Source organism: Trachypithecus francoisi, unplaced genomic scaffold (assembly GCF_009764315.1).
Source record: "Trachypithecus francoisi isolate TF-2019V2 unplaced genomic scaffold, Tfra_2.0 Lachesis_group19, whole genome shotgun sequence".
NCBI lineage: Eukaryota > Metazoa > Chordata > Mammalia > Primates > Cercopithecidae > Trachypithecus > Trachypithecus francoisi.
In genome coordinates this window covers 5,178,457-5,300,352 of record NW_022681464.1, presented here as the reverse complement: position 1 = coordinate 5,300,352, position 121,896 = coordinate 5,178,457, and the positions used below count along the sequence as shown (strand labels likewise).

General features: G+C 43.8%; 3 protein-coding genes and 1 long non-coding RNA gene across 46 annotated transcripts; all 4 read right to left on the bottom strand.

Moving 5' to 3' along the window:
• Positions 1-8,965: 8,965 nt before the first annotated feature.
• On the bottom strand, positions 8,966-50,498 carry CFAP53 (cilia and flagella associated protein 53). Of its 2 annotated transcripts, XM_033177763.1 has the most exons (9): positions 50,094-50,498; positions 45,765-45,994; positions 44,853-45,026; positions 34,646-34,949; positions 33,922-34,140; positions 26,108-26,324; positions 21,752-21,854; positions 15,571-15,803; positions 8,966-9,245 (listed from the first exon to the last, which is right to left on the bottom strand). In XM_033177763.1, exons 1-8 carry the CDS (start codon positions 50,328-50,330, stop codon positions 15,575-15,577), a joined length of 1,713 nt encoding a protein of 570 aa, XP_033033654.1. In that variant the 5' UTR covers positions 50,331-50,498; the 3' UTR covers positions 8,966-9,245; positions 15,571-15,574. The 2 variants fall into 2 exon arrangements, with proteins under 2 accessions (XP_033033654.1, XP_033033653.1); XM_033177762.1 differs by lacking the exon at positions 8,966-9,245 and having other exon boundaries at positions 15,386-15,803.
• A 144-nt stretch (positions 50,499-50,642) lies between these two features.
• On the bottom strand, positions 50,643-65,962 carry MBD1 (methyl-CpG binding domain protein 1). 39 transcript variants are annotated; one of them, XM_033177731.1, is made up of 18 exons: positions 65,331-65,962; positions 63,843-63,977; positions 60,768-60,882; positions 60,510-60,676; positions 60,341-60,423; positions 60,054-60,094; positions 59,546-59,692; positions 59,313-59,441; positions 59,083-59,157; positions 58,842-58,958; positions 58,690-58,758; positions 57,881-58,048; positions 57,259-57,558; positions 57,028-57,165; positions 56,520-56,651; positions 56,373-56,434; positions 55,159-55,230; positions 53,376-53,509 (listed from the first exon to the last, which is right to left on the bottom strand). In XM_033177731.1, exons 2-17 carry the CDS (start codon positions 63,950-63,952, stop codon positions 55,191-55,193), a joined length of 1,893 nt encoding a protein of 630 aa, XP_033033622.1. In that variant the 5' UTR covers positions 63,953-63,977; positions 65,331-65,962; the 3' UTR covers positions 53,376-53,509; positions 55,159-55,190. The 39 variants fall into 39 exon arrangements, with proteins under 39 accessions (XP_033033614.1, XP_033033620.1, XP_033033608.1 ...); XM_033177730.1 differs by having other exon boundaries at positions 53,383-53,516; XM_033177723.1 differs by lacking the exons at positions 53,376-53,509; positions 55,159-55,230 and adding an exon at positions 50,643-51,788.
• A 335-nt stretch (positions 65,963-66,297) lies between these two features.
• CXXC1 (CXXC finger protein 1) lies at positions 66,298-72,231 on the bottom strand. Of its 4 annotated transcripts, XM_033177759.1 has the most exons (16): positions 71,499-72,230; positions 71,334-71,419; positions 70,679-70,797; positions 70,478-70,578; positions 69,957-70,192; positions 69,687-69,863; positions 69,266-69,292; positions 68,943-69,188; positions 68,661-68,780; positions 68,319-68,503; positions 67,835-68,042; positions 67,647-67,757; positions 67,458-67,507; positions 67,218-67,314; positions 66,806-66,958; positions 66,298-66,690 (listed from the first exon to the last, which is right to left on the bottom strand). In XM_033177759.1, exons 2-16 carry the CDS (start codon positions 71,334-71,336, stop codon positions 66,544-66,546), a joined length of 1,980 nt encoding a protein of 659 aa, XP_033033650.1. In that variant the 5' UTR covers positions 71,337-71,419; positions 71,499-72,230; the 3' UTR covers positions 66,298-66,543. The 4 variants fall into 4 exon arrangements, with proteins under 4 accessions (XP_033033650.1, XP_033033649.1, XP_033033651.1 ...); XM_033177758.1 differs by lacking the exon at positions 71,334-71,419; XM_033177760.1 differs by lacking the exon at positions 71,334-71,419 and having other exon boundaries at positions 68,673-68,780.
• A 9,317-nt stretch (positions 72,232-81,548) lies between these two features.
• LOC117063903 lies at positions 81,549-82,559 on the bottom strand. The gene is made up of 3 exons (XR_004429159.1): positions 82,451-82,559; positions 82,023-82,113; positions 81,549-81,648 (listed from the first exon to the last, which is right to left on the bottom strand). It is a non-coding gene; the product is annotated as an uncharacterized LOC117063903 (long non-coding RNA).
• Between the last annotated feature and the right edge of the window lie 39,337 nt (positions 82,560-121,896).

Below are 121,896 nucleotides of genomic sequence, written 5' to 3'. Positions count from 1 at the left end.
GATATACTCATAAATGTATACATATGGACTTTCATGCATATGTAGTCACTTTCCTGATATACACAGAAATGAGTCAACTGTGTGGATTTATTCCCAGCAACATAGTCGGAAACAACAAAAGCCTGGAAACCACCTATATGTCCATCTCCAGGAGTCCCCTGGTGGCACAAAACCCTAAGGAGATTTGTCCACGGAGGTATTGGCCCACATCTGGGTCATGGCCGCATCGGAGATTAGTTTGCCAGAACATTTCTGGTGAGGATAGGGCATTTGCACACAGGACAGAGAACGGCTAGCTTGAGGTCAGAAAAGAGAGAACTAGTTGGAGGTGGAGGGAGGTGGTAACCAAAAGTCTCTGTGGGAGGAAAAGGGCATGAAAGGTGTGTGTCCAGGAGTGGAACCCTGTCCACTGGGCAGCCAGGAGCAGCTTTAGGTGCTAGACTGGGAAGAGAGCAAATGGCATAAGAGGGGAGGGTGTCTGAAGGCGGACACAGGAACTGAGAGCGAGAAAACTTTATTTTTATTTCCCCATTGTAACTTGGGTGGCTGGGAGACTCCTCTTGCAGGAAAGAGAATTTCTCTGCTAAGTGATAGAAGAGGCCACCTCTTCCTGACAGCGGAGACACCTATATTTACCCTTGATCTTGGCCAAAAGGCCAAGAAGCAATTGGAAATGTCTGTATTTAGCACACATTGTTGGGAAAGCGCATTCAATCTGAGCGATTTCATCCGTTGCATTTTTGCTGCACATAAATTTCTCTAGTTCTTGACCCCAGCCTTGGAATTTGACTAGTAGCATTTACCATTAAATGATTTTTTTTTTTAATTGTCCTAAATCCTTGCCTGGATCCATTTTTCCCTCCATGGTTTTCCACAAATCACTCTTGAGCTGCCTCCAGCACTTCTCATCTGACTCTGCAGTTGGTCCTTTAAGAAAACAGCTAGTGTGGCCACAGCTGGCTCCTGAGCGAGAGGCCTTGAAAGCCAGGTCCTGCATGGACAGAGCAAAGTAGCTCAGTTTCCAATGCAGGGAGAGGCATATGCCCACATGCGTATTAGGGCATGATTAGTAGCATGCTAAGTTCACACACATACACACAGACACAGACACGGTCCACAGCAGACCGACCACTCTGCAAGAAAACAATGGTACCTCTCTCCCCGTCTTGCTTACACTGTAGCTGTAAATGTAGAGTTGGAGAATTGAATTCATCTCCACTCCCAGACTTTTTCTTCTCCACCTCCTCTTCTTCCATATGGCTCAGGAGCATTAAGCATTTATTCAAAGACGACCATGTGCTCAGTGTTCATTTTAAATACATGGCCACATTTTCACATGAAGATTCCCACCAAAATGGGATGTTTATTTTTTGCTTTTGCTTATTGATTGAACTACTTATTCCTTGCCAGTGATTTAAGAGACTATAAGTCATGTACTTCAAAATTCTGCAAGTCCCCAGAAAAGTTTCTAGAAGCACTGCTTCAATGTGGCACCTTAGAAAGGACATGGAATTTGGAGCCAAATACGCTGAGTTCAAATCTTGACCTTCCTACCTGTGCCATCGGAGCCAGGGACTTAGTCACTCTGGCCCTGGGTTACTTCCTTTGTAAATTTTGTTTAATAATCTTTTCCTGCAAGAGAATGGATACACTGTGGTATATTCACACAATGAAACACTACCCAGTACTAACAAAGAATGAACTGCTAAAACATGTAGCAACATGATGAATTGTATAGACATTATGTTGAGTGAAAGAAACCAGGTGCAGAAGACAGTATTCTGTATGATTCTATTTACATGAAGTCCAAGAGCAGGTAAGATGAATGGATGATGTTAGAAGTCAGAAGAGTGGTTATTTCTGAGGGTACAATGACTGGAAAGGGGCATGAGGGAACCTTCTGAGATGCTGGAAATGCTCTGTATCTTCAGCTGGTGGGGCTATACAGGAGCAAACATAGGTAAAACTTCACCGAGCTGTACACTTGACACGTTTTACTGCATGCATGTTAAACATCAGTTTATAAAAGGAAAAGCATTTCTGTCTAGTGCCTATGGGCTATGGTGAGAACCAAGTAAAACTAGATAGGCTTGCAAAACACCAAACACATGTGCATTGTTATTGTTAAGGAATAATGATGGTATCAGAAAGATGTTAGATCCTTGAAGGGAAAAAAAAAAAATCATTCTTCCAGACCAGAATGAACTTAACTAGGAATAGAAACTGAGAAGTTCTGGGAAATTATACAATTTCACTGGAAGGATATGATATGTATTATGGGCTGTAATGTTTCAGTTGTTGAGATAGCACTTAGCATTTGTGGAGTGCCAACCCTGTGCTGTATCATCTCATTTAATTTTGCAACAGTCAAGGTGGGGTTGACCCTGCCACTCTGGATAATACGGCCTCTCGACTGGACTTGGATGCTGCTAAGGCTCTGCAGGCACCCTGCTGCCTGTTACTCATGGTGTGGCATCTTCTTCCTTAAGCTACGAGTACAAATGACTACCTCTAATAGTTTAAACAATATAGTCAAGACCGTGCCCTTAGTGAGAAAGGAGGTGCAATAGGTTGGTTATGAATCATGCCCAACATGGGGTCTGTGGTTACTGAAATTCTGCAGGCAATTCATTTCTCTTGAAGTCTGGTGAGATATAGAATACTCCCTTTTTCTCACTTGTGAACGGATCTTTCTGGTCTGTCTGAGAATGAATGCTCTGATCTCCTGCCCCCAAGATAGATTTCTTCAACTGAGTCAAGTTCATTTCTCACTATGACCCGCCCCAACACTCAACTTCAAATGGCTTCTTCCTCCTCTAGGCCATCAACAGTCCACCCAACCTGTAAGTCCAGCTCCAGTGAACCTTCTTCCTGGAAGACTTCCAGAACTGATGGTCCCAGTTATCATAAACCTCTCCCTTTTCCAAAACACTCAAGCAGCAGTGGGGTGACTCTAAAGTGTGACTTGCATAGTACCACCCTCTGCAAAGTCACCAAAAGCTCCTCCTCCAAGCCACTCAAAATAAACATAAAATCTAAACAAAACAGCATACTTACTGCTATTCAAATGCAGCCTCAAGAAACGTTCCCTAACACTGTCTTCCAGCTAGATGCCCTTTTAAACCCAGGCTACATAGAAATTCTGAAGCCTTCTTAGCACAAGTAAGTCTGTTGCATGCACTTACTGTATTTCACACTGTATCTCGTTAGATATTGCCTTGCATTATTCTTAATTATTTCTTGGACTAGGTTTTGATCTTCAGTGAGACTATAAATTCCACCAGGGCAGAAGTTATGTCATTGTTACTCTGTATGCCCCATAGGGTTTAGCAGGGGTTTCACGCAGCTGAGATTGCACTAGTTACCAAAAAGTTTTGAGAGGCTCTGCTAAAAATATACTATATACATTCAGCAAATGAATTTTATTCATATTATTTGTGGTAGCACTGCTGATAATGATAATAAATAATTTTTAGTGTCCTTATAATTGTATTTGTTATTGATTTCTCCAGTTGTTAAGTGCAATTTATAAAAAGCCTATTGGACTTTAAACTGCAATGATGCTATTTTCCAAGGTAGTTTTGTACTTTTTTATTACATGTTTAAAAACTGTACTCAGCACATTTTGTAGGCTGATGAAATAAACTGTTCAAAAAAAAGAAAGAAAAACCCCACTGGCATCTGTAGCATTCACATTAAAAAACAGGTTTTTTCCAATCGCACACCTCCCCAGTTTAGAATAAAGCTATTTCCCATTCTGTTCGAATTGCAATTGCAATCTATTTACACACTGGGTAATTAGTGTTTTTCATAGTCTTCCTTGAGTGGACAACTGCGAGGTTAGTATTAACCCCCTCTATAGCACAGGTCCACAGTTCTTTATCCAAATTCCTTGGGGCCAGATGGGTTTTGGAATTTTGATTTTTTTTTTAATTCTGGAAAGGTGGCGTGATGCCTAAACTATAGATTTTATAACACTTCCTGTCAGAGCTGGGGCAGTGCCTGGTAATCAAAATCATTCATAGCGCTATAGTAAAATCTAGCGAGATAATTTTAAGTAGCTTTACTCCTGTCAGGTCAAGCTTTTCTGCTAAATGAGGGTTGGTATCACACCCTCTGGTTTCGGAGCTTTTGGTGTTTTGCAGTTTTGGGTAAGGGCTAGCAGACCCTGACTATCTTCTCTGGTGTACATGGACCAGGACTGGCTTCGGGATTTGTCAGAGATTTCAGATCCAGTGCCCCAGCAGCATCACATCTTTCATTCACCTGGGTATTACAATTCAATGTAGTCAACCTTTGTTGAGGGGTTTCTGTGTGCTTGGCACTGTTCTAGATGCTGCGAGAGATTTAAAGGAGAATGAGATAGGTCTCTGTATTAATCAGCTTCAGTTGCCATAACAAAGTTCCACAGTCTAGGTGGCTTAACAGACATTTATTTTTCTCATAGTTCTGGAAGCTGGAAGATCAAGGTGTTCGCAGAGCTGGTTTCTGGGGAGGCCTGCCTGCAGTCTTCTCGCTGTGTGTGCAAGAAGAGAGCTCTGCTATCTCCTCTTTTTATAAGGACACCAGCCCTTTGGAGCCCATTAAACCTTCATAACCTCCCTGAAGTCTCCATCTGCAAATACAGTCACATGGAGGACAGGGCTTCAGCAAATGAATTTTGGGAAGATACAGCTTAGTCCCTAGTGAGAGGTGACAACATGCTAGCAGCCCTCACTCTCGGCGCCTCCTCGGGCTCAGCGTCCACTCTGGCAGTGCTTGAGGAACCCTTCAGCCCACCACGGCACCGTGGGAGCCCCTCTCTGGGCTGGCAGTGGCCAGAGCCGGCTCCCTCTGCTTGAGGGGAGGTGTGGAGGGAGAGGTGCAGGTGAGAACCAGGGCTGGACTCAGTGCTGGCGGGCCAGCACGAGTCCTGGGTGGGTGTGGATTCCACGGCTGGCACTCAGAGCAGCCAGCTGGCACCACAGACCTGGGCAGTGAGGGGCTTAGCACCCAGGCCAGCAGCTGCAGAGGGTGCGCCAGGTCCTCAGCTGGCGCTCAGGCCTCAGCTGCCGGGCCTCAGCTGCCTCCCCACAGGGAGGGCTTGGGACCTGCAGCCCACCATGCTCGAGCCTCCCCCTGCCGTGGGCTCCTGCATGGCCCGAGCCTCCCTGACGAGCGCCACCCCCTGTGCGGCTGCGACCAGTCCCATCTACCGCCCAAGGGCTGACGAGTGCAGGCGCAGTGCCGGACTGGCAGTCAGCTCTGCCCCGCGGCAGCCCTGGAGCAGGATCCACTAGGTGAAGCCAACTTGGTTCCTGAGTCTAGTGGGGACTTGGAGAAACTTTATGTCTAGCTAAGGGATTGTAAATACACCAATCAGTACTCTGTGTCTAGCTCAAGGTTTGTAAATGCAGCAATCAGTACTCTGTAACTAGTTAACCTAGGGGGGACTTGGAGAACTTTTCTGTCTAGCACTCTGTGTCTAGCTAAAGGATTGTAAACGCACCAATCAGCACTCTGCCAAAACAGACCAATCAGCTCTCTGTAAAACGGACCAATCGGCTCTCTGTAAAGTGGACCAATCAGCTCTCTGTAAAATGGACCAATCAGCAGGATGTGGGTGAGAATAATAGCAGCTGAGCGAGCCAGGTTCGTTTCCACAGTGTGGCAGGTTTTTTCTTTCACTCTTTACAATGAATCTTGCTGCTGCTCACTCTTTGAGTCCACGCAGCATTTATGAGGTGTGACACTCACCACAAAGGTCTGCAGCTTCACTCCTGAAGCCAGCGAGACCACGAACCCCCCCCCCCCCCAGAAGAACAGATAACTCCAGATGCACCACTTTTAAGAGCTGTAACACTCAATGTAAAGGTCTGCAGCTTCACTCCTGAAGTCAGGGAGACCACGAACCCACCAGAAGAAAGAAACTGCAGACACATCTGAACATCTGAAGGGACAGACTCCAGACACACCATCTTTAAGAACTGTGACACTCACCGCGAGGGTCCGCGGCTTTATTCTTGTAGTCAGCGAGACCAAGAACCCACCAATTCTAGACACACTAGTACCCTTTTCCTCTGACAGCTCATGGTCTAGTAGTGGGTGCAGGTCGGATCCCAGTTGACCTGATAGAAAAGAGAAAGCGCTGGAGAGAGCAGGGTGGCAGGCAGCCTTTAGGATGTCTGGGTAGCCTGAGTAGATGGCATTGAGTTGGGCTTTCAAGAGAGGAAAAGCTAGTATCCACCACGTGGCTGCAGAAGAGAGCACTCTCAGTGAAGGCTTAGCTGCGGGGAAATGGTGGGACTGTCTGTTGGGGACCAGTGACTGTTAGTTCAGCACAGCTGGATATGAGCTGCTCAGAGTATCATAAAAATGAGCTAAAAGTGACCCCTGTGCATTGGCACTGAGGTTGTTTATTTCTTTACTGCAGTCTGAGACCCATTAGCTCAAAAATCCTCTGACACCATATGCAAATGTTGATACAGCCGATTTTAAATACAGCCTCAACAAGCAAATGTTTAGCCATTTAGAGCCTGCCTGCTTTGCATACCCAGTGCAACTTCACCCCACAGCTGTCCCCTGTTGATACGATAGGACCTGGCAGTAGTGAGGTCCCGAACTGTGTGGCCCTGGGAGCTCTGAACCCAAAGACGCCCCACTGGGCTGCCTGGTGATCCATCCCCCTGTCCCCAGGAGCGCCTCTCTCCTTCTCCCTTTCTGGATGCTGGCCCCCTCATCTCCATAAGCCTCTGGGGCTTGTGTGGGGTTGAAGAGCGAGATATTTTGCCCCTTCCTGTCTTCTGGTCATTAAGTTAAAGATCACTCCTTTGACGGTTGGTTTCCCTCTGCCTCTCTGCCAGGCTTAGAGGGATTTGAGGTTGATCAAGGAGAAAGATATGACCACAAGGTGGCAACAGCAAACACAGGTGCTTAATAGAGCTTTGTACAGGGTGGCTTAGGAGGGAGTACCTCACAGCCTCTGTAGGCCTCCCCACCTGGTGTTGGGGGTCAGTGCCCTTAGAGACAACCCTTTACCAAAGCAAGCAAGAGTGGAGAGATCAGTGCTCCAGCCTCCAGCCTTGTGCACTTCAAACCTGAGAGGCTTTCTAGACAGTTCCTCAGCAGGTCCCCAGGTGCAGTGAGACCCAGTTACCTGCAGCGATAATCGCTCTGTAGCACATTCTTGTCATGGTTCCTGCCCCACAGCCTCCCTACCTCTGCTTCCTGGATCACCAACCATATAATCTAACTGCTCCCAAGTCCTCAGGCTCTTTCGGGAGAACCAAACCCAAGATGAGTTCACATCTATAAAGGGAAAGATTTGAACTAGACACTCTCTCAGGTCCCTTTCAGCTCAGGTTTAGGGGAAAAAAATGAATCCCAGAAAGCCCAACCTGAAGTCACACATATAGGGCAAGAACCTAGCCTGAAACTGTCTCACTATGTCCGTTTCCCCAGAATTATATCTACAAAGTCATTTCAAATAAAAGTCTCACATAGCAGTGCTTGGAAGCACTAAGCTAATAACCCCCAGCCTGTGCCCAAAACACACGTCTTAGCACTTTATAGAAAAAAAAAAAAACCTGACATTTGGAGGCAGTTTAGGCTCTCAGAGCCCTTGTCCAGCTGACAGCTTCACAAGAGGCATAAATGGAATCACATCTTTTTATTGTTCCCTGCACTAACTGCAATAAAATATGCTTTTCCAGTTATCTCAGGGGTCTTTCTAGAGAAGAAGATATTCTTTTTATTAGATGAAATTCTCATCTATATTCTGAGAGGCTGTTTGCCCTATTTATATAAGGTAATCAAAATATCAGAAGGATGGTTTATAGAAGGAAAAATATTCATCCCTGTGTGTAACTTATGAAATGTGCATGCATTGATGTATTTGATGGATCTGCACCAAATGCTATGTTAGCAAGCATAAAAGTTTGGACAGAGACCACAAAATGATCCCAATGGAGTGAAAATGCCAACAGGATTGCTAAATAGCAAGCCTTAAAGGGCATATTGATTAAGAGTACTTTGATACCAAATTAGATTTTGGTAAGAAATCATAATGGTATGTGATGGAAAAAGTTATTGGGGGAGCCTGCGCCCAATATTTCAACATAGATTCTATTTTCCATGTGTTGCCTGGCTGAGAAATAAAGAGAGACAGTATAAAGAGAAGAATTTTACAGCTGGGCCACCAGGGGTGACATCACAAATCAGTAGCACCATGATGCCCACCTGAGTCTCAGACCAGCAAGTTTTTATTGAGGGTTTCAAAAGGGGAGGGGGTGTAAGAACAGAGAGTAGGTACAAAGATCACAGGCTTCAAAGGGCAAAAAGTAGAACCACTGATAAGGGTCCAAAAAAGATCACATGCTTCTGAGGGAACAGGGCAAAGAGCAAAAGCAGAACCACTGATAAGGGTCCAACAAAGATCACAAGGCAAAGGGCAAAAGCAGAACCACTGATAAGGGTCTATGTTCAGTGGTACACGTATTGTCTTGATAAACATCTTAAAAAACAGAAAACAGAGTTTGAGAGCAGAGAACCGGTCTGACCACAAATTTACCAGGGCTGAGTTTTCCCAACCCTAGTAAGCCTGAGGGTTCTGCAGGAGATCAGGGCTAATCTCAGTCCTTATCTCAACTACACAAGACAGACATTCCCAGAGTGGCCATTTATAGACCTCCCCCAAGGAATGCATTCTTTTCCCAGGGTATTAATATTAATATTCCTTGCTAGGAAAAGAATTTAGTGATATGTTTCCTACTTGCACGTCCATTTATAGGCTCTCTGTAAGAAGAAAAATATAGCTCTTTTTGCCCGACCCCGCAGGCAGTCAGACCTTATGCTTGTCTTCCCTTGTTCCATAAAAATCACTATTATTCTGTTCTTTTTCAAGGTGCACTGATTTCATATTGTTCAAACACACGTTTTACAATCAATTTATACAGTTAACACAATTATCACAGTGGTCCTGAGGTGACGCACATCCTTAGCTTACGAAGATAACAGGATTAAGAGATTAAAGTAAATACAGACATAAGAAATTATAAACGTATTATTTGAGAACTGATAAATGTCTATATTAAGATGAAATCTTCACAATTTATGTTCCTCTGCCATGGTTCCAGCCAGTCCCTCCGTTCGGGGTCCCTGACTTGCCATAACATTTCTCCCTTTCTTTTTACGTAAATGTGCCATGGTGATGAAGACTTGTTCATTCTCTCGGTTTTGATGCAGGATTCTTTGACTGGTCCAGCACACTAAAAACAAGTTGATTAAACAGAAAAACATGATTCCAAAATTTACTAGAGTGGAACCCCAACAGACTTAATCCAAGTCATTGGGTTTAGTCCAGAAAGACTTTCTGCCATTTGTTCTAATGCCTCAGCTCCAGATACAACGGATAAATGAGCTTGAGAGGCTTCAAAACTTTGTTTCTTTAATTTAGTTATGTCCAATGATAAATTATCTTCCCTACCCAGAAGATGTCCTTTGACCATTTCCCATGAATGATCAGTCTCATTGTAGGAATACAGGGCAATGCAGAAATCAGAAGTGTTGCAATCTCACTGCATTTGCATGCGATGTTTGAGACTCATTAGCCAATCTCCAAGCCAAATAATAGATTGTCTTAAATCATTAATTTGATTAGCTAATTTTTTATCAATGCCCTGTTGATAATTCCACATTTGGGTGGAATTGGCTTGCCAATCATTAATAAAATGAGCCGTTTGAATACATTGGTGTAATGCCACTCCAGCAGTGGTGGCTAGTGCAATGACTGTAATTAGGCCCATGATCACAGCAATTAAAGTGAAAACAAATCTCTTAGATCTTTTGAGAATTCATTGTAACACGTCATTAATTAAATGTACTGAGGGGTAAGATTCCCAAGGTTGGGGTAAAGTTACCAGTATCCAGATTCCTTCTCGAGCTCGAACCAACATTATACTTTTCCTGAAGTCAAAACAGGAGTTAACACAAGTATATAAATGACAATTAATACATTGGACAGTTTGATTATTTGTCCAAATTTTGATATTTCCCACTAACAGCATGTAAGGAGGCTTAACACAACTCTGTATAGGAATAGCCAGGTTGGAGGTAAACAAAGCAGAATGTTTGAATCTAGGTTGATACTGTGGGAGAGGAGTGGTGGTGGCAATGCCCGATGTTCTCCACCATAAAGAAGCAATCTGAGGTGCCCAGGGATGCCAAAGAGGTACAGGGGCATACCTGGGTCGAGAAGAATTATCATAATGCCAATTGGAGTCCCATAAAGGAAGAGGAAGAGGGTTCAAAGGGGATTTATCATGGGGTTCAGAATCACAGATGCAAGGGGTGGTAGTGGGGAAAACAAACAGAAAAATTTCCCGTTCCCATATTCGCAGTCCAGACATGGCAACAGCCAATTTCCAAAGTTCTGGGTGTTCTGGACTCAGAATGGGGAATATCATATGAGGTCTAAGTGGGGTAATGCCCTTCCCATTTTAAGGGAAAGAATGAGCTGAACCTCCTATGCAAAGTACGATGATGATCCTCGTCCTCCCAATAAGAAATAAAATAAGTAGCCTCCAGGCATTTCCTTCTGCCAGAGGAGCAATTGTTTTCTAAATAGCCCCTTGGTGCCCAGTCTATTACTAAACCATATGAGTCATTTTTTAATACTACTGCATGTGAGTTAACACAATCTTCCCAAATTAAAGTTTTAGATGGGCCCTCAATATTTTTAGGACATGGTTTTCCTACAGGTTTATATTGAAAGTATGAGGTATCTCCTATTACTCCCCATTTCATTTGTCTTAAAGGAGAAAGGGAGAGGCCAGAGACCAAATGTCCCCATTCCCGATCTCTCTGGAAGTTAAGCATCCCAGACTTGAGTTTCTAGATGGATACAACCAGGTGCATGTCCGAGGCACAGAGGAAGGTATTTACAACCCATAGTAACATTAAACGCAGTGCCTTCTTCTCCTGGTTGAGTGGGGCAATGGTCATCTGTAGCTCCAGGCTACACACTGTCGTTAGTACAGGTCTCCACAGGAGCATCCATCCAGGTGAGAGGTCAAATAAGTAGAGAAAAAGGCACATAAGCCCAATAAGAATAATAATTTACCAGGGCTGAGTTTTCCCAACCCTAGTAAGCCTGAGGGTTCTACAGGAGATCAGGGCTAATCTCAATCTTTATCTCAACTGCACAAGACAGACATTCCCAGAGTGGCCATTTATAGACCTCCCCCAAGGAATGCATTCTTTTCCCAGGGTATTAATATTAATATTCCTTGCTAGGAAAAGAATTTAGTGATATGTTTCCTACTTGCATGTCTGTTTATAGGCTCTCTGCAAGAAGAAAAATATGGCTCTTTTTGCCCGACCCCGCAGGCAGTCAGACCTTATGGTTGTCTTCCCTTGTTCCATAAAAATCGCTGTTATTCTGTTCTTTTTCAAGGTGCACTGATTTAATATTGTTCAAACACACATGTTTTACAATCAATTTGTACAGTTAACACAATCATCACAGTGGTCCTGAGGTGATACACATTCTCAGCTTACAATGATAACAGGATTAAGGGATTAAAGACAGGTATAAGAAATTATAAACGTATTATTTGAGAATTGATAAATGTCCATATTAAGATGAAATCTTCACAATTTATGTTCCTCTGCTGCGGCTCCAGCCAGTCCCTCCGTTCAGGGTCCCTGACTTCCTGTAACAAAAAGTACCAGACCAAGAGACAGGAGATTTCTTTGGGCTTCTGTTTCTTGCAAAGTCAAAGACAAAGACCAAAAAAAATTTTTTTCAGAGGCAGGGTCTTGCTCTGTCACCCAGACTGGAGTGCAATGGCACCATCAGATCTCACTACAGCCTCATCCTCCTGGGCTCAAGTGATCCTCCCATTTTAGCCTCCCAAGTAGCTGAGACTTGTTTCCAGACTATATAAAGAACTCCTCCAACTCAGTAATAAGAAAACAACCTAATTAGAAAATGGAGGAAAAGATCTGAATAAATACTTCACAGAATAAGACATATGATGGGTTAAGAAGCTCATGAAAAAATCCTCAACATCACTAGTCATTAGGAAAGTGCAAATTAAAACCACAATGAGATACCTTCCACAGTCACTAGAATTGCCATTACAAGTGCTGACAAGGATGTGGCGAAAATGGAACTTTCATACATTGCAGTGGGAACGTAATATGATGCAGTCACTTAAAACAGCCTGGGCCGGGTGTGGTGGCTCACGCCTGTAATCCCAGCACTATGGGAGGCCAAGGCAGGTGGATCATGAGGTCAGGAGATCGAGACCATCCTGGCTAACACAGTGAAACCCCATCTCTACTAAAAATACAAAAAATTAGCTAGGCGTGGTGGCAGGCACCTGTAGTCCCTGTTACTTGGGAGATTGAGGCAGGAGAATGGCATGAACCCAGGAGGCGGAGCTTGCAGTGAGCCCAGATTGTACCACTGCACTCCAACCTGGGCAACAGAGCAAGATTCCATCTCAAAAAAAAAAAAAAAAAAGAAAGAAAAAAGAAACAGCCTGGCAACTTAAGTGAAAAACACCATAAGACCTAGCAATTCCATTTCTACATATCTAACCAAGAGAAATGAAAGTGTATGTTCACACAAAGACTTGTATGTCAATGTTCATAGCAGCCAAAACTTAGAAATAATGCAAATGTCCCTGAACTAGTGAATGGATGTATAAAATGTGGTATATCCATACAATAGAATACTACAGAAATCAAAAGGAATAAACTACAGATGCATCCAGTATCATGACGAACCTCAAAAACATGTTAAGTGAAAGGCTAACATGAAAGAGTACATATTGAGTGATTCTATTAATATGAAATTTGAAGAAAAGACAACTGTGGAGACACAAGTTGGTCAGTGTTTGCTTGGCACCGGGTAAAGAAGTAGGGTTTTGTGTAAACATGCACAAGAAAACTTTCTGGGGGTGATGGAAGCATTCTAAAACTAGATTGTGGTGATGATTGCAAAGCTCTAAATTTACCAAGAATCACTTTATAAATCACTCACAATGGGTAGACTTTATGGTATGGAAATTATACCCCAATATAGCTTTTAAAATACTGTCTAAAAGAATAAATTTCTCTAGAATTTTTACATAAAACATTGGCCAAGCTACTAGAAAATAAAGCACTGTTTTATTTAGAAAGTAATATCCTGCAGAAAGCTTCTCTGAATATCCCATGGAGATGATGTAATGAATCATGTGAATATGTAGAAGAAAGATGAGCATTTACCAAAAGGTGTTAATCGGTTTGATTTTTTTAAAAAGGGTTTCAAGACCAAGTAAGTATGAGTAACAGAGGATTAAACAAAGGTAACTAGGTTTCATTACTTTAGGGTTTCCTAGAGTTTTAAAATATTTCATTGTGTCTAATGACTCTAGGAAAATGATACAAATTTCAGACCTTTCCAGATTTGTTTTTCACAAAAAGTGGTATAACACAAAACATATTTTGATATATTAAAAACACAGTGCAGTGCAGAGGTAGAATGCCAAATTGATTATTGATGAGAATCACCCAGTAACTTCTTAATTTCTTTGACTTCATTTAGCTAACATCTCCAGGTTCACAACTTGAGAGATAGGTCAAGTGTTTCCCACCACAGAGGCAGTTTACTGGTTTGTTGCTTAGACCAAAAGTTTGGAGTTCTATTTTATGACTTTCTTTCAAGCCCTACACTCAACATACACATCCATCAGCACATCTAGTTGGCTCTACCTTTAAAATAGAATCTGACCTCTCTCACAGTGCCCAAGATACAACCCATATTTGTTTTCTATTGCTGCCTAATGATATACCACAAAACTTAGTGGCTTAAGCCACAACAAACGTCTGTTATTTCTCAGTTTCTGTGGGTTGGGAATCAGGAACACCTTGACTGAGCAGTCTGGCTTAGATCTCTAATGAAATTGCAGTTAAGTCATCAGCCAGGGCGGTAGTCATCTGAATGCCTAACTGGTGCAGGGGCTGGAGGATCTTCCAAGGCTGCTTATGCACATGGCTGGCATGTTGTGCTGCCTTTCGGTGGAAGGCTTCAATGCCTCCCCACATGGGCCTCTTTGAAGGGCTTCTTGAGCATCCTATCCTTACCAGCATAAGTGGCTGACTGAGCTGCAGTGTCTTTTATGACCTCGTCTTGGAAGTTATACTCTGTTCTATTGGTCCTGCAGATCAGCCATGATTCAGGGAGGTTGGACATAAATACAGGAGAAGATCATGGGGAGTCATCTTGGAGGCTGGCTACCACACTACCACCACCTCTTACCTGGATTATTGTAATCACTTAACATTATTTTTTTCTTTTTTGAGACAGAGTCTAACTCTGTCACCCATGCTGGAGTGCAGTGGCGCAATCTTGGCTCACTGCAAACTCTGTCTCCCAGGCTCAAGTGATTCTCTTGCCTCAGCCTCCCAAGTAGCTGGGATTATAGGTGCATGCCACCACACCTGGCTAATTTTTATATTTTTAGTAGAGGCAGGGTTTCATCATGTTTGTCAGGCTGGTCTCGATCTCCTGACCTCAAGTGATCCACCCGCCTTGGCCTCCCAGCCTGGCGGGATTACAGGTGTGAGCCACCGTGCCTGGCTGCAATCACTCAACATGCTTGTTTCTGTCTCCCTGATGTCTATTCTAGACATAGCAGCCAGCAACCCTCTTCGATCATATTGTGTTGCTCCTCTCTTGAAAGCCCTGTAACAGGTCCCTTTAGTGAAGCAAAACTCAGTCTTTACCATGGTTCCAAGGCCTTACATCATCTGGCCCCAACTACCTTTCTGATTAATCTCTTTTTACTGACTCTACTCCAGCACAAATATGATGCCTCAAATGCACTCAGCAGGCTTCTTCCCAAGGGACCTTGCACTGGCTTTTTCCTCTGCCTTAGATGATTACCCTGCAGATAATCCATGGCTAGTTCATTCAGACCTCTTTTCAAATATCAGCTGCTCAAAGAGGCCTTTTCTGATCATCACATATAAAATGAAACAGCACACCTGCCATTTCCAGTTTATGGCACTTAACACTTGTTGGCTGTTGAGTATGTAAGCTCAACAAGAGCAAGGAGTATATTTTGTTTTTGCTGAAGTCTCAGGATCTAGAATAGTGCCTGGCACATGGGAGGCACTCTGAAAATATATGTTTAATGACTAAATAGGTGGGTTAATGAAAGTGGCTGTTAATCCCAGCTCTGCCTGCAAAAACGCTCTCTTAACACTGAATTATGTATATGAGAGAGAAGAGAAAGGAAGGAAGAAGAAATGGGCATATGGGTAGATAGCTGTCAGCAAATGGAACTAGTCATAAGTGAGTTAAAAAAGGAGGCAAAGGGGGCAGGAAAATAACAACATGTGATGAAGTAGAGCATTTGGATTTGCAAGTCTGTGATCTCCAAAAACGGCGCAGGTTTATTCAAAGGAAGAAAATTACATTCAATTAATTACACAAACTCAGGGAAAAAAAGAACAGTTTATCCAGGAGTTAAAAGAAGCACACAAGCATACTGTAGTTAAAAATATTAAAAGACCAAGAAAAGATACATAGATGCTCACGGAACTACGGTGGAAGCTCACTGAGGCATGCCTTGCGCATGGGATGAATGTTTTGAGGCAGCACTTGATGGGTGGACAGGACCTCCTGGATCTTGTCCAAACACATCTTGTTTGCTGCTATCCCTGCTTCAAACTCTCGGCGTTTCTCTTCCTTCTCTGCTTCTTGGGACTGCTGCTGGTAGGCGATTTGCATCTGAAGTTGCTTTCTGTACTCCTGGGCTAAACATTGGCGTCTAAAGTATTAGAAATGTCAAAGCATAAAATTATAAAACTAAGCATTTAGATTTATTTAGAGCATTACAATTAAAATATAATTTGTAAAGTCAAATTAAAATTCCCATTAAAATCAGCGTGAGTGGAGAAGAAATAGATGAAAAACTCAATAATGGGTTTCTTACACAATAATCATTAATATAATCCTAGAACAAATATTGATTTTAGAGAGGAAATGCTTCTTCACTGCTCGCAATGTTCACTGCTATGTGGGAATAGTTCTTGGTTTGCCTCCATCCCTTCCCTCACTCTTCTCTATGGGTAAAATTGGAGAGGATAAGCAAACTGCTCAATTCAACTCTTCCCCTTTCTTTTTTTCTTTCTTTCTTTCTTTTTTTTTTTTTTTGAGACAGAGTCTCACTCTGTCGCCTGAAGTGCAGTTGCATGATTTCAGCTCACTGCAACCTTCGCCTCCCGGTTAAAGCAATTCTCTGCCTCAGCCTCCCAAGCAGCTGGGATTACAGGCACCCACCACCATGCCTGGCTAATTTTTGTCTTTTTAGTAGAGACAAAGTTTCATCATTTTGGCCAGGCTAGTCTCAAACTCCTGACCTCAAGTGATCTGCCCACCTTGGCCTCCCAAAGTGCTGGGATTACAAGCGTGAGCTACCACACCCAGCCAGCTTTTCCTCTTTCATCTTAGAGGCTGCTCCGCCTGTTTTCTGCTCTGCTCTAGATCAAAGGGCCACATCCCTGCACAGGAGGCCTGCCTGCAGTGGTCTCATGCTGCTGGGGACTGGGTAAGTTAGCCTCATCTTATCATTCTGTTCGGTATTAACTAGACAATTTCTTGCATCTATAAGCCACATTTTAAATATATGACAGCTTTTTTATTTATAGTGTAATTTTTATCGTAATAAAAAACACATTATGACAGGCATGGTAGCTCACACCTGTAATCCCAGCACTTTGGGAGGCTGAGGTGGGCGGATCACCTGAGGTCAGGAGTTCAAGACCAGCCTGACCAACCTGGAGAAACTCCGTCTCTACTAAAAATACAAAAATTAGCCAGGCGTGGTGGTACATGCCTGTAATCCCAGGTACTCAGGAGGCTGAGGCAGGAGAATCGCTTGAACCCAGGAGGTGGAGGGTGCAGTGAACTGAGATTGCGGCATTGCACTCCAGCCTGGGCGACAAGAGTGAAACTCCATCTCAAAAATAAACAAACAAAAAACAAAACAAAACAAAACAAAATTACATAGGTCATACACCTAATAATCCCAGTACCTTAGGAGGCCAAGGCAGGAGGATCACAGGAGTTTGAGACCAGCCTGGGAAACACAGGGAGACCTGATCTGTACAAAACAATAAAAAATTGGCCAGGCATGGTGGTATGTGCCTGTGGTCCCTGCTGAAGTGGGTGGATTGTCTGAGCCCAGGAGGCTGAGGTTTCAGTGAGCCATGATCACACTACTGCACCCCAGCCTAGGCAATAGAGCAAGACTTTGTCAAAAAAACAAAAACAAAAACAAACAAAAAAACCCACATAACAAATTTACATCTTAACCATTTTTAAGTGTACAGTTCAGCAGTTAAGTCTCTTCATATTGCTGTAAAAGAGATCTCCAGAACTTTTTCATCTTGCAAATCTGAAACTCCCCTCCCCTCTTTCCTCCCCACAACCCCTGGTAACCACCATTCTACTTTATGTTTCTATAAATCTGACCACTTTATATGTCTCATAAAAATAGAATCATACAGTATTTGTCTTTTTGTGACTGGCTTATTTCACTTAGCATAATGTCCTCAAGTTTCATCCACACTATGGCATGTGACAGGATTTCCTTGCTTTTTAAGGCTGAATAATATTCCGTCATAAATATATACCACGTTTTGTTTATTCATTTCATTAATAGACCCTTGGGTTGCTTCTACCTCTTGAATACTGTGAATAGTGCTATGAATATTTCTGTACAAATATCTCTTTGGGACCCTGCTTTTAATTTTTGGACATATACCCAGAAGTGGGATTGCTGGATTATGTAGTAGTTTTAATATTAGTTTTTTGGGGGAACCGCCATACTGTTTTCCATAATGGTTATATAATTTTACAATTTATAAGCCATATTTTTTTCTTTGTAGTTTCTTTCTTTTTTTTTTTTTTTTAGACCGGGTCTCACTCTGTCACCCAGGCTGGAGTACACTACTGGAACAATCACACAATCATGGCTCACTGCAGCCTCAACCTCCCAGGTTCAGGTGATCCTCCCACCACAGCATCCCAGGTATCTGGGACTACAGGTGCACACAACCACACCCAGCTAATTTTTTTGTTGTTGCTGTATTTTTTTAGAGACAAAGTTATACCACGTTGCACAGGCTGGTCTTAAACTCCTGGGATCAAGATCTGCCCATCTTGGCCTCCCAAAGTGGTGAGATTACAGGTGTGAGCCACCATGCCTGGCCTGTTTGTAGTTTCAATGGCTAGAAATACAAGCCACATTTTTAATATCAGCTGTGGTATAAGAAGAATTATATTTGATCTTTGTTCCTACTTCTTGGCACAGAGCTCCTACAACTCGTGTAATTTCCTGAGTGATAAAAGTATCTTTTGTCATTCATAGGAACACCTGATTTTATGCTAATAAACCGACTTAGGGTAGGGCCCCTGGGTGGCCTCAGGATGGGGTAGGTCACTAGAAAGACCAAGTGATGAGGGGATTAGGACTTTCAGCCCCACCCACTGACCTCTCAGGAGGGGAAGGTGGGGGCTGGAGATGAAGCTCTAAAACCTCTTGAACAAGGATGTTCTGAGGGCATCTGTGATGGTGACACAGAGAGGTGCTGAAAGGATGGTGCACCCGCAGAGAGCGCGGAAGCCCCCATGCTTCTCTTCCACTTGGCTGTTCCTGAGTTGTGTCCATTGTGATAAACTGGTAAACATAAGTCAAATGTGTTCTTGATTTCTGTAAGCAATTCTAGCAAACTGTTGAACCTGAGGAGGAGGTCGTGGGAACTCCAATTTATAGCTGGTTGATCAGAAGGTGGTCTGGGACTAGCAACTGGTGTCTGAAGTGGCAGCAGTTTGTGGGACTAAGCCCTTACCCTGTGGGGTCTGTACTAACCCTGGGTAGTTACTATCAGAACTGAATTGAATTCTTGGACATCCAGTTGGTGTCTGAAGAATCAGAGAATCTGTTGTTGGGGTCAGAAAACACTCCATCAACTTTTATCAGAAACAAAGATAATGGGATTTTATCAGAAATAAAGATAATTTGGATACCCCTCTATGGTAGATTCTATTTTCCAAAGATGGCCACAGTACTATCTTCCTCCCCATATGTGTACTCCTAATTAGGGAAAAGGAATCAGGCTGGTGGAACCAGGAGAAAGCAAAGAGAGAAAGCAGATAAGCTATAGGTCTGCCTTTGTTCATGGCCCAGGACATATAGCCCTCCTGTGCAGATAACATACAAAACTCACAAACTTCCTGCTTATCATCAAATGCTTTGATTTATCATCAAACACCTTGGCTGACAGAAGAATGCAAGTTAGCTCCCTGCTACCTTGGTGTTATCAAGTAGCCCAAGAACCATCCTATAAAATCTCCAGCAAGCCTTTGTTTCCTGGCAGTCAGCTCCTCCCTTGCTGGCTGCCATTGCTTTCTTGCACTGAATTTTCCTGCTTTCTCTAACAAATCTGCCTGTACCTACAACTGTCTTGGTAAATTCTTTTACCCCCATGCCACCAGCCTAGTTATGCTCTTCAGCAATGTGAACCTCTACTACCCTTTCAAGAGGTGGAGCTTCTTTCTCCATCTCCTTGAATCAGGATGGGCCCTGTAACTACTTTTATGACCAATGGAATATGGCAGAAGTAATGCTATGCCAGTCCCAGCTGTAGCTTTTAACTGGCCTGGCAGCTTCTTCTTCTTAGCTGTTGGTATACTTGTTATTGGAACTCTCCCTCTCAGAACAAGCCACCACATTGTGAGAAGTCCAAATCACATGGAGAGCCCACACATAGGGTTTCCAGGTGACAACTAAAACTCCTAGTTGATAACTGAGATCCCTGACTCCAGTCAGCATACACTGCTCCCTATATGAGTAGGTATCCTAGGTTGAGCCTTCAGATTAATATAGCCTCAGTCATGTGGATCTGACTTCAACGATATGAGATGCTCCAAGCAAGAACTACCTAGACGAGCCTTGTTGACCCACAGAATCATAAGAGATAATCATAAATTGCTTTAAACCACACATTTCAGGGTGTTTTGTTACGTAGCAATAGGTAACTGTAATACCTCTGCCCATATTTTTTTCCTTATCTCTCCACTGGTTCAGAAGTTTAGCAGGGAAGAGATGTGATATTTATTGAGTCCTCACAAATCTCCAACAGGAGACTTTTTAAAAATGAGAAGGAGGCCAGGCGCGGTGGCTCACGCCTGTAATCCCAGCACTTTGGGAGGCCGAGGCGAGGGGATCATGAGGTCAGGAGTTCAAGACCAGCCTGGCCAAGGTGGTGAAACTCTGTCTCTACTAAAAATAATAAAAATTAGCCAGGCGTGGTGGCACGTGCCTGTAATCCCAGGTACTCGAGAGGCTGAGGCAGAGAACTGCTTGAACCCGGGAGATGGAGATTGCAGTAAGCCAAGATTGCACCACTGCACTCCAGCCTAGGTGACACAGCAAGACTCCATCTCAAAAAAAAAAAAAAAAATATATATATATATATATATACACACACACACACACACAGACACACACATACATACACACACACACACATATATATGAGAAGGAAAGATTTCCACAGCAGAGGCAGTAGCAGGAACTCAGAACAGTAGGACAGATGTTGTTTGTGACCCCTAAGTGAGAATAGGATCAGGCACATTAACCATACTTTTTCTAGAAAGAGAAGAGCTTATTTCTATGCACCAAGTGTGAGTATGTCAACGGACAGGCCCCAGGAACAGGGAGGGTGACCAGTAATCAGAGAAATCAGGTCCTCTTCCTCCACTGCACTGACTGCCTGATATAGGTATCATGGCCACCAGTGGGAAGAGAGTGCGATGGTGTAAGAAAAGCTGCAGGGAGGTAGCCGCCTGTTTCCCCTACTTGAGCCTGGTTGTGATGATCAGAAGAAAACTAATCCCAGCCCTTGTAAGAGGAGGGCAGTGGTATTTCCCAAAGCATCCAGAGTTTTCTAATGCAGTAAGGCTAAACACATCCTCCTGGGGACATTTGTATGGAATCCTGTCCCTATAAGCCACTCTGCTAATCTAGCTGATTAGGCCAGTCTGCTTTTCAGGATTTGCTTCAGGGAGCAAAAAAAATCTTCTTCCTATTTTAATAGGATTTAAGGTTAGTGCCTATTTTTTAAGTGTTTCAAATTTATTTTATTTTTAAAGATATTCATCCAGCCTAACAACTTACGTGTATAATCATAATATACATAATGGCAATGGAATTTAATTTTACGAAGACAGTTGGTGCCTACTTTTATGTGAAATTTTGTAAACTGCTTTGACCTTCTAGAAGGACAAGTGCAACACTTATGTAAAATAATGTCAATAATGCATGAATTATGGCACATGGTCTTCTATGTTGAAAATCTGTTTTAGTTTTTGTTTTTTTTGAGACAGATCTTGCCTGTTGCCCAGGTTGGAGTGTAGTGGCACAATCATAGCTGCTGTGTTTAAGTCCTGTACTCAAGTGATCTTCCCACTTCAGCTCCCAAGTAGGTAGGACTACAGGCCTATGTCACCATATCTGGCTAATTTTTATTTTTATTTTTTTGTAGAGATGAGATCTTGCTACACTGCCCAGTCTAATCTCAAACTCCTGGCTTCAAGCAATCCTCCTTCCTCAGTCTCCCAAAGTACTGGGATTACAGGTGTGAGCCACCATGCCTGGCCAAAAATCTGTTTTTGAGGTAGCAAATGATGATATAGAAAACAAAATCATACCTTGCAAAATTCTCCTTCTCTTCACAGTTAAGTTCTTTAAGACTTTCATTTATGTATTTCTGTTCCATAGCACGTTCTTCCTGTTCTTTAGCTTCTCTTTGCACTAAGAAAAGCAAAAGTAATTATATGTCAAATGACTTTCAGACAAGACTTGCCAACATCTTTCTGGGCACCAGAGTCATATGGTCTTTAGAAAGGTAGAGCTGAGAATCATGGCTGGATCTTAGATTGATAAAGTAGAAGTACTCATCTCAATTGAGAAATAAATTGGGTTTAGACTCATATATGCTACAATCTACAGATTTCCTCTTAATCATATTTCATTGAAAATCTATAATTACCCTTTTTCATATAAATTACCAATGTTAAAACACTTCCTACTTTTCTCTCCTTGAAGACAAACAGTTCATTGCCATTCATATTAATACGTTTATTTATTATAATTTATTATTTATTATATATATTTATTATAAAATAAATATTATTTAAATATATAAAGCTCTTGGCTGGGCGCAATGCCTCATGCCTATAATCCCAGCATTTTGGGAGGCTGAGGCAGGTGGGTCACCTGAGGTCAGGAGTTCGAGACCAGCCTGGCCAACATGGCGAAACCCCCTCTCTACTAAAAATACAAAAATTAGCTGGGCATGGTGGCACGTGCCTGTAATCTCAGCTGCTCAGGAGGGTGAGGCACAAGAATCACTTGAACTTAGGAGGTGGAAGTTGCAGTGAGCCTAGATCGTGCCACTGCATTCCAGCCTGGGCGACACAGTGAGACTCCATCTCAAAAAATAAATAAATAAAGCTCTTATAAGTTAATAAATATATTTAAGCATCCCAATAGAAAAAAAAAGACAAAGGAAACAGAGTTTACAAAATAATAAATACAACTGGCTAATATACATCTGAGATGTATATATCTTTGGTACCACAGTTTTATTTATTTTTTAGTTTTATTTACCACAGATAAATTTCTGAAATAGAAATTTAAATAACCAGATACAATCCAAAAACAACTATGTACAGAGACAGTAACCTGGAATTCTAAAACAGCAGTAAAAAGATTAGAAATAATATAAAGGGTCATTAGTTGTATTTAGGTAAAATAAGTTACAGTCCATTTTTATAACAGATTTCTAGACAGTCATTACAAATCTTATAATTGACAAAAAATGACTTAAAAATAGTTTCGATAAGTGAAAAATATAGACCATAAAACAGTATATACTACATGATTCTAATTTGTGAAGGAAAATTATATGTGTAGTAAAAATACTAGAAGAAAATATACAAAGCTGTGAATAGTAGCTATTCCCGGGTGGTAGAATTATGGTTGATTTTGTTTCCTTGTTTATAAATGGTCTCAATAAATTTTCCATGTTGTTCCAACATTTTACATAACATTTATTGCTTGTTAGATATGAGTTCTAAATTTTTCTTCAAAGAATCAACATGTCAGTATGTTCAATTCTTTGCCTTCTACTTTTAAACTTAACTTCCTCATAAAGCAACCTTTTTTGATCACCTGCTCCACCCTGACTCTTTCTGATCATCTGCTCCACCCTGACTCATTCTGATCACCTGCCCCACCCTGACTCATTTAGATTATCTGCTCCACCCTGACTCATTCAGATTACCTGCTCCACCCTGACTCATTCAGATTACCTGCTCCATCCTGACTCATTCTGATCATCTGCTCCACCCTGACTCATTCTGATCATCTGCCCCACCCTGATTCATTCAGATTACCTGCTCCACCCTAACTTATTCTGATGACCTGCTCCACCCTACCTCATTCCGATTATCTGCTCTGCCCTCATTCTCCACCCTGACTCATTCCATAACCACTTTTCCCGCCAGACCATTCAGCCTGTCACTCTCTTTAAATTAGCCAATCAGAATTAGTTTAGCCTGTGTGGTCTAACCCTAGCCAATAGCGGAACGACATGGCAGCAGGGGCCATGTGAGTCAGGAATAAGAACTCCTTCCCCTCCCTGGCCTAGGTGTGCTCTCGCTATTGTTCCATCTGCAACTGAGCACCCTTTCTGCAGAAAGTAAAGATGGCCTTGCTGAGAGATCATTTGTCTCTGTGCTGACTTTTCTTCCTGGCACCGATTGTCTATTTCTAACATCACTGATGAATATAAAAATCTTTTCAGCATATAAACTTTCTACTCAGTTTCTAAAAGTTCCATCTGCTTAACAATTTTCTACTGCTATTATAATTCCTGGAGTGAAGAATGAATGAATGGGACCAGGATGAGCTTCCTCTTGCGAAGACCACTAGTGTGAAATCCAGTGGTACCCTAATAATAAATGTGTCCATGTGTTTATTGCCTCTCTGGTCCATTGGGCTGGACATGGAAATGGCAGAAATCTGGAGGTGGAAATTCACCCTCTCAACGAACACCCTTCTGTGACCAAGCACTACTTGAAGCTGAGGGAATACAGTGGCATAGTGTAGTAAAATAATAGAGACATAATGTGGCTATAAGATTATAGGTAGCCATAAAGTTAACTTAAGCATCTCACAGGGCTGGCACTATGTATCACTTAGCAGTATGATGCAACCTAGTCCAGGGATTTCCAAGAGACAAAGGTCATTCAGCACAGATGTAACTTTCAGAAACCTTAAAACAAAGCTTACCCTTACAAGAATAGCTTAAACTCCCTTTATGAAAGAAACACCTAGTAACCGACGTGGATTGAATGTAAGTATTAAAAAGGGGAAAGATTCTCCAAACTTTGAGAATGGTCTCCAAATAAAGACCCTCCTGGCCAGTTGGTTATCTGAGATGTGAGCAAGCCACAGTGCCCTGGGAAGAGGATTTATTTTAAATGGGGGAACACAGAGGGCTGGCTGCTCAAGGCATGAGTCAATTGAGCTGGCACTAAAGGATGACTAGATTTCTCATGATCAAGAGCATCATAGGCAGAGACAACTACATAAACAAAGGTATGGCATCAGGGGAACCAGCCCCCAATATTTCAACGTAGGTCCTTTCTATTTTCCCTAAGTGTCAGCCAGTCTGAGAAATAGAGAAAGAGAACAAAGAGAGAAATTTTATAGCTGGGCCTACAGAGGTGTTATCACATATTGGTAGGACCGTGATGGCGACCTCAAGCTGCAAAACCAGCAAGTTTTTATTAGGGATTTTGAAAGGGGAGGGGGTGTATGAACAGGGAGTAGGTCACAAGGATCACACGCTTCAAAGGGCCATAAAGGTCACAAGGCAAAGGCAAAATTAGAATTACTGATGAGGGTCTGTGTCCCGCTGTGCACACATTGTCTTGATAAACATCTTAACAGGAAACAGGGTTGGAGAGCAGAGAACCGGTCTGACTAGAATTCACCAGGCTGGAATTTCCCAATCCTAGTAAGCCTGAGGGTACTGCAGGAGACCAGGGTGTATTTCAGTCCTTATCTCAACCACATAAGACAGACATTCCCAGGGCTGCCATCTATAGACCTACCCCCAGGAATGCATTCCTTCCCCAGGGCTATTCCTTGCTGGGAAAAGAATTCAGCGATATTTATCCTACTCGCTTTCTGCAAGAAGAAAAATATGGCTCTATTCTGCCCAACCCTGCAGGCAGTCACACCTTATGGTTATCTTTCCTTATTCCCTGAAAATCGCTGTTATTCTGTTCTTTTTCAGGGTACACTGATTTTGTATTGTTCAAATACACGTTTTACAATTTGTACAGTTAACACAATCATCACAGGGTCCTGAGGTGACATACATCCTCAGCTTACGAAGATGACAGGATTAAGAGATTAAAGTAAGACAGGTGTAAGAAATTATAAAAGTATTAATTTTCGGATCTAATAAATGTCCATGAAATCTTCACAATTTATGTTCAGAGATTGCAGTAAAGATAGGCATAAGAAATATAAAAGTATTAGTTTTGGGAACTGATAAAAGTCCATGAAATCGTCACAATTTATGTTCTTCTGCTGCAGCTTCCCTCCATTTGGGGTCCCTGACTTCCCACAACAGTATGGAGAAAACTTTCAAAAGAAAAGAGGGACAGATACAAAGGACAAAAGGGAGCTGTATGTCTGTGCCCCGCCTTCTCACTCTGCATTCTAATCACCAAGGCACACAGTATTCAAATGATATACTGTTCCTTTAACCTTGAGAACTTCTCCCCTGTGACTGGAATCTGCTGGTATATAAAACTCTTCATATATATCCACCTAGATAAGATTTGCAAAAAAAGGCCTCCTGCCTTCATCCTTTTTGCATCCCTCATGGTATTTTACATAATAAGTATTATGGTTGTTAGTATTTTGGTTATTACCTAAATTGAATTAAGGGCAAGCTATAACATAACTGTAATTCAGTTCCTTACACTTTTCTTGAACTTGAAGTTTTCTTGTACACATGACCTCATCCACAAGCTGTCTCCTTGCCTCCTTTTCAAGTCTCAGCTCCTTGTCCTTCTCAGCTAACTTCTTTTCCTTGTCTTCCTCTAATATTCTGTCAAATTCTTTCTCCTGAGCTTTTTCTTCTTCACGTCTCTGTGCCAAATATTTATGGTATATCTTCTGTTCTCTTATCATATCTTCCTATGTAACATAAAAATTCATATTGTTAAAATTTTTTTGTGTGATAGTGATAGTAAGGATACATTTAAAAACAATCTTTAAAAGCTCCAATCCCAATCTTTTAGAACTATGTACTGAAACATTTACAGATGTATGTCTGAAGTTTATTCCAAAATACTCAAGAGTAGGGGGGAAATAGGTAGGGATATAGAAGAGACAAGAATGGCCATTAGTTGACAGTTGTTAAAGTGAGGTGATGGACACATGGGGACTCATTGTGCAATTCTTTGTATTTGTTTGAAATGTTTGATAATAATTGTTTGAATAAGTTAATTCAAATACTTTCCCAAAGTGTTTTTCAAAGTAGTTGCCAAATAGTTTTCAATGATACAGCTTTATTTTCATTTACTTTAATTTAGGTATATGAAATCTTAATCGGATCAACAAAATAAGTCATTTCTACTATTATAGCACTGTCTCTCTGGCTGGTAGTCATTTTGTACTTTATTACAGCAATTATAAATCTTAGCTACACTTTGGAACCACCTGAGGAGCTTTGAAAAGTACTGAGGGCTGGCCGGGGGTGGTGGCTCACACCTGTAATCCCAGCACTTTGGGAGGCCAAGGCGGGCGGACCATGAGGTCAGGAGATTGAGACCATCCTGGCTAACACAGTGAAACCCCGTCTCTACTAAACATACAAAAAATTAGCCTGGTGTGGTGGCGGGCACCTGTAGTCCCAGCTACTTGGGAGGCTGAGGCAGGAGGCAGAGCTTGCAGCGAGCAAGATCGCACCACTGCCCTCTAGCCTGGGCAACAGAGCAAGACTCCATCTCAAAAAAAAAAAAAAAATGTACTGAGGGCTGAGTCCCACCCCCAGAAATTCCTATTTAATGGATACCTTTTAAGTTCCCCCAGGTGATAGTAATGTGCAGCTAAAGTTGAGACCTGCTATTTATTTAGTGCAAGCATTTTTAGCTGGCTACTGCCATGTTGCAGTAATTATCCGACAGCAATGAGTTCATCCAACACCAAGGTTCTAGATATTATTAAATACCTGATACAGTTTGGCTCTGTGTCCCCACCCAAATCACATCTTGAATTGTAATCCCCATGTGTGAGGAGAGGGACCTGGTGGGATGTGACTGGGTCATGGGGGTAGTTTCCCCCATGCTGTTCTCATGATAGTGAATTCCCATGAGATCTGATGGTTTAAAAGTGTGGCTTTCTTCATTCCTTCCCTCCTGCCACCACATAAGACGTGCCTTGCTTCCCTTTCCACTGTGATTTTAAGTTTCCTGAGTCTTCCCCAGCCATGTGGAGCTGTGAGTCAATTACACCTTCTTTTTTAAATAAGTTACCCAATGTCAGGTAGTTCTTTACAGCAGTGTGAAAAAAGACTAATACCATTTCCCACTAAAAATAACCAACAATCCTTGGGAAAATAATCAATTATAAGACTGGAGCAGAAACTGAACAGGATGAACCTGGGACATCTTATTGTGTCAGAATCAAGAAAACTATCAAATTCTATTGGAGGACAGCATCAAAAGAACAAGACAGCCCACTTAAAGGACTCCCACGATCTAGAATCAGGCAATCTGAGCACCAAAAAGAAGAGTGAGCTAATAATCCACTAAAAAACTATTGAAACTTGGCCAGGCACAGTGGCTCATGCCTGTAATCCCAGCACTTTCGGAGGCCGAGGTGGGTGGATCACTTGAGGTCAGGAGTTGGAGACCAGCCTGGTCAACATGGTGAAACCCTGTCTCTACTAAAAATACAAAAAATTAGCTGGGTGTGGTGGCACAAGCCTGTAGTCCCAGCTACTTAGGAGGCTGAGGCAGGAAGATCGCTTGAACCCGGAAGGCAGAGGTTGCAGTGAGCCAAGAATATGCCACTGCACTCTAGCCTGGGTGGCACAACAAGACTCTATTTAAAAAGAAACAAACGGCCAGGCGCGGTGGCTCAAGCCTGTAATCCCAGCACTTTGGGAGGCCGAGGCGGGCGGATCGCAAGGTCAGGAGATCGAGACCATCCTGGCTAACACAGTGAAACCCCGTCTCTACTAAAAAGTACAAAAAACTAGCCAGGCGAGGTGGCGGGCGCCTGTAGTCCCAGCTACTCAGGAGGCTGAGGCAGGAGAATGGCCTGAACCCGGGAGGCGGAGCTTGCAGTGAGCTGAGATCCGGCCACTGCACTCCAGCTTGGGCGACAGAGCGAGACTCCGTCTCAAAAAAAAAAAAAAAAAAGAACAAACTATTAAAACTACAAAATGAGTTTAGCAATGTTGCAGGATACAAGACCAATATACAAAAGTCCTTGTATTTCTATTTGACAGCATCAATCTAAAATGAAATTAAAAATCTTATTTCCAAATAGAAATGCTATCCTTAGGAATAAATTTAACAAAGTGTTAAAATGTATACTCTGAAAACTAGGAAACATTACTGAAAGAAATTAAAGAAGACCTAAATAAATGGAAAGACAGCCTAAGTTCATGAATCAGAAAACAATACTGTGAAAATGGCAGCACTTCCCAAATTGACCTACAGATTCAACACAATTTTTATCAAAATCTCAACTAGCTTCTTTGTAGAAATTGACAAGCTGATCCATGTAACTTCTAGATACACGGATATGCAAGGGAGCCAGAATAGCCAAAACAATTTGAAAAAGAACAGAGTTTGAGGATTTACATTTTCTCTCTCTTTTTTTTTTTTTTTTTGAGATGAAGTTTCACTCTGGTTGTCCAGGCTGGAATGCAATGGTGGAGTTTCACTCTTGTTGCCTAGGCTGGACTGCAATGATGCGATCTCAGCTCACTGCAACCTCCACCTCCTGGTTCAAGTGATTCTCCTGCCTCAGCCTCTGAAATAGCTGGGATTACAGGTATGCACCACCATGCCCAGCTAAGTTTTGCATTTTTGGTAGAGACAGGGTTTCACCATGTTAGTCAGGCTGGCCTCAAACTCCTGACCTCAGCTGATCCTCCCGCCTCAGCCTCCCAAAATGTTGGGATTACAGGCGTGAGCCACTGTGCCCGGCCAGCATTTATATTTTCTGATTTCAAGCTTACTACAAAGCAACAATAATCAAGACATGTAGATTTGTTATACTGGACTAAGGATAGATATATAGATTGATGGACTAGAACTGAGTGTCCAGAAATAAACCTTCACTTTACTGTAATTGATTTTTGACAAGGGTGATAAGACAATTCAATAGGGGAACAATTAGACAATTATTTCAACAAATGATGCTGGAATAACTTGATATCCACACGCAGAATAACGAATTAGGATCCTTATTTCATGCTATATACAAAACTTAAAATGGATCAAAAGCCTAAATGTAAAAGCTAAAATTATAAAACTCTAACAAGAAAACAAAGGAGTACATCTTTGTGATCCTAGACTAGGTAACCAGTTTTTAGATAGGACCCCCAAAGCATAAGCAACAAAAGAAAATCTAGCTAAATTGAACTTTGTCAAAATTTAAAACTTTTGTGATTCAAAGGACACCATCAAAAAAGTAAAAAGACAACCTACAGAATGAAAGGAAATAACTGCAAGTCATTTATCTGGTAAGAGACTTGAACCTAGAAAATATAAAGAACTCTTGGCCAGGCGTGGTGGCTCATGCCTTTAATCCCAGCACTTTGGGAGGCTGAGGTGGGCAGATCACCTAAGGTCACGAGTTCAAGACCAGCCTGGCCAACATGGTGAAACCCCGTCTCTACTAAAAATACAAAAAAATCAGCCAGGCATGGTGGCAGGCGCCTGTAATCCCAGTGACTCGGGAGGCTGAGGCAGAAGAATTGCTTGAACCTGGGAGGTGGAGTTCGCAGTGAGATGAGATTGCACCATTGCACTCCAGCCTGGGCAACGAGAGTGAGACTTAAAAAAAAAGAGAGACGGGAAAGAAAAGAACTCTTACAACTTAATAATAAAAGGACCAATAACCCAACTAAAATATGGGCAAAGGACTTGAATAGACTTCTCTAAGAATAGAGAATAGCCTTCAAATAGATTTCTCCAAAGAAGATCTACAAATGACCATAAGCACAGGAAAAGAGGCTCAATATCATTAGTCACTAGGGAAATACAAATAAAAACCATAATGAGATACTACTTCAGATGCATTAGGATGGGTAAAATAAAAAAGACAGACAATAACAAGTGTTGGTGAGCATGTGGATAAATCAAAACCCTCATACACTGCTGGTGGGAATGTAAAATGGTCCAGCCACTATGGAAAATACTTTGGCAATTCCTCAGAACTTCAACAGAGTTACCATATGGCCCAGTAATACTACTTCTAGTTATATGTCCCAAAGAAAAATAAAAACATACATCCACACAAAAATTTGTACATGAATGTTCATAGTAGCATTATTCATAATAGCCAAAAAGTGGAAATAACCCAAATGTCCATCAACTGATATAATGCATAAACAAAATGTGGCATATCCATACAATGGAATATCATTCAGCCACATAAACAAATAAAATAGCAATACATGCTGGATAAACCTTGAAAACATTATGCTAAGTGAAAGAAGACAGTCAACAGGTCACATAACATGTGATTTCATTCATGTCAAAGTCCAGAACGGGAAAATCTATAGAGACACAAAGTAGATAAGTGGCTGCTTAGGACTGGAGGTGGGAGGTAAGGAAGAAGGGATAGTAGGATAGTGAAAATGTTTTAAAATAGAATGTGATGATAGGGGCACTTATCTGAGAAAACAGTAAAATCCACTGAATTGTATGGTTTAAATTGGGGAACTGAATGTTACGTGAATTATCTCTTGAAGCTATTAAAAAAATAAATAAAATTATTTAAATGTGAACAAACAACTCAACAGGAAAAAACAAATCAAATAAGCAAGTCAATTAGATAACGGGCAAAAACCAGGAGTTGGAGGCTGCAGTGAGCTATGATCATGCCACTGTACTCCAGCCTAAGTGACAGAGTGAGATACTGGCTAAACAAAAAGAAAACAAAACAGAAAATGGGCAAAAGACATGAAGAGACTTTTCATTGAAGAAGACATACAGATGGAAAACAGGCTCATAAAAAGTTGTTCAAAATCATTAACCATTAGGAAAATGTAAATTAAACCACAATGAGATGTTACTACACATCTATCAGAATGGTTAAAGTGAACAATAGTGATAGCACCAAATGCTGGTGAGGATGTGGAGAAACCAGATTGCTCATGTATTGCTGCTGGGAATGTAAGATGGTACGGCTACTCTGAAAAACAGTTTAGTAGTTTCTTTAAAAAACTAAACATGCAATTACTATATGATATAGCAATTGCTCTTCTAGGCATTTATCTCATAGAAATGATGATTTGTGCTGGGTGTGGTGGCTCATGCCTGTAATCCAAGCATTTTGGGAGGCTGAGGTGGGCGCATCACTTGAGGTCAGGAGTTTGAGACCAGCCTGGCCAACATGGTGATATCCCATCTCTACTAAAAATACAAAAAAAATTAGCCGGGCATGGTAGCCACACCTCTAATCCTAGATACTCAGGAGGCTGTGGCAGGAGAATCACTTGAACCCAGGAGGTGGAGGTTACAGTGAGCCGAGACCACGCCACTGCACTACAGCCTGGGTGACGGAGCGAGACTCTGTCAAAAAAAAAAAAAAAATTGAGAATGTGTTGACAGAAAAACCTGTACTCAAATGATTATAGCAGCTTTACTCATAATAGCCATAACCTGGAAACAACTCAAATGTCCTTCAACAGGTGAATGGCTAAACAAACTGCAGTAAATCTATACCATAAATACTACTCAAGAATAAACTGGGAGGCCGAGGCGGCTGGATCATCTGAGGTCAGGAGTTTGAGACCAGGCTGGCCAACATGGCGAAACCCTGTCTCTACTAAAAAACCCAAAAATTAGCCAGACGCAGTGGCACACGCCTGTAATCCCAGCTACTCAGGAGGCTGAGACAGGAAAAGCGCTTGAACCTATGAGGCGGAGGTTGCAGTGAGCTGAGATCACGCTATGGCACTCCAGCCTGGGTGACAAGAGCGAAATTCTACCTCAAAAAAAAAAAAAAAAAAAAGAATAAAAAGAAGGCTGGGCGCAGTGGCTCATGCCTGTAATCCCAACACTTTGGGAGGCCAAGGCAGGAGGATCACTTGAGCCTAGGAGTTCAAGACCAGCCTGGGCAGCATAGTGAGACCCCATCTCTACAAAAAAAAAGAAAACTAGCTGGGCATGGTGACTTGCGCCTGTAGTTCCAACGACTCAGGAGGTTGAGGTTGAAGTTATCAATTGAGCCTGGGAAGCTGAGGCTGCAGGGAGCTGAGATCACACCACTGCACTCCAGCCTGAGTGACAGGGCAAGACTGTCTCAAAAAAAAGAATTTTTTAAAAAATAAAAATAAAAATAAACAACTACTGATAGATCCAAAAAGTTGGACAAATCTCCTGAGGGTTATGCTAAGTGAAAAAGGCTATCTGAAAAGATTACATACTATATGATTCTACTAATATAACATTCCCGAAATAATAAAATTATAGAAATGAAGAACAGGGTTAGGAAGGGGGTGGGGCAAGAGGGAAGTAGGTGTGACTATAAAAGGTCAATATGAGAAATCCTGGTGCTGATGAGATGTTCAGTATCTTGATTATATCAATGTCAACATCCTGACTGGGATGGTACTATAGTTTTGCAAGATATTACCATTGAGGGAACCAGAGTAAAGGGTACAAGGAATCTCTCTGTATTATTTCTTAAAACTGCATATGAATCTACAATCATATCAGAATGAAGTTTATCCAGGCACAGTGGTTCACACCTGTAATCCCAGCACTTTAGGAGGCCGAGGTGGGAGGTTCACTTGAGCCCACACCAGACCACCCTGGGCAACTTGGCAAAATGCTGTCTCTACAAAAAATACATAAATTAGCCAGGCTAGGTGGCGGGTGTCTGTAGTCCCAGCTACTCGGGAGGCTGAAGTGGGAGGATTGCTTGAGACCAGGAGGGCGAGGCTACAGTGAACCATGATTATGCCACTGCACTCCAGCCTGGGTTACAGAGTGAGACTCTGTCTCGAAAAAAAAAAAAAAGAGAGAGAGAGAGAGAGAGAGAAGCTTAATTAAAAAACAAAGCACATGCACACTAAGAACCAGGTGAAAACAAGAAAAAGCACCTGTGGGAGAAACAAAACACTCTTAAAAGTTCAATCCAAATTCCAAAGGTACAGGTAGCTAAAACAATACTGAATGCCTTTCCCTACTCTTTTCGCCTGACCAAACTTCACATCTTCTTTAAGGTTCAACTCAAATGTCACTTTCTCAGTGATGTCTTCCTCAAATTCCAGGAGTTCTCAAACTTTAGTTAGCATCAGAATCACCTGGGGGAGTGTGCTGAAACACAGATTTCCTGTCCCTGTCATGATTTTGATTGAGAGATCCTGATTCTGGAGCCTGTGAATTTCTGTTTCTAACATTTTCCCAGATGGTGCTGATGCTGTTGGCTCATGGACCACACTCAGAGTAGCACTGTTATATATTTGTAGCCATCTTCCAAAAGACTGAGAACTCACAAATCCCTTCCAGCAAGTAGTAGGCATGAAAAAAAAAAGTCTTACTCTTTTTTGTTTCTTTTTATCTGCCTCTTCCTGTAAGTCCTGAAGGGCCCTTTGCACGAGCTTCATGTTCAAGTCCTGTTCTTCTCTGTAGTCCTGCTGAATATGTTCTATCCTGTCCTGTAGGGCTTTTTGCAAAATGGTCCTAGTTTCCTGCTTTGCCTTCTGTTTCTTTAGCTTATCCTGTTCATTCTCATGTTTAATCTGTGCATTGTTACTTTCCTAAGGTAGAATCATAATAAAGATAATGCATCAGTACAGTTGGACCAAGACAAGTTAGTGCATTTGATTTAGGAGACAGGAATAAAGGATTTCTGGAAATACACACACACCTGGATTTAGAGAGGCTATAAGAAAGAAAACTTGCCTTTTCATAGTTGAATCAGCAATAAAACTGTGAAAATTGCCGGGGTATGTGTGATTATAATGTAATAAGTCGTTGTAGAGTTGAAAACAGGAAAGTATAAAGAGAAACCACTTTTAATCCCAGTACCCATCGTCTACCACCATTCGCTGCCTGTGGGTGTGCTGGCCTTCCACACGTGACTCTTCTACGTACTCTGTACCATACATTTGGATACATTATTAAACAGCACTGAGAGTCTAAAATTGGAAATGTGCCTGTGAACTAGCCCAGGCCATCAGACAAACTGTACAGTAACAGGCCTGCAAACTGTGCTGTGCCCATGGCGTTGATTACCCTCGAACAAGTATTTTAAAGGCCCACCACCAGGCGCGCCTCCTCTTCCTTCAGCAGCTGTGCTGCCTGCCTTTGTGCCTTGATGCTGGTGATCTGGGCATTCAGCCCCAGGCGTGTGTTCTCCATCAGCTCTTTCTGTCTCCTCGCCTCTTGGGCTTCTCGCTTTTCCTTGGCTAATCGGTCTTCCTCCCAGAGCTTGGAGAACATCTGCTCTTCCACCAGCTTCTGCCTCCTCAGCTCCTCATTAAATGCAATCTGTGCTTTCCGCTCCTCACACACCTTCTTCTGATGGATACAAAACAATTCAACACGGAGCTCCTCACAGCGTTCCCTGAAAGGAAAATTTTAAAAAGACAAAACACAACCTTTCATGAGGCACTGCTCTATGGAGGCACACATCTGTACAGTCACACAATGAAGCAAGAAAAAAGCAAAGACCTGGATGCAGGCCATCGGAGCACAGGAAACATAAGGGAGCAGCAGGGAGGCAAGCACCAGGATGGCACAGTCTGACTATGAAAACTGGAGTCAAGCAAAGGCAGCCCTGATTCCGTTTCCTGTGTGACCTTGGATCAAAAACTCAACCTGTTAACCCCAATGATTGACCTATTCACTTGACTTTGAGAACCTCTAATTTAGGGATGCTCACATTTTTTTTTTTTTTTTTTTTTTTTGAGACAGAGTCTCACTCTATTGCCCAGGCTGGAGTGTGGTGGCACCATCTTGGCTCGCTGCAAGCTCTGCCTCTCAGGTTCATGCCATTCTCCTGCCTCAGCCTTCTGAGTAGCTGGGACTATAGGCGCCCACCACCATGCCTGGCTAATTTTTTTGGATTTTTAGTACAGACGAGGTTTCACCTTGTTAGCCAGGATGGTCTTGATCTCCTGACACTGTGATCTGCCCGCCTCAGCCTCCCAAAGTGCTGGGATTACAGGTGTGAGCCACCATGCCTGGCTGCTCACTTTTTTTTTTTTTTTTTTTTTTTTTTTTTTTTTTTTTTTTTTTTTTTTTTTTTTTTTGAGGCGGAGTCTCGCTCTGTCGCCCGGACTGGAGTGCAGTGGCCGGATCTCAGCTCACTGCAAGCTCCGCCTCCCGGGTTTACGCCATTCTCCTGCCTCAGCCTCCCGAGTAGCTGGGACTACAGGCGCCGCCACCTCGCCCGGCTATTTTTGTTTTTTTAGTAGAGACGGGGTTTCACCGTGTTAGCCAGGATGGTCTCGATCTCCTGACCTCGTGATCCACCCGTCTCGGCCTCCAAAGTGACTTTTTTTTTTTTTTAAGAGACAAGGTATCACTGTGTCGCCCAGGCTGGAATGCAGTGGCATGATCATGGCTCATTATATCCTTGAACTCCTGGCCTCAAGTGATCCTCCCACCTTAGCCTCCCAAGTAGCAGAGACTATAATCACATGTCAACATGTCTGGCTAATAAAAAAAATTTTTTGTAGAGACAGGGTCTCACTATGTTGTCAGGGCGGGTCTCGCTATGTTGCCAGGGCTGGTCTCAAACTCCTAGCCTGAAGTGATTCTCCTGCCTCTGCCTTCCAAAGCGCTGGGATTACAGGCATAAGCCACCACACCAGGCTGAGATGCTCACTATATATAGACAGGATATCTGGCCAGGCATGGTGACTCATATCTGTAATCCCAACACTTTGGGAGGCCAAGGCAGGAGGATCCCTGGAGACCAGCACTAGCCTGGGCAACACAGTGAGACCTTGTCTCTACAAAAATTTTTTAAAAATTAGCTAGGCATGGTGGCACACACCTGTAGTCCTAGCTACTTGGGAGACTGAGGCAAGAAGACCACTCAAACTCAGGAGTCTGAAGCTGCGGTGAACTAGGACCACACCAATGCATTCTAGCTTGCACTCTAGGTCAGTAAGACCCTGTCTCTAAAAAAAAAATAAATTGAATGATAGAATATCTATTTATTCTAATGATAACAATCATTGATAAGAGGAAAACTTTATGTTTGTGACTGCTTTATAGTTTACAGGTAGCAGCTATCATCCCCATCTTAGAGTTAAAGCAACGGAGACTCAGGGAGCCTAAGTGTCTTCCCAAGTCACACAGCCAGTAGTAGGAATATTATTAGCAAAAGTTATCAAGTGCTTATTATCTTCCAGACACTATTCTAAGCACTTCAACACATATGAACTCTTGTAATCTTCATAACAATCAATATGGCAATGAACATTACTGCAAGTTCTTTTATATTATTTTTATTACCCTTGGTTTACAGATGAGGAAATGGAAGCACACAGCAGTTAAGCATCTTACCCAAGTTTGTCCATTTCCTATGTGGTAGAACTGGGACTGAAGAGCTGCCAGTGTGGCCCTGGAGTTTGGATTCCTTGGTGCTTCATTGTATCACCTCTGCCAGCAACTGACAGAGGCAAGACTACCTCTGATCCACAGGCATTCTGACCAAATATCCTAGGTTATTCGTTAATAAAAACACCCCAAAACAAACCCCCGAAATGCCTACCTTAATCTGAGGTCTAATCATTAACTGTGTATAATTGCAGGGCATTTAAAAAGAAATTTCATAACGTACTAAAAAGTACAATGCATAAAATAAATATTGATAAATTTGATTTCATTAATATTAAAAAATTTTGCTCTGTAAAAGATCCTTTTAATAGGATAAATAAGACAGAACTGCTGAATGACTGGGGAAAAAAAGAAAAAAACATTTAAAACATAAGATAAGCTATAGTCTAGGGGAAAAAACCACATATCAGACAAAGAAGTTCTATCTAGAATACATGAAGAATTCTCAAAACTTAACAGCTAAAAAAAAAAAGGTAAAAACTTAACAGCTAAAACAATCTAAATTCTAAAAATCTAATTAGAAAATGGGCAAAAGATATAAAGATATATTTCACCAAAGAAAATGTACAGATGGAAAATCAGCACACGAAAAGTTGCTAAACATCACCAGCCATTAGGTAAATACCAGTTAAGCCCATGATGAGATATCACAGCATGCCTGTTAGAACAGCTAAAAACAAAAACAAAATAAAACAAAACAAAACAAAAAAAAACGCCACCACCAAAAGGACCAGGATGTGGAAAAATTGGATCTCTCATATACTGCTGGTAGGACTATGAAATGGTATGGCTACTCTAGAAAATAGTTTAGTGTTTATTAAAAAAAAAAATACATTTACAGCTGGCAGTCGTGGCTCACGCCTGTAATCTCAGCACTCTGGGAGGCTGAGGCGGACGGATCACCTGAGGTTGGGAGTTCGAGACCAGCCTGACCAACATGGAGAAACCACACCTCTACTAAAAATACAAAAATTTAGCTGGGCTTGGCGGCGCATGCCTGTAATCCAAGCTACTCGGGAGGCTGAGGTAGGAGAATCGCTTAAACCCAGGAGGCAGAGGCTGCAGTGAGCTGAGATCACACCATTTCACTCCAGCCCGGGCAACAAGAGTGAAACTCTGTCTCAAACAAAACAAAACAAAATTTGCATATGGTCCAGCAATAGTATATGATAATTATCCTCAATAAATGAAAACATATGCTCACACAAAAACCTGTACACAAACATTCCTGTCAGATTTACTTATAATAGAGCAAAACTAGAAACAATCAAAATGTCCTTCCGTAAGTGAATGGTTTAACCGAACTGAGGTACACTCATGCAATGGAATATTACTCAGCAATAAAAAGGGCAAACTAGCAATACCTCCAACAACTTAGATGGACCTCAAAGGCATTATGTTGAGTGAAAAAGGCCAATCTCTAAAGATCACATATTGTGTGATTCCATTTATATAACATTCTTAAAATGATGAAATTATGGGGATAGAGATTAGTTGTTGCCAGGGTTAGGAATGATGGGGGATAGGGGTGAGAGTAGTGAGCATGACTCTAGAAGGGTAACATGAAGGAGATTTTTGCAGTGATGGAATAGTTCTGTATCTCGATTGTAGTGGTGGTTACACAGATCTACAGGTGATAAAATGGCACAGAATTTTACACACACCTTGCACGACTGTCAATTTCCTTGTTTTAATATTGTGTTATGATTATGTAAGATATAACCATTGGGGGAAGCTAGGTGAAGGGTAAATAGAATCTCTGTACTATCTGTGCACTTTCTATAAACATATAATTATTTAAAATTAAAAACTAAAAACAAAACAAAACCACTGGTAATTTTTTGTCATTATTATCCATTTCATTTCATTATTATTGCTGAAAACAATTTTGCTGTATAATAGGGATCACTAAAAATGATCTACTCCAGGTATCAAATATTCTACGAATGCCACTGAATATATCAAAGAGAAATGAACGCATATGCCATCAAAGGACATGTCTATTCATCGTAGCTTTATTCATAAGAGTCCCAAACTGAAAATAACTGAAATGTCTGCCACCAGGAAAACAAATAAATTGTGGTATATTTACACGATGGAATACAAAAAAAAAGCACAAGAAAAAGAAGAGGAAACTTTTCATTCTGCTTTATGTTAATATACATATTAAAGCCTCAACTATATTTTCAGTAATAGGGTCTAATAACGCATCCTTACTCAAAAGTATGTTTGCTAATCTATGTTGAGGAGTTGGCAGTGTTGCATTCAAAACATTAAAAACTATTTGTTTTCAAATTACATCACTATAGGATACATTTGTTTCTTTAAAAATTTTAACAATTCATCTAACTAGCAAAAACTCAGTTATACAAGTGAAATCTGTAAAATGTTGCTAAATCCATACATTTTAAAAGCATAACCACTTATGAACCATTTGGTTTTCTTACTGTATTAAGAGAAATTTACTAGGGAGTAGAAAATATATGAATGGTCCATTGAAAGTCACTTGGCTAATATACCATTTTCCACCCACAGCATCTTTTCCCCCCAGCAACCAGTAGCAAAGATGTCCAAATCCCACTGAGGACAGGGTATGAGTGCATGCTTTACACAGGCTTGAAAATCCAAGTCTAAATTAAGACCTAGACAAATCCCTACCTGTAGAACTCAGTAATCCATCTACAAGCCAAGTAGGGTGGCAAGTTGCTTCTGGCCCTGTGCATTACTACACTGGGTTTCTTCACTGCCCTCCTTCAGCAGCTCCCCAAGCCCTGAAACTTCCAATTCCCTCTCCTTTTAGCGGTCTGAATTTACTTTTAGTGGCTGCATCTGCAACTTGTATCCACTACTCACTGTAATGGCTTACTTTTCCTTCTGGCCTCTGGTAGGAGGGTTGAGGGTTTAGGGCTGTCCACATTATTAATAGCGACTTCATGGCAGAAAGAGCAGATGGAAGAAGCTTTTCTCTGCACCATGTCTTGATCCCTCCACAGACTTCATTTTGTTGCTTTTTCACGTCTGTTGACCTTTGGATTTCCAGTCTACTCAAATTTTGAGTGCTATGAAAAATGAACTTTTCTATTCCTTCTGTTCCACCAGATTTAAACTCAGATATTTTTGGATCATCCATTCTTGAATCTGGCTTAACATGATAGACACCCTGCCCCACTCATACTAGATGATCTAACAAACTAAAGGACACTCACTGTCACAGAGCCTGGCATAAAGTAGGAGCCCAAACATATTTACTGAATGAATGAATGCTAATGGCTAAGTTTTAAACACTTCCAAGTAATATTTGGACTTTAAAAATCCCTTCTGAATATAAAAACCCTTGCCAGTTACTCTAAAATTAAAAGACAGATGAAATCGATGATTTAGGGCATTCCATGGGTCATATCATGTGATCATCACTGCACTGAGAGATGTGTCTGAAAAAAAGGGGCAAAATGCACCACCACTACTATTATTCAACATAGTACTGGGAGTCCTAGCTAGAGCAATCAGACAAGAGAAAGATATAATGGACATCCAAATTGCAAAGTAAGAAGTCAAATTATCCTTGTTTGCAGATGACATGATCTTATATTTGGAAAAATCTAGACTCCACAAGAAAACTCTTAGAACTGCTAAACAAATTCAGTAAAGTTGCAGGATACAAAATCAACATACAAAAATCAATAGCATTTCTATATGCTTACAGTGAACAAAGTGAAAAAGAAATTTAAAAAGTAATCACATTTACAAAAGCCGCAAATAAAATTGTATTTAACCAAGGAATTAACCAAAGAAGTGAAAGATCTCTACAACGAAAACCATAAAACACTGATGAAAGAAATAGAAGAGGACACCAAAAAATTGAAAAATATTCTATGTTCTTGGATTGGAAGAATCAATATTATTAAAATGTCTATACTGTCCAAAGCAATCTACAGACAAAATGCAATCCCTATTAAAATACCAAAAACATTCTTCACAGAAATAGAAAAAACAGTTGCTCATGCCTGTAATCCCTGCACTTTGGGAGGCCAAGGTGGGTGGATCACTTTAGACTAGGAGTTCGAGACCAGCCTGGGCAACATGGGAAAATCCCATCTCTATTAAAAATACAAAAATTAGCTGAGTGTGGCATTACACATCTGTGGTCCCAGCTACTTGGGAGGCTGAGGCAGGAGAACTGCTTGAACCTAACCTTGGAGGCAGAGGTTGCAGTGAGATGAGATCCTGTAACTGCATTCCAGCCTGGGCAACATGCACTCCAGCCTGGACAACCGAGTGAGACCCTGTCTCAAAATAAAATGAAATAAAATAAAATAAAATAAGAAAAGACGAAAAGAAAAGAAAAAACAATCCTAAAATTTGTATGGAACCACAAAAGATCCAGAATAGCCAAAGTTATTCTAAGCAAAAATAACAAATCTGGAGGAATTACATTACCTGACTTCAAATTATACTACAGAACTATAGTACCTCAAACAGCACAGTACTGGCATAAAAACAGACACTTAAACCAATGAAAAAGAATAGAGAACTCAGAAACAAATCTACACACTTACAGTGAGCTCATTTTTGACAAAGGAGCCAAGAACATGCACTGGGGAAAAGACATATATCAATATATGATGCTGGGAAAACTAGATATCCATATGCAAAAGAATGAAAATAGATCCTATCTTTCATAATATACAAAAATCAAATCAAAATAGATCCAAGACTTAGGTTTAAGACCTCAAACTATGAAACTACTACAAGAAAACATTGGGGAAAAATCTCTAGGACATTGGTCTGGGCAAAGATTACTTGAGCAATACCCTACAAGCACAGACAACCAAGGCAAAAATGGACAAATGGGATCATATCAAGTTAAAAAGCTTCTGCACAGCAAAAGATACAATCAACAAAGTGAAGAGAAAACCCACAAAATGGGAGAAAGTATTTGCAAACTATCCCTCTGAAAAGAGATTAATAACCAGAATATATAAGGAGCTCAAACAACTCTGTAAGAAAAAATCCAATAATCCAATCAAAAAATGGGCAAAAGATTTCAACAGACATTTCTCAAAAGAAGATATACAAATGGCAAACAGGCATATGAAAAGGTGCCCAACATCATGAATCATCAGAGAAATGCAGATCAAAACTACAGTGAGATATCATTTCACCCCAGTTAAAATGGCTTATATCCAAAAGATAGGCAATAACAAATCCTGGTGAGTATGTGGAGAAAAGGGAACCCTCGTACACTGCTTGTGGGAATGTAATACAACCACTATGGAGAACAGTTTGGAGGCTCCCCAAAAAACTAAAAATAGAGCTACCATAAGATCCAGCAATCCCACTGCTGGGTATAGGTCCAAAAGAAAGGAAATCAGTATATTAAAGAGATAGCTGCACTCCTATGTTTGTTGTAGTGCTGTTTACAACAGCTAAGATTTGGAAGCTACCTAAGTGTCCATCAGCAGATGAATGGATAAAGAAAATGTGGTACACATACACAATGGAGTACTATTCAGCTATAACAAAGAATGAAATCCAGTCATTTATAACACCATGGGTGGAACTGCAAGTCATTATGTTAAGTGAAATAAGCCAGGCACAGAAAGACAAACATTGCATGTTCTCACTAATTTGTGGGATTTAAAAATCAAAACAATTGAACTCATGGAGATAGAGAAGGATGGTTACCAGAGGCTGGGAAGGATAGTTGGGGGTTGGAGGTGGAGGTGGGGATAGTTAATGGGTACCAAAAAAAAAAAAAAAAGAATGAATGAATAAGACCTACTATTTGATAGCACAACAGGATGACTATAGTCAATAATAACTTAATTGTACATTTTAAAATAACTTAAAGAGTATAATTGGATTATTTGTAACTCAAAAGATACATGCTTGAGGGAATGGATACCCCATTCTCCATGATGTGCTTATTTTACATTGTATGCCTGTATCAAAACATCTCATGTGCTCCATAAATATACAAACCTACTATCTACCCACAACAATTTTAAAAAAGAAAAGAATAAAGGGGCAAAATGAACAAAATATACTGAGAAGTATAATGGCAATTTAATTTTTTTAGTGACAGGGTCTCAGTCTGTTGCCCAGGCTAGAGTCCAGTGCTGCAGTTGCAGCTCACTGTAACCTCGAACTCCTGGGCTCAAGTGATCCTGCTGTCTCAGCCTCCCAAGTAGCTAGGACTAGAGGCATGTGCTACCATGCCCGGCAAAGTTATACATATATAAAAAATATGTTTGGAATTGGAAAATATATATATATTAATATATATAAATATATATATATATTTTGACAGAATGTCACTCTGTTGGCCAGACTGGAGTGCAGTGGCACGATCTCGGCTCACTGCAACCTCTGCCTCTTGGGCTTAAGCAATTCTCCTGCATCAGCCGCCCGAGTAGCTGGGATTACAGGCATGCGCCACCATGCCCAGCTAATTTTTGTATTTTTAGTAGAGACGGGGTTTTACCATGTTGGCCAGGCTGGTCTTGGACTCCTGACCTCAGGTAATCTGCCCACCTCAGCCTCCCAAAGTGCTGGGATTACAGACGTGAGCCACCACGCCTGGCCAATTTTTTTATTTTTTGTAGAAATAAGGTCCCACTATGTTGCCAGGCTGGTCTCAAACTCCTGGCCTCAAGTGATCAAAGTGCTGGGATTATAGGTGTGAGCCACTGTGCCTAGCCAAATAACAGTAATTCTTAATGTTCAGACTCTTAGAAGTATCAGAAGCACTGAAAATATAACTGAGGAATTATAATAACATTATAAATATATAATAGCTCTTGCTCTAAGAGCTGTAGCTTTAGGGAGGGAGACTTTTTAGTATATTTTTGCTTTAGAGGTAAGGAATGTCTTGGTTTGTGATATTAAAAGCACCTGCCAAGCTTCTAATTATATAACACTATAGATCATCTCAGAGGATCACTCTTGGGCACTCCCATACAAATCTTCCCTCTGTAAGTGCACAGTAGTGGGTAGTCTATCAGGGCATAGACTCAGAGTATCCGATGATGGAAAACCACAATGAAAAGGGATATGGAGGCAACCACAGGACCAGATTGACTACAGTAAAGACCAGGGATCTGAAAACTGAGGGTCACCATGGGTCTGGGTCAGGAAGTGCCTTATAAGTCCAGGTGATCAGACCCAGTGATCAGAATACCAGGCAAGGAAACAGACAATAAAGAAGAGAGGAGAGAGCCGGGAATGGTGGCTCATGCCTGTAATCTCAATACTTTGGGTGGCTGAGGTAAGTGGATCACTTGAGTCCAGCAGTTCAAGACCACTCTGCGCAACATGATGAAATCCTCATCTCTACAAAAAATACAAAAAATTAGCTGGGCATGGTGGTGCACGCCTGTAGTCCAAGCTACTTGGGAAGCTGAGGTGGGAGGATCACTTCAGGCTCAGGAGGTGGAGGTTGTAGTCATGATCATGCCACTGCACTCCAGCCTGGGTGACAGAGCAAGACCCTGTCTCAAAAATGACAAACAAAAAAAACCCGCCACACGCCACAAGCACACACGCAGCACAGGTAGAGACTATAGCAGTAGGGGGAGAGCCCAACTTTACCAAAGATTTCTTGGCATAGGAGCTTTTGAAGAACTTCCTGCCAACAGCAAGGGTGAGGTTGATACCTAAAGTTCAGTAACATAATCTCCTTTGTTACTTCCATTCTAATTGAGAAGCAAGCACAGGACATTAGAACATAGTTCTCAAGCACACATTGTATTATTCAATGATATGTAATATACTGCCAAGACTTAAAGTTACTACTGTGTATATCCTCTTAAGACTAATTTACTTTAAATTAGCATTCTCAAATCTACTTTAATGTACCAACTTTGGATTCTGTTTGTGTGTTTTCTGATTTCATTACCTGAATTGCTGGTCTAGCTTTTCAGCCACAAAATCCTGCCTCTCTTTTTCATTCTTCTCTTTTAGTAATTTAGTTTTCTCTCTCATCCTATCTCTTTTCTCCTCAATGGTTTCTTTCTTCAATTGCATTTCTGTAAAATACTCATTTTCTTCTAATGCTAAAAGTTCACGTAGCCTGAAACAAAAAGCAAAAAAAAAAAAAAAAAAACTGTCATGCTACATGCAAAATTTTATTGATTTTTGTTATATTCAATTTCAGAATTATAGGTCTAATTTGTAAGAAGAGAAAGATCATTGCAGTCTTCCATAAAATAAGAGTAGTTGGTTTTCTTTTTTTTTTTGAGACAGGGTCTCGCTCTGTCACCCAGGCTAGAATGCAGTGTGATCATGGCTCACTGCAGCCTTGACCTCCTGGGCTCAGGTGATCCTCCCACCTCAGCCTCCTGAACAGCTGGGACTACAGCCAGATGCTCCTATGCCCAGCTATTTTTAAATTTTTTTGTAGAGATGGGGTCTCACTATGCTGCCCAGGCTGGTCTCAAACTCCTGGGCTCAAACAATCCTCCGTCCTCAGCCTCCCAAAGTGGTAGGATTATACGCATGACCCACTAAGCCCAACCAACTGCACCATATTTTATTTGGTCACATATAAATAAGATATGAAATATATATTTTTAACAAAAGAGTAAAATGAACAGGTTTCAATCAAAATAATGAAACATGAAACAATATATTGTTTTTCATCAAAACATAGGCTATCACAAGAAAAATATTAAAAATATTAACCATCAATAGCTATGGATTTAATATATCTCAGCCATGATCCTTCCTAAATTTGATTTTTGACTGGTCAATCTCAAATTGTGGTTTTAGGAATATTTCATGGCTTGGGTCCCAGGTTTGTGAGCCTTACTTATTTCGTCTTTCTTCAAGGTTAATGATAAACCCTTGCATGGCATCCTTGATTCTTGCTCGCACAAGGCTGTCCAAAAACTTGCAGTCATTGTGCTGGTCCCACTCAACTTTCAAGCGATCCCGCTCATTTGACTTAATGGAAGCCAAAATAGCATTATGCTTCTGATGGCTGCGTCGGATTCTTTCTAGATGGTGCTCAGCCCCTTGGCCTTTAGGAGGCTTGGGTCTCTGAAAACAAAAACCAACTATCACTTATAATAAGCCAAAGAATCAACTGCATATTTTCAATTAGTTATGCTCTCAATCAATACTCATACTAAATAAAATTAGATATAAAAAACTAATACATCCTACTACAGCTGAATACAGCTTATGCACCTAAAGAGTAGCTTGTTTCATTCTCTGGCCTATACCTAAGATGTCATCAAAACAGTCTCAAATATTTCTAAAGTGTCATTTGGAAAAAAGTTGATGGAAATTACAAACTTAAAAATGTGAACACGACTCTGTTGAGATTATCTAGTCAAACCCAGAGACATTTAAGTGATTTGCTGAACTTGCTTCAAACAGGGCAGATAAAACAAGAATTAGAGGTCTTCTAATTCCTGACCTTGACATAGCCACCCATCATTCCACATTATTTCTCCTGGTCGGACACCATAGTTACCACATCAAAATACTTTCAATGAAAAGATGCTACTATGTGAATATATAGAATATATGTGTATATACATGTATATATGTGTTTATATATGTGTATATGGATATGGATATATAATGAGTTGTGACAATAAAAGATCTTTTACTAAGAAGGAAGAAATGAAGTGAGGGAGGAAGAAAGAAGGAAAAAGAAAAAAAGCTGGTGGTAGAACTTTATTCCTATTTCTAGGGTGCCCAGAAGTTTTAATGCAAACAGTGTGTTCCTGATCTTTTGGGCTACTTTGAATTTCTGTAAATATATTGTTTTTACAAAATGTCCACTAAAAAAGTTAGAAATGCATGTACCATTTGAATATATATAGATATACTTAATGAAATCACATAGACTGTATCTTTTTCCTTTCTGTATTCCTGGCATTGAACATAATGCCTACTACAGTGAGGTTCTCAATAGAAATGAATGAATGAATGAATGAATGAATGAAACAATGTTGCTGGGTGGGCTTGATGCAATTTCTGCACCTCCTGGAGCCACCACGAAATCCATAGTCTTGAGCTTTGTATTTTCAGGAACAGTTTTATCAAGTCATCCTTAGGTGAGTTGTGAGACACTGAGGTGCTGATTCATAGAAGCAAAACTCTTAAGAGGCAGAGAGAGACAGTCAATCTGATCATTTACACTTAGAATATCACCATCAGGATTACCAGAAATACTAGAGTTACGTGTTTGTAATGAAGTCTCCTGAGGAAAGGAAATCAACATTTGAAGACGGTTTAACGAAAAGATTCAGGGCTCAGGGTAGGCATGAGGTACCTAGATTTAGCTGAACAAGATAAGGCAAGCCTGGGGTGGTAAGGAGACAGAAGATGATGTTGGGGGTTATATCACGGAAAGTAGCTAATCCATGTCAGAATTATTTGGAGCCTACAGCCAGTTAATTAGATGACTGTTCTCCAAAACTGATAGCATTTTATTAATATAGATCTGTGAAAATAAAGCAGAGGAGGATCACAGTGGCACCCTGGGCAGCATACACAGCAGGAATTAAGGCTCCCAGTGTGAGCTGAGAACAGGAACGAAACACCAAGATAATCTAGAAACACTGGCTCCAGTTGTCAGGACAGGAAACAGGGCTGAGGTATATTTTGGTTGAAGAGGTCAGAAACACCATGAGCAGTACCCATGGGGTCAGGAAGCCTTTTAAGGCTTGGGAATCATGTGAAGGACTCCAGTCTGGGAAGGACCCAATCTCTTGATAAGTTAGGGGTATGACCTGGAGTTCTCAAAAAAGGTGATGCCAATCCCAGCACAGTCGTGGCATTGTTCAAAATCTGTACTGTTCAATATAAATATAATGCAAAACAGATATGTAATTCTCAATTTTCAAGTGGCTCCATTTAAAGAAGTAAAAAGAAACAGGTAAGTTAATTTTGATAGTATATTTTATTTAACCAATATATCCAAAATATTATCTTGTCAATATGTGACTCTAGGCACACTTCAAGTGCTCAAATGCTATGTGTGACTAATGGCTACCTATTGGACATCACAGCTCTAAACCATGCTAAAGTCAGGAAAACACAGGATATTTTACTAACTACTTTGGGTTTTCAAGGTCACTGAAGGCTTTTTGTTACTGTAGCATCTCAAATTATAGTTATTAGGATTACAATTTATAGTTCGGTTGTCTTAAAGAACAATGCTTTACATCCTAGGTTTGATTCTGGCCTCTGTCCATTACTAACTGAATTGAGCAAGTTACTTAATCTCTTTGAATCTTAGTTTTCTCACCTGTCAAATGAGCAAAATAAGTATCCTCCTAATGGGTTCTAGGAGACACTCATCAAATAGCTGCTCCTTTTGATGTCCCATTACTTCAGACATTACATTTTTCATAGGTTTCTCCTGGGGAATTGTTTAGGACCCAATTCTCATCTGTTGGTGGCTTTAATTCTTGCAACACAATTCTGCTACCTCTAACTATCTTTCTTATCACACTCAGACACTGGAGGAGCAGATGCACCAACTCTAACCTCTTCCTTTTCCTCTTAATTCTTCTTAAGTGCAAAGTATTCAACAGGCCCGCTTCTCTGGTTTAGTGTTTTTGTTTGTTTTTTGTTCCTTATTGGTTCCCAACACAAGTAATAGCACCCAACAAGCCCCTGAGCCCTGTGTTTGGATACAGAACCCAAAGTAGATCTTCTGTCCTTCATGAAGTGTGTTTATAATTATCACCTTGAACCCTACAGCCTACTAACGTGTCCCATCGACTGCTTTCCAGCTCCAGATCTTACAGTACTCAGACCTAAAGAAGGAGCAGGTCTATAGGTTGACCGAAGTTTGCTCTGTGCACTGTGGAGCATAATACAACTGAATCACTGATCTTTCTTCCATAAACTGACATTACAGACAATATAGCACATCATTATTTACCATGTTAACCTTTAGTGGTTTCATTATACATAATTCTTTTTTGCAATTGGATTACAAGTTGAGCACCCCTAATTAGAAAATAAGAAATCTGAAATGCTCCAAAATCTGAAGCTTTTTGAGCACCCACATGATGGCAAAAGTGGAAAATTTCACACCTCACCTCATGTAAGGGGTCACAGTGAAAACAGAAGCAAACAACACATATTTATTCAGCACCCCCAAGGGGAAAATAAAATTACCTTCGAGGTAATGAAATATAGATAAATTCAGTGTTTAGACTTGGGTCTCCTCCCCAAGATATTACATTATGTATATGCAAGTTTTCCAAAATCCAAAAAAAATCTGAAATTCTAGACATCTCTGGTCCCAAGCATTTCAGATAAGGGATACTTAACCTGTATAAGCTCCTTGAAGGGAGGGCTCAGGCTTCAATAAAGGGTTAACCTTCCAGGATCATTGTATTCACCCCTGTATCTCCCACAATACTGCGTACAAAGCAGGGGCTCAAGCAATAACTCTGCCTACATGGCAGTTTTCTGGTGGGTAGAAACTAGTTTGTAGAAATGAAGGAATCTACATGTATGGACCAATAGTGTCTGAGGTTCTCAGCAGGAACCATCAAATTCTGCAGCAAGCATATTTCCCTGCCCTACTACCACTCCAGCCTTAGAGGCAGGCACCTGCGTTTTTCCCAGGTCTGAAGGGACACTTCAGTCCAGCAATGGTTACTGGTTGAGTTGGCACAGGAAAGGCGTTGGGTGCTATAACCTCTCACAACCTAATTCCCCTTCCCCAGACGATTTTCCTAGGAGTGAAAGACCAGCTCCAAATCATAGGCCAGCCCTGCCCCCAGATCTGTCTCTGGGCTGGGTGCCCTTTCCATAACACACACTGGCCACTGCATGGGGGACAGACATCCTTCCGGTGTCTTGGAGACTGAAAAACCCTAAGATCCCTAGTGGTGATTCTCCAAAAACAGAACCTAAATATTGTAACTTTGGGGGCAGATGAGATGCTGTAGGGATGGAAATAGAGGGGGATGAGTGGGTGAAAGGTGGGGTAGGTAGGTGAGCGACCTTATCTTCCTTCTTTCAAAATTCGACCCACTGCATCAGGCGGCATCCGTTCCCCTCAAGAAGGCCCCGGGTGGGGGGCCGAAGTGGGATCGGCCAGGCCTGGAGAGCGCAGAGATAGAGAAAGCTGAAGGGTCCAGCAGACACATCCTGTGCTTACCATGATCACCACTTTGGGGGTGGGGCCCTTAACCTCCCGCTGTACGATGCCAAACCGCTGGCTGTACATTTTCGAGTCCCCTTCGGGATGAGGGCGGCGTCCGCCGCGTTTCCCCCAACCGTGGCGACCTGCGGGACCCGCTTCCGCGACGCAGAAGTCTGGTTGCCATGGTGCGCCTCGCGGGGTTAGGGGCAGGTAGAGGTGGGCGGGTCGGACGGAAGTCGGTCTGGTCACCATGGGGGCCGCAGACGCCTGCACTCGCGACTTCCTCTTCCAGCCGAGAAGCTGAGTCTGCGCGGTCCTCACCCCGCCCCTCGGCCAAACCCCACCGACCTTGCTCCCTTCCTCTAGGGTTCATCAGAATGGCAGAAAAAACCTCTAGCCCAAGAAAAATCGAAGCTCTAATTACAATTCCAGTTGACTTTGCTATTTATATCCGGTAATGGTCTAAAGGTATGAGAAAGGTTAGCGAACATTTTTTGGGAAGCTTAAATTTTGCACTATCTCTAGGTTAATCTTGATGACGGTAATAATCACAGGAAAACCTTGTATTTGTGTAGTTCTTTACAATTTCCAAGATATTTTCACACACACAACCTTTGAACCTAACAGACTTTTTTTGAGCCAAGGTCTCGCTCTGTCACCCAGGCTGGAGTGCAGTGACGTGATCATGGCTCCCTGCAACCTCGTCCTCCTGGGCCTCAGCCTCCAGAGTAGCTGGGACTACAAAGCCTGCGCCACCACGCCCTGCTAATTTAAAAACAAATTTTGAAGAGATAGGGGGTCCTGCTATGTTGCTCAGGCTGGAACTCCTGCTCCTGGGTTCAAGCGATCCTACCCCCGCCCCTCCCGCCGGCCTCCCAAAGTGTTGGAATTACAGGCTGCGCTACCGCGCGTGGCCACAAATATCTTATACGGTTGATAGAATAGCAAGTATTACTATCCTTATTTTCCAGCTAAGGCAAAGCTCAGGGAGCCTAAGTGCCTTGTCAAACCAAATAACCAGTAATAATAATAATAATAAAGGCTGTTAATAAAATATTCCTGTTTGCCATTGGCAGAAACCAGGGCTTAGACTCAGGATATCCTAGGATGGGGACAGATCAGATGGACTAGTGGGGCAGTGGCACGACCTGGTGGGGCATAATTAAAGAGTCTGAGGGTCACAGTGGAAGGATCAGGATGTGGATCAGAAGTCCAGTAACTGGTTTCTGAGAATCAGGATTCACGCAGAACAGGAAACACAAATCAGAGAACCAGGACGGACCTGCAGCACAGGTAGTAACCACAGTTGCATTTCCAGTCAAGAGTAAGGTGGTAATACCTAAAAGCCAATTAAGAATGACACTTTGGTACTCCCAAAGTGGGGGTGAGCATAGAACACTTGAGCACATGCAACAAATCAGTACCTACGTCAAACTGACGTATAATAAGCACAACTAATGTGTATACCCTCCTTAAGGACGCAATTTACTGTAAATTAGCATTCCTTAATCATACGCAAACCACCCACTTCGGCTTTTGTATATGGTACGTTTCTAAATATGAATTCCATTTCCTGAATTGCTGGTTCAGCTTTTCAGCCACGAAATGTCTTTCTTCTCTTTTAATCATCTTTTAATAATTCTGTCATTTTGTGTTTTCAATTGCAGTTCAGTAAAACACTCATTTGCATTTACTAAGAGTTTACGTGGCCTGAAACAGCAAAGAAACAAATTAGGTGGTCGTCTCGGTTTCCTGGAGTGTCCAAAGGGGCGGTTCTTTGATCTTCGAGTTCAACGGGCCCCGGGCCCGCCCGTCGGTCTGGGCGGAACCTCCCCCAGCACACCTCCGGGAAAGCGGCAATGAAAACGCCTTGGGCCCGGAGCAGGGCTTGGGAAAATCGGCGGAGATTCGGGACCGCCCACTGGGGATTCCCAAGGTTGTGCAGCCCAGAGGGCCTGGTCACAATTTCTGAGGCGATGGGGTAAACCGACACCTGGCGACACCCAGCAACACTTGAACGTCCTAGGTCGTCGAGCCCCGCCCTCACCCTGGACGAGCTCCGAAATTTAACCCCGGTTCAGTTTTGCCTGTTTTACCACTATTTGAAGAGGGGCACTCAGCTTCCCTCTGGCCCTAGCCCAGGTACTGGGGTTTGCGCCGGGCGGATGCCACGCCCCAGGGCGGCCAGGCCACTGGTGATGGGTGACGGGCGGTGCCTCCAGGGCCCCGGTGGTTCCCGGCCGGGAACTACGGCCTTTCTCGCCCTGGCGCCCCCTGGCGGGCCCACCAGCAGCTTGACGGTGTCCAGCCAGTGCTGAGCACCAAGAGCCTCAGCTTTCAGGGAACCCCCCCGCCCCCGGGGCCTAGGGAAGTCAATCTCTCAGGGTCCTTGGAAAGAAGTGACCTTGATCTTCCCACCCACTATCCCAGTTTCTCAGAGGCAGTCAACACTGTTCCCACCAAACCACTCCCAAAAGAAACACTGAGCAGGTAAGTGGGACAATAAAAATTTAAAAATAATTTTAAAATAGAACAGCTTAGAGATAGAAACTAAATTATTTCCAATTCCTACTGTGCCCCAAACAAGGTTCACAAAAGGGCTGTCCTCCCAATAATTTTCTGAATTCTATATATTCAGCATTAAATTCCATGATAAAGTTGGAAATCCATTCACCATTTGTAATACATATTGATGCATTTAATAAAATTGCATGGGCCGTATCTTTTGCATTTCTGTATCCTAGTATTAAGTACAGTGCCTACCACAGGCCTGGTTCTCAATAATAGCCCGGACCAGCAAGTTTTTTCTGGGTGGGCTTCATAGAATCTCTGCACTTGCTGGAATCACCATGAAATTCATGGTCTTCAACTTTGCATTTTCAGCAAGTTATATTGAGTTATCCTCAGGTGAGTAGTGAGACCCTTGGGAGCGGATTCATGGTAGGGCGGCTTTGTAATGTGTCACCTTGGTGAGGCTGTTTCCCAGAACTCTCTTCCAGTAAGATGGGCCACAAGAGACATTTTGCTTGATAACTGGAGGGCAGAAGTGAAGCAGCAGCATATTGTTTTTACACTTGGAAGGCTGGTGCTGGGGCACCAGGCGCTGTTGCAGTTCACATATTGTCATGTATCTGCTGGATCACCTCGTTGGTGTGGGCAGCAGTCAGGCCTGCAGCCAGGCCTGCAGCTGCTCCACCTTTCCCAGGATCATCTCTTCAGCTTCTCTAATTCCTGGGCCAGATGCATATTTAACTCTGTGAGGAAGGGCACCAGCTTCTTCTGCAGGACACCCACATCATCGAAGCTGGAGGTGGTGAGAGACTGACATGGGTTCCAGGCCATCCTCGTGGGTTCCAGCTCGTGCTCGTGGGCTCCACTGTGTCCTCGGTCTCCCACACTTTACATCCATCTTCCCTTCCCGAGTGCCTGCCCTGCAGACTTCAAGCTCCAGCATTAGATGCAAAGATAACAGCCTTACAGAGACTGTTTAACCAGCTCCCACAATGGCATGCAGTCAGATCTCTATAATAAATCCCTTAAAGTACATATATACATAATCTTTATCTTAGTGGTTCTGCTCTTCTGATTGTACCCTAATATACATGGTAGGCAGAAGCTTAACTCATGAGTCTAAATGTCAATCAAATAAATTTCATATAGCTCACTGTCAAAATTACCAGAATACTGGGGTTGGGTGGTTGGTTCCTGGGGGAAACAAAGCAGTATCAGTCTATCCAGTCTTGACTAGGGCTGAACTAGTTAGGGTAGAATAAAGGAAGGGGTGGGGAAGGTGGCAGAGGCTGTATGATAGAACTGGGAAATGGCTCATCCATGTCTGAATTACTTAAAGCTGCAGGGCTGGGACTAGGGTAAGGCAAGGGAGGCACATAGGATACAAAGTTTAAGGAGGCACTCACTCAGTCCTGGCCCTGTAAAGCTGGCTAACAAATTACAGGTCTAATCTTTTTGGCACTTTATGAATGAAGAATTGGAAAGAGTGAGGTAGGGCTGAGCCAAGACTGGCCCTTGGGCAGGACTCGAAGCAGGAATTCAGCCTCCTAGAAGACATTTGGGCTGAGGGCAGAAGCCAAGCACAAAGGTCATCAGAGGGCAGGAGATGCACGTTGTCAGGAAAGATGAGCCAGGCTGGCAGCTTTAGTTACAAAGACTGCTCTAGCTGAAGAGGGGGAGTCAGGGTAACAAGCAAAATGGACAGCAGCCAGTGGGGAGATATATCCTGTAGGATTTGAGGAATCCTATGCAGCACCTGGGGTCTGCAGGAAACCCAGTTTCTGTATGAACAGATGCTCTGACAAGGTGACCCCATCTACATCGAGTCTTGGCACTTTCTAAACCATGCTAGAGACAGGAATGTAAGGGATTTATTATAGTACTTATAGTAATCTGTGTTTTGAAGGTCACCGAAAACTCCTGTTAGTACATACAGGATTACAGGTTACAGTTTAGTGGCTTGAAGAACAAGGGCTTTAAAAGCTGGGTTTGATTCTAGGCTCTACTAACACCAGCTGTTCGACATTGGACAAATTAATGAATCTCACTTTTCCCATTCACAAAAATGGGCAAAATCAATGTCTTCCCAAAAAGATTATTTTAAGGATTAAATAAACTGGGTCCACAGAGGAACACACCAAATAGCAGTTCCTTTCCTTATTTATTCAATTACATTTTCAATTGCTGTCTCCCTGAGGAAGTATGTAGAGACACTGCCAGGTCTCATCCAGAAGCCACTTACAATTATTCATGAACATGGCTTGTTTAGGTTGTTTTGTGGTGGTTTTAATTATATTACCTTTCCCCATCCCAGCTCCCCCACCCTTAAAACCCAACTTCTTATACTCAGGCTCTTGGGGAGGAGAAGATGCACCAACTTTCTACTCTTTCTCTTCCTTTCCCGCTTACTTCTTCTAGAAGCTCAAAGTACTGTTAGGCCTGCTCCTCTGGTTTCGTGGTAGGTTTTTCCTCCTAGGGTTGATTCACACACAAGCCCTGGCAACCAATCTAGGGTCCAGCCCCTAGTAGATCAGTGTTGTCTCTCATAAAGCCAGTCTGCAAATATCACCTTGAATCCTACAGTCTGTAGAAGCCTCCAGTCTACTGCTTTCTAGCTCCAGGTTTTTTAAGGTCTTTGGACCTAGGGAAGAGGGAGCAGGTCTGTATGTTGAATGAGGTTTGCTATGTGCGAAATGGAGCATTACAAAACCATTTCCTAGTATTCTGTGTCCTCCATCCACTTCCCCTTAATTATACCTTTATCTTTTTTTATATCTTCTGAAAACTACCATTATAGACAGCTTGTCCATAGTCAGATTATAAGCTCCCTGAAGGTAGGTATCCTGTGTCTCCTGACACAGGATATAAGCTTTGCAGGGCTCATTGTCCTCAATGCTGTGCACCAAGCAGGAACTCAATCAGTACTTCTGTAATTGGCCAAGCATAGATGAAAGGGTTTCCAGCCTGGTAGGCTAGTTTGTAGGAGCAAAGGAATCCATGTGCTTGGCCAATAGTTTACATTGCCAGTGTCTGGGGCTCTATGCAGGGTCTGTCAACATTCTACAGGAGTCAGCATTCCCCTGCCCTCCCAACCATTCTAGTCCTTACAGGCATCTACCCTTCATCCTATGCCAGGACTATAGGGACAGTTCTGCATGGCATCTGAAGTTAATAACCTCAATAGGCTCAGGAAAGGCTCAAGAGATCCAGCCCAAGCCCCTCCACAGAGGTAGCCCCAGGAAGTACAGGGCAACCAGAGATTACGCAACTAGGTGTGAACCCAGCTCACAAAGCCAGCTCGGAACCCAGATCTCCTGCCCATCCCACTGCCCAGGCAAGCCCAGCACCACTTCTCTGATACACATTGCTCAACATCAAGCAACAGCCCACCCAGAGGTCTCCTGGAGACTCCAAAGGCCTTCAAGACCCCAAATGATTATTCTCTGAACAAGAATTTATATATTAAAGCTGAACCCTATAGATATTTCTTAGGAAAATAGGGACCAGACTCCCTATCTTTTTCTTTCAAATCTCATGATAGAGTGTCAAGTCTTCCCCCTACCCCCAAAGGAGAGTCCTAACCTGGAATGCTATTGGGCTGGATCTCCGGAGAAATCTCTATGGTCCTACACACATGCCCCTCATTAATTGTGATCAGCATAATGGGTATGGGCCTTTACCTCCCACCACACCATGCCAAACTGCTGACTATACTTTCAAAACTCAGGGCCCACATCTGGCCAACACCCACTCCCTCCCCACCCCTCACTGTGTGGGGCACACCTTGGCAACCAGACCGCTGTATCTCGGAAGCGGGTTCCACCCAGGCTGAAAATCTCCGTGATCTAGAGAAGAATTAACACCATAGGTCAATGTGGTTGTTGGGGCTATGGCAGGGTCAGGGCAGGGTGGGGCATCCCCAGGACTGACCACGGGTGTGCCAGCCCCTCCTGCCTCTTCCTCTGGGGCCAATTTGGAGGCAGAGTCATCCTTGTTGTCCTCCTTGTCCTCCTCAGGGTCAGGTGGCTCTTGCTTCACAGATGGCAGGCCTGGGTCTACTGCCTGGGAGAAGTAGGAAACAGGCAGCCATTAGAAGGGCAGAGTTAGCCTGAGGAAAGTCTCTATCAGCCAACCCCTCACTGTGCTGATAAATCCTACTTCCATCACATTTCAACACAGAAAGGCCATCTCTGCCTATAAACCTTTCCCATTCCCATTCCTCACTGACCTCCGTTTTTCTGTTAGCTGGATAGCAAAGCGGGCAAAGCTAATTGCCTGCGGGAAGTAGGGTGTCTGTTAGACAGGCGGGGTAATTCTGCAGAAAGGTCGCAATCAGCACATCTATTGCTCTGCTCAAGAGAACCATCATGGCTCATCATCACTCTGCTTACAGACCAGCCTGCTACGGCATCAACAGAACATCCATCACTGCCCCCACCTTGCTAGGGCAGCCAGGCACCAATACGGGAGAAGTCAGGACAGCTGTGCCTGGTGTCCACTCGTCCTGGGTATCCGCCTTCTCTTGCTTCACCTGGGGTAAGGCCACAACCCAACTCAGGCCAGAGCACTGGGCCTCCTGCGTGAGGGAGGATTGCAGCAGACTTGGTCTCAGCTCCCTGGCATGAGGCTGGGTGGGGCTGGGAAGGGCAGGACAGGGTGGGGCCCTTACCTGCAACAGGGCTTCTGTGGAAGCTGCAACAGGGCCTGGCACCTGCACAGGACTGCTTGCGCCCTCCCGTAAAAACACAAGGTCAGTGCCAGGCGGGGGCAGCACAAAGCCACCACCTGCTTCCTGCTTCGTTGGAGCCTGGGTATGGTCTGGTTGGGCTGTGCGTGTAGCCAAGGTGGGCTTCAAGGTAGGCCCAAGATGGTGACGTCGGGCAGAGCTGGGCTTCTTTCGACGACGGTAAGGTGGGGGCGATCCTGCCCCATCCTCAGACTCTGACCAGACACTGGGCAGCAGCCGCTTCTATGAGGAAAGATAGGGTGCTATGGCTACCTGGTGTCCTGACCAGTCACATCCACCCTGCCCGGCTCCACATGCCTGCTAATCTCCCATCGGTCCCAGCACGGAATCTGCTTACGTATGAGCCCTTCGTCATTGAGCCTGCTAGTCTCCTATTAGCAACACCAATGCCACCTAGACTCATTAAGCCAAGCACAATGTCTGTTAATCCTCAACCAAAGCTACTGCGCCACCCACCCACCTACCAAGCCTGCCCACCACTCCCAGGCACTGGGGCGCCTGGCCCAACCTATCCCGGCCACCTGACCCTTCCTGCCCCACCCACCATGGCAAACTGCAGGCATTGGCGCCAACGACACTTCTGGCGCTTCTGGTTGCTGCCCCCGAATTTGGGCTTGTCGCAGCAGAAGTCGCAGCGGCCACAGTCCATCCGCCGTAGGCAGGCTGCACAGGCCCCGCACTTGCGGTTCTGCCGGCGGTTCGTGTAGGGCTGCTGGGGTGGGGGGAATGGGTGGTGCTGTCAACTAGGACTAGGAGAGGCCATCCTCAACGCCTATTCCAGTGCTGGTCCTGGTGCTCCTCTAGCCCCATAAGAAGGAGCTACTTGCATACTAGTCTCAGCCTCCTGACTCCCGGCTAGTCACTCCTCAGCATTTGCTAGTTCAACATTGGCCACTATCGCTGTGCGAGCTGGCCCTCGATACCATTAGGACTGTGGCTGCTCCACTACAATATCCAGTGCTGTATTTCCTAGGCCACCACTGGCTACCAAGAAAATGTCTCTAACCCCCATTTCCAGCAACATTTTGTTAACTCTCTATTAGCTCCCATCACTGTGCCTACTCTGTCTGCTCATCCTATGTGAACCCCAGTCATTGTGCTAGTTGCTCCTCTGTCAATCCCAACTGTGTCGATTAGTCCTGCATCAGCCACCAGTGTTGATACATGTGACATGAGGCACTGTCAATGCACCTGCTGACCCCGTATTAGTCCTCCATTATCTACTCATCCCATCCTAGGACCCATTATTGTGCCTTGCTGTTCCCCAATAGGCTCATTCCAGCATCTGCTTCTTTGAAGTTAACCAAGCGTCCTGAGAGTCTAGGCTTATCCAGGTAGGGTGGGGCCACTCACTAGCTCGTCCTCGTCTACACAGTAATAGATGAATTCGGCAGGTGGCGAGGGGGCCAGGGCTCTGGGGTGCTGTAGAGGCAAATGGGGTGGGGTCAGGGCAGGTACTGGGTAAGGTCAGGGTTGTGCTTTCCCTCCACCCACTGGGGCCTCACCGGCTCTGTGGGCTCTGGGGACTGTGATGGGGGAGGTGAAGGCAGTGGCTGGGCTCCGGGGCGCCTCCTGGCAGCCATCTTGGAGTCACAGCCTCCCTTGCGGCGGGCATGTTTACCCTGGGAAAGACCAGAAAGGGTGGTTTCAGCTTGGTGGCACCAGGCAGACACAGGAACTTCCCACTCCTTAAGTGCAGAAAGCATGCATGGGACAGGCAGACAGAGGGTGGCATGAGGCACTCACAGTTGGGGGAGCCACAGCCAGGGGAGTGCGTCGCTGACATCTCTGATGACGGCGACGCAGGCGGTGAGCAAGGTGCTGGCAGACAGGGGCAGGCAGGCGGGGCCAGAAAGGTGAGCGTGGGGTTAGGCAGAAAAGAAAGACATAAGGTAGGCAAGGCCAGGTTGAAAGGAAGCAGAGGTAGCGACGATTTTAACAGCAGAATGAGCTCTGCTCTCTCCAGCCCGACTCACCCGTAGGCAACGTCGCTGGACACATTTCCACTGGCGCCTGAGACCGGGGCGGGGAGGGCGAAGGCAGATGGGGCAACGGCCACAGTCCTCTTGGGTCTGACAGCCCCGGCATACTCCACACCCTCGGCTCTGTTGGAGGGGGATGTGGGAGCAGAGGCATGAAGCATGGGGCCAAGCCCACGAGGGCCAGGGGCCGAGGTGAGCCTTGGGCTCTTTCCACTTGCCCGACTCACCCTTTCCACAATCCGGAGGCAGCGTCTCCGTTCACATTTGCAGAACAGCCCCGATGCCACATCATGGGGCAGCTGCAGGAGGCACGTGGAGCAGGCCCCACAGTCTTCTGTTACCTGGCAGGCTGCACACTCCCCACAGCCCACACGCTGCCAGGAATGGTAGGGACGAGATCACGGGCCTGCTCCAGAAGCACTGGTCCTCCCATGTCTACTGACCCTACATCAGCTCCCATCACCAGGACTTCTAGTCGCCCATTAGCCTCATCACTGAGGCCATTAGTATGTCTACTGGTCCCCTGCTAACTTCATCACTGTGTCTACTAACGCACTAATGGTAACAGGAATTAATTAACCCATTAATTCCCATTACTGTGTCTGCTGACCTATGGAGAGCACCCTATAAAATGACTTCATCCGGTGGACCTATCATCATCCCTTAGGACTCTACCAGCTCGATCACATCCTGCTCCCACTGCAGAGGTGTGAAGAGAAAGCAGGTTGTGCTTACCTTAAACATTCTCTGTTCTCGGTTGAAGGCGATTCTCTGTGCTGTGGGGAGGAAGAGGGAAGAAGAAAAGTGGAAAGAAAGCAACAGACATCTGACTGATTCACTCACTGCCTGTGCCCTGACTTCCACTATTCAACCTCTACCCATGCCTGCTATCTCCAGTATCCAACCTCCAACCATGCCAGTAGCCTCTGTCCTGACATCTACATTCAACCCCCAGCCTAGTATGACACTGAACCTGCTCCAGCTCCTATCTCCCGATGCCCCATCCTCTGGGGGTCACTCACCTCGACAGTCTTTGCACAATGTTTTGAGCCGCTGCCTTTGGGTGCCATCCCCTGAGAAGCTGATTCCACAGTTCTCACAGCATCTGGAATGGGAAAGGCAGGTGAGGGGTCCAAGAGCACCCCCAAACACAACCCTCACCTATCTGGCTCACCTCAGACCAACACTCACCCAGGAGCAGGGAATGAAGCTGGGGCTGTGTCAGTGTCAGCCTTGGTCTCGTCCCCTGGGGCCTCCTTCCTAACCTCACCACTCTGGGGTCCAACCTGACGTTTGCGAGTCTTGGCCGGCCTTGAAGCCTTCTTTCGCTTCTTGCTGGCAACAGCCACAGGATGGGCCTGGAAAGTAAGGGAAGGAGGAATATGGGTCAGTGGGTGGGTGTTGAGTGGCACAGCCACCCCTACCTAGGCATCTCACATTGTGAAGTACCTTGGGGGCTGGATAGCACAAGATGCCTTGTTTGAAGTCGAAGAGGGTGAGATCACACGCAGGGCCCAAGTATCGAGTCAGCTCAACTTTGCTTCGGATCCTGTCTCCTGTGGGGCTAGGGATAGGCCAGGATGGGTTAGCACCCAGGTGGAGCCAATGTCATTTCACCCATACAACCTTCCGACAGGGCTGGCAGGATACAGGAGGCAGCCTGGAATTGGCCTGTGAGCCCTGCCCAGCCCCACCTCAACTAACCTTGAAAACATAAAAAAATTAACATAAATACTAACACAAATACAAACATCAGAAACAATATAAATGTAAACAGATGAACATATTTACAACATACAATATTAGTAATACTGGAACTATTTCATGTAAGTAAAAATAGACACAAATAAGAACACAAATATATTAAATAACATATAAATATGCTAGCACTGGCCAGGTGCGATGGCTCACACCTGTAATCCCAGCACCTTGGGAGGCCAAGGCGGGCGGATCACGAGGTCACGAGATCAAGACCATCCTGGCTAACATGGTGAAACCCCATCTCTACTAAAAATACAAAAAAAATTAGCCACGCATGGGGGCGGGTGCCTGTAGTCCCAGCTACTCGGGAGGCTGCGGCAGGAGAATGGCTTGAACCCGGGAGGCGGAGCTTGCAGTGAGCTGAGATTGCACCACACTGCACTCCAGCCTGGGCAACAGAGCGAGACGCTGTCTCAAAAAATAAATAAATAAATAAGCAAACAAATAAGTTAGCATTATGTACCCAGTATATAATCAAGTAAAGAAAACAACACAAATATGTTTTAAAAACATATAAACAAATGCAACTACACACAAATTAAAGTGTAAGTAATTGATTTTGGGACCCCCCGTTTCTTGCATTTCTGTACGCCCTGCAAGAGAGACACCGATTATCCTTTTTGATAAACTATCTTTCCAAGGATGTTTGTAAAGCAAACAACCTTGGAAGATAAGAGACAGGGTCTCCTTCCATAGTAAAGGGAAAGCATACTTACTGTCTTAATGTTATAAAAAAAACTTGATTCTCTAAGCTCAGGGTTCTTTTCCTATAATAATACAACCCTCTTCGTGTCATGCTGTAGGAATTGGAATTCAGGAAACTGGCACAAAAATAGTAATACAGTAATTCCCCCTCTCGTCAGGGTATACATCCCAAGTTCCCCAGTGGATGCCTGAAACCGTGGATAGTACCAAACCCTAACGTAATATGTACTGTGTTTTCTTCTACCTGATAACTGAGATGGTTACTAAGTGACTAACAGGCAGGTTGTGTATAGAACATGGATATGGATATGGATATGGATATGGACAAAGAGATGATTCACCTCCTGAGCAGGACGGAGCAGGATAGTGTGAGATTTCATCACGCCACTCAAAACGGCACACAATTCAAAACTAATGAATTGTTTATTTCTAAAATTTTCCATTTAATATTTTTGGATGGTGGTTGACTGTAGGTAACTAAAGCTATGGAAAATGAAACTGCAGATAAGGGGGAGACTTATTCTGGATCCTGCAACTGTTGTAATAAACTGTCTTTGATCTGTAACTCAGGAGTCTTACCTCTCCTACCAACATCTACAAAATTCTGACAAATTCACTATTATCTTGTCCTAAGAATGAAATCTCAGATCCTTCATAGTTTCTGACAACTGCACTTTTAAGTTTTGAAAGTCTTATACAAGTACATAAATATGTGAATTATAACTAAATACAAACAAAAAGTAATTTGTAATTTAATATTTACCTGCAAAATGGCAACTTAGATTTAAAAAATCAGAACGAATATAGAAACATAATAATTAATGTAGCCTAAACACATGTAAATGCTTATAAACATCTATGCTGATTCTCATTAGTTATGGTAGTTATGTTCTACAAAGTTGCCATGAACATTGAACACAAAACCATTGCTCCTAGAGGAAATACAGGGTTAGGTTCCTGAGAGCATCTGAACTTCTGCTTTGTGCGTGTTTCTGTTTAAATACACATTACTTAATATATATTTTTTACAAATGACTATTTGCACGGTCTTTGAATGACTCAAACCAGGGGCTTTGGAGGCCGTATGTGTTCTGTAGGTTTGTTTGCCCATATTCTTGTTTAACAAGCCAATCTTATTGGCATTGAAAACCACTCTTCTACACAACCCCTTTCCTATATAACACTTAACAGGTATTTTTAAAATTCTTCGGAAGACTCCTGATTGGAAGAACCTGCATTGCATGCAAGTTTAACATTTTTCATGCCATGTTGCCTTTTGAAATGTGCAAGTCAGCCTGCACTAGCTGATACAACCTTAATATTTTCCTAACCCAGAGTAACGTGACTTTGGCTTTCCTCAACAATGCTGTCCACTATGCTTTATTGATCGTCATTTCATGAATCCACCAACGTAGCTGCTTTCTCATCTCTTCCATAGCTTCAAGCCCATAAATGCTTTCTGTATTTTCTGAAGCAGCCTTGTGCACATATTGGCAAACTTCCTTCTTTTTCTGGTTGTACCATAATTCTGATGCATAACATTGAACTTACAGCCAACAGCATTGTAACTCAGATAACCAACAAGGTTTATCTGCCTTGTATTTTCTCCGTAAGGCACGACATAGCCTTCTCACACTCAGAACACTAAACAGCACCTCAGCACTACACTTGAGGACTATTTTAAAAAGCAAAATCACCAACAAAATATACAAACATTAGAAAAATGTGACACTAAACAGACCACGAAAAGGACACTTGTTTACAGTATTAAAGCTGAAATAAAAAGGGCTCCTTCAGTCTTAGCTAGAAACACATGCATTGAGTGACAGTTTTTCACTGCTCTGTGCATGTCCTTCAACAATCACAAATGCACTGTGAGTAGTGACTTTTAAGTTACAAATACATTGTATTAAGAAGGTGAAATTGCAAACATAAAATCCGCTAATAAGGATTAACTGTGCATAATTTAAACTCCATCCATAAATTTGTCCGCACTATTTGATTTTACCCTAATCAGGCTCTACCCCACCCCCACTCTGCCCACAACCCACCCAGTACCTCTGGTAATAGGTGTCTGAGCGTCCACAGGTGGCCCCTGACTTGCGAAAGACTTCACGGCGCTTCCAGCCAGGGCCCAGGGCCGGGCAGTCCAGCCAGTCCTCAGCCATGGAGGCCACAGGAAGCAGCAGTAGCCTGAAAGGGAGTTGAGGGGATGAGGGAAACTGAGGCTCTAGGAAGGGACAAAACGTGCCCCAGGCCACACAAATCACTGGTATCCATTAGTGCTTGCCCAAGACCTAGGACCTGCCGCAGGCAACCAGCCCATATATGGAAAAGAAAGCCCTCATATTCTCACCCCATTCTTTCCTATTCTGGGCTTAGGAGATCCTCATTCCTCAACCCAAGGATCTCTGTTTATTATTCTTAGTGTCCTAATCCCCTACTCTCTATCCTCAGACTGACAGCCCATCATTTCTCCTCACTGCCAATCCAGAAACTTTTCATCTTCCCCCCTCATTCCTCCCTGTCACTGACCTAAGGGCCTCTATCCCTCTATTTTATCACCACAAGACCCCCATACTTCCCATCCTCAGCCCCAAAGGGCCCCATTTCTCTTGCCCTCACTACTTGGCTTCAGTAGTCTCTCATTCCCCCCTTCCTCGACCCAGGAGTTCCTAATTTCCCTCCTTCAGTGTTTTAACCATTCCATTCCTTCTCTGCCTGATGTCCTCTTATCTTGCTACCTCAGTGTTACAACCTCGACTTCCTCTGCGAGACACAACTGCTCCAACCCATGGGCCGAATAGCCCCTCATCTTTTCCATTCCTCACACTGGAAGCCTCCCATGCCTCCCCTTCCTCAGCCCAAGAGCTCCCCCCTTATTTTTCTTCTCTTTCAATGTTCTGGCCCACAATTTCTCCCCAGTCTCAGCCCCCAAACCTTCCTGTTTGTCTCCTTCCTCTACATCCAAAAAGTTCCCCACTTCTCCCTCTCATTGTTCTCATTCTCCATTCCTCTCTTATCCTGAGAGACCCTAATTTCTCCCCTCAGCATTCCGAACCCTCCCCCATTCTCTCTGTTCTTGTCCTGGGATCATGCCATCCCTAACTGTCAGCGTTCTGATCTCCTACTGCTCCTCTTCCTCTATATGGGGCCTCCCATTCCTCCCTTTCAGCATTCCAACGCCTCCATTTCTCCTGTCATCAGCCTGAGGGCCCCTCATTTCTCCCGCTCAGAGTTCTGAATCCCCATTTCTCTCTCAACTTCAGATGCCCTGATGTCTCCCTTTAGCGTTCTGATCTCCACCATTCCTCTCCGTCCTCGTCCCAGGATCCCGACACTCCTACCTGTCAGAGTTCTGAGCTCCATTCCTTCCTGTCCTCAGCCTAAATTCCCCCGTTTCTCCTCGTCAGTATTCCGACGCCGCCATTCCTCCCCATCATCGGCCTGAGGGCCCTTGATTCCTCCCCGTCAGCGTTCTGAGCCACAATTCCTTCCCATTCTCCGCCTGAGCACTCTCCACGTCCAGCCCCAAGGCTGTCTCACCAGTTTGGCACCACGCCGGTATCTTCCGCCACTCTAGGCCCGTGGACCCATGGCGAGGGTCCCTCCTGCACCTTCCGCCTCGCCCTCCTCCCCTTCTTCCTCCTCCGCGGCCGCCTCCTCTGAAGCGGTAGCTGTCGCCTCCGCGGCTGTTCGTTGCTCCCGGAACCGGAACTCCGCTGCCTGCCTCTCGGGCTCCGCCTCTGGCTAAGCACCTGCGTGCTATTGCCTCGACGTCGCGTGCCCTTAATAGGGAGGCTCCCGCGCCTGCGGGCTGGCGCTCTGCAGCGGGGCGCGCGCCCCCCAGCCGAAAACCAGTTGCATCTGCGTGCTGACGTTCAACGACAGCTCGCGCCCCATCGAAGGAGGGACCTGCAGTCGGGGCTCTACTCGCTGACCATCTAGCTTGCGCATGCGCTCTCCAGTCTCAACCTGAAGGGAAGTGGTCGGGGAGGGCTTGCGCCTGCGCCCTCCCTTCCCTCTCGCGGTCTCCGCAGCGGATACCCACAGCGGCGAGTAAGCTGCTTCGCGCCTGCGCACTCCCTGGCCCAGCAGGCACTCTCTTCTTCCATCTCTCGCCGGTCCCTCCGAATATCAACCCCAGGGCGGTCGTGTCCCGCTCCCTCCTCCCCGCCGAACAGCAGCTGGAGCGCGCGGGGCGGGGAAAGGGGCGGTGACCCACCGCAGGTAAACTGAGGCACGCGGGAGGGCGCGCCCCTGCAGGAGGCGGATCCCCAACGTGGGGCTTGTGGGGAAAAGGCAGGGCCTGGCGTCCATAGCTGACGACAGCTCTGGGTGGGAGACAGGAGCACGCGTGGGCGGCGTCACCACACTGAATGCGTGCTGCGTAGACCCTCTGCCCGTGGGAGGCTGGGAATGTGGGTCCCTGGGCTCTCCCGGGGTGCAGGCGCCCCCCATCTTATCCAGGAGTCTGGAACAGTTGCAACCGCAGCAATGTGGACACAGCTTCCTTGGTTTCTTCAAAATTTTATTAACAAAACCCAGGGAGAGGAGGCAAGGATGAGTGGACTCCGCAGCCCCACCAGGCACTGAACATGTCGACGGGGACAGACCCTCTGATAGAGGCAGACGGGCGGTCAACCAGTGGATGGGCACAGGAGAACCAGAGAAACAGATGAGTGGAGGGACGGACACATGGGCACCGGGCGGCTCCCCCATCTGGAATGCAGGGTGTGAGGGGTCCGGGCCAGAAGGCTCAGCGGTCGGCACTGGAGCGCAGGTCGGTAGTGAGGGGATCGTGCTGGATCGTCTGGTGCAACATCAGGGCCAGCAATCCCGCGCGGTTTGTCATGGCTGTGCGCACATTGCGCTCCTGCTCAAACAGCTCGTCCAGCTTGTACCACTGCCAAGAGAGCGGCAGGAGTCCTAAGCAGGAACACCTGAAGCCCCGCCTGCCCTCGGCCACGTCCGGCATGGAAACCTACCACATGCACCACCGAAACCGCAGGGAAACCTACCACACGCACGCGTTCCAAGTCCACTTCCGCACGCCGCAGCTTCTCCCAGCAGTAATGGCGATTGCACTGGCGTTTGGGCAGGCGGCAGAAGTCACCCGTGAGCTCAAAGACATCACGGACAAGGGGGCACCCGCATACCTCGTCAGCTGGCACCTGCAGGGAGGCCAGGTTGGAAGGATGAATAACGGTGATAAGGGAGAATAGTAATGGGGGCTCAAGGAGGGAGAAGGTAAAGATTGGAGGGTTCAGGGAACGGTGAGTAGGCATGGAAAAGGGAGGAATGGAGGGTGAAGCACCAGGGAAGGTGAGAGGAAAAAGTGAAGGAAAGGTGAGGTGAGGGAGGCAGGGATGAATGTGGGACAGCGAGGCAGGGAGGAGGGGCAAAATGGGAGGAGCTGAGGGAAAACCTTACTTTGGGGTCCCGTGAGTGCTCGGGGCACAGCACCTGGAGCCGCTTACAGTATGTTTTGCTCTGAGGATTATACACATCACAGAAGAGTCGTGTGGCCCTGGGGGTTTGGAATAGGGAGAGGGTAGTAAAGGGAGGTCCACCTGTCCTTGCCTGTATCCTGTCCCAGTTCCACACACATCCCACTTCTGACCTCCGCCTTAACCCCCCACACCTCTCACTTCGCGTGGCACCCTCACTTACCCTTCAATGCGTGTGGGGTACATGGACCCAAAGGATGTCTGGCTCTCATACTGGAGGGATGAGCACAAATGGAGGGAACTGTGGATGTGCGCTGCATGCCCTCCCAAGACACCACCCAGACAACAAATCTGTCCCCCACTGGCCCACCGATGTTCCCACATAGTCTGCCCCCTCAGTCTGACCCCCAACCTTGGCATAGCAGCGCTCCATGTGGCGCAAGGCAACACGTGGGTTGATGGGGTGCCCACAGGAAACACAGAAGATCTGCAGGTCTGTGTCATCACTGTCACCCTCATTGCTCTGCATGGGGTGGAAGGAACAATAAGGCTAGGAAGGACAAAGTACCGGCCCTGCCCCACTGCGCCCCGCTTGCTCACCTCCTCATCCTCGCGCACAGCCTGCTGCTTGGCACGCAGAATGATGGCCTCAAGCTCATGGAATCGGCGTTCCATTTCCTGAAGGCGAGTGCGGGCACTCTGCTGCTCTCGGCGAATGCGTTCCAGCAGCTTCTTGCCGTGCTCTTCAGCAATGCAAGGGCTCTGCTGCCACTGCTGGATGCGCTGGGGGAGGATCTCATAGATGCGGCTGCAGGGAAGGTAGCAAGCAACAGAATAAGTGAGGTGATCAGTAAGTGAGGGTGGGAAAATAGATGCATGACTAAATGGCAAAAGGAGAAATAAACAGGTGACTGGCGGAATGGTGGCTGGATGGACACGGGCGGATAGGTGGATGGCTGAGTGAGCAGTGGCTGTTTGGTGACTGAATGGTGGACAGCTGATTGACTGGTAGACATACAGAAGGCAGTGGTCAGGCCCTACCATGCACTTCCTGACTCCCTTGAACCCCTCAGTAATGACTCACTTGGCTGCCAGCTTCATGCCACAGTCATCTGAGCAATACTTGGAGCTGGGCTGGGCAGGGCGCACACAGCCGGGCCCCAGGCACTGGGGCAGCGATGCAGGGTCCTTGGCATCAGCCCTCTCTGGGTGTTTCCATTTATCCTTGTGCTTCTGCTTCTGCCGATGCCGCTTGTATCGCTCCTCCTTCTGTTAAGCAAGACAGGTCAGGTCAGGGTGGAGTCAAAGTCAGCCCCAGACCCCAGACTCCTGCTCCATTCTAGCCCTTTCTGGCTCTTGCCCCATTCAGCCTCTGACCTCTGCCTCTCCCTCAACCCCACCCTCTGCCTTTCCACATCCATTTTACCCTCTCCATCACCTTCTTCTCAGACTTCTTCTCCCGACGCTTCACGTGCTTCACTTTCACTGCCCTCTTCCGCAGCGCAGGGTCCAGGAATGGGGACTCTTCTGTGTCGCTCATCCAGGGCTGCAAGCAGGGCATGCACTGACCCACCTGCCCCGCTCATGACAACCCCACCACCTACTCATGTCCCATATCAGCCTTCCATACCCTCCGTCTCCTCATTACGGATACTCTCTGCTTCTGTAACCTCCACCCTTCCACCAGGGGATGCTCCTATCTGCTCACCAGGCCGTGGTCATCAAAGGCCCCTGCACAGAAGTCCTGATACAGGTCAGGATCCAGAGGTAGGTCCTCATCTGAGAGTGGCTCAGGCGTGGCTGTAGCCTCAGGAGGCTCCTTGACTGCTGATGATGCCACTGCTCCCTCATCTTCACGGATGCGCCCTAACTTCTGAGATGGCTGTGGCTGCTGTTGGGTGGGCAGTGGCCGGCGGGGCCTTGGCAGGGACTCTGAGGGCGTCACTGGTGAGAGCTGCGGGGCAGAATCTCAGGACTGGCCCTGACCGCCCTGCCCGCATGCCCCGCCCCACCCTGGGGAGCTGGACTCACCGAGGAAGGGAAGTACTTGTACGATTCCTGTGCCGGCAGGAGGAAGGCCCAGGTCAGCCCCAGGTGGATGGAGGGCGGCCTTGCCCAACCCCACCTACCTGGCCTGGCCTTACCTCCCCAGACACACCTCCCCACTACCCCTTACTACCAGGAATGCTCACCCCTGTCTTATCTGTACTGACATGCATGACCACCTGGAAACGCCTGACCCCACTCTGTCCACCCAGGGTTGGTGGGGGTTCTGCCAGCCCAGCATACCAGGTCATGCCCCATTCATCTGGACATGACAGGTCCCTTCCCACCTGTCTAGATACAGTCAGGCCCAATCCCACCTGGCTTAGCCATGCCTAGACTTCACTAACGATGCATGGACCCACCAGCTCTCCCACACCTGACCCTACCCAGCTCTGTCCATGCTCACCCGGGCCCGCAGCTGGCACTGGCGCAGCCGGCACTTCTGCCGGATCTTGTTGGGGCCCCCAAACTTCTTCATGTCCCGACAGAAGTCACAGTGACCACAGTCCTCAGTGCGCCGACATGCCTCACACTCACCACACATGCGGGCTGACCGTTTGATCTGCTGCTGCTGCTGGTGATGCTGGAGGACAGGACCCAGAACAGAAATTATGGACCCAGGCAGGACTGAAACGGAACCACTTTACACATCTACTCACTTTATGCAGGCACTCACCTGGCTGGGTGTGGCCACCAAGGGCTGCGGCGAGGATTTGTGGGGCGAAGCAGAGCCCCGAGCAAGCATGGCCCCAACCCCTGTCCCTGACCCTGCCCGGCGCTGCAGGTCTGGATCGGGGACAGGCCTCTTGCGCCCTCCACCCTCATCCCGGGGCTCACTGCCGTCCCGCTCATTGCCATCCCGCTCCCGTGACTTCTTGTGCCGATAGCGAATCTCTAGTTTGGGGTCTTTCTCTGTGGGGCAGAGAGTAGGGCCAAAGTGAGTGAGCACTGGAGGGCCTGAATGGTCCCAAAAGCTCTTTCTTCCTCTTCTCTCCCTTACTATCCCACCCATCTACTCTGCACCCCTGTCCAGGGCAGAGCTGCCTTTTCCCGTGGGATCTTCCATTACCACTCACAATGGAGACCCCAATCCAGCTCACCACAGACGTGTATCACTACTCCCCATGACCCCCCATTATGGCTCCTCCTCCTCCCTTGAAGCCCCACCTGCCTTCCCTGTCCATCCATGGCCCTCACCTCTGCACTCCCGACAGTACCACTCCCGGATGGCCTTGGCCATCTTCTCAGTGATCCGGATGCAGTCCCCATGGAACCACTCATTGCAGTTGTCACACCCGCTGCGGAGGATGGGGCAGGCGGTGGAGATGTGAGGGGCGCGGCCCATCGGCCTCACCCCACCCTGCCAGTGTCTACCCCGCCCACCTCTCCCGGGCTCACATCATGAAGCAGTTGATGTCTGGTTTGCGACAGATGCAGTAGATGGGCGCATTCTCTCCATTCTCCGACTTGCTGTCCTCCCCAGCATCTGGAGGCTCTGGGTCTGAACCATCTCCCTCCTGCGGGACACCCCCATTACGGATCCTTAAACAGCCCCCACCGTGGCGGATTATCTCATTACAGCTCCACCATGGTCAGCAGGGATCCCCACTCTGCCTGCAGATTTCACATCGGGGCCCCCCAAAAACCTCTCCATCACAGTCCCCACTGACCTCCATCCCTTCCCCTGACATCCTATTACTTTGCTCCATACTTCCCATCACGCACCCACCGACACCCGCTCCCTGCGTCCACACTCGCTAATGGGGCATCGCGACCCTCCATCGTGGCGCCTCACACACCCCGCGTAATTCACTGCGGACTTCCCATCGCGGTTCTTTACGCACCCCTCCCTGTTTACCTCATAGACCCACCTGGCACCCGCACCCACCCCCAGTCGCGGCTGTCCACGGATCCCCGGACACGAACTCCTCGTCACGGCTCACTACAGACCACCCAATGTGACTCCTTACAATCCCCGATCACGGTTTCCCACGGAACTGCCACCCGTAGTCCCCACTAAACTTCTATTAAGGACTCCCCCACCGTGGCTCACCATAGAACTCCCAGATGGTTCATCATTCTGCCCACAGACTCCCGCCGTTCAGTCCGCAGACTCCGGTTACGGCTCACCACAGACCCCTGAGTCGGCCGACAGACCCTACTGTTGCCAACCCCACCGACCTCCACCGCCGAACCCCTCCCTGAACCCGGTACTCACCATATCTCCGCTCCCGGCGCAATCCCTCGCGACCCCCGCCAGCAACCCGCGAACCTGCACAGACCACTCGGCGGCGTCCCAGGCGGTTGCAAAGGCGCCCACAACTACTTCCGCTTCTGGTCACGCCTCCCAGGCAGAGTACTCCTATTGCGCAGGCCCCGTGCGTCGTCTCCGCCGCAAACCAGTAGGTCGCTCGCCTAGAGCCCCCGAAGAACTCTCAGGCGCCGCCATCTTGATTATCGTATCCGTATGGTGGCCGAATCCACACGTTGGCCGGGAACATGGCCGCGCTCACATTGTGGCTTTCCCGAGGGCGCCACCACCTTGTCAGTAGAGTCCGTACGGCGGCTGCTAGTACGGCCTGGAGGTACAGGCAACATGGCTGCACCTACTGAGTGACTTCTTCATAGATGCCGTCATCTTGGAATCTGATTCCGTACGAGGGTCGAATTCGTAAGTTCCTAGGCGACACATGGCGGCGACCTATTTGCGGATTCCTCAAGGGCGCCGCCATCTTGGTGGTTGATTCCGTATATTGGCCGCTTGTCAGGCAGAGAGGTTCACAGGTAAAGCGGCCGCTCCCGAAACGCTACCTGGATCAAGTTGTATTCATTCCTCCATTCAGTCTCTTTCCCCTTCCACATGTATTGATGGGGTGTCGGCAGGCTGTGTGCCTTGCGGGGCGGAGGAAACCAGTTCCTCTGTCGTCTCCGACTTCACCTGCCACCACTCTTTCCGGCTCTCACTCCTCCCACTTGTCATTCTTCTGCCAGGCCTGGCACGGTTCGGCTTCTATTTATTTTATTTTTATTTAAAAACAATTGTTAAACTAACATCAAATCTTATTTTAGTTCTATAAGCTGCACAATAAGCCTAAGCACAGTTTACTTATCCATTTATTTATTGTTTAGCATGTAGAACATTTTGAAATATTATTCTAAATAAAGTTGTAGCGAACATTCTTAAACATAGATCTGTATGCTCATACCTGATTATCTCTTGTGAAATGTGATATACAAAACGATGTCACTCTGGTTAACAGCTGTAAAATGGAGCCTGGAAGCCATTCTTTCTAATTTTTATTTATTTATTTTCTTATTTTTTGAGACGGAGTTTCGCTCGCGTTGCCCAGGCTGGAGTGCAATGGCGCGATCTCGGCTCACTGCAACCTCCGCCTCCCGGATTCAACCTATTATCCTGCCTCAGCCTTCCAAGTAGCTGGGATTACAGGCTTGCGCTACCACGCCCGGCTAATTTTTTTGTATTTTTAGTAAAGACAGGCTTTCACCGCGTTGGCCAGGATGGTCTGGATCTCCTGATTCGCCAGCCTTGGCCCTCCAAAGTGCTGGGATTACAGTCGTGAACCACCGCGCCCGCTCCGCCTGGAAGCCATTCTAAGGACTCCTTGCAAACTTGCAAAAAGGAAAACAAACCAAAACTAAAACACAACAGGAACTTGCCTCGAACCTTGAATTGGTCAAAACTGCAATGACCACACCGTCCTGGAAACCAGCTATATTTCACTAGCGCTTCATCTCCTGAACAACAACCAATGAACTATGGACTGGTGCTGGCCAGCCGCCTCCACCAATAATAATTTCTTTAAAATAACTTGTGTAATCCTTAGCTTCCTTTTTATTTTTCTTAAAAACTCCTACTCCCCTTCCTCTTTTTTGGAGTACAATTTGACTTCGAGCTGAATCTGTGTCTCCTGAATTGCAGTTCCTAATGCCTCAATAAACTCCTGCATTGCAGCTTGGTCTCTTGCCTCTTCTTAGTTGACACTCCTTAGAGATAGAATTACTTTGTAATTAGCTCTAAATATTGTTCGACATGTTCAAATTTATAGGTAGCCATTGGTTTGGACAGAGCTCCTGCTCTAGGTCCCACCAAAATGGAGTGACTCGCGCTAAAGTTCCATGCCACCAAGCCAAAACTAAATTGTTTATCTGACCTTCCAAGAAATCAGGAGAAAGAGACAGAATAATAGCTAAATCCCCAGACAAGCCACTTTTAGCTTGAAAGCCCCCTCTGCTTTAATCTTTATAAAAAAGTAACCTGAAGCAACCTGATGTTAACCAATCAGCTTAAAAAAAATGTTCTTTTTCCTTCCTCCCACCTTACAAAATTCACCACTCTGCTATTTCCCAGGAGAAGCTCTCATTCTATTTTGTATAATGGGATCTGCCCCAATTCATGAATTGCAAGTAAAAGCCATTACATCTATAACTAAATTTGTTGCAATTTTGTCTTTTGATAGTTGATACATATATTTCTACCAGCAGTGTACGAAATTTCCTTTATCAGAGCCTTATTAGGTTATTAGATTAGTGCGAACTTTTGTTGTTGTTGTTGTTGTTGTTGTTGAGACGGGGTCTCGTTCTGTCACCTAGGCTGGCATGGAGTGGGCAATCTCGGCTCACTGCAGCCTCCACCTCCTGGGTTCAAGCAGTTCTCTGGCCTCAGCCTCCTGAGTAGCTGGGATTATAGGCACATGCCACCACACCCAGCTAATTTTTGTATTTTTACTAGACATGAAGTTTTGGCCAGTCTGGTCTTGAACTCCTTACTTCCAGAGATCCACTCCCCTCGGCCTCCCAAAGGGCTGAGATTACAGGCATGAGCCCCTACGCCTGGCCACTGCAAACTGGTAAATTCATCACCCCGTCAGTAAAAAACTGTCAGTATTTACAGCCATTTTATAAATACTACACATTACCACACTAATATAGTGCAAAAATCAGAAACCACATAAAATACATATTTAAAGGGATGAGATAAAAATAAATATGAACGTCTCTCCTATTTTCTCAAATACCTAGCACCATCTGAGATGCTGCCCTTGAGGAGCTCCCAATTTACACTATTGGTGCTCACTTTGGTCTATGTGCAGTCTGGTAGGGACATGATGAAGCAAACAAAGATTAGTATTTTGTCAAATAGTACATTTTTCATAAGTCTAGCTTGAAGATGATGGTAATAGTCATAACTTTAAAAACCTTCTATTTGCTTAGTGGTTTATAGTTCACAAGATACTTTCTTCGCACATGATAGCTTATCTGATCCTAATTGCCTTATACAGTGAATGGAGCAGGAGCCTTATTGTCCCCACTGTGCAGTGAAAGCAATTGAGACTCAGGGAGCCTAAGTCCCTTGCCAGGTCACACAGCCAGTAATAATAGATCTGATATTAATAGTAAAATTTTCCTACCGTGAGTGTTGGGCTGTGGGCTGAAATCAGGGTATAGACTCAAGGAACCCCCAGGATGAGAAAAGTTAGATAAAAAGGTTCAGGAGGCAAGCACAGAATAGAGCAGATTCTGAAAGCTAAGGGTCACAGTGGACCTGAGTCAGGAAATGGATCAGAAGTCCAGGGGATCAGACACCAGGAATCAGGATTAGGATCTTAGGCAGGAGAACAAACAACACAGAATGAGAAACCAAGTACAGGATCTCAGCACAGGTGGGGATCACAGGAAAGGGAAAGGAGAGCCCAACTCTACCAAAGATTCCTGGGAGGGGGACGGAAGTCTTCCAGACACTTCTTGCAAATAGCAAGCATGAGATAAATATCTGAAATTCAATGACAAAACCATGCTTAGCACTTCAATTCTAATTCTCCAGCAAGCACAGGCAAAATCAGTACTGGAATCATCCGCTGAGGAATACACAGTTTTGCTTTCTGAAGTTTTACTTACCCATGGTCAACCACTGTCTGAAAATATGAAATAAAAAATTCCAGAGGGCTGGGCGCAATGGTTCATGCCTATAATTCCAGAACTTTGGGAGGCCAAGGAGGGAGGATCCCTTGAGCCCAGGAGTTCGAAACCAACCTGGGCAACCTAGCAAGACCTCGTCTCTACAAATAATAAAAACATTTAGGCCGAGCACAGTGGCTCACACCTGTAATCCCAGCACTTTGGGAAGCTGAGGCAGGTGGATCATGAGGTCAGGAGAGCAAGACCATCCTGGCTAATACAGTGAAACCCCGTCTCTACTAAAAAATACAAAATACTAGCTGGGCAAGGTGGCAGGTGCCTGTAGTCCCAGCCACTCGGGAGGCTGAGGCAGGAGAATGGCATGAACCCAGGAGGCGGAGCTTGCAGTGAGCTGAGATCGTGCCACTGCACTCCAGCCTGGGTGGCAGAGCAAGACTCCATCTCAAAAAAAAAAAAAAAAAATTTAGCCGGCATGGTGGCATGTGCCTGTGGTTCCAGCTATGCAGGAGGCTGAGGTAGGAGGATTGCTTGAGCTCAGGCCGTCGAGGCTGCAGAGAGCCATGATTGCATCACTGAACTCCAGTCTGGATGACAGAGCAAGATCCTGTCTCAAAAAAGAAAAAAAAGAAAGAAAATTCCAGAAATAAACAATTCATAAGTTTTAATTACCATGCCATTCTGAGTATTGTGATGAAATCTCACACCATGCCATTCCATCCCACCTGGAATATAAATTATCCCTTTGTCCAGCATATCCACCTATTTGGTTTAGTTGAATTCTGTTTTTTGGACCAGTCTGAAAATCATTCTATTATAATGACTATTAAATTCATTTATTGACTTTGATATAATGTTCAAATAAACTCAAAATTGGCTTAAAAAAATCAGGGCTCAAGCTATCTATAGATGCCTGGACTCAGTGTGGATTAGGTAGGGCAGGGCTGGGGTCGGGAGAGAGCAGAGGAGCGTAGCAGAGGGCTAGGTCGCATTGAGTTAGAATTGGGAAGTGACTATGCCATATCATGATAGTCTAAAACAGTATGAAAAACAGACTGCGGCCCTCTAATCTTTCTGGCATTTTGTGAATGCGGGAGGCAGGGATTGGGTCAAGACTGGACCTTGGGCAAGAATCAAAGCAGGTGCTCACTCTCCAAATGGACAGAGGGGCTGAGAGCAGGAACCAAGCCCAGAAGTCATTCAAATGCAGGTGAATTGAGTAAGGAGCAGGGAGGAGCCAGGATGGGTGACAGTGGTACTGACAACCACTTTGACCCAGGAGAGAGAGTGGACTTGAGAATCAGCAAAAGCAGCAGCCAGTGGGAGGAATATCATTTAGAGCCTGGGTCATTCTATGCAGCATCCCTAGTCTGGAAAGGACCCAGAATCTGAATGGAAAGGAACTACTGTAGGTCTCTCATGAGGTTGATGTTCATTCAGGCACAGCCTTAGAATTTGCTGAAACATGCCAGAAAAATAAGACCCAGGGATTCAATATCTATCTTATGTTTTCATTGACACTGAAATATTCTGTGGCTATTGCAATATCTTAAGTCATAGTTTTTAGAAGTATATTTTACAGTTCATGCTTTTAAGAACAAAGTGTTACAGCTTGAGTTTGATTCTAGGCTTCACCAATACTAGCTACTTGACATTGTGCAGTTTAGTTAATCTTTTTGAGACCTTTTTCTCGTCTACAAAAATGGGCAAAATTAACATCCTCCTAGAAAGACATCTGAGAGAATAATATGAATTAGGTCCAGAATGGGAACTCTCCAAATAGTGTCATGCAGTAAAAGATTAACTCAGGAGGCCTTGGTTGTTCAAACCTCCACATTAAAAAAAAAAAAAAATTCTGGTCTTTGGCTCTTGGGAGATAACCTTAAAAGTGCTCAGAATTACTTGCCTAATAAGAATGTTCGGCTGGGCACAGTGGCTCACACCTGTAATCCCACTTTGGTAGGCCAAGGTGGGTGGATTTACCTGAGGTCAGGAGTTCAAGACCAGCCTGGCCAAGATGGGTAAACCCTGTCTGTACTAAAAATACAAAAATTAACCAGGCGTGGTGGCAGGCACCCGTAATCCCACCTACTCAGGAGGCTGAGACAGGAGAATTGCTTGAACCCAGGAGGTGGAGGCTGCAGTGAGCCCAGATCACACCATTGCACTACAGCCTGGATGACAGAGCAAGACTCTGTCTCAAAAAAAAAAAAAAAAAAAAAAAAGAATGTTAATATTTACCTAGGATCTTGGGCCACACCAAATAGTTTATGATAACAATGTGATTTGTGGTAGGGACCTTGGGCCACAGGATATCAATATGAACCCTGAAGAGGCCAGAGACTGAGTAACCAAGGTCAGCAATGGCACCCTCCATACCCATGTAACCAATCCCCTAATAAAAACCCAGGACACCAAAGCTCAGATGAACTTTGCTGGTTTGCAATACTTCATTCATGTTGTCACAACACTGTTTCTGGGATAGTTAAGTGCTGTTCATATGACTCCTCTAAGACAGGACAACTGGAAGCATGGCCTTTCCTGTACTATAGCCTATGAGCCTTTTTGCTGATTCAATCTGTATTCTTTTGCCGTAACAAACTGTAATTGGGAGCTTAACAATGTTTTCGTATTCTGTGTGTTCTTCTAGTGAGTCATTGAACCTGAGGATGGTCTTAGGACACCTGACACAGATGTCCTTTTTCCTCATATATTGTACTTTCAAGCTGATCTCTCTGAATTGTTTAAAGACTGCCAAATGTCATGAACCAGTCATTTAATATCATTTGTGAGGAGCACTTGTTTAAGTCATTTTGGTAGCTTAAATTCTAATCTGCTCCCTCCTTGCTACAGCTTCCCCATCCCTAACATCCACATTTCTTTCTTTCTTTTTTTTTTTTTAGATAGAGTCTCACTTTTGTCACCCATGCTAGAGTGCAGTGATGCAATCTCAGCTCACTACAACCTCGGCCTCCCAGGTTCAAGTGATTCTCTTGCCTCAGCCTCCTGAGTAGCTGGGATTACAGATGCCTACCACCAAACCTGGCTAATTTTTATATTTTTAGTAGAGACGAGGTCTCACCATGTTGGCCAGGCTAGTCTCGAACTCCTGACCTCAGGTGATCTGTCCACCTCAGCCTCCCAAAGTGCTGGCATTACAGGTGTGAGCCATCGCACCTGGCCCACACTTCTTAGCACACTCAGGTTCCTAGAGAGGAACAGGTGCACCAGTTTTCTAATCTGACTTCTTCCTTTCCCACTTACTCCCTCTAAAAAAGCAAAAAGAATTAAATAGGCTTCCTTCTCTGGTTTGGTGGTAGATTATTATTTCTACTTTTTATTCCTACCTGACTCCTACCAACCAATTTCTATCCTGAACAGGTAAGTTTCCATCCATCGTAAAGCTCATCTGTAAATATCACCTTGAATTTTATAGCCTGCAGAAGCTTCCAGTTTGTGATTTTTTAGCCCCAGATCATGATGTTCTTGGTCCTACAGAAGACAGAGCAAGTCTGAGGTTTGTCATACACAAAATGGAGCATTATAAAACCCTTTAGTACTGGTCTTTGTTTGAAGGGGTGGTGTGCCCCTCCACACCTGTGGGTGCTTCTCGTTAGGTGGAATGAGAGACTTGAGAAAAAGAATAATACACAGAGACAAAGTATAGAGAAAGAAAAGCGGGGCCTAGAGGACCGGTGCTGTGCTTACAGAGGACCCACACCGGCACCGGTCTCTGAGTTCCCTCAGTATTTATTGCTCAAAAGATAAAGGAGTAAGTCAACAGTAAGACATACAGATACACGGAGATGTTCCATTTCCCAGGGATGGGCAGGAGACAGATGTTTTTCTTTTACTGAGATTTCAGAGAATGGTGATGGCCTTTAACCACAAGCAGCCTTTAGGCATTTGTTTAACAAAGCACATTTCTTACAGCCCCAAATCCTTTAAACCTTAATTACCACAGCGATGTCTCTTGTAAGGACAAGATTGGGGGTAGAGTCACAGATTAACAGCATCTCAAATACAGAGCCAAATGGAGTCTCATAAATTTACTTCTTTCTATATAAACACAGTAACAGGCTGACCTCTCTTTTCCCCACATTTCCCCCTTTTCTTTTCAACAAAACCACCATTGTCATCATGACACTGAGATTATATACTTTACAAAGTAATAGAATATTACAAAGTAAGTGGGGGCAGGATGAGATCACAGGATGGTGTTAAAATTAAAATTAAAATTGCTAATGAAATTTTGGTCACGCATAGTCATTGATAACATTTTATCAGGAAATAGGGTTTGAGAGCATGTAATGCCCAGACCCACGATGACCCAAAAGCAACCACCAGAGTCCAGAGACAAAGCCAAGCGGCAGGGATTGCTTTATTTCGAGTTCGAACTCGATTCCCTCCAGCTAGGCATCAGATCCTAGGGAGAGACCCCGAGCTCGGTGTTCAGCTGTCTTTTATAGTCAGACACAAACAAGTTACAGCAAGTTACAGAGTCACTGGGGATTTTTACAGTTGCAGGTTTACAATTGGCTGACATTTAAAGTTAAACATTAGTCAGTTGTTCATTGGTTCCCGCCCTTTGACCAAACCACAAACGGCCGCTTGCCCTGCTAGGGACTTTCCAGATAACCTTGTTGTTTTAGCATTAAGGGGAGTTTCCTGACTTTTCTGACCTCTGATATTCAGTATTTTTTCACTCCTCATTCCCCCCTCTCTCTAGTATCTTGAGAACCAGTCTTGGGTCTTATATGTCTGACTCGGAAGTCTCAGTGAGTACAGGTTGGTACTGGGCTCTCAAGACCATAAGCTGGACAGTGTTGAGTCTTTCTTTTATAAAGTTTGTTAATCTGTTGATTATACGTGGTCCTTTAGTGAGTAAGAGAAGTATACTTATGAATGGTCCTATGAGGGGCACTAGAAGGGAGTACATGGAGGAATTCCACCAGCTGTTGGCAGCAGAGGTGAATTGTTGTTGCTGCAATTCTAGGCTGAGTTTATGTAGTTGTTGAACTCGCGTTTCTACGAGTCCAGATTCATTTATGTAGAAACAACAATCTTCTCTGAGGAACAGACAGGTCCCTCCTTTTTTGGCCATTAACAGGTCTAGTGCACGGCGGTTTTGTAAAGTAACTTGGGCAAGGGAAGTCAATTGTCTCTGTAATGAGGCAAGGGATTTGGCGGAAGCTTCCATAGCTATGGAGAATTGATGAGAGAGTTTTGCAGTGCGGATAAGGGAGTGACCTAAAGCTCCCCCGGCTAGTCCTGCAGCAACTAAGGACGTGGTGAGTGAGACTCCGGCTACTAGGGGGAGGAATATAGCTCGTTTTGGTCTAGGGAAAGGGGCGGAAAATTCTGCAGGGGTGTGCAAGGTTAGTTGGGGGACTAGCGTGACAGGGAGACACAGTAGGGTTATAGTGGCCTGAGTGGAAAGGTTCTTATATAGGGTCCCATTGCACCAGAAGAAAGAACCGGAGGGGCAAAGAGGGTTGAGTTGGGAGTGGAAGTTGTATTACAGAGGGTAGTGCCGGCATTTGAATAACAAAAGGAACTTGTGTCTGTCCAGGGTTTAGGAACAAGGGGACATCAGGGATCGGGGGTGGTATGTGGCTATTGTTAGGGTTTAGGCTGAGAGAAGCGTTAGACGGGCCTGGAAGTGGAACTGTGGTTAACGGCGGTCGCCCTAGAGCCGCGCAGAAGAAGCATGCAGAGAGATTGCCTAGGCCAGTGGCGTTTGCGATTTCTAACCCTTCTTTTAATAGGGATAACCAGGAAAAGGGGCGGGTAGGAGTTAAAGTTGAAAGCTGGACATTTAATTCCCTTTCCTGGTTCTGTATAGCCACGTGTAGGGTGGTCTGGATCTGAACAAGGGAACGCCAGAGAAAGAGACGGCTACTAGGCCAGGTAGTTCCTGAAGTCAGGTACATAGCCCCTTTTGTTCTGTCTGAGCATAATTGGTCCAGTTCTCAGTCAGGAAGAAACGCCAAGCGAAAGGGGATGTTGCCGGGTTCGCCTGGGTCTCCCCACAAGGGATCCAAAAAAGTAGAAGAGTTATAAAGGAGGTAGGTGTCATAGTTACAGTTTAGGTTGCTGACGGCATAGAACAAGTTTTAGAGGGTTTTCTTTGGTCCGGTCAACTGTCCAGGTTGCTGCCTCTCCCATCGAGGATGTAACAAGGTCCGAGAGCGGGTCTATAGGCTTGGCGTGGGTGTGATGAATCCAGGCGGCGATGCCTTCCACTTTGAGGGCCGTAGGCGTAGTCAGGATCACCTGGAATGGTCCTTTCCACCGGGGTTCTAGGGTTTCTTGTCAGTGGCGCTTGATGAGGACCCAGTCTCCCAGTTTGTATTGATGTGGAATGGGTGGAGGCCCAGCTTCATATAGTTCTTTTAGCTTGGGCCAGACTTCCTCATGAACTCTCTGTAGGGCTTGTAAGGAAAACAAAAGTTCAAGACCATTATCTGTGTCAGCTTTGAGGAGATTGTCTTTAAGGTTAGGGATGATAGGGGGTGGTTTGCCATACATTATTTCATAAGGGGTAAGTCCTAGTTTATAAGGAGAGTTACGTGCCCAGAACAGAGCATAGGGGAGGAGGACTACCCAGTTAGCGCCAGTCTCCATGGCCAATTTAGTTAGGGTCTCTTTTAATGTTCTATTCATTCTTTCTACCTGACCTGAGCTTTGGGGTCGATAAGCACAATGTAGTTTCCAATTAGCCCCAAGGATGGAAGCCAGTTCCTGACTTACCTTTGCAGTGAAGGCCAGCCCATTATCCAACCCTATCATGACTGGAAAGCCGTACCTGGGTAGGATCTCTTCTAGGATCTTTTTGGTCACAATCTGTGAAGTTTCTTTCTTTGTCGGAAAAGCTTCTGCCCATCCTGAGAATGTATCTATAAAAACTAGTAAATATTTGTATCCATATTTTCCTGGCTTTATTTCAGTAAAGTCAATTTCCCACTATATACCAGGTCTATCTCCCCTGTGTCTTTTTCCTGTGGTCTGGGCCCCGTGACTGGCGTTATTGAGTTGACATTCTACACAGTTTTTAACCGTGGCGTCTACTTTTTCAGGGGCGTTTTTAATTTTTAGTCCAGCGTGTTGAATCAAACCTAACATCCACCGCAGGCCCAGATGAGTGCTTTGGTGGATTTGTGCTATTACTCGCTGCCCCAACCTGTCCGGGAGAATGGTATTGTTGTTAGAATCTTTCCACCACTGATTACTGACCTGTGTTCCGGGGAGTTTACTTATCCACTGGAGGTCTTCTTCTGAGTATTCTGGGTGAAAGGGCAATTCTCTGGGCCCGGGATCAGGCAGCTGCAGGGTCAGCAGCTGAGGAGTGGTTTTAGCCACGTCTTTTGCAGGCTGGTCAGCCAGGTTGTTTCCTCGAGTGACTGGGTTAGTGGCCTTTTGATGTCCCAGGCAGTGGACAATAGCCAGCTTTTTGGGTTCCCAAAGGGCAGCCAGAAGATTTAAGATTTCTTATTGTTTTTAATGTCTTTTCCTTCAGCTGTGAGAAGCCCCCTCTCTCTGTATATAGCCCCATGTATGTGGACGGTGGCAAATGCATACCGGCTGTCAGTATATACTGTCAGTTTACGGTCTTTGCCTAGTTTCAGGGCTTGTGCCAAGGCTATTAACTCAGCTTTTTGAGCCGATGTTCCTGGAGGTAAAGGCTCAGCCCAAATTATCTCAGTCTCTGAGGTTACCGCCGCCCCCGCATACCTCTGTCCTTGGTGAATGAAGCTGCTTCCATCAGTGAACCAGGTGAGGTCTGCAACTGGTAGCGGTCGGTCCTGGAGGTCTTCTCTGACTCCATGTACCTGGGCTAGTATTTCAGCACAGTTGTGGAGTGGCTTACTTAAGTCTGGGTCTGGCAGCAATGATGCTGGGTTTAGGGTTGTCGGGGGCTTAAATGTTATTCTGAGGGGGTTTAGTAACAGCCCTTGATAATGGGTAAGCCGAGCATTGCTGAGCCATCGGTCAGGGGGTTGTCGGAGGATGCCTTCGACAGCATGAGGGGTGGTGACTTGTAATTCTTGGCCCATGGCCAGTTTGTTAGCGTCTGTGACCATCAGGGCCGTTGCAGCAATCATCTGGAGGCAAGGAGGCCATCCTGCAGCTACGGGTCCAGTCTCTTTGAGAGGTATGCAACCGGTCTGCGCCAGGGACCTAAATTTTGAGTTAATACTGCTTTCGCTATGCCCCGGCTTTCGTCCACGTATAAGTGGAAAGGCTTAGAGACATCCGGAAGACCCAGCGCGGGGGCCAAGAGCAGAGCAGTTTTGATTTGCTGGAAAGCTTGCTCAGCCTCTTCGGTCCAATTGAAGGGCTGCTGCTCTTTGGTAGCCTGATAGAGGGGTTTTGCCAGTTCAGCGAAGCCAGGTATCCGGAGTCTGCAGAACCCTGCAGATCCCAGGAACTCTCTTACCTGTCGTGTTGACTGCGGTCTGGGGATCTGTAGGACAGTTTCTTTTCGAGCATTTGTTAGCCAGCGCTGTCCCTCTCTAAGTAGATACCCCAAGTAGGTTGTCCGGAGCCGTGAGGCTCGGAAATTGCCGCGGCCTCTGTTGCTTAAGCTCTGCATTGTGGAGACAAGATGGCGCACTTCCTGGTTCTTCATCATCAACTTTACCCGCGCGCGCGAACTTTTCCCGCCCGCGCCTAGATAACCTCCCGCGCCCGGGAAAGACTAAGTCTACCGAGCATGCGTCTGGTGACGTCTCTCATTATTCCCCTCCCCTCCTGCTCTGAGCCCTTCCTCTTTCCTGCCAGCCTATATAAGGCATTGTACCGCCACCATTAAATGAGACTTGATCAGAATACTGTCTTGTCTCCATTTCTTGTGTCTCTTGTCTCTCTAAATTCCCACCCCCTCCTCCAAGGTCTGTGTTAATGATCCTGCTGGCCGGGACAGTAGGTTACCTCCAGCCTGCAGATCTGGGCCTTTTTAGCTGAGGCTCGATAACCCAGGTTTCCCAAGGTTTTCAGGAGGTCTTTGGTTCCTTGGATGCAGGCCTCTGGGGACGTTGCCGCTATTAAGAGATCATCAACATACTGCAAGAGAGTTATACTGGGGTGTTGGCGTCGGTACTCACCCAAGTCTTCGTGGAGGGCTTCATCAAACAGAGTTGGGGAGTTTTTGAATCCTTGTGGCAGTCTGGTCCACGTCAGTTGGCCACTTATGCCTTTCTCAGAGTCTGTCCACTCAAAGGCAAAAATTTCCTGGCTTTTAGAGGCTAAAGGCAGGCTGAAAAAAGCATCCTTTAGGTCTAGAACAGTATACCATTGATTTTCAGGACTCAAGGTACTCAGGAGGGTGTATGGATTTGGCACCGTCGGGTGTATGTCCATTACCCTTTTATTGACTTCTCTTAAGTCTTGTACCAGCCTATATTCTTTACTGTTGGGTTTTTGTATTGGTAGCAGCAGAGTGTTCCATGGTGAGTGGCAGGGGCGTAGGACTCCATGATCTAGGAGTCGGCAGATGTGTGGTATAATTCCCTCTTTGGCTTCCAGGGCCATTGGGTATTGGCGCACGCGAACAGGGTCCATCCCAGGCTTAAGCACAACAAAAATGGTGGGACGGTGCTTTGCTAGCCCTAGCCCTCCTGTTTCTGCCCAGGCCTCCGGGAAGCTCCGGAGCCAGGAGTCTATATTTTGGTTAGGAGGCGTTAACTCCTGGTGAAGCTGGTACTCATCCTCTAGAGTTACGGTAAGAACAGATAGTGGCCTGTTTTGGGAGTCAGTCACTTTGGGCCCTTCTGGTTGAAAATGGATTTGTGCCCCCATTTTTGTCAACAGATCTCTCCCCAACAGGGGACAAGGGCTGTCAGGGATGACCAGGAAGCTATGGGACACTTTCCCGGTTCCCAAGTTTACTGCTCTCTGGGTTGTCCATGGATATCTTTTGGTTCCTGTGGCCCCTTGAACCCAGGAGGAGTTGGAAGATGACTTTCCACAGGGCTTGACTAAGACCGAATGTTGTGCCCCGGTGTCGACCAGGAACTGGACGGGGTCCCCTCCACTTGTAAGGTTACCCTAGGTTCGGGGAGGGGATCCGAACCCCGTCTCCCCTAGTCTGTATCTTGAGTAACTAGTATTGGCATAGATTTGGGCTGCCATTGCCCTTGGCCTGGCTGGCGCTGTTTCTTTTTGGGGCAGTCTTTTATCCAGTGACCAATTTCTCTACAGTATGCACATTGGTCTTTACTCAGATTGCACCTAGGGGCACGCGTGGATTGGGTGCTTCCTGGCGGTGGTTGTTCTTTTTGGATGACCGCCGCCAGGACTTTGGTCATTTTCTCAGTGGCCCTAATTTGTCTTTCCTCTGGAGCATCTCTGTTGTTGTAAACTCTCTGTGCTATGCGAAGGAGGTCCTGGACCTGTTTTCCCTCCAAATCTTCTAATTTTTGTAGCTTTTTCTTAATATCTGCAGCTGCCTGGTTGACAAAGGACATAACGACTGCTGCCTGATTTTCAGGTGCCTCTGGATCTATAGGTGTATACTGTCTAAAGGCTTCCATTAGTCTTTCTAGATAAACAGCGGGACTTTCTGTCTTTCCCTGTAAAACAGAATATACCTTAGCCAAATTAGTGGGCTAGTGGGCTTGCGAGCTGCAGCCCGGAGACCCGCCATTAGAGTCTGGCGATAAACGAGTAGCTTTCCCCTACCTTCTGCTGTATTGTAGTCCCACATTGGCCTGGTCAAGGGAAATGCTGCCTTAATGAGGTCGGGGTTTGCAGTTGGTTGACCGTCATCTCCAGGAACCAACTTTTTAGCCTGTATCTGGATTCTCTCCCATTCCTCCGTTGTGAACAGAATGAGGAGGAGCTGTTGGCAGTCATCCCAGGTGGGCTGATGAGTGAACATGACACTGTCTAGAAGGGCTGTTAGGTCCTTGGGGTTTTCAGAGAATCAGGCATTCTGAGTTTTCCAGTTATACAGGTCACTGGTAGAGAATGGCCAATACTGGAGTCTAGGGTTGCCTGTGTCATCGGGGGTTCCTATTTCCCTTAAGGGGAGCGCTACAGTGGAATCGGGAACTCGCGGAGTTGCCTCACAATGGACACGCCCACGCGTTCATCCCGCCGGTCCTCCTGAGCCATGTTCACTTTCAGTTTCTCCTGATGCCGTGGCCGCTTCTCGGCCCTCATGGCTTCCTGGGAGTGCAGCCGGTTGGGCTTGAGCATGGGGTGAGGGAGGCGGAGGATAAGGCGGGGGTTCCAAGGATGCGAGGTCCTGGCTGTCAGGCAACACAGGGGGCAAGGGGGCAGTTGGAGTTTTTGGTCTTTTGGTGGTCCCAGTTGGTTGCGTGACTAGGGTTTTACAGGGTTCAGAGGTCAGCAGAAAGGGAGCTAGCCACGGGGGCGGGTTTTCCACCAGATCTTGCCAGACTAAAACGTAGGGGATCTGATCTGGGTGTCCCGAACGACCTGGCAGGAAAACCCTTGATTTTACCTGGAGGATAATGGGGAAGCAAAAAGTTCCCTCAGCTGGCCAGCCTACGCCGAAGGTGGGCCACTCAGAGTGGCAGAAGGTTATTAATTTTCCCTTTTTAAGTTCTATACTGAGATCATGTCCCCTTGCTCTCACATCCTTAAAATTATTGACAAGGAGAGAAAGTGGTGTGGTCTGGGAGTTGCCCATTCTGAGGAAGTCCTGTTGATAGAAGATGGGTGGTAAGGGATATTAGGCCTGGTACAGGACTGGCTCCGAAGCTCCTGTAAATCAAGGTAAATTAGTAAGGGGCGTGCAACAGATAACTTCCAACAACCAAGATATATTGATCACTAGCACGTCTTGGGCTTAGGACCCGACCAGAAGCAGATGGGCCACAAAATACAGAGTCCCAGATGAGTACCAGAGGACGTCTCCCACCAGCCTCCACTGACTGTCCTATAGCGCGTCCGCCAGGACTAGATCAGTCTCATATACAGACCCTGGGGGATTATTCAGAGGCAGACAGACAACATATCAACAGAGCCAGCTTACTCACTTTTGCGATGACCCATTGGCCTGGGGTCTGGTGGGCTTAGGGGCAATCCCGGGCGAGCCCCCAAGATGTAATGCCCAGACCCGCGATGACCCGAAAGCAACCACCAGAGTCCAGAGACAAAGCCAAGTGGCAGGGATCACTTTATTTCAAGTTTGAACTCAGTTCCCTCCAGCTAGGCATCAGATCCTAGGGAGAGACCCCGAGCTCGGTGTTCAGCCGTCTTTTATAGTCAGACACAAACAAGTTACAGCAAGTTACAGAGTCACTGGGGATTTTTACAGTTGTAGGTTTACAATTGGCTGACATTTAAAGTTAAACATTAGTCAGTTGTTCATTGGTTCCCGCCCTTTGACCAAACCACAAACGGCCGCTTGCCCTGCTAGGGACTTTCCAGATAACCTTGTTGTTTTAGCATTAAGGGGAGTTTCCTGACTTTTTTGACCTCTGATATTCAGTATTTTTCCATTCCTCAAGCAGACACCCTGACTGACCAAAATTTATTAGGTGGGAATTTCCTCTTCCTAATAAGCCTGAGAGCACTACAGGAGGCCAGGGCTTATTTCATCCCTTCGGCTTCAGCTGTAAAAGGCGGCACGCCTCCAAGGGGGTCGTTTATAGGCCTACCCTTAGAGCGCATTCTCTTTCTCAGGGATATTCCTTGCTGAGAAAAAGAATTCAGTGATATCTCTCCTATTTGTGTGCAAAAGGAGAAAAGATATGGCTCTGTTCCCTCCGGCTCACTGGCGGCCAGTTCAAGGTTACCTCCCTTGTTTCCTGAACACCGCTGTTATCCTGTTCTTTTTTCAAGATGCCCAGATTTCATATTGTTCAAACACACATGTTTTACAAACAATTTGTGTAGTTAAGGCAATCATCACAGGGTCCTGAGGTGACATATATCCTCCTCATCTTACAAAGAAAATGGTGGGATTAAGAAATTAAAGACAGACATAAGAAATTACAAAAGTATAAATTTTGGAGAACTAATAAAATGTCCATGAAATCTTTATATTTTATGTTTTTCTGTTGTGGCTCCAGCCAGTCCCTCCGTTCAAGGTCCCTGACTTCCTGCAACATTTTCTCTCCCTTTTCCTCTATATAAATGTGCCATGGCGATGAAGGCTTGTTCGTTCTCTCGATTTTGGTGCAGGATTCTTTGACTGGTCCAGCACACTAAAAACAAACCGATTAAACAGAGACACATAATTCCAAAATTTATTGCAGTAGAGTTTCTAATAGACTCATTCCAAGTCGTGGGGTTTAATCCATAAAGATTTTTGCCACTTGATCTAACGCCTCAGCTCTAGGCACAATATTTAAGTGACTCTGAGAGGCTTCAAAAATTTGTTGTTTTAATTTAGAAATGTCTAAAGTGAGATTATCTTCTCTTCCCTGTAAATGGCGTCTAACCATGTCCCAGTGATGTTTAGACTCATTATAAATTTGGGGTGTAATACAAAAATCTGACATATTCCAGTCACACTGTAACTGGAAACAATGTTCCAAGCTCATGAGCCTATCTCCCATCCAAATAACAGTTTGTCTAAGGTCATTAATTTGATTAGCCAATTTTTGATCTATACCCGATTGTGAATTCCACAACCTTGTGGAATTCTTTTGCCAATTGTCAACAAAGCTTACTGTCTGAACAGAAGAGTGCAATGCGACTCCTGCCACAGCGGCTGTAGATATGACTGCAATTAATCCCATAATCACTGCAATTAAAGTAAAAATGAATCTTTTGGATCTATTTAAAATGCCTTTTAATACTTCAGTTAAAATATAGATAGATGGCGAGGCCTCCCATGGTCGGTCCATGGACACAGGGATCCACACGCCTTCTCTTGCTCTCACTAGCAGAATACGGTGCTGCCAATCAAAAGTCGAATCAATGCAAGTAAACAATCTGCAATTTTCACACGTTATAGTTTGGGAGTCTGGTTTAATAACTATATTTCCTATGACTAACATATAAGGGGGTTTTACACAACTTTGTAAAGGAACTGTTAGGCTGGAATTTAGGTTGATAGAGTAAAATGTCTTATAATCTCTTGTTTCTATAGTTTGGTTTCCAGACCAAATTCTAAGGTGGTATGAAGCCACAGTAAGCCTCCATAATTCTGGATGTTCAGGACCAAAAACAGGACTTATTATTTTTGGTCTTGGGGTAGAGATTCCCTTTTCTCCCCATTTCCAACGGTAGAAAGACTGTAATTTTTTGTGCTTATGTTTGTCTACATTTTTTGTTAAGTCACTATCAACAGTTGGACTCACTAGTGCACTGGGACAGAATTGAGTTTGTCCTGTGCAATCGTGGTAGAATTGACCTCGAGGTGCCCAATCTATAACAGTTCCAAATGTATTGTTTTGTAAAATCACCGCACTATCGGCCACACATTCTTCCCAAACTAAATCTCTTGTTTCTATGGAAATCTCCTTGGGGCAAGGTTTCCCTTTTGGTCTAAATTTTAGTGATCTTTGATAAGAGAAGTCTTGTAAATAGTTTACCTGTGGTTTGAGTGACATTCCCCTTACCATGTGATAAGTAAATTTACAGGTGGGATTGAAAGTAGGTACTTCTACCAACCAATTTTGGATAGCAGGCATTAAACATCCTGGTGCTTTCCCTAGACATATAGGAGGATAACGATACCCAATGGAAATATTTATCATCATTCCTTCTTCCTCCGGTTTGGCAGGGCAACGATCATCTGTGGGACCAGGAACCCACACACTATTATTAACATATACTTCAATAGGATTATCCATCCATGTGACTGCCCGAATTAAAGGCAGGAAAGGCACATAGGCCCAGTAGGTATAATTAGCTGCAGCTGCTCCTGCAGGCATGGGGAGACTTAACACTGTTGATACAACCATTAAAGCTGCAAGCAGCATTTTTTCTGAGGTTTGTGTCACCTTTGTGCTAGCTAGGCTTTTTCTAGCTAACAGTGTCAGCTTCTTTGACTGTGCCCAGGTCGGCAGCTCTGCCTTCTTGGCGCATGGTGACTTCATCTGTTTTTTTGATATCACCACTTGGCTCATGATGCGAGTCAATGGTGCTCGATTGCAGTGTTTCCGTCTCCATGGAGGCGCTTTTCTTTGCATCTCCGATGGGTTCATTGTAGAACTTCAAATGTCTAGTGGGTATCCAAACAGGAAGCTGATTTTCTCCTGGTGAAACACAAGCAAAACCTCTTCCCCAGGTTATCACCTCCCTATTTCCCATGTCCTATTTTTGTTGTCTTTCCACCAAATCAGTTTTCCTTCATGTGGGCTGTTCTTTTTACCAGGAAGATGTTGTTCTGCAGAAGTAGTAGTCTGATTTCTATAAATGTTTAAAAAATTTAAAGTAGAGAGTGCTAGATTAAGCTGCATCTGAGGAGAGGTACACTCCTTACTGTCTCCCCCCTTTTTTTGTTTAACTGAGTTTTGAGTGTTCTATTAGTTCTTTCAACTACGCCTGTCCTTGGGAATTATAAGGAATTCCTGTTGTATGTGTAATATTCCACTGATTTAAGAATTTTTGGAAAGCTTTACTACAATAACCTGGTCCATTGTCAGTTTTAATTTTTTCTGGGACTCCCATTACAGGAAAACAAGATAATAAATGTTTTTTAACATGGGAAGTACTTTCTCCTGTCTGGCATGTTGCCCATATGAAATGTGAATAAGTATCAACTGTTACATGAACATATGATAATTTTCCAAATGAAGGTACATGGGTAACATCCATTTGCCATAGTGCATTAGGACACAGACCTCTGGGATTAACTCCTGCCTCTTGGGTGGGCAGGTGTAGTACTTGACACTGGGTACAATGTTGTACAATATTTTTTGCCTGTTTCCATGTGACATCAAATTTGTTTTTTAACCCTGATGCATTTACATGAGTCAAAGCATGAAGTTCTTGTGCTTTTACGAATGCAGAGGATACCAGTAAGTCAGCTTGTTCATTTGCTTTAGTTAAAGGTCCTGGTAAATTAGTGTGTGCTTGAATATGAGTAATATAAAATGGGAAATTCCTTTTTCTTACTGTTTGTTGTAACAAATTGAACAGCTGGTTTAACTGATCATCCATGCTATATTTAATTAGAGCTGTCTCAACATCCCTTGTAGCCTGTACTACATATGCAGAATCTGATATAATATTAACAGGTTGATTAAAATCTTCTAACACTGTAATGACTGCAACCAACTCTGCCCTTTGAGCTGACTGATATTGAGTTTTGATTACTCGCTCCTTTGGCCCTGTATAAGCCGCTTTTCCATTGCTGGAACCATCAGTAAATACTGTCAGAGCATTTTCTAAAGGTTTATGTCTGGTAATTTTAGGTAAAATCCAAGTAGTCAATTTTAAAAACTGGAAGATTTTTGTTTTGGGGTAATGATTATCAATAATTCCCACAAAATCAGCAAGGCCAATCTGCCATGCACCAGAATTGATAAAGGCTTGTTTAACTTGTTCCTTGGTTAAAGGAACAACTATTTTTTCTGGGTCATTACCACACAATTTTATTATTCGTAATCTTGTCTGACAAATTAATGTAGCTATTTGATCCAAGTACAATGTAAAAGTTTTAATTGTACTGTGAGGAAGGAATGACCACTCCACAAGATCAGTATTTTGAACAATGATGCCTGTTGGAGAATGTGCAGTAGCAAAAATCAAAAGTTGGAGTGGGGCTAAATAATCTATTCTACTTATTTGCGCTGACTGAATTTTTTCTTCCACTGATTTAATTTCTTTTGTTGCCTCTGGGGTTAATATTCTTCTACTATTTAAGTCTGGATCTCCTCTTAGGATAGAGAACAAATTTGACATGGCATAAGTAGGAATGCCTAGAGTTGGCCGAATCCAATTAATATCGCCTAACAATTTTTGAAAGTCATTTAATGTTTTTAATGTATGTTTTCTTATTTCTATTTTTTGTGGCTTAATTTTTCTATTTTTTATTTGCATCCCTAAATAACGAAAAGGAGCAGAGGTTTGGATCTTATCAGATACTATTGTTAGTCCTGCGTTGGCAACCTCTGCTTGCAGAAATGTGTAACAGTCAATTAATTTGTCTCGTTTCTGCAGCACATAAAATATCAATATAGTGAATGATATAACAACCTGAAAATTTGTTTCTAACTGGTTGAAGGACTTGACCTACGAAAGTTTGACAAATAGTTGGACTATTAAGCATTCCCTCAGGTAAAACTTTCCACTGAAACCTGGTGGCTGGTTCTTTATTATTTATGGCTGGTATAGTTGAGAGACCAAATGAAATCTACAGGCAGGCAGCCCGGGCGGCGCCTTGAGCCTAGTTAGAAGTTGACCCTACAGGCAGACAGCCCGGGCGGCGCCTTGAGCCTAGTTAAAAGTTGACGCCGGACCTAACCGATAATGTTATCTATAGATTTCAGATGTTGTATAGACAAGCAATGTGAAAGTCCCTGTCTTGTTCTTTTTCTGTTCTAATTACTAGTGCTTGCCATATATCTCTCAACTTCCTGAGCCCAGTATAAACATATCCCACCATATGTCTCCCCTCCATATATCCCTCAACTTCCTGGGCTCATCCCACCATATGTCTCCCTACCATATATCTTTCAATTCAAAGACTACCATATATCTCAACTTTAGAAGGACACCACCTGGAAAATCCCCGATAAGAACACAGCCGTTTGTGAGAGCGCGGGAACCAATAAAAAAACTGCTAAATGTATAAACTTAAAATGTTAACCAATTGTAATGCTGTAACCTAGAGAATTCCCTCGTTCCTCTGCAACTTTACAAGTCCTGTTTACATTAGGCTATAAAAGGCAAGCGCACGCATTGTTCAGGGCCCTCCTGTATGTTGTGGAACGGAGGGACCAAGTTCGAACTTGCATTAAAGATCCTTGCCGCTTGACTTTGACTCTGGACTCTGGTGGTCTTTTTCGGGGAACAAACGGTCTGGGCATAACATAGTAAAGGCAAATTTTTCACAATCTTACTCTGCCAGAGGAATGGTAAAAAAGGAATCCTTTAGCTCAATTATAATTAAAGGCCAGTCTTTTGGGATCATGGCCGGAGAGGGCAATCCAGGTTGGAGAGGCCCCCTGGGTTGAATTACAGCATTTATGGCTCTTAAATCCATTAACATACGCCATTTGCCTGATTTTTTTTTGAATTACAAATACAGGAGAATTCCAGGTTGAGAATGAAGGCTCAATGTGTCCCTTTTCTAATTGTTCCTTTGCTAATAAGTATAAAGCCTCCAGTTTTTGCCTTGGTAGCTGCCACTGATTTACCCATACCGGGTTTTCTGTTTTCCAAGTTAATGGAATGGTTTAGGAGGCTCTATAGTGGCCGCCCCTAAAAACGATACCCTATTCCTTTTCTTTTTTGAATTTTTGTAGTCTCAGTTGGGACTTTAATGCCATTTTTATTTTTTCCTAATCCCTTTCCTGGTATATATCCCATTTTAGTCATGATTTTTTGACTCATGGGGCTGTATAATGCAGCGGGCATAATGATTTCTGCACCCCATTGTTGTAACAAATCTCGACCCCATAGATTAACAGGAATTGAAGTAATCATTGGCTGAACAGTACTTTCTTGATTATCTGGCCCTAAACAATGTAAAATCATTGTACTTTCATACACTTCTGAAGCTGTGCCTACGCCGACAAGTCTTGTAACAGCCTTTTGTTTAGGCCAATTTTTTGGCCACTGATTTAAAGCAATGACAGAGATATCTGCTCCTGTGTCTACTAACCCTTCAAACTGTTTTCCTTGAATAATGGCCTTACACACAGGTCTGCTCTCAGAGACCAGACTTGCCCAATATGCAGCCTTTCCTGCCAGATCAGTGCTTCCGAACCCTCCTGTTCTTTTTATTTCACTGTTTCCAACTTTAATATAAGGTAGGAGTAATAACTGAGCGATCCTGTCTCCTGGACTGGCACTCCAAGGAATTGAGGAACTAATAACCAATTGAATTTCTCCTTTATAGTCTGAATCAACCACACCAGTATGAATTTGAACTCCTTTTAGATTTAAACTTGATCTTCCTAAGATTAGTCCTACAGTTCCCTCAGGCAATGGGCCGTATACCCCTGTGGGGATTTTTTGTGGAGGCTCCCCTGGAAGCAGAGAGACTGCTTGTAAAGTACATAGATCTACTGCTGCACTGCCACTTGTGGCGGGGGATAATTGCTGTATTGTGATAACTGGCTTATTCCCTGAGACACTTGTGACAGTGGGGGTTGTTGTTCCTGAAAACCCTGAGGAACAAAGGGTTGAATTTTGAATGCCCCAGTTTGTTGCGGGGCCTGAGGCTGGCCCCTCCTCTCGTTTCCCAACAGTGGTTGCCCATTTTTATCATACTTAGAACGACATTGATTACCCCAATGTTTTCCCTTTTTACATCTTGGACATAGGCCAGGTGGCCCTTTATCTGTTGTTGTAATAACTTGAGTAGTTACATTTTGTTTATTTGTGACTAGGCAATTCTTTTTTAGATGACCAATTTGACCACAATTATAACATTTTCCCCCAAATGTTTTCACTTGTCCTCCTAAAGCAACTCCTGTGATTGCCTGAGCCATAAGCATAGCTTTATGTATAGCTCCTCCAATTCCATCGCAGGCTTTAACGTACTCTGAGATTACATCTGATCCTGTGGGAACCCTTCCTTTTAATGGCTTAATGGCTGATTGACAATCCGGATTGGCGTTTTCATATGCCATCAACTCCACTATGACTTTACGGGCATTCTCATCGGTAATTGACTTTTGAGCAGCATCTTGAAGTCTTGCTACAAAATCAGGGTAGGGCTCTTTAGAGCCTTGTCTTACTGTATTAAAGGAAGGGCAGGTGGTTCCTGGGTCTTGGATTTTCTCCCAGGCCCTAAGGCAGATAGCCCTGATTTGCTCAATGGCCTCATTTGGCATTATTACTTGTTGGTCAACAGTGCTCCAATTTTGACCTATTCCTAATAGTTGATCTGCATCTATGTTAATTGGAGGACTGGCAGTCCTATTTCTTCGGACCTGCACTTGTGCCCCATCAATCCACCAAGTCTTAAATTGTAAAAATTGAGAGGGTGAGAGTGATGATTTTGCCAGAATCTCCCAATCATAAGGAATGAGTCTATGTCCATGAGCAATGGAATCTAATAATGTTCTCATGTAAGGAGAGTTGGGTCCATACTGTTTTACTCCTTCTTTCATTTCTTTTAGCATTTTTATAGAAAAGGACTGATATCTGGCTTCAGCTACGGGAGGCTCTCCCTCTTGGCCCCTTCTCCAGGTGGTCTTGCTTCTAATATTACTGGGAATTGCCACGCCTCAATATCTCCCTGTTTTCTTGCCTCATCAATAATTTTATGTATTGCACCGTAATACCCAGACCCGCGATGACCCAAAAGCAACCACCAGAGTCCAGAGACAAAGCCAAGCGGCAGGGATCGCTTTATTTCAAGTTCAAACTTGGTTCCCTCCAGCTAGGCATCAGATCCTAGGGAGAGACCCCGAGCTCGGTGTTCAGCCGTCTTTTATAGTCAGACACAAACAAGTTACAGCAAGTTACAGAGTCACTGGGGATTTTTACAGTTGTAGGTTTACAATTGGCTGACATTTAAAGTTAAACATTAGTCAGTTGTTCATTGGTTCCCGCCCTTTGACCAAACCACAAACGGCCGCTTGCCCTGCTAGGGACTTTCCAGATAACCTTGTTGTTTTAGCATTAAGGGGAGTTTCCTGACTTTTCTGACCTCTGATATTCAGTATTTTTCCACTCCTCAGTTTCCCTAGGTTCTTCTGAGCGCACAAGCTTACCGCAAGGCTGACTGTAGACGTACTCGGGAGTCTCTCGTCGACTTGTCCTCAATGACCACGCTCCAGCGTACCTTCACCTTAGAGAAAAGCTTCCACATTGGGCACCAGATGAAGGGGTGGCCTGCCCCTCCACACCTGTGGGTGCTTCTCATTAGGTGGAATGAGAGACTTGAGAAAAAGAATAATACACAGAGACAAAGTATAGAGAAAGAAAAGCGGGGCCTAGGGGACCGGTGCTGTGCTTACAGAGGACCCACACCGGCACCGGTCTCTGAGTTCCCTCAGTATTTATTGCTCAAAAGGTAAGGGAGTAAATCAACAGTAAGACATACAGATACACGGAGATGTTCCATTTCCCAGGGATGGGCAGGAGACAGATGTTTTTCTTTTACTGAGATTTCAGAGAATGGTGATGGCCTTTAACCACAAGCAGCCTTTAGGCATTTGTTTAACAAAGCACATTCCTTACAGCCCCAAATCCTTTAAACCTTAATTACTACAGCGATGTCTGATTGGGGGTAGAGTCACAGATTAACAGCATCTCAAATACAGAGCCAAATGGAGTCTCGTAAATTTACTTCTTTCTATATAAACACAGTAACAGGCTGACCTCTCTTTTCCCCACATTTGTTCATGATAATTTTTTTTCTTGATTATCCCTATGTTCTCTTCCAAAAGTTGCCATTACATTCCTGTAATTTTGTTCATCTTCAGTGGTTTCATATATGAGCAAGTTGTTTTCTCAATGAAATTATAAACTCCCTGAAGGTAAGCATTAAGCATCTCTTGAAGAGTAAACCACACAAGGTGAATTGAGTCCACAATATTGTTTCCTGCAGGGCTGTGAACACAGAATTGGCTTCATTACCATATCTGTAATTGTCTATGTGCAAATGGAGGTTTTTAATGGTATCTCCGGGTTGGTTTGAAGAAACAACAGAATAGAGGTGCTTGGGCCAACAGTTTAAGTCACCTTTGTCTGGAGTACTGTGGAAGGCCCACCAATAATCTGCAGCACGCAGCATTCCCCAGGCCTCCTTGACTGTTTCTGTCCTTCAAGGTACCTACCATTCCCATTTCCAAGCCTGCAGGACCAACTCTGCACAGCAAGTTCTCACAGTTCAATTACAATCAAATCAAGCAGGCTCAGGAAAATCTCAAGAGTCACTTAGAGCAGCAGGAACCCAGGAATACATGGCTGGTTAACCACCTATTCAGGCACTAAGTCTCCTGCCTGGGCCAATCCCCTTTTCCATGTCACACACTACACATAGCAAGGGGACAGCTATCCTGGGAGTCTAGGGGAGAATAAAAGTGTTCAAGATCCCAATGATAATTCTCCCGGTATGGAATTTGTGTATTTAGGTCTGGCCTATGAGAGTTGTGGGGTGGGGGAGTTAGGGGCCCTCATTAGCTTTCCTCATCTTTCAAATCCTATCACACCCCTTTCTTTAAAAAAAAGGGGTTCCTTCTTTCAAAACCCATTTTCTTCTATTAACCAATCTTTGTGCATTTAAAATAAATCTTTCTGAACCCTAGTGAAAGGCATCGAGTATTTTTTTAAAAACAGCTTTATTGAGATATAATTCAACTACTATGCAATTTACCCATTAAAAGCTTACATTTCAATGGTTTTAGTATATTCATAGACTTGTGCATTTACTGTCCCGATCATCTTTTTCCTTTAATTAATTTTTTTTTAAATAGAGATGGGGTCTCACTATGTTGCCTAGGTTGATCTTGATCTCCTGGGCTTGAGCAATCCTCCTGCCTCAGCCTCCCAAAGTGCTGGGATTACAGGCTTGAGCCACTGCACCTGGCCTCCTGATCATTTTTTGGAACTTTTTCACTACCCCCAAAAGAAACTTTGCACCATTTAGATACCATTCCCCAAGCCCCTCCCCCTAGGCAACCACTAATCTTTCTATCTCTGTAGATTTGCCATTCTGGATATTTCATATAAATAGAATCATATTATATGTGGTTTTCTGCGACTGACTTCTTTCACTTAGCATGTTTTTTAGGTTCATTCACATTGTAGCATGTACTGGTACTTCATTTCTTATTATGGCCAAACAATATTCCATTGTACAAACATAGCACGTTTTGTTTATTCATTCATCAGCTGATAAGACATTTAGGTTGTTTCCATGTAATGACTGTTATGGATTTTGCAGCTATGAACATTCATGTACAAGTTCTTGTGTGCACACATTTTCATTTCCCTTAAGTGTACAACTAGGGGTGGAATTGCTGGGTCATATGGTATGTTTTACTGACTGAAGAAACTGCCAGACTGTTTTCCAAAGTGGTTGCACCATTTCACATTTCTACCAGCAATGTAGAAAGCTTGTAATTTCTTCCCATCCTTTCTAATACTTGTAATCTGTCTTCTGGATTACAGTCAAGCTAGTAGGTGGGAAGTGGTATCTCACTGTCATTTTGATTTGTATTTCCCTGATGGCTAATGATGTTCAGTATCTATTCATATGCTTATTGGCCATTATATATCTTCTTTGGAGAACTATCTAAGCAAATATTTTGCCAATTTTTTTCATTGTGTTATTTGTTCTTATTATTCAGTTGCAATAGTTTTACAAAATTCTGGATACATGTCCTTTATCAGATATATGATATGATTTGCAAATATTTTCTTCCATTCTCTGGGTTGTGTCTTCACTTTCTTGATGGTGTTCTCTGAAGTGCAAATTTTAAATTTTGATGGCTCCAGTTTATATATATATCTTACTTTTGTCTCCTGTGCTTTTGGTGTCATATCTAAGAAAGTATTGCCCAATCCAAGGTCATAAAGATTGACTTCTAAGTTTTCTTCTAAGAGTTTTATAGTTTAAGATTTCTGTGTGTGTGTGTGTGTGTGTGTGTGTGTGTGTGTGATGGAATCTTACTCTGTCGCCCAGGCTGGAGTGCAGTGGCAGCTCACTGCAAACTCCACCTCCCAAGTTCAGGCGATTCTGATGCCTCAACCTCCTGAGTAGCTGGGACAACAGGCACACACCCAACACGCCTGATACATTTTTGTATTTTTAGTAGAGATGGGGTTTCACCATGTTGGCCAGGCTGGTCTTGAACTCCTGACCTCCTGATCTGCCCATCTCGGCCTCCCAAAGTGTTGGGATTACAAACATGAGCCACCATGCCCAGCCTTAAGATTTTACATTTAGGTCTTTGGTTCGAGTTTTCTGTATGGTGAGGTAGGGGTCCAACTTCATTCTTATGCATGTGGGTATCCAATTGTCCCAGCAACATTTGTTGACTATTCTTTCCCCAATAGATAGTTATGGCACCTTTGCTTAAAATCAATTGACCAGGCCAGTTGCAGTGACTCACACCTGTAATCTTAGCACTTTAGGAAGCCAAGGCAGGAGGATCAGTTGAGCCCAGGAGTTCCAGACCAGCCAGGGCAACATGGTAAGACCCTGTCTCCATACAATTTTTTTTTTTTTTTTGTAATAAGCCAGATATGGTGGCACATGCCTATAGTCCCAGCTGCTCAGGAGGCCAGAAGATCAATGATGTAGTGAGTCATGATTGTGCCACTGCACTCTAGCCTGGGTGACAGAGTGAGACCCTGCCCCTCCCACCCACCCACCCCACACCCAGAAAAAAACACACTATAACAATGAAAAGAAACTCAGGCCAGGCGCCATGGTTCATACCTGTAATTGCAACACTTTGGGAGGCTGAGATGAGAGGATTGCATGAGCCTAGGAGTTTGAGACCAACCTGGGTAACAAAGTGAGACCCCCATCTCTACCAAAAAAAAAAAAAAAAAGCCAGGTGTGGTGGCACGCACCTGCTGAGTGGGAGGATTGCTTGAGTCTGGGAGGTTGAGGCTGCAGTGAGCTGTGACTTCACACTGCACTGCAGCCCCAGGCAAGAGCAAGACTCTCTATTCCTCCCCCATTCCGCCCAAAAAAAGAAAGAAAAAAAAAGAAGGAAGGAAGGAAGAGAGGGAGGGAGGGAAGAAAAGAAGGAAGGAAGGAAGAAGGAAGGAAGGAAGGAAGGAAGGAAGGAAGGAAGGAAAAAATAAAATCAATTGACCATAATATAAGGGTTCTTTTCTGGACTTTCAATTCTATTCTATTGATTTATATGTCTATTCTTATGCCAGTACTGAGTATCTATATGTCTTGATTACTGTGGCTTTGTAGAATTTTGAAACTGGGAAATGTGAGCCCTCCAACTTTGTTCTTTTTCAATATTATCTTGGCTATTTTGGGTCCCTTAAATTTCCATGTAAATTTGAGGATTGGCTTGTCTAATTTTGCAAAAAAGTCAGCTTGGAGACAAGAGTTGCGTTGAATGTGTAGGACAATTTCAGGAGTATTGCCACCTTGAAAATATTAACTCTGACTTAGTAACACGGAACGTCACCCTTTCCTCTTAAAGTGAGCCCTGACTGCCAGTCCAGTAGGGCTGGGCTGGTTGGGCCTGGGAGCGGGGGCAGCTGGACAAGTCTCTAGGGTCTTGGGCCCAGGTCACTAACTCCCTCCCTCCCCAAGCCTCCTTCTCCACACCCACACCCACACCCAACGCTCCACGATCCCCAAGAGGGAGTATGAGACCCTTCACCTTGCCACACCCTGCAAAGCTAAAAAGCTGTCTTTACATTTTCGGGCCTCTGGCACGGGCAGCCGTCGCCACATAGTCAGGATCGTACAATCGCAGTGATTGCAAAGGCTTTAGGGATACTGCATTCTGGTTTCCAAGGGCCACCCTCGTATTAAGGCGGGTGGCTAGGGGTGCTTTTGCGTCCTGCCGGGAAGTGGGGAGAGTCACCATGGGAACCGTGTACGCTGAAACTAGCCACTTCCTCTTGGCGCTGAGAAGCTGAATCTGCGCGATCCTCAGATCAGCCTCGGTCTCTCTAGCTGGATATTTATCGGGTTCTGCCTGGAAGACCAACTAACGTCTCTCCTCTTGGAAAAGTCGCAGGTCTTAATACAGCTTCAATTTATACGTTTCTTTGTGCCTTATAGTAGTCATAAACGTCTGGTTAGAGCTCCACTCCCTCCAGGAGAGCTCCAGAAGCTCACAGTTGGACCTTTCTTAGCACGTAGGGAAAGATCCTTGCTATTTTGCTATTTATGGTACTGGCTTAAAATGGGGGTGGGCAGGCAGGAGCGCCCCTCTCGGAGCGGGCGGGAAAGCGCAGCGGTCACGGTTGGTCGCCCCAGACCCTGCAGCTTCTGCTGTGCCCCTCAGCTGCCATTAGAATCCCTCCTGCCGGTGCCTCCACAGGAGGGACCTAATGGGGACTCTAATGAGAGCCCTGCATCCTACCAAGGAGCCCCCAGAAGTCGGGCCCAGCGTATGGTCGGTTAGCCTGGTGGAGTGCGTCCAACCTCTGACCCGCTTTTGGGAGAATCAGAATCCCGCGTCCAGGCGGCCGGCTTGCACCTGGAGCACTAGGGCTCTGGTCGCGGCCCGGGCTGTCCCCGAGTCCGCACCATTCCGGGAAGCCTCGCAGCCCCGGGTGTCCCTTGGCGGAGCCCCGCGGCCCTTCACCGCCGCGGGGAAAGCTGGATCGGCGCTAGGAGGAACCCGCGGCCAAGCCGCTCCTGCCCTGAAGGGACTAGACCCTTTGTCTCCACGTCGGGGGTCGGCAGATCGTATGGCTAGATCCTGCAGGCCCACACTTGGGAACAGGCGGGACAAAAAGCACAGCCCAGGGAAGCCACAGGTTGAAAGCGGTGAGGGTGTCAGGCCTCATAAAACTTGACACAACCTGGAGCACAAGGCTAAGAAACCTGCCACTTGAGCCAACTGGTGGCTGTGGCCCAGCTGAGAGCAGAGTAACGGGGCTCTTGGGGCAGGCGACCTAAGCCTCTTTCCTCGATTATCTGACTGAGTCTGTAACCCCGCAATGGGTTTGCTGCACAAATAAAGACCGGGGCATTACAGTAAGGAATTTAGGCCAGAGGGGTGGCTCATGCCTGTAATCTCAGCACTTAGGGAGGCAGAAGCAGGAGGATCCCTTGAGCCCAGGAGTTCCAGACCAGCCTAGGCAACATGGTGAAGCCCATCTCTACAAAAATATATAAAACTTAGCCAGGTGTGGTGGTGCGGCCTGTAGTCCCAGCTCCTGGAGGACTGAGGCGGGAGGATTGCTTGAGCCCAGGAAATTCAGGCTGCAATGAGAAGTAATGGCACCACTGCACTCTAGCCTGGGTGACAGAGCCAGACCCTGTCTCAAAAAAACAAAGAAAAAAGGAAAAAAAAAAAAAGAAAGTCTGACATGAAATCAGTCACACCACATGGGAGATGCAATTTTATTACTCAAATCAATCACCCCAGAAATTCAGGGATGGGGTTTTTAAGGATAAATTGGTGGGTAGGGGGTCAGAAAGTGGGAGGTGCTGATTGGTCAGGTCAAAGATGAAATCACTGGGAGTTGAAGGTGTTCTCTTGTGCTGAGTTCACTGGGAGTGTGGTGGCAGAGTGGGGGGCAGGTTACAAGATCAGAAGAGCCAGTTTATCGATCTGGGTGGTATCAATTGGTACATCAGAATGTAAGGTCTGCAAAAATATCTGAAGTAGTGATCTCAGGTTTTGCAACTGTGACTCCTAAACCGTAATTTCTAATCTTGTGGCTAATTTGTTAGTCCTACAAAGGCAGTCTAGTCCCCAGGCAAGAAGGGGGCTTGTTTTGGGAAAGAGCTGTTTAGGCATTTGTTTCAAACCTAAACTATAATCTAAGTTCCTCCCAAAGTTACTTCCACATACACCCAGGAAAGAACAAGGACAGCTTGGAGGTTAGAAGCAGTATGAAGTCAGTTAGGTCACATCTCTTTGACTGTCATAATTTTCTCAGTTATGATTCTTGCAAAGGTGGTTTCAAGTCAGCCCCTATCCCTTCTACTCTCTGTGGTCCTTGAGTGCTGAGATAGGAGGAAGATAGCAGGTTTGCAGGTTCACAAGGGGAGAAACTGAATAAAATTTATTGTCACTGTGTGTCAAATTGTCACCCACGCTGTGATGTTACTTTGTCCCCTTGCTGTGTCCCCTAACTGACCCTTTCTTTAGGTTTAGGAAGATAAAACAAATGTTTCCAACTTCAGAACACTTATTCTAGGCTTCCAAGTTATGTCTTAGCTTTGCTTTATTTTTTTAAATTTTTTAAACTTCTTTTTTTAAAAAACTATAATTGTTCCAACTTCTATTGGTCTCGAGCACACCAGGAAATTGTGTGAAAACAAAGAGCCAAAAAAATCATTTTTGTGTAATTCGTTTGAAATAGTTTTTAGTGTTTTACTTTGATATCAGCAGTGTTTTTGTTTGGATAAAAAATGACTATAAAACCTTTATTCTTAAACATGTTGTTAGATGTAGTTCTATATGAATTTATAACATATATAGTTATTTTTGCTTACTTATATAAAAAGGTTTGGTTTTTGAGAAGTAATTTGTAATACTACAAAGAACAACAGATGTCAAGGCTTCTGTTTTCATTTGAATATTTTCCTTTAACAAAAATGAGAGAAGAGGGAAGGCAATGATTTCTTTCTATCACTATAGTATTTTAAGATTACTTACAACTCTTCCTTAATAAGGTAACTCAGCACTGCACAAACCCCTGCCTTAGCCTATCAGGAAGAATCTTTGGGCCAGATCTTGGTTTTTTGGGTATCCAGATCTCCTTTTTGGAACATGTTATGTTATTTATAGGAGTGAGCAACACAAGGACCATGGTAAACTTTTCATGGATTATGTAAAATAAAACAAATAAAAGTTGCTGCCAGGAAGTGCTTTACTCAGTTGCCAAGTAAGACAGCCACTGGCATGTATAGGACTGAAAAGTACAGCAGATCTAGCCACTGACCACCTACTGAGCACCAACAAGTACTCTGCTAATCTGCTTTAGGTGTGTCCCTTAGTCTGGCAGTAGGGACAATATAGATGGCTCTTGGTGGGAGGGCAGTTGGACTTGATCTTTTCCTCTTGTCTTGGAGGAAAAATAGTCCCTGTTATCTGTTTTCCTGAACTTCATAAATTGGATTTTTTAAACATTCATTTGTCTTTCCTGTGTTTATATCCCTTAGATCTGCTCCCTCATAGTTATTTCTGGAAATGTCAGCTTCCTTATTTACACTGTGACAGCTCTACCAGCCTTTCTATCGGTGCACCTGCACCCAGAAGACTATGTCTTGGTCCCACAGATACCTCAGGTTCTCCCTTGTTGACACCTTTCCCAGATGTGGACAAAACCTTCCCAACTTGGCCCCAACTGACATTTGATTTTCTGAGCTTTTTGCCAACCCTCCCTATGCATCAGTGTATGAGCTGCTCTTAAATTGAAAGTGAAAAATCCCTCTTGTGTGTCTAACACTGCTGCCTTGTATCAAGAAAGATGAAATACTATCTCATTGTATTCCTCTCTAATTTAGTCTTGAGGTCTCTCTTTGGAGAGTGGCCATAAACCCTAACACTGCCTTACTGGGAGTCCAGGGGATTTTTTTTTTTTTTTTTTTTTTTTTTTTAGAGGCAAGGTCTCACTATGTTGCCCAGGCTGGTCTTGAGCCCCTGGGTTCAAGCAATCCTCCCACCTCAGCCTCCCAAACTGCTGAGATTACAGGCCTGAGCCACTGCACCTGTCCTGTCTGGGGAAGTTGGTCATGGACGTTTGCAGTGTGCCTTTCACGTGCTACTTTTTTATCCAGGTGGATGGCCCAATGCCTAAGTGACTGACCTGAGACCAAGTATTCATCTCATAGGAAACTTGTTTATGTTGGCAGGTGCTCTTGTGGTTCTTGTCTGACCTGTGTCCGGTTTATTTCTACCATGATAGCCAATCTAGGAGAGCTCTGACCAAGAGAAAACTTAGGTTCAAGTGTGCCAGTAGAATGGACAGAGGCAACAAAACCCATGAAATAGCAGAAGCATTTTCTTACAGCACCAAAGATGAGAGGAGTAAAAATGAGGGCCAGTGGGAAGGTCACAGGGACAATATGCTCAACCAACAAGTTGGGGGCCAGAGAGAAAGACGAACCCATGGGCCAAGGCCTTTGTTGGGGTTCAGGGTGTTGTTACCCAAGCAGGTCTCCTTCAGAGAGTTCTAAGTGGTGGGTTTAGAGCAAGCAGGCATGCATCGCAAGGGGTTATGCTGTGACTGAGAGGTGGTCACTGTGGCATATCTGTGTAGTCTGTGTGGCATGTGGGGCAGTGGGGCCAGCTGGGCCAGTCTAGTGGGTTGTATCTAGCTGCCCCATGGAGACGTGGTCACCAGGAGCCAGTTGTATAAAGCAGATATCTGGATTAAGAACATTCAGAAACTAGGAGTAGGCAGAAAGCTAGAAACTGTGTCCAGGGTGACTAAGCCAGCTTCTGAAATGAGAAAGTTAAACCCACTTTCAAAACGGATGCAGAAGTGACATGATAGGAATGCATTACATCCATGGTCGAACTAAATGTATTTTATAGTTCATTTATTTTAGTTTACATGAAATCTACTTATATTAGCATACGAATATTCATAGTTATGTAACAACCACCGCACTGAAGACACAGAACTCTCTTATCATCCTCAGTGATTCTTTTGTGCTGCCCCATTTTAATCAACCTGTCCGTCATCCTTAGCACCTGGAAACCACAGATCTATTTTCTGTTCTCACAATTTTGCCTTTTCTGAAGTATCGTATAAAAGGATTTTTTTTTTTTTTTTTTTTTTTTTTTTTTACATAGGCTCCTTTCACTTGGATGAATGCTTTTGAAACCCATGTTGTTGCATGTATCAGTAGTTTCTTCATTTTAATAGCGGAAATGTATTTCTTTGCATGGATGTACTCTATTGAAGGACATTTAGGTTGTTTCTACATTGTGGTGGTTAGGAATAAAGTTGCTAGAAATACTTGTTTACAATGTTTTTGAGATGGTCTTTCTCTGTTGCCCAGGCTGGAGTGCAGTGGCATGATCATATCTCACTACAGCCTTGGCCGCCTGAGCCTAAGCCATCCTCCCAGCCAGCTCTGCCTCCTGAGTAGCTGGGACTACAGGTACACACCACCACACATGGTGTTTTTTTTGTTTGTTTTGTTTTGTTTTGGTGAAGATAGGGTCTCACTATTTTGTCCAGACTGATCTCAAACTCCTGGCCACAAGTGATATCATTTTGCCTATGGATCATTATTTCAGCTATTTGGCGAAGAAACTGCTTTCTCAGTTGAACTACCTTTGTTATGTTTGTGAACATATATAAGTGGATTTGTTTATGGATTCTCTACTCTGATCCTCTATTCTAATTTTTTCTAAAATCACACATTCCTGATTACTGTAGCTTTATAAGAAGCCTTGAAATCAGATAGTGTAAGCCTTCTTCAACTTTATTGTTTTTCAAAACTGTGTTTTCATTCCTTTGTCTTTCCATATCATTTTCTATAAAATGTCTTGCTGTGATTTTGATTGAAATTACATTGAAATGATAGTGTAGGGAGAATTGACCTCTTAATAAGACTGAGTTTTTCTTTCTTTTTTCTTTCCTTTTCTTTCTTTTTTTTTTTTTTTTTTGAGACAGAGTCTCTTCCTGTTGCCCAGGCTGGAGTGCAGTGGTGCAACCTCGGCTCACTACAACCTCCGCCTCCTGGGTTCAAGCAATTCTCCTGCCTCAGCCTCCTGAGTAGCTGGGATTACAGGCATGCGCCACACATCCAGCTAATTTTTGTATTTCACTCTTCAGAGGAGCAGAGTGAGTTTCGGATCACAAAGCTGGGTAACGGCCAGTTCAGAGCCCAGATCTCCTGCCTCCCAGTCCTGTGTCCCTGTTGGGACATACACATCCCTTCACAAGGGGACAGCCCTCCTGGGTGACTTGTAGACTAATGGGCCTTCAAGACCCCAAGTGATAATTTTCCAGAGACATAATTTATGTATTAAAGCTGGCTAGTGGCTCTATTTCTTGAAGGTAGGGTAGGTGGTTAACAGGTTTTATGTTTAATCACCTAAAAAACATTATACCAGAGCACACTCCCCTTATAAAGGGAGGGCTGATCGTGGTCTAGTTGCCTGGGCTAGGCCTGAGGGAGGGGAAAGCCGGAAAAATCTCGGGGTCTTGCACTCTTCCCCAACTCCTGCGTTTACCAGGATCACCACGTTTAGAGTGGAGCTCTTCATCTTCCACTGCAAGGGGTCAAACGGCTGGCCTTATACGTATTTTTGTCTTTCCTGGGTGCGCCTGGAGCTAAGAAGGTAAACAGTGGCGGTTAGAGACCAGAAGAAGGCTCTGTCACTGTGGAAACCGAGGACGCTGGGGCTCGCGCCCTCCTATTGGTGCTGAGTTGCTGAGTCTGAGCAGTTTTCATCTCATGTTAGTCATGCCCCCAGCTGGCTCGCTCTCGGGTTCAGCCCGAAAAGTGGAGACGCTGAGGAAGTAGGTGGTGGCGAATACAACATTCTTTCTCATGAGACACTCACCATGTGGTTGGATAAATTACATGAAATAAAACAATTTAAGTATTTTTTTAAAAGTGTCATTAATAACAGAGGAGTGCAAATCAGACAGCACCTTCTGAAGGATAAATAATTTACCAGTGGAATGTGTAGGAATAATGGATGCTGTGGGGCACCTGGATCTACTTCCAGATTCAAGAATGTGTTCCTCCAGTTGCAGGGAGTATTGCTAGCAGAAAGCCTTCAATTGTAAGTCCTCTTCTGAGTTGCCTAAGTCAAAGAGAGTTACACAATGAAGGTCACGCCCCTTTCCTGGACAGTTCACATCCAATGACGCATCAGTGACATGGAGTAGAAATCCTTTCCTGATTGCCTCAATCCCGGACAATTCTTGCAGGTTGTCCCAGCTTCAGAGCTCCATGTGCTGGGCCGTGGATTTCACTTAGACTCATGGCAGTTCACCATCTCACTCAGCCCAATTCTGCTTTCTTCCACTCTGTACGTTTTTCTATTGGTGGTGATTTCATGAACAAAAATGAGAAATTTTCTACTGTGAAGCAGCTGTTTTTATTTTTATTAATCTCTTCTTTAAACAGAAAACAGTACCTTTGGTCAGGTTTAAGCCCTAGAAAAAAATTTTTTTTTTCACTCTCTGGTTACTAAGGAAAAGTCTGCATTTCAATCATTGTATGTGACAGACTGCCACGGTTACTACTTGAGACTGTCATTAGGGCAGTTCCTACTGTAACTACTTGAGACCATCATTACAAGACTGAATGAAGGGACGAACATAGAAATGAAAACTTAAGACAACAGAAACTGTTTTAAAGGAAGGGGCCAGGGGAAGAATAAGAGAGCTCCCTGCTTCTAGTGAGCAAAGGCAGCCTCTGAGCTTCCACATCCCTTCGTATTTATTAGGTAGAAAAAGCAAGGAGGAGGAGGTAACGATTGGTCAGCTGCTTAACTGATCACAGGTTTCACATTATTACTAACAGGCTTCAGATATACCTAATCACAGGAAATACTGTGCTTGGGGTGTGACTGCCCTCAGCATTCTTTCTCGGCAGCAGAGGCAGTTTGACAGTTTGCCAACTTCTGCATTTATGAGAACAGTTTGCTGTTTACTTAGATAGCCTCCAGTGGTATACTGAGTTGATCACGAGCCTCAATCTTTTGGCCTGCAACAATTGTACCCCTATATGTGTTGTTTACCTTCGGCTGCTTTCAGTAATTTTCCTTTACCTTTGGTTTGGGTGGTTGAATTAGAATATATTTGGGTATGGTTTTCTTTTTTTAGTCTATCTTTGAGCCCATTTGGGGTTCATTGAGCTTCTTGAATATGTAAATTTATGTCTTTCACTAAATTTCAGACGTTTTAGTCATTTTTTTCAAATATATTTTTTATGCACTAATCTCATTTTCTTCTTCTGAGACTCCAATTATATAGAAATTAATTAATTAATTAATTTACAGGGTCTCTCTCTGCTGCCCAGGATGAAGTACAGTGGTGCTATCAAGGCTTATTTCAGCCTTGACCTTCTGGATTCAAGTGATCCCCCTACCTCAGTCTTCTGGGCAGCTGAGACTACAGGTGCAGGCTACCATGTCTGGCTACTTTTTTTTAATTTTTAATTTTTGTAGAGACAGGATCTCACTATGTTGCCCAGGCTGGTCTTGAACTCCTGGGCTCAAGTGATTTTCCTACCTCGGTATTGCAAAGTGCTGGGATTACAGGTGTGAGCTATCATCATGCCTGGTTAACTTGGACTTTTTATATTGTTCAAAAAGTTTTCAAAGCTCTGTTCACTGCTTTTTTTCTCTCTCTTTCTATCTCTCTCTCACTAAGATAGAGACAGGATCTTGCGCAGGTGGGTGTTGAACTTTTGTAGGTTCAAGTGATCCTCCCACTTCAACCTTGCATGTAATTAGGACTATAGGCATTCCACTGTGCTTTTCAATCTTCTTTTTCTCTATTTTTCAGATCGTATAATTTCTGTTGACCTATTTTTAAATTCCCCAACTTCTTCCTCTGTCATCTCTATTCCGCTATTGAGCTAATCCAGTGAGTCAGTGTTTTAGTCCATATTCACGCTGCTGATAAAGACATACCCGAGACTGACAAGAAAATAAGGTTTAACTGGACTTACACTTCCACACGACTGGGGGTGGGGACTTAGAATCATGGCAGGAGGCGAAAGACATTTCTTACATGGTGGCAGCAAGAGAAAATGAAGAAGAAGCAAAAGCAGAGCCACCTGATAAACCCATCAGACCTCGTGAGACTTACTGTCATGAGAATAGCATGGGAAAGGCCAGCCCCCATGATTCAATTACCTCCCATTGGGTCCCTCGCACAACATGTGGGAATTCTGGAAGATACAATTCTAGTTGAGATTTGGGTGGGAACAAAGCCAAACCGTATCACTCAGTTTTATGTTAATTACATTTTTGTATTTTTCAATTCTAAAGTTTCTATTTGGACCATTTTCATCTGTGGAGAACTTCTGATTTTCCATTCATTTCAAGGGCATTCACCTTTACCTTGTGGAAGATGATTATATGGCTGCTTTAAAGTCTTGTATGACAATTCCAGTGCTTGATTTTTTTGTGATTGGCCTAGAGAAAGGTTAGTAAGAACTTTTTAGAAAAGTCAAATTTGTGTGACTCTATCTGTAGGTATAGCTTGGAGATGATGACAATAATTATCATATGAGAAATTTATAACTGTGTAGTGCTCCATAGTTGATAAGTACTTACACATACAAAATGTGGCTGGGTGCAGTGGCTTGTGCCTGTAATCCCAGTACTTTGGGAGGCCAAGGCAGGTGGATCACAAGGTCAGGAGTTAGAGACCAGCCTGGTCAATATGGTGAAACCCTGTCTCTACTGAAAATACAAAAATTAGCCAGGCATGGTGTTGCACGTCTGTAATCCCAGCTACTTGGGAGGCTGAGGCAGGAGAATCACTTGAATCTGGGAGGTGGAGGTTGCAGTGAGCCAAAATTGTGCCACTACACTCCAGCCTGGGTGACAGAGTGAGACTCTGTCTCAAAAAAAAAAAAAAAAAAAAAATCTTATTTGGCCCCCACAAGTGCCTTTTTAGGCAAACACAAGAAAGGTTATATTATTAATTTTCAGTTTAAGCAGTTGAGACTCAGGAGCCTAAGTCATTTGCCATGCTGTACTTCCAGTAGTAATACATTTGATATTAATAATAAGTCTTCCATCTCTGAGTGCTGAAATTAGCCTTGGGCTGAAGTTAGGGCATAGGCTCAGGGAAACTCAGGATGGGAGAAACTAGACGAAAAAGCTAATGGAGCAGCCATAGCATTGACTGGCTGTGGTGAAGACCAGGCTTCTGAAAGCTGAGGGTCACAGTGGACCTGGATCAGGACATAGATTTAAAAATGCCATTAAGCTCCAAGGTTTAGTATTCCAGGCATGGGAACAGGCAATACAGAACAAGGAACTAACAATCGCGCCTCAGCACAAGTGGGGACCACAGCAGCAGGAGAGGAGAACACAAATCTACCAAGGACCTCTAGGACAGAGACTTTCAAGGTACTTCTTGCCAGCGGTAAGACTGAAGCTAGTACCTAGAATTCAATTACAAAATCGTGCTTTGGTTCCTCCATGCTAACTTAAGGTTGAACACAGAACTCTAGAGCACAGACAAAATCAATATCTGCGTGTGTTGGGGCTTCCTAAGGCCGGCTCCAGTTTTAATGATTTGCCAGAAGGGCACACATGACTTAGCACATAGTCATAATCATGGCTAAGATTTGCTGCAGTGAAAAGATACAAGGCAAAATGAGCAAAGGTAAAAGGCACATGAGGCAAAGTACAAAGGACCACAGGCGCAAGTTTCCAAGAGTTCTCTCCCAGTGGAGTTGCACAAGACATACTTCCTCTAGCAACGAGTGTGACAATGTGTGATACGTTATTGGGGTGGCATAAGATACTGTCCCTAAGGCTTTTACTGGGAGCTGGCCATATAGGCATTCCCTGCCTACCATGTACCATGATTCCAGATACCCAGATGGAAAGCGGTTGTTCAGCATAAACCATACTGTCCACACAGTCCAGGCACAGTGAGCCACCCTTATCATTTAGGGAAAGTGTTTTATTTTATTTTACTTTTTTAGAGGCAGAGTCTTGCTCTGTCACCCAGGCTGGAGTGTAGGGGTTTGATCAGAACTCACTGCAGCCTTAAACTCCCAGGATCAAGCAATCCTCCTGCCTCAGCCTCATAGTAGCTAGGACTACAGGTGTGTGCCACCACACCTGACCAATTTATAAAATATTTTTGTAGAGATGGAGTGTTGCTATATTGCCTAGAACTTTTGGACTTCTGGCCTCAAGCGACCCTCCTGCTTCAGCCTCCCAAGGTGGTAGGATTACAGGCATAAGCCACTGTGCCTGACCAAGGGAAAGTTTTATATCAGTGTAGGTACCTGTTTACCAGTTAAGTTCCCAGATATCAGCCAAGGGCCAACTTTGCAAGCAGGCCTTTCTAAGAATAGCAGTCTCAGGTCTGCTTTGCTAGTTTTTTTCTGCACATTGTGTCATATAGTGATGCATATTTTTACCAACATACAAAGGTATAACCAATGTGTATCCACTCTTAAGGCTGTTATTTCTGTAAATTGGCATTTCCAAATTCTTTTTAATATTCTCACTTTAGTATTCTCTCAGTTGCTTTATTTTATTCTTATATTTTAGTTTTTACTCTCTCATTCTGTCTTCTTGAAACCATCCTCATAATAACATGCCAGGTTCTGGGCTGAAGGGCAGTCAAGCATTAAGCAGGCTACACTTTGGCCCACTTCGCTATAATTGCTAACTAACCAAAAGTCACGTAAGCCAGAACACAGACCATGAACTTCCTCATTGTTCCTATAGATAGCATCTTTAGCGTTAGAAGTCTGAAACTTTCCATTCAAGATGTTTTTCAGATTCTGAATTCTTTTTTAAAAATTGTATTATTATTATTTTTAGAGACATGTTGCTCTGTCACTCAGGCTGGAGTACAGTGGCATGATCACAGTTCACTGCAGCCTCTAAACTGCTGGGCTCAAGTGATCTACCCACCTCAGCCTCCCAAGTAGCTGGGACTACAGGTGCTTACCACAGCACCCAACTAACTTTATTTTATTTTTGTAGGAACAGAGTCTTGTTCTGTTGCGCAGGCTGCTCTTGAACTCTTGGCTTCAAGAGATCCTCTTGCCTTGGCCTCCAAAAATGCTGGGATGAATCTCCGTCGTGGTGGCATGAGCCAACATGCCTGGCCCAGATCCTGGATTCTAGCAGGACAGCTGATGCCCACCAGTCTGAAGACACTCAAAGGAGAACTAACTCAATGCAAGAATGCAATTTCTTTAGTTCTATGATGTCACCCTTCGTTCTTCAACCAATCAATGATCCGTATACCTTAGCCCACTAGCCATCCAAACCCCTTAAAATCCCTAGACCCTAAACTCCTTGAGGAGGTGGATTTGAGGTTTCCTCTAGTCTCCTTGTTTGGCTGCCTTGTGATTAAACCTGTTTCTCTGCTGCAATTCTTGGTGTCTTGATGTATTGACTTACCACACATTGGACATTTTACCAAGAACTAAAAATAGAACTACCATTTGACCCAGCAGTCCCACTACTGGGCATCTACTCAAAGGAAAATAAATCATTCTATCAAAAAGACACCTGCGCTCATATGTTTATTGCAGTACTATTCAAAATAGCAAAGTCTATTTATGTTATAATTAGATTTGTATTACAAATATACTGTTTTATATTACAATAGTTTTATATTATAAATATAATTATGTAACCTATATATAGTACTCAATTACAATTGTTATTGTGTGTGTAACTATGTCTGTGTTGTAAAAATTATTCTACCAAAACAGGAATGGTAGGTAGAAAGTATATGCAGATAATTTTGTCTAACAATTTTGTCTTCCATTTTTGTCCAACAAATGCACTGTTTACCTTTTGCCCCAGACTCTCTGCCTCAGAGGGCTGACCTTTGTGGACTGTTTCATGAGTAGCCCTTGACTTTTGGCTTACAGCAGTTTCTATCACTGGGGAGGATCAGCAGGAGACCTAGAGACTGGGAGGTGAATGAGGGAGGGTGGTTGCTGTCCCAGATCTTTCTCCGTCAATTCTCTATGGGTTACCAAGTACCCTAGCAAATTTCGCAGCTCCTCGCAGATGGCCCTCTCCCATATAGCTGTTCTCAATAGGTTTCCATAAACTTTGCCTTTCAGGCTAGATGTAGTAATAGCTCCCTGGTGTTGCAAACTCTAGGGAACCTACTATTGCTTGTTGCTTTTCCTAAATACTATCTGCACATTTTGCTGGAATTCTGACTGATACATATACTCCTTTTTCTTCGAATAGATTAACTCATGCTTTCAAGTATTATAAATCTCTGATTACTAAGTATTGGAGAAATTTCCTACCACAAAGCTCCTACATGATTTATCTATATTGTTTAAATAAGAGGCCAATGCTCTAATTTGCAATTACCTCTGAGCCTCTCTAGCATCCAGCTCACATTATAGGTGGTCAGAATTTAAGCTATCTTTTCATTCATTGTTTGGGTTGGACATTTCATCTTCCCATAAGTAGAAACATTTCAACAAAAATGTGAAGTGTCGTGATAGCTGCATCCTAACTTCAAATGGCTCAGAACAAAATTTTCAAAGAAAATGAGAATACAAAAATCAAAAAGGTATTAATCCATATATAGATAGAGATAAACAAATGAGGAAAGTATCAGTTGGTAAATCTTGGTGTTCTATGTAGTAGCACTATTCCATTTTTCTACAAGTTTGAAGTCTTTCAAGTAAAATATTGAGCGGAAATATTGCTGTGAAGAAATTTTTGACTAGCCTGATTTTTCTATTGTGTATGGCATTTTCTCTTTCTTACTTTGAAGCTTGCACAAATATCTTTTTATTCTTGAAGTTCATTATGTCAATTAGATTGTGTTTCTGTGTTAAGAATCTTACATTAAAATTTCTCAGAGCCTGGCATTTTTTCCGGATGGTGTTCAAGTGTGGTGCAGTTCTGTATTTACCTAATATTTTTTCAAAGTCAGAATTATTAAAGATCTAGAATGAACAGAAAAGATTCAAATTAAGAGCGACTATTTGAGAGTCATTAAGTCTGTGAAAAGAGGGGATGTCTGGGACTGCAGCTGCGAGGCAGCATCATGACATCACAGATGAAACACAAGCACTGGGGAAACTGACTCCTCCGTTCAATTCTGACTTTACCATTTGCCAGATGTGGAACCTTGGTCTGATAATTCAACATTTCTGAGCCTCAGTTTCCCCATCTGTAATATGGGATGAATCTCTGTCTTATAAGATTGATGAGAGGATTAGAGACAAGGAATGTAGACACTTAGTCTACAATAAGTAGACTTATTAAGGGGAGCTCAATAAGTAAGTAATTGGTCATTATTTTTAGTACATTAAGGGCTGGGTTACTGCAGCCTTACAAATGCTTTCAGAAATTGGCAGGAGGACACCACACATGTGTACTCAAGCAAGAACACCACAAGGAGATACTGTGTTAAGCAGTTAGGCAAGAATAGAGTCAACTAATCATAGCAAGCCTTCTCTCCTCCCCCTATATTACCTGAATGGAAGGAACACTAGAGAAACACAAATTTTTGCTGCAGCATTGCCTTTCACACTTAGGTGCATGTCATTATTCTAGAAGAACATGTAGCAACATTATTTGCTTGTGAATTTAAGGCAGTTTTTGCTGCACCTTGTAAAATATCTGTTCCCACAGATGGCTTTATTTCTTCACAAGTGTATTCATTTCACTGTTCTAGTCTCAATATTAAAATTGTGTGGTACATTGAAATTTTCAAAAGACAGAAGTTAAATTCTCTGCCTCATTGATATGAGCCCACTTGATAAGTTTCTTGCAGAGTTTCTGAGGTAATTGCCTTCTTTCTCTTTAGCTGGGTCTGATTATATAACAAGAATAGGTCCTATAATGAGAGACTTTATGCAAACATTAGACATCATAATTCCTTTCAAGCAATTAATTTCCCTCAAGATTAAGTAAATTGATGCAACAAGACTTGATAAATGTTTCAATTAATTAATTAATTTAAAAATACTTTTATAAACAAACCTAAGCACAGCATTGTTTTTAGTGGTGTGAAAGGTATTTTCATGAAGGCAGAGGTAAAGAGTACTCAGAAAAAGAGTACTAGCAGGCCAGGTGCAGTGGCAGCTGCCTGTAATCCCAGCACCTTGGGAGGCCGAGGCGGACAGACCACCTGAGATCAGGAGTTTGAGACCAGCCTGGCCAGCATGGTGAAACCCCATCTCTACTAAAAATACAAAAAACTAGCTGGGCATGGTGGCAGCTGCCTGTAATCCCAGCTACTTGGGAGACTGAGACAGGAGAATCACTTGAACCCAGGAGGTGGAGGTTGCAGTGAGCTGAGATCATGCCACTCCACTCCAGCTGGGGCAACAGAATGAGACTCTGTTTAAAAAAAAAAAAAAGCTATATGTATCAAAATAGTGTGGTAATGGCATCAGGCTGGACATATAGATAAATGGAATAAAATGAAAGTCCAGAAATAAACCCATACATCTAGGGTTAATTGATTTTTGACAATAGTGTGGAAATCTGAAGTTTCATCTGGGGAGACAAATTGTGGGGCATGACTCCTATGGCGTATGCCTGAATTACCTAGTTGCTTCTCCACTTATGTCTGGTCCCTGTGCTATAATGACACAGTAAAGTGTGTGCTTTAATGACACAGTAAAGTGTATGCTGTCAATGACAAGAGTTACATATGGCCTCTCAATGTAGGTTGGACTTTGTCACAGCCTGGTGACTTTGGAGTAGTCATAGTTTTATTTGGCGGCTTAGGGCTACCATGTGTGCATGTGTGAGCAAGTCAAAAGCTATATAATCTATTATGAGCTAGCATTGGAAGTCACATAGCATCACTTCTACCATACTCAGTAGTCAAAGCAGCCAGAAACCCACCAAGATTCAAGGTGAAGAGAAACAGACCACTCTCTTGACGGGAAGAGATTCGAAGAGTTTGAGGCCATGTTTTAGAACTACCAGAATGAAATTTTCAGCCATCACTTTGCAAACGAAAGAAATATAAATTATCCATTTAAAACGTTAAGAATTCTGAGATTTCTGGAAGCAGGGAAAAGGGAAAATATCTATTGTACAAAAAGGACATATAACAGAATGAAACTGCCATGCTAAAAGTGGAACTGAACAAAATAAAAGAATCACGATCATGGGATCTCAGAAGGGCCAGTAGAAAAAAATATGAAAATTATAAATCAAGATCAGAGAAAATATATTGAGGATATTAACATTTTAACAGAAAAGAATTTTGATATTCAAAAGATAATAAAACTGGGCAAAGAAGTACTAGCCAAAATAATTTGCAGTATAATGGACTGCTTTATGTAGTAGTACCTGAGAAGGCAACATTGAACTCAAATTAATAAATGAAAAACAAAGCAAAGAGAAAGTGAATATATAATGGACTGCTTTATGTAGTAGTACCTGAGAAGGCAACATTGAACTCAAATTAATGAAAAACAAAGCAAAGAGAAATTGAATATTATGGTTGGGATATGATTTTTTTGTTTGTTTTTTGTTTTGTTTTGTTTTGTTTTGTTTTGAGATGAAGTCTTGCTCTGTTGCCCAGGCTGGAGTGCAGTGGTGTGATCTCAGCTCACTGCAACCTCTGCCCCCTGGGTTCAAGTGATTCTCCTGCCCCAGTCTCCCGAGTAACTGGGATTACAGGTGCCCGCCACCAAGCCAGTTGGGCTATGTTATAATTTGTTTGGCCCTGCCAAATCTCATATTGAAATTTGATACCCGATGCTGGAGGTGGGGCCTGGTGAAAGGTGCTTGGATCCTGGGGACAGATCCCTCATGAATGGCTTGGTGCCTTTCTCACAGGAGCGAGTGAGTTCTCTCTTTTAGTTCACATGAGAACTGGTTATAGAGAAGAGCCTGGTACCTCCTCCTCTCTCTCTCAATTCCTTTCCCACCATGTGATCTGTACACACTGGCTTCCCTTCCTCTTCCATCATGAGTGGAAGCAGCCCGAGCTCCTTGCCAGAAGCAGATGCTGGTGCCATGCTTCTTGTACAGGTTGTGGAACTGTGGGCCAAATAAACCTTCCTATATAAATTACTGAGCCTCAGGTATTCCTTGATAGCAACATAAACAGAGTAAGACATTGAATCACAAGGTTCCAACATTTTCATTTGTCTGAATTAAAATATAACCATGATGTTCCTTCTCAATAATGTTGAAAACTAAATGTTAAAGTAGTAACCTACACAATGAGCTTTATCACACTAAAGTTACCCTTGGTAAAAGATACTAGGTAGACCTCCTATCAAAGAATATCAAGAGAAGGAAAGTGAATACATGTAACAACATGAGCACACAAAATGAATATATTATATGATAAAAAAATTAAAGAAATGATCACTCAAACTACAAAGTAAAAATACATTGTTTTCAAACAATGGGGTAACATGCACAAAAAGATTATGAAATAGAAAAACACAATGCCTAATATAAAAGATAAATTTTGTAAGTATGCACAACAAATCAACCTGAGAGTGAAAAACAAACACATGTTGGAAGAGAGAAATAACTAGTTATTCAAAGAATATCATCACTTGAAAGAAAAAAAATAGCTAAGTATGAAGTTGGCAAAGCAGATAGAGGGATTATAGTGTGACAATTTTGATAAGATCTTGCTGATATTATTAAAAAAAATCTGCATTGGAGGCCTTCCTGAAGGTCACATATCTTTATCACATTTATTCAGGAAAAAAAAGGCTAAAGATATAAAGGAGATAATAGGTTAAATCATATGCCAGTTGGAAGTAGTGTAAGATGGACAAACACTGGTGATATGATACGCTGAGAAGGCACAGTAGCAGCAGATGCAGAAGTCTGAAATTGAAAACGCCAGGTTTTCTGTGGCATACCAACCTAAGTGTGCCTGGTCTCATCCACTCTCAGAAGCTAAGCAGGATTGGGCCTGGTTAGAACTTGGATGGGAAAACGCCAGTTAAAATTTGGACTAAAAAAATTAAGCAGGCAAAATCAAAATCAAATTGCATCAAAGAATCTGTTAGGGCAAGTTTGGCTGATAAAGCAAAAGAGAAATTGAATACATTTATTATATTAAATAATCGGGACTATTATGTGGATCAAGAGGAGAAAAACAATACATTTTTCATTCAAAAAAGAGATTACTGGATTGATGACACTATAGCAAAATTTAAAACTAGCATATTTTAATGATTAGAGGGTTGGGACTCTGTGCACCACTTCACAACCTCTGAGGACAGGAGAGAGGATGAAAGTTAAGTTGATCGCCAGTGGCCAAGGATCTAATCAATCATACCTATGTAACAAAGCCTCCAAAAACACCCAAAAGGACTGGGTTTGGAGAGCATCTGGTTGGCTGAATAAGTGGAGGTTCCAGACGGTGACACACCGGGAAGGGCATGGAAGCTCCACACTTCTTCCCCCACACCTGGTTCTATGTATCTGTTAATCTGTATCTTTTATAATATCCTTTATAATAAATTGGTAAATGTAAAAAAAAAACAAAACTCCAGCATTTTTAAAATGTGTGTATCAGAGGCTTCCAGTTTCTGATAATATCCAGGTAACTCCTACTGAACGAATTCTCTTTCACATAACTATAATTTCTGGAAGAAATATTTAAAACAGTTACTTTGAGGCACTAGAGAGAGCAAATGAAAGTAAATAGATAGAAGAAACTGATGGGAAAAGCACGAAACAAAAAGTAAAATTGTAGATCTAAATCTAACCATATGAATAGTTAAATTAAATGATAATGAAGAAACTCTCCAAGTATAGCAATGCTCAACTATGTGCTCTTTACAAAAACTACACCTTAAATATAAAGAGATGAGTTAAAAGTAAGTGCAAAAAAACTATATTATGAAAACATAAGACGACTGAGCTCTTTAGTTGCATCACTGTTATGTAGTCTTCAAGATGAAGAGTATTAACAGTGATAAAAAGGGACAATTCATAATGATAAAGGTTATTGTTCATCAGGAAGACACGGCAACCATAAAAGTATATTCTCCTAATAACAGAATACAGGACATGAGTAAAAAATCTATAGCTACCTTCCTCTGTATTGGAAAAAGAAGGTCTAAATGCTTTCTTTCTGTGATTGAGAACAAGGTAAGATGTCCACTATATATATTTCTAGTCAGTATTATATGGGAGAGCTTAGCTAGTGCATTTAAGCAAGGAAGTGAAACAAAAAGCATACAGATAGAAAGGAAGAAGCATAGTTTGTTTTATTCAACTTGAGTATCTTTCTAAAATTTGTTTGAATCTTCAAAACAGCTATTAGAACTCGCAGCTGAAATTAGTAAAGGACAGAGTCTAAGGTCAATATATAAAACTCAATTATATTTCTACATACTATTAAGAAACAGTGGCAAAATAAATTTTTAAAATAACATCAAAATATAAAATGCTTAAGGGTAAATGTTATAAAATATGTTCAAGACCTATAAACTAAAAACTATAAAACATTGCTAATAAAAATTGAAAATAGCATAAGACTTACTTATCTATTTAAGGTATATCATGCTTATGGTTTGGAAAACTTAACATTGTTATGGTGTCTTGTCTCCCCAAATTGCTCAAAATTTAAGAAACCCAAATCCAAGTCCCAGCAGGCTTTTGGTGGGGGGCAGGGGTAGAAATTAGTAAATGGATTCTAATGGTTATACAGGAATGCAACAACCCTATAATAGTGAAGACAACAACATTAGAAAACTCTTGAAAATCTGATTTTGAGGTTTATTACAGAGTCATGCAAATTTAAAAGGGCATAGTGGTACAAGAATAGAAATGCAGCTTAAGAGAATGAAAGAGCTGAGAAAAAGAAACTTAACATATAAGGTTAAGTGGTTTTCAACAAAGACGCCAAAGTAATTCATTGGAGAAAACATAGTCTTTTCAACAAATAGTGCAGAAAAAAATAGCTATCCGTTTGAAAAGAAAAAGGAAAAAAGATAACTATTTCTTAGATAAGAAAGGATAAACATAAATCATAGAGGGAAAAATTGATAAATGGGACATGATAAAAAATTTAAATACCTGACTTTTGAACAACTTTTTAAAGAAAATGAAACTGCAAGTCACAGACTGGTAGAAAATATTTGAATATGTGTATCTGACAAAGCACTTGAATTTAGAAGATGTAAAAACTCCTACAACTCAGTAATAAGAAGAAAGCAACTCAATAAAAGAAACAGGCAAGAAATGAGAACAGACATTTCACAAAGAATAGATACATGCAAAGAGCAAATAAGTGCATGAAAATATATTTTGTTTATTCATCAGGAGAGTGTAAATTAAATTATGAGATAGCACTATATACTCAGAAAATATAAAAAGACTGAGATAGCAAGTGTTCATGTGGATGGGAAGCAATTGGAACTCTCAAACATTGCTTCTGAAAACATAAAATGATACAACCGTCTTGCAAAACAGTTTGGCAATTTCTTATACACTTACTATCTGACGTAGGAATTCCACTCCTATGTACTTAAAAAGAGAATTAAAAGCATATGTTCCCAATGACTCATTGGTGAATAATTATAGCAGTGTTATTTGTAATATCCCAAAACTGGACAGGGATCAAATGTCCACCAAAAGCTGTATAAATAAACTAATTGTGGCATAGCCATATGATGGAATACTACTTGGACATGGATGCAGCTGGAAACCATCATTCTTAGCAAACTATCACAAGAACAGAAAACCAAACACCGCATGTTCTCACTCATAGGTGGGAACTGAACAATGAGATCACTTGGACTCGGGAAGGGGAACATCACACATCGGGGCCTATCATGGTGGTGGGGGAGGGATTGCATTGGGAGTTATACCTGATATAAATGACGAATTGATGGGTGCTGACGAGTTGATGGGTGCAGCACACCAACATGGCACAAGTATACATATGTAACAATATGTTATGCACATGTACCCTAGAACTTAAAGTATAATAAAAAAATAAAAAAATAAAAAAATAAAATGGGGAACAAATAAAAAAAATAGAATAAAATTGGCTACATATAACAAGATTGATAAAAGAAACCAGAAACAAAAGAGTGTAAAACAAGCAAAGCTAATTTATAGTTATAGAGAGCAAATTAATGGTTGCTTGGGATGAGAGTATGAGGTGGTGTATGTGTACTACAAAGGAAATACTATATATTTTGCTAATGGTGATATGGATGTTTAAATTTGTTGAAACATCAAACTGTATACTTAGAATGGATAATTTTTTTTTTTTTTTTTTTTTTTTTTTTAAGATGGAGTCTTTGTCGCCCAGGCTGGAGTGCACCGGCGTGATCTCGG

Coding starts and splice junctions, on each gene's coding strand:
- MBD1 (XM_033177717.1), bottom strand. CDS start 63,952: ATGGCTGAGGACTGGCTGGACTGCCCGGCCCTGGGCCCTGGCTGGAAG. Junction 60,424..60,509: donor GCTTCATTCCCTGCTCCTGG/GTGAGTGTTGGT, acceptor TTCCCATTCCAG/ATGCTGTGAGAACTGTGGAA. Junction 53,517..56,372: donor ACAGCGGTCTGGTTGCCAAG/GTGTGCCCCACA, acceptor TGGAGCTTGAAG/TCTGCAGGGCAGGCACTCGG.
- CFAP53 (XM_033177763.1), bottom strand. CDS start 50,330: ATGGTGACCAGACCGACTTCCGTCCGACCCGCCCACCTCTACCTGCCC. Junction 45,995..50,093: donor CCCCCAAAGTGGTGATCATG/GTAAGCACAGGA, acceptor TTTTGTTTTCAG/AGACCCAAGCCTCCTAAAGG. Junction 45,027..45,764: donor CTTGAAGAAAGACGAAATAA/GTAAGGCTCACA, acceptor TTTTTGTTTCAG/GCTACGTGAACTTTTAGCAT.
- CXXC1 (XM_033177759.1), bottom strand. Junction 68,504..68,660: donor AGAAGAAGGTGATGGAGAGG/GTAAAATGGATG, acceptor CTTGCTTAACAG/AAGGAGGAGCGATACAAGCG. Junction 68,043..68,318: donor GGCATGAAGCTGGCAGCCAA/GTGAGTCATTAC, acceptor CCTTCCCTGCAG/CCGCATCTATGAGATCCTCC.